General features: G+C 41.6%; 5 protein-coding genes across 8 annotated transcripts; 2 read left to right on the top strand and 3 right to left on the bottom strand.

The window, feature by feature from the left end:
- Window positions 1-21858: 21858 nt before the first annotated feature.
- On the bottom strand, window positions 21859-34896 carry immp1l (inner mitochondrial membrane peptidase subunit 1). The gene is made up of 6 exons (XM_026377526.1): window positions 34799-34896; window positions 27419-27526; window positions 27218-27306; window positions 26941-27076; window positions 22499-22609; window positions 21859-22004 (listed from the first exon to the last, which is right to left on the bottom strand). Exons 2-6 carry the CDS (start codon window positions 27521-27523, stop codon window positions 21924-21926), a joined length of 522 nt encoding a protein of 173 aa, XP_026233311.1. The 5' UTR covers window positions 27524-27526; window positions 34799-34896; the 3' UTR covers window positions 21859-21923.
- Window positions 34897-34972: 76 nt separating this feature from the next.
- elp4 (elongator acetyltransferase complex subunit 4) lies at window positions 34973-83995 on the top strand. Its single transcript, XM_026378922.1, has 10 exons — window positions 34973-35160; window positions 36034-36069; window positions 41292-41413; window positions 43079-43213; window positions 44725-44861; window positions 47553-47637; window positions 49959-50147; window positions 53690-53798; window positions 55955-56061; window positions 81847-83995. Exons 1-10 carry the CDS (start codon window positions 34983-34985, stop codon window positions 81964-81966), a joined length of 1218 nt encoding a protein of 405 aa, XP_026234707.1. The 5' UTR covers window positions 34973-34982; the 3' UTR covers window positions 81967-83995.
- Window positions 83996-85623: 1628 nt separating this feature from the next.
- Window positions 85624-115555, bottom strand: pax6b (paired box 6b). Of its 3 annotated transcripts, none has more exons than XM_026377609.1 (14): window positions 115517-115555; window positions 113815-113949; window positions 100440-100603; window positions 97543-97596; window positions 94169-94299; window positions 93798-93833; window positions 93497-93712; window positions 92973-93138; window positions 89734-89892; window positions 89409-89491; window positions 89151-89301; window positions 88469-88581; window positions 88094-88235; window positions 85624-87383 (listed from the first exon to the last, which is right to left on the bottom strand). In XM_026377609.1, the coding sequence occupies exons 3-14, from the start codon at window positions 100450-100452 to the stop codon at window positions 87298-87300; spliced, it is 1350 nt and encodes a 449-aa protein (XP_026233394.1). In that variant the 5' UTR covers window positions 100453-100603; window positions 113815-113949; window positions 115517-115555; the 3' UTR covers window positions 85624-87297. The 3 variants fall into 3 exon arrangements, with proteins under 3 accessions (XP_026233394.1, XP_026233393.1, XP_026233392.1); XM_026377608.1 differs by lacking the exon at window positions 93798-93833 and adding an exon at window positions 97834-97907; XM_026377607.1 differs by lacking the exon at window positions 93798-93833.
- A 6578-nt stretch (window positions 115556-122133) lies between these two features.
- On the top strand, window positions 122134-127639 carry rcn1 (reticulocalbin 1, EF-hand calcium binding domain). Its single transcript, XM_026379158.2, has 6 exons — window positions 122134-122709; window positions 123527-123720; window positions 123814-123992; window positions 125119-125179; window positions 125320-125519; window positions 125799-127639. The coding sequence occupies exons 1-6, from the start codon at window positions 122489-122491 to the stop codon at window positions 125904-125906; spliced, it is 963 nt and encodes a 320-aa protein (XP_026234943.1). The 5' UTR covers window positions 122134-122488; the 3' UTR covers window positions 125907-127639.
- A 4927-nt stretch (window positions 127640-132566) lies between these two features.
- On the bottom strand, window positions 132567-140116 carry wt1b (WT1 transcription factor b). 2 transcript variants are annotated; one of them, XM_026379171.1, is made up of 9 exons: window positions 139459-140116; window positions 137604-137726; window positions 136782-136881; window positions 135470-135550; window positions 134735-134840; window positions 134489-134636; window positions 134199-134288; window positions 133647-133730; window positions 132567-133498 (listed from the first exon to the last, which is right to left on the bottom strand). In XM_026379171.1, exons 1-9 carry the CDS (start codon window positions 139874-139876, stop codon window positions 133377-133379), a joined length of 1272 nt encoding a protein of 423 aa, XP_026234956.1. In that variant the 5' UTR covers window positions 139877-140116; the 3' UTR covers window positions 132567-133376. The 2 variants fall into 2 exon arrangements, with proteins under 2 accessions (XP_026234956.1, XP_026234955.1); XM_026379170.1 differs by having other exon boundaries at window positions 133638-133730.
- Window positions 140117-144179: the final 4063 nt, after the last annotated feature.

Raw genomic sequence — 144179 nt, forward strand, 5'->3', positions numbered from 1 at the left:
TTACGTTTGTGCATAGTTAGAAGAACAAAGATTTTTCTAAAGTGAGAGACACTCAAGCTAATCTATGTCTAATAGTAAAACTGATTATGTTACTAATTAGTGAACGGAGGGACAGGGGAACCAAGGCTGAAAGAATGAAGAATCTTTTATACATGAGGGCAGCATGCCTCAGGCAGATTGGGGCTGTTAGCAGGGAAAACACATTTCACTCCCTATAATTAACATCAGTATATACAGACGAATCCTGCATAACATCATCCACAGTTTCCTCGCTTTCTCCGTATTTAGAAATTCTAATAGACATTAAGCCCGTATCAGTTTAGCATCTTCTGTGTCAGTAAAGAGCTGTGATGCGTGATGATGTGGAACATGTTGCATCAGTCTCCCTCACAGGTTTTTCATAGTGCATTAGGAGAACCTTGTAGGATCAGTCTTTGAGATCACACCGCATTTTCTGTGTGACTTCACATCCTTACCCTGTGGAAGAGCTCGACTCTGCTATCCTGTCCATCTGGATATCCCAGCTCATCCCAGAAAGTCCAGTTCTGCCAAACATGACAAACTTCCTCAACTAGATTGGATTATAGCACGACAGGGAGCATGCAGCCGTGGCCCCAGACTTAAATACTCTCCAGGCTAAAAAGAGAGTGATAGAGTTAGTGCCAAAGAAGCATAATTAATGTTCTTAATTGGGCCTTTCCTTACAGTGGCGACTGATAGTCCACTCATAGCCAGCTATGGCTCCGGGGCCACTGCCATGTGCCGTTAATGACGTGCGTCCTGTGCTTGTCTGAACTCATTCAGTTGCTGGCCTTTTCTAGCAAGAACATGTCTCAGACAACACTCTGTGGTCAGATGAGGAGATACTCTCAAACACTATCAAGCTGCAGGAGAGAAACTCCTTGCTCCTGTGCAGATAAACACTGTAGTTCAAACTGCTCGAACATGCACCACCACACCCCACCCTCACATGTTCAGATGATCTGATCCCGCTGTTCAATGATGAACTGAAACAAAAGTTCCCTATGTGTCCTCCTTGACCGAGCCTTTGTTACAAAGGTCTTACTAACAAGCACTCGCCACCTCCCTCTGAACCATGGCTTAGTGACATTGGATGGGCAACGAGGTGTAAATCCGTTGCTCTTTCAGACCCCTGCCACAGTTAAGTCAGGTGTGAGACGAAACCCTGTCTGCAGGGAAAATGTACACTATCCACCTGTGCTAAGAGGATGCATGTCCAAGCTGCTGCACTGACTAATTGTTTCTATTACTGTAGAAATTGAAAGATTTAATGAGTTTAACTTGAGGCAACTTGGTGGATTAGTGAACATACACAGCATAACTGCAATATCTTTAATATAGACCCATGTTTCCCTTCTCAATAGATGATCCAATAGAGGCAATAATAAAGTTTGTGTTAAAATATTCTAATCATAAAACGAATGATTCATCTGAGCTGAAGAAGTCCTGCAGAAAGATATTAGATGTCACGATTACAGGGAAGGCTGCATAATAAGCAATGTACAGTACATAAAAAGAGCCCCTGGTATTTAAGTTAGAATCATTGTGGGAAAAGCAGAGCTTTTTAAATTAGGGGAAAGATTTTAGTTGACTCTTTTTGTTCAACAGACTTTTTCTTTTGGGAAACATCACACCAGCAGGGGTCAGTAGTGCACTGTTGTCAGGGCCTCTAATCACCAACGAACAGGCTTCCTCACAGGAACTGCACTGAGCTTTTACAGAGGCTCAGTCAGACTGAAACCTTTTCACAACCTTACATACTTGTCTGTATTCTTTTCAATGTACAGACATAGATATAGATGTAGAAAATAACTTAAGAACTGAACAAACTTAACTTTAAAACAGACTTAAAACGAATAATGAGCTCTTTTAAAAATGTGGATGAGGGTCAGTAACTCATGAGCAGCTGCAGAGTGGAGAGCTCATATTTTCTAAATCATAATGAACTTAGAGTAAGAGGCTGAGACATCACTGATGCACAAAGGCAGAGACAGACATTACCTTGTAATTGTTAAATTTAATCAGCATTTATAATATTCACCTCAGTGAATTCAGATATATTTAATGACATTCTCATCTAAATTTTAATTCACTTTACTTCAAGGACTCATTAGATACCATTAAAGTGCATGTCTAACTATCTATTTTTGCTTTCTCTGTGCTGACTGTCATTGTTTATTGTACCCTTTTTGCACTAAGTGACAATAAAAAAAAATAAGAAGAAATAAATATGCGGGCTTTAAAACAATCCCCTTCATACTTAAAGTAATTAAAGGCTACATCTGCACACTAATCAGTGTTCTGATATGCCGTGTTTCTTGGCTTGCATGGTCAAAGGGATGGGGTGGCAGCTTAGTGTCCAGCATGGAGCGAGACTGACACACTTTCTCTGTGTTTTCACCCTCAGGCAGAGAGCTAATTAGGGAGGGACTCTGGTTTTATTTACTGTCAGCTCCTGGCCCCTGGGCACATGTGTGTGTATATGTGTGTGAGCCGGGCTGATTTTGCCCTCTCTGAGACTGTTCTCAGTCACACCAGTTTGGTTAGGCCTTGCCATTTTGCCCATGTTCAGCCTGCGGCACTATGATAGTAGTAATGTTCACTGTTATCCATTAACCAACGCTTCCCTTAGAAGGGTACCTCCACAACAAGGCAGGGAGGTGCTGGGCACGGCAGCCAGCGCTGCGGGGAGAGAAGTAATTACAATGCCCTCAATGTGATACCGATACAGTAAATCAAAGACGTATCAGAGGGAGGCTTCAAAATAAAATCTGATGGAGATCATTACATCATCACACTGTACAGTACATTGCATAATATTCTTAATATTCCAAATAATATTTTTCTTTGTGCTCATTGCATATTTTATCATCCATAATTAGGGAAATAGTGAGTTAAAATGTCCTTATCAACTTTAACAGGGGGATTTTTTAAAATACACCCAGATCATGAGGGGACATGTTTTTAAAATGTTAGAGTTGAGCTTTAGTCAATCGATATGTTTTAAAGAACTTCTTCAAATCATCTTCTTATATTTTAAACATACCCACACAGAGTACAAACATCGTTCCCCTCTACGCAAAAATGGGTTTTGGTCATTCTCATTTTGATGTTCGAGCTTCACGATGCAGAATGACTAATGAAGAGTTTGACACTGGATGAGTGTTTTAACATCAATCTGCGAAAGGTGAAAAGTTTCTCTGCGCTGAAAGCAGGATTTTATGACTTTGTGACAAACTATTTTGAAGCCAATCAAGATCCAAAATGAAAACAACATCGACGTAATGTGAAATCTCGAAAAAACCCAGCACACAAACGCACTTAATATATGAATCAGGAGACATCTTGCATCTTTACGTTGGACTTTTTAATTAAAACATATTTGTAAATTCACAGATGCTAGATTTTATAATGCAGGATAAAACAATCCTAGCAATGAATTTAAGATATTTTAGTTCAAGCACAGGGACAAGTTTATTTTAGGTATGTCATGTTGCCGTGTGCACAAAAGTTAGAGAGTGGAAGTTAGAGCACAACTTTATACATAGGTGTGTGGTACTTTACCAAGTGCACTGAACGGTTACAGACTCTGATTCTCATATTCTTAGAATGTGACACACCATTTTCTTGAACCTTGCTTAAAAATAAAGCTACCTATAATAAATACCTACGGCCTGTGTTGATTGTGGATGGTCATTTGTAGTTGTGCTAACAGTAGACGTCCTCCCAACATCCGCTGATGTTGATCAAACAGAACCTGCAGTCCCCCACTGGCCCCAAGCTGACTCAAACAGTACCTCAGCAGGACTCTCTTTACAGGGTTCCACTACAGCTCCATTTGTTGGTGACAGCGCTGCAGCAGAGGTGACACACCACAGCGACAGGGGCAGCCTCCCCTCCACCCTCTCCACCACCATCCACTCACCCAGCGGTGGTGCCCCAGTGAGCACTGTACCCCATGTCAGTCAATACGCCGCAGGTGGCCGCACACACACACACATACACACACAACATCATCGACAACCTGGAAATGCGAAGGAGAGTGACAGGACAGACGGGGAAAGTAAGTGAAAGGAACTGATGGATGGAGGAAGTGTGTCAGTGGTATCTGAACAGCAAGCACAGCGAGGAGAACTCTCATTATCTGCTGTTGTGTCTGACAGCGACGGTGCTGTAGCTGTTATGGGGAGTTGATGACCCAAGTGACCCGGAAAGCAAGGCGTGGCCCACACAGCTGTGGTCACCGTGGTGATCTCACACAGTGTAATTAATGCACACAATCAGAGGTGTCTGCGTGCGCACGCGTGTGTGTGTGTGTGTGTGTGTGTGAACACGCATGCAGGGGTTTGCCTGCTTATTACAACCAAACAGTGAGTTACAATCTGACAACAGAGAGCTCTGGGTAATTTCCCATCATGCCTCATCAGGAACAGCGGGGGGCCAAGAGCCGCGCCACATCAGCTCACACTCGGACCTGGGTAGAAAATTACCATCATTAAACAGCGATGTGCGAGCGAGAGAAAGAGGGAGCCAAATAAGAGAGCCCATGATAGACAATGGGATAGACGGAGACAGGCGGAACGGAAGACAGACACTTCATACGAAACAAATCAGATGAAAGGAATGAGGGAGATTGGCACAGTCAGGCTGCAGTAAATACCAAAATCATGATGCAGTATTGATCAAAGAAAACTGGAGTTCCCAGTTCCTGTGGTCCTGAAAAGACAAATCTACAACAGGATTCCACTTTGATGAAACAGCACAGAACAGAGCTTTAACAGTTTTGTTGTCTTTCTTCTCCCTGTCTATATATCTGTCCCTCCCATTGGCGAGTGGCTGTGATTGTATCGAACTGAACGGTGACTCTATCGATCCGCTCAGCCCTCTGAGGATTAATGTAATCACTGCCCTCTGTCTCTACAGGCTGAAAGGCAGGTGTTGTCTCACCGTCTCACTGCAGGATCAGCAGTGAGACAGGTGGGCCAAGAGGCAGGAATCGAGCACCGAGGAGCAGTTTATACATCGTATTTTAGAAGTGAAGACATGGAGAGAAACAGCTTTTGTTTCCTTTCAGAGATTAACCAGAGTAAAAGCTCTGTTGTCAAATTCTAACCTTTGTTTCAGGCAGAGATACACTCAGTCTGATAGATAAAAGATCTGCAGCAAGGCTCCGAGCTCTGAGCCAATCTCACCTCAAGTCTGCTTAATGTTACACTGATGTGTACTGTAAATGACTGAGTAGCATCTATGAGAAATAGGTTATGGTCTATGGGCTGCTACGTAAAGAAATATCTGTAAAATCACTACGGTCTAGTTGAAATAAGTTCTGGTTGTTCCTGGAAGAACTCAATGTTTCCTGACAGTTTGTAGTCCCGCAGCTCTCCGGCCGTCTTGACAGCTCTGCTAGGCCTGTGGCTCTTCTTAACTCCTTCTGTCTTCCTATCTTTTTCTCATCCTGATGCTGAAAGTGTTTACTCTCCCATCCTTTGCCATTACCTTCAGTGTCCTTGCACATATGTCTGCAGCTTGCTGTTTCCCACCTTGACTCCCTCTTGCTTTTTTCCCCTCTTTTCAAACCCACTGTGATTTTTTTAATTTAACAATTTATCCTATAGCTCTCTGGAGTAAATCACAAAAATAACATCACTTGATCACTTGACTGAGTGTTCACCTGGCTGCCCTGATGGATAGAGATGAGAGGAGGGAAGAGATAAAAAACAAATGAGATGGAAAATAAACAGAGAGAAAAAAGAAACCCAGGAGGAAAGATGGACGCATGCAGAACAGAATTTAGGTTTCGTTGAGGAGCAGTTACACTTTGCCCAGCTCTTCTATAACACATACTGTATCTTTAATAAAATAACACAAACACACACATTTGCCCCGTGTAGAGGCCTACACAGATGCGCTCTTAGTGAGGAGGAGAGAGAAAGTCTTTGCATGGATGACCCAGTTGGGCTTGTGCCAGTTCTGGAAGAGCCTGGAGCCAAAGTGTAGACCTGGAGACACACATACACACACACAGGCTCGCTCATGCACGAACACACACGCACACACACACACACGCGCACACACACACACACACACACCATCTGGTCCCGTGCCTTTTAATAACTGAAACAAGGCACAAGATGTAGGCAGCATGGTGCATGGTTTCCCATCAGCCTGGCAGCAAGAGAGCAGTAAGTAACAATAGCAACAATAGCCCTGAGAACAGTAAACACACAAAGCATTACAGGTGTAGATGGAAACACGCTGCAGCGGATTGGGCCTTTGTTTGCAGAACATTTGAGAATTTGTTGAAGGAGCGTGTAATACTTTGTGGGTTTCCACAAACAGGATGTTCAAACAGATACAGCTATACCCAGCATACATTCTTTCTCTTCCTTTGCTCTCTGCCTCTCTTTCCTTCCTTTCTGTCTTTCTCCCCCTGCTGCGTACAGGAGTCTGTCTGACTTTTGATCCTGACATCTGCGTCTTGCAGGAATGTCTGTGTGCTCTCTCTGCCCTCTGATGTAGCTCCAGGAACTAATGGAATGTGAAAGAGACAGACGGGCTTCTCGTCTGAAAAACACTGCCCTCTCTCCGTACACGTGTGTATATATGCGTGTGTTCGACTGTGTGTGTGTGTGTGTGTGTGTGGGTTGAGAGGGCACTCTTGCCTCCACACATATCTACTGTCTGCTTCAATCCAGCCTTTTCCACAGCATGCCCAAAGTAAAATGAAATGCAAGAGGGTGAGACAGGGGAGAAAAGCAGATGATAAATGAGTCGAACACCTCAATTTATATTTTTACATATGGCAACATGGAGCGACGATTTAGATCGGCCAACCTTTGAGCCGAGTAGTGTACGGGTTAATCCCACAACTCTTTCACTTTCCCTCACTCTCTTACTCTCCCTCAATCGGCGGAGAGTCTAAAGGTCTAAAAGGGTGTTTACAATTCACTAATCTGACTTCAAAACCAGCTTAACTCTGGGAGACATCAAAGGTGTGCGCGTGATGGCCCCACTGATCCCAGTAAGGGGGGGATGTATGATAGACTGGAAACATAGTGAGAAGGGGTGGGGGGAGAAAAGGGAACAAGAGGAAAATAGATATTTTTGAGATCTTGTGATGACTGCCTCACTTGACCCAACAAAACAACTCTTCTAGGTTTTGTGATAAGCCCTATCAATTAAGAGGCCTGCATGGGGTTGATTGGTTCTAGGTCAATCAGGTCAATAAAATAATCAATTAAATGACATTAGTAAATTTGTAAAAGTAAGGTTTTCAAAGACAGGCTTTAAATTGTTTGTACTCCAATAATTAATGAATTCATCTGGGTTTGTCATCTCTATCAAAATCACTCGCTAAGAAAGGGGCAGCTAATGTATCAGCCTCTGCTTTTCATAAACATCGTCATTAAGGGCTGATAGCTGGATTTTCAAATACAGTCGCAGGAAGGTGGACAGGGAAGTCTTTGTCCTGGTGAGGCGAACTAATGATGAAGAGCTCATTTAAACAAGACTTACATGAATATCCGCACAGGAGAAAATGCAGGCAAGGTAAAATTAGCCAGTAATAAATGAACATTGTGGAAATACATTTGGCATTAATTGTCATCCAGAGGTCACGGTTCATTAAATTACCATTAAAGAGTTTGACAAAATATATTTGGTGCTCACCGAGGTATGCGGGCTTTGTGAAGTAAAATGTATAAATAACTGTAATAACTATAGCTGTGTTTCTGAGACCTATTAATATCAGATGGAGCAGAGAAGCCTGTTCTGCAGAGACATTATCAAGGGATTCACGCTATTAACAAATGTATTTTTCCTCCTCCTTGAACACGTAGAAATAATGCAAATTATAAAAAATTGTCATGTAATGAATAGTCAGGCCAAAAATGAGGCCAGTATGATTTGATGGAGATGAACTGATCACAGTCCTATTAGTTATTCAGTACGTGTGCTGAATACATCTCAATGCAAAGCTCTTTTGTGATTTCAAATTTGTCCCAGATTTCTATTGAGCTATCAGGGACGGACATACAAGATCGCCCCCGAGCAAACATCTGCTCACACACGTACACATATGTATAAACATACACGGGCTGACATGCTTGTCCACGTTGGACCCGTAACACTTAAGGAAAAAAAATATATATGAAGATGAAGAATGTGAGTGAGAATGAGAGTGTACAGTAGAAACACATTTGATCACGAGGAAATGAAGAGAAGAAGAGGAAGAGAGGGAATGTGTGCATGTGTGTGCGTTAGAGAGCAGCAGAGCAACATGAGACTGAGAGACTCGGGTGGACAGACACTGATTCCCCCAGGTGCATGTTGGGTAAGTCTTCAATAATCTGGAGTGACAAGGAACAGAAGGAGCCGATTTCTCCTCATGTCGTATCCTCTTTCTCTTCTCGCTTCCTGCTTCATGTCAACAGGACTTTAAACTGGTGTTTGTTAAATTGGATGTCAGGGTCAGCAGAGGACTTTGTTACATCGAATGCTTGTCTGTTTGTGTGCATGTGTTAGGATGTGTGTGTGCACATGTGTGTATAAATGCTGTTGTTTAAATGTGGTAACAGGTTGTCTCTTGGTGTTACAGGGTCTGTACCAAAGAATAAAACACTGCAGAAATTTTCCAAAACTTAAACTTTGATCTATAACGTTTTACTATTCCAACACGTGCTTTTCAATAACACTCAACAGCACTGACACACTGAGCTCACAAATTCCCACTGTATTGGTTAGCAAAGCCCCGGAGCCTGCGCTGCTCAGCCATGCCACAGTAGCAGGTCTAGCCTGCCTTTCCAGGAAGCCTCAGATGAGTAGGAAGCCCCTGGACATCTCTGCTAATCATTCATCCCTAAACAAGCACTTTCTAAATGACCTTAGAGAGAAAGAAACAGGAGACAGACAAACCATGCAGCCAAACAAGGCCCCCGGGCCTTAAACCAATTTAAATCCCAATTAGATTTTTCAGATAGTCTCAAGAGGTACGTGTGTGTCCGTATATGCTTGTGCATGCTTGTGCGTGTGCATGATTGTGGATTGTCAGAAAACCAGCTCTTCCACATAAACAACAAAGGTCATTCCCTGTCTGAGTCGTTGTATGTTATTGTTCCGATTAGCGTGTGTGATTTTGTTTTGACTATTATTGTTGAAATCATGGAAGCAGCTGACCTTTGACTGGAAAAAGTAGAGGATCACATTATTGTCATTGTCAGGGGGGTTTCAAAATGTCTTGTCCTACTATGGTAATACTGATAACAAAAAAGGTAATAAAATCACTTAAAACAACAGGTTAGAGGCATCACAGTGTAGATTGTTAATTACCGCTACTAATGCTACACCTCCCCACGCCTGGATGTCAGGATATTACCTAAATGCAAATGTCATACAGAATAAATAACGATGCCATATTTGCTGTGCTACACAAAGTCAAGCTGGGTTGCATAAAACAGTACGAGGTAAAAGAGGCAAATTCATCAGATTTCTGTCTGCTGGTGTTCCCTTATTTACATCCTGCCAGCTGAAACACTTCAGCTGCGATCACACACAAGATTAAATTACGATACAAAATAAGAAGATGATGTAAAGTATTTTGTGTTTAAACACCTCTATATTTTGCTATATTTTGTAAAAAAGAGTTTTACATATGGCACGATTTAATTTCAAATGAGTTACTGTACATTAATAAAACAAATTAAATGATATACATTTCTATTGGTGTTTCTTATATTTTTATGGTAACAGCTGCTGGAGAAATCCATTGGCCTATTAATCCCTTTGAAAATAAACAGAAACACACACCAGATGGCCACTCCCCCCTCACCTTTTACATTAGGGGCCCCGTGGCAACAGGTCAAAACAGGTCCCACCTGAACAGGGCATTTGTGGTTCACAGGTGAGCCCTCTTTCCTCCTCTGCTTTGTCTTTTCTTTATAGTCATGTCCTGCTTCTCTATCTCTGTGACGGCAAATGGGAGCAGGTCAGCATGTGCTGGGTTACTTCTGCAGGCCAGATGGGATTCAACAGAAATGACATTCGGTGGACGACCCTCCTGATGTAAGCATAAAGCAGCCAGGGATGGTTTTCCCTATTCTTTTGATAACCTCGACAGAGAGGGAGAAACACGAATATATATGCAAATGCACACATTAATAAAAAGCCTCATATTCATACTGCTGATACGGCACAGACACTGTGAAACATAATATGCTCATGTACTTATCAAAGCATTGGCCTTTGTCATCACTGGTACAAAACTGCATGAGGTTCCAGTAACAGTGTTGTACTGGTGCCTCGTTCAAGCCTGCACCTCTAGGTGGCAGTATTGTCATTTCAAGCTCTTAAGCCAGTTTCTGCTTCAGCTGTCACAACTCCACACACACACACACACACACACACACACACACACACACACAAAAAAACAGAATAATGCTGCTAAAAGCTGAGCATCTACCTGGCACTTTCTCAATGCTGCACAAAATATTCACTGCTACATAAAATATTCCATTTCGCAGAAGTTGCCACGGGGCCATTCTGCGTACATTAGATTCTGCAAAAAGCCTACGTTGTTGTAGTCATTTGTTCAGAGAAATCTATATTTATACAAAACCCACAAATTAACATCAGTTTGACTGCACATGAACAAGAAAAAATCTTTCTACTAGTGGTACATAAATGTATTAATTACTTTTTAATTACTGTTACTGTCTGGTGAATGAAACTCTGAGCTGAATTTGTGGAGTGCGAAATATTTTTATCTTTCCATTAAGTCTCCAATTATATACGTCTGATGTACAAACATAGTTTAAGGTGAAGGTGAAGTCATTGCAGTGCTGTGAGCAGTAAAAACAGCATCATCAAACCCACAAAGTCATCCATACTGGGACATTTCTACTACGCCGTAGCATCATGTGCTGTAAGTGCATCTTTCTCTCATAATATATGGATCCGTGTGTTGTGGTTTGGGTTTGGTCTGAGCTTTGCGTGCAGCGCAGCACTCGCTAAGAGAGTGCTAGAAAGAGAGGCAATAACAGCCGGATGATGTGCACAAGTGAGCAACACACAATTAGACTCATTATTGTATCCTAGAGATGAGAGAAGTGCAACGTGGGCACTCCCCTGCTGTAACTTGGCACCCTTTGGAGACAGTGAATCATGTACACATGTAGACATTTCCCACAACAATACAGCAGAAGCATTTCAAACAGCCTGTCCCATTCAAACACTGTTCAGCCAGCCAAGCTCACAGTTTACATTTGTCAGTCATTGGCAAATGGTATTTCTAGGACCATTCACCAGTACACACAGGTACAGGTTTCTCAGCTGCAGGCCTGTTTTTCAAGTCCTGAGTAAATACTGGTTCCAATTCTCCAAAAGAATCTCTCGCTATGATTACAGAGCTCGGTATTGTACACATGGTAATGGAGTAGATGCAAAGAAACGTGCACAGACACCTGACTGTGCCCTTACTTATCTCTTATTCCTTGGCTGCAGGACTGTGGGTACACCTGGACTCCCCAGCAGAGTAGCTGGCCTGACAGCTAACTCTGCACTATGTCACAGTGTGCACTGATTGTCTTATCTGTCCATTTATTACAGTTGAATTGCAACCAGCCTTGCCTGAAACCTGCTTTCAGACTTTGTTCGGGTGACTTGGGATGCATGATGCTGCAATTGTCGAGCTTTCACAAATGTGGGTTCCATTGCAAATGTATTCAGGGTTATTTTAACGTACCAAGACATGTTTCATGGCTGTATTTCACTGGCCTGAGATAATAATGACAATTAGCCTGCCAGCAAGTCATGCTAGGGGTACTGTTACACACATTAGCCTGCATGCACATTGTCTTGTGCGTGTGCTGTTTCAGCAAACTGACACAAAATTAATTCCTGAAGGTTTTAAATGTATCCCACTGCAAATAGCATTAAATGAGATCTCACTTAATTGTAAAACCTGAAAAATACATCAGCGTGCAAAGGGAGGGTGGCTCTGTGAGGCTGTCTACACAAGCTGTTTGCACACAAACCAGCACTGATGTCTTCTGTCAGCCCTCATTTTGGTAAACACTGACGTCTACTTGAAAAAATGGAGTGACAGGTGCATGATTGAGGTACTTAAAAGCAGACACTCTCAGTGACTCCCCTCCTCTCTCCTGATCTCCCAGGGTTGCTGTGATTCTCCTCATGCGTTTTTATCCTGACATTATGTGCATCGTCTATCTTTTATCTCCTGTCGATTTTTTTTGGTGTCATTTCCTTGATGTGATGTACCTTTTGCAAGCTATACTGTTAATTGCATGATGCTTTCAACAGTTCGTAATAATCACCTTATTATCATTCACAGAGGTAGAAATTTGTTCTTCTTCATTAAAGAGTATCACTTCTTAGGACGAACTTGTTTGATTCTGTCAAGCAAACACCAGCTTCACATGGACTTTGCCACCTTTTCAAAGACTTTGCTTTAAGAACAGGTCCGCTTAAACGAGATCTGTAAAAGATAAACATTAAATATGCATCCAGATCTTCTGCTTGGGCGAGTGGACTGAATCTGTATGAATGGCTAATGTGTTGCCGTGATGGCAAGCAACTAGATTGATCACTCATTACGATATCTGCTCCATTGGCCATTAACACCCACAAGGAGCCTAACCATGGGCCCCATCACACACCAGGGTTAAATTGAGAGTGAAGAAATGAAGTGTGCTTGTGTGGGTGGGTGTGTTTTTTTTTTTTTTTTTTTTTTTTGTGGGGATGTAGGGAGAAAGGTTCCTGCATGATCCAAATATAGTCAGCTATAGGTAGCTACAGGTTGAAAGCTGAGATTACAGTGTAGGTGAGAGGGTTCAGGTGTCCTGCTATACATAATGGGTACAATACACCTGTAAAGCTTCTCACCAGTGTTACTGCCTTCTGTATTTATCTACATGAGGCCACAATGCTGGAGATAAAAGTGCAAAACTCACTGGAAGAAAATCACAAGTGTGATAATATGAGACATGGACTTCAAACTACAGGTGTGCGTACTCACATGTGGCCTGCCGGAGACTCTCCCTCCCGGTGGCCTGTTCACTGCTGATCCGAGAGCAGGTAAGAACGACACATGTAAATTTAAGAGCGAGTCAAGAGGCTTTCCACACCCATCGCTGCAGGGATGTTGTCAAAAGAAAAAAATGTAATAAACCTGTCCACGACACCTGCACACACACTTTCTTTCTTTCTGCGTCTCTTGTGTTTTCTCTTTTTTTTCACCTGCCTAAGTGAAGGATTTATTTGTATTACACACAGTACATTGAACATGCCAATCACCCAACAGTGCAGCTGTCTGTGTGTTGTCTGTGAGCTGTCTGCATTCCTTTAGAAATTAACCGTGCACCTCAAACGCTCTCAGACACGCAGTTTTAAATGCTAAAGTAGGGACAAATGTCGTGACAAGCTGTTCCATCAGCAACATGTCAAAATCACTCAAACACACTTCTTAATTACCATAACTGAATGACTAATGCTGACCCATTTTTTTTTAAAACATATTAAATTTATTTGAACATAGAGCTGCTCTGTAGTCGCTCAGCCCCTCATCACACTTTAATTCCAGGATTAATTTCCAGATGTCATATCTTTGCTAAAACTTAAAGTGGCAGACAACTGTTGTCATTTCGCTTTCTGAGCTGCAGCTAAAAATGAGGTTATATTTAATTAGGGAGACGGTTTTAAAATATATGAATTAACATATAAAATCCCTGATACTTTTAACATTTTAAAAGCAGATAATAGTAATTTTTATGGTCTTTTCTTCCAAGAACCCACATCAGAAACACGATCCCCATAAGGACCGGTTTGTAGCCCAGTTATTGGAGGGCCAGTAGTTGCTGTGAGGCGGTGTGTTTTTTACAGGCATGTTGACGATGCTGGTGTTGATATAAAGCCTGTTTACTGTACACCACTGTGTTCTCTCTATCCACAGAGACCTCATATGGGGTGAGGGGACCCCTATTCATCTCCTCCCAAATGGGATAGCATCCTCCAGGGGAGAGGGGTGACACAGTCGCTGCCAAGGCGAAGGGGAAGTCCTTCTGCTGATAATAGCAGACGACGGGGGGAACAACCTCGGCAGGCACCAGGCCAGACAACTGTCAATCAAAGTACCTCTCCTCTTTTTCCACTTTTGGTCGCTGCTAGCCCTCCTCTCTATTTGTCTCCCTTTATTCCATCTCAGCTCCTCTCCTTCACAGTGTGCATACAACACAAAGCTCTGGTTCAAATCTCCAGCCTGGAGATCCTTGCAGCGAACATAATGAGCATGATGTTCCGACAAGGATTGGTCGGGGCATTGATGGAACACAAACATCAATTACAGATGTGTAATTGTGAATAATAAGCCATTACAATGGGTCAGCTAATTGTGTATCAGCAAGGACAACAAACTACAATAAAGTAAAAAGTAAACCTTAGTACATCTCTCCAACTATGCTGCATCTCTTCCGTCAGTTTAGTAGATAACCAATAACAATCAGCTAATGTGGATCCTTTTTTGGTTAATTAGTAATTACCACAAAGATAATTACATGACTGTGCAGTGGCATGAAACAAATTGTTATGAGAATAAAATGTATTCCCTTCTTAATTTATTTAATTTGCTACTTTGAATCTAAATCATCAATCCATCAATAGTAAAAAAAAACATAACAAAACAAGCTGCATGGGAGAAAGAAGAACAATTAATTAATACAAAACTTTGGCAATCACATGGAAATCCATAGTAATAATGTTTCATTTGAAAGCTGAATGACTCCTGTATCCACAAACTCTATTCTCTCTCATTCTAATACACCAAAAATCATAATATTTCAAGTGTTATTTATCTAAATACAAACAGAAAAACTGGGTTAATTATGTTCATTAAAGTTTGTTTCATAATTCCCTTATGACGGCAGCTGTACCTTATAGTGGACTCAACAACAGCCATAGTAGCATGCTCAGTACCACAAATGTTTGATTTGACTGTATTGTAATAGAAATGTGCTGACTTGTTTCACATCCAGTGGTAATGTGTCTGAGGAAGAGACAAAAACACTGGCTTGTTGGGAAAAGCAGAACTGTCACCATGGCTCTGTAAAAGTGGGGAGTGGTAGCGCCATGGTTTTGCTTCAAGCCCTCTATTAATGAGACATCACTCCATCAGGGGTGGTCTGTTATGACAAATACCAGAGGCATTTCAGTATGTTTGTGTGTGTTTTTGTTTGTGTACAGTGCTCGTATTTGTGTTTATTTGCACATTCGTGTCCCAAAGCAAACACTGAATAATGCAAATTTCAAGGATTTTCTTTGTTAATTGTAAAACCCACAGAAGATTTGGCATGACTGTCGTGATGGACGGAGAGACAAGAATAATTATTAGAGTCGCTTGTGACAGGTGACAGAATAAAACATTTACATTTACACATTTTATAGTATTTTTTTTATTACCACACGTGTTTAGCCATTCATTCCTTTTAAAGCAAGCTTTTTACATGTACAGGTCATTGCATATGTGTGTGTTGATAGAAGGTATTTGCATGTCTAAGGGTGGCATGGTGTAAAAAGGAATCCCCTGGCTCATAAAATATATAACATAGCCCATCGAACAGATTGCAAACACACACACACACACACACACACACGATCATACGATCATACTTTTTATGGAAATTGTCTTTTAAATTAATCAGTTGTATAGAATGTTGCATAAAAATATGTTTTATCTCTCTGTTGAATTACATTCACAGATTTATTGGAACTAATTATATAAATGCATATTACGTACTGTAATACAGGACTTCTTTCACATTTAGGATGATTTAAAATCATAGATGCTCAAACTAAATAACTGTGTTCCTCTTTTACTTCTCAGTTTAAAGTAAAACACTATTAGTTTTTCATTTTAACAAACGCGTTCTGCACATAACAACATGTAACCTCATTAAATCACATTTACATGATACACATCTAATTAAAAATCAGTAGACTTATGCTGAAATCTCTATGTAAATCTGTTAAATCTAGCAACATGTCATTTGCAGCATAACTTACAACAATTTCAGTCATTACAACACAACACAGTTCTATCAAAATGTCTTCTTCTCTGTTCAGTTCAGAGGCTCCAGAGACCTGTGAACTGCTCGCTCTCTCACAGCATTTCAGCTGACATCACCAAGAACTCATTTTACTGTACCAGCATCAACACAACGAACACAGCATCCTCTCTAACACAATGGATTCCCCGAACTCCCCAAACTCCCATAATGACCAAGTCTCCTCATTCATGGCTGTGGTTGATGTTTGGCTTGCACTACTGCTGATATTGCCCCTGTCCTCTTGCTCTCTTCTTTCAAGTCCACCCATTTGACAAAGTGAAAACAGCAACGAAAACACAAACAAAAACCTCCCCCGAGCTCATGCACGCACAGCCAAACCTGACATTCTAATTAGTTTTAAAAGTAATTGCTCGAAATGATTAGTTGAGTTGGGCCACTTTTCCCTGTTACCTTTGAATTGGAAATATAATTGCGACAGACAGTAATTGGCCAGCCACAGACTGTTGGTTATTGTAGTCTGTTGTGGCTGGCTGCATCATTACCAAGGCTTGGATGCGGTTCAGCTTTTGAACTACAGTGACCGAAGAGGAACACAAACACACACGCACGCAATGCTCTGCTTCCCCATGCCAGCTCTCCATCACCACTCAGGCCCACGGTCGGCTCTGAGGAGCTACGTCCTTTCCCATCCTGACCTCTCTTTTATATTCCTTGCTCTCCTCCATTTCTTCGCCTTTGCCCTCTTTTACCTTAGGGGCAAATTGAATGTTCATCGACAGCAAAGAAAGCGAAGCGGAGAGAAGAAGCTTGAGCTTTTTCTTGGGAAAAGTGGGTGATCATGGAGAATTAATGTAGACTACTGAGAGACAGGAGTGAGGAAGGTAAGAGTGTCAGGGGATCAATCAACTGAACTACTTCAGTTCAACATGAGCCACAGCTAAAATAATCCAAGAGGTAAAGTAGTTCTCTGAATTACATCTAAACACACAACCCATTAATGCCCCTCATGTATGATACTGTAATTACTGTGTGCTTTGTGTGTATATCTACTGTACACATGTGTCACTGCCTGTGTTTGTGTCTTTCTTTGTGAATGCTCTCCCTGTTATTGCCTAGATCAGTCTGTGTCTGTTTATGTTTGTTGCGCAGAGTTTCCTTTGCTAAATCGTCTGGAAGCCGAACAGCCCCCATCAGTAAACCAGGCAGAACGGACTGCGTGTCCCGCTACAGGATCCAGGACATGCCACAGGGACCACACACACACACACACACACACACACACACACACACACACACACACACACACACACAACAGTGTACCTTATTCTATCTGACTCACAAACACACAACAACTCACTGACTAATTGACGGATTAGAGAAAAAGACACACACACACACACACACACACACACATTTAAGGTTTTTTTACTTTACAGTTTTTAGACTTTTGATTATGACACATCATGTTGATCTTGAGACGAAGGATTTGTCTCATTAACTCGGGGGGGACAAACACATTTTCAGATCTAACGAAACCAACCCCTCACCCTTGCGACTATTTCTATTGACCACAGAAAACACTATCGACTGTAGAACGAGGGCGCTCCTAACAGCAAATGTGTATCTGCCAATTACTCTCTCCCTCTTTCTATTAAGCAAAGGGATATAGGTCAGGCCTGTCAGGCTAAGGCTTCTGTCATCCACCCTCCTGACCCCCCCTTGCTGCATCACTCCTTGCCTGGGGATAGAGGTCCCATAGCTTTCTATTAGGAGCCTCAGTGAGTGTACTGTATGTACAACAGACCCCCCAACACGTACATACACATAATTCCACCCACCCGCACCATTAGAGGGAAGGAGCACTAATAGTGTCGACTGCCTTCGGGGGGGAAAACTAATGTTCCTTCAGCTTCACTGTCCTGTTGACTTCATTCACTCACTCAGTGTATTAGTACAATCAAAAATCCCACAGTTCTACTTCTGGTGTCAGTCACACTTCTTTAATGAAATGCAGCAAAGTTAAGTTTAGCCTTCTGACTAGTCTTTCTGTTATTTATTTACTCTTTGATTAGTGGGCTGTGGGTATTGACAGCCTGGTGTGTGTGATCATACAACAAACTGACAGTAGGAAGCTCGATAGCCGTCCTGCCCAGCCTCTAATACCATCTGTCTAGTATGGATCTCTGGAGGTTGACGGCTGTTGGCTTGGGCTCGAGATGTACACAGCACAAGCCTCAAGGGCTGGCAGAACAGAGTTGGAGGAGGTGTATGTGCCCCAATTGAAGCTGTTCAGTCATCTTCACACGCAGAATAGGGACTGGTAGAGTATCCCAACTCCTTTTCATGCTCGCTTTCTGTTTTTCTCCCTCTATCTTTCTCTGTCTCTCTCTCTCACTGACATACACACACACACACACACACACAAAGCAGGAATGATCAAACACGACTGTGATGCCTTAATTAAGAAGTACTAACAGGCTTGATTAAAAGGAGAGAATGAAAGGACTCGTCAATGAAAGGAGCAATTCCCTTATCATCTAACAGCAACACAAGTGGATGAGAGAGCAGGGAGTGTGAAGAAAAAGTGATGGAAGAAAACAGATGAATAAATACAACAGAAATATGCAAAGAGAGGAGGAAAAGGCCTGAGTGAATTCACACGGCAGTGAGATTGATACGGCTCCAACTTAGTTAAAGCATCTGACAAGCAAAAGTTAAGTGTGATAAAAGCTGCATAGGTTTTCCTGCTGTTTTCTGACATCACGAAGAGAGAAATGTTAGAGTTAATCACACTGCAGCATCTGACCCAAGTTTACTTTTTGTTTACTATGAATATGAAGAACAAACCAGCCGTTACCATATGTCTCTGCACTTTCCTAAATTTTAGTTAACCTAAAATTAACTATCAAGCAAACAGATACGGCCATTCTTCCTCTCTCACCCTCATATTCACTTACTCTCCTCTCCACTTTCGCTGATGTCCCGTCTGCTTCTCCCAGTTATTTCTCCTCTTCCTCCTGCTTAACTCCTGTGCATCGTTTGTGCTGTGGTTTAAGGAAATAAAGTAACACGGACAAGTATGAAAAACCTGTACTGAATAATCATCATCATAAAGTCATTTTCTGTACTAAATTTGTCACTTTATGCAAAAGGACGATTACAGTAGTTTAGAAAAACTTGTCTTAAAAGGTTCATAGACATACACAGTGCACAGCAGCAACAAATGTATGCATTTATAATGACATATAATGAGTTACCAAAGTTATAAATGCTATCAAACTGCATCAGGAGTTAAAAAAGCTGAGACTGAACCAAAAAACAAAAAAGGTGCAGGTGTGAAATTTAAAAGAATTGAGCTTACCTGATATCTGAAGATTATTCCACTAATTTAGAATTTGATTTCTAACTTTGTTTTTAACTTATGAGAGTGAAACGGTGCACATCCAAAACAAGAGGAATGTGAAAAAAGAGAGAGATACTGTCTGCACAGTGAAGTAAACAAGCTCCAAAAAAGTTTACTGCAATGTTAGGACCAACCCAGCCCTCGCCAGCGCTCTGTTCTCCTCTTGATCAGTTGGTTGAAGCATTGCAATATACTTTTTGGGAGTTTGTTTATTTTTCCCCCACATATGGCATATGAATTCTGGTTGTGTGCACTTTAACTTGCAGGTTACATAATGTTCTATTTTGACAATGCTAAATTAGTGGACTACGCTTTAAACATTAAGCATAATAATTAGCGTAAACTACCAATAAGGACTGAGGAATTTACAACTTACTTACATTCAGTATTTAAAATTTAAAATTATTGCAAACTGCATCTGACTTTTCTTCACTGCAGCAATTACTCATTTAATAATTTAATTTTTGTTATCAGTCTTCACAACCTTACAGGTATGAAATCACACAACGAGCATTACATTTCAGCTACGAACTGCAGCAAACCATCTCTGTTCCTTGCTCTTCTTCTCTTACAGAAGCAGCAGACACACCTCAGCCCTGCTGACAGGCCACAGCCCGACTATGTGGTGCTGCATACCTCAGCACATCTGTCTGTTGTCCGTTTCTTCCCGGCTCACTCCTAGGCTTGTGCCCACTCAGCATGATAATGTTATACACCTCTGCCTGGTCATCTCTTTGTCTCAAAGTGACAAACAAAATACATATGTCAAGTACTATGTAGCTCAAATGTAGACACTACTGTATAGCTGTACTTCTTAATGACTCGTCTTTACTTTATTGGCGGCAAGCGGAAACTCACCGTGGGGTCAACTGGCTTCCATTGTTGGGTAGCAGAGTAACACACATATAGATAGATCCATATACAGTACCAGTAGACCTGTAGTGGTCTTAATTAACAATCTCCAGCTTCAACCTCGGCACTTAAATCATAAAAAGCTTTCCATCCCACAGGCATTAAGCCACATTAGTAAACAGCCAGAGCTCCCTCTATGGGGCAGTATGTTTAAAGGGACATGCTAAGATTACTTGTGTCAGCATTTCAGCTGAACACTGGCACCGTGTTGACATGCAGCAGATGAATATTAAACCTTGAGAAACAAAGATGTGCTTGAAGCAAAACCCGGCATAAATACTTTTCATACACACACACGCGCTCAGACAATCTTGAGCATCCCTCCCAGCAGGCACAGTCACACTCAGGCAGATAATTCAGTGTCACAGGGAGCCTTGTCTCTGACCCCTCTGGCCCCCTCCAGACAGAGGAAGCAGCTGGACAGGGACCCACGGCTGCCTCCAACTCACTTCCCCTGGGGAGCTCTAAGGAGAAGAGTCCCTCTCTGCCTCGGAGAATGACCAGCTGAGCTTCCACAGCTCAGTTTGTGAATGTGCCGCCATGTCCCTGTGCCCAGGAAGGTCTGAGGAGGATGAGCAGACTTAACAAATGTATATGTATGTGATGCATACATAAATAAAGTTATAAATATATATATATTCTGTTCATTCATATATATATGTATATATATATGAATGAACAGGAATCAGGTTTCTCAAGTAGACATTTGCAGCTTGCTTTAACCAGCTGTCTCTTAATCCTTTATCCCACAGAAAGCTGAAAATAATGTACAGAAGTGTGTGATTTCAGTTTCTCTCTCTCTCACACACACACACACACACACACACACACACACACACACACACACACTTACACAATGTATTCCATGGTGAACGAGACCCTTAGTAAGTGCTTATGAATATTGTATGGATAAATGGGAAATGTTAACATTTTTTGAACTGGGTTGGCAGCCTGATGAAATATTAAACAGTCAGAGAGCTTTTGTTTTACCACAATACTTAGAAAAGGTAAACATGAAATTAATGATAACTTTAGAGAGAATGAGCATGGGTTAGCTGAAACAGTCTGTTTGAACTTCAGTGACACAACTGTTAAATTCAACCTCATAAACTATCCCGAAATATAATTTAATGTTTAATTAATTCATTTAAAACTTGATTACTTGCGTCTTAAAACTGATTAAGAACAATCTGCAACACAAACCGTATGCACCTAATCTTCTCCCTCTGCTCACTCTCTGCCATTAGCAGTTGACACAAAGAGCTTTACTGATTCACAGCTGCTGCTAACACACAACAAGCCCCAGATAACAAGTTTAAAACTGTCAAATTAATCTAGAGCTGAAACATGTATTTATATAAGAGGTATAAAAATTATACTTCTAAACTCCTATAATGAATATGATTCTGGTTAAATCAGCATGACTAAAGTATAACCACTTCTTCCAAGTAAGATTTTAAATAAATAGCTTTATTCAAAACAAAGAAATGTGTGGTATAAACATAGTGGATGAGTCAATCTGAGTCACTCTGAGTTTTAATGATCCGTCTGGTCGGGCTTTCACTGAGGGTCCCAAAACTATGCAGTGGCCAGAGCTGTGTGGGACAAAAGGCACAGAGAAACAGTGGGTTAAAAGAGAGCTAACACTCGCATAACAACAAAATAAAGGGCTTGCAACCATTACGAACAACACATTTTCTTGCTACTTGGACACATTTGCTAATACGGCTTTTAATGATGCGTCGACTTTGGAAGAGGAGGTTGTTATTTCATCAGCTGTTGTAATAGGGCCTCCAGTAGAGTGCCGCTGTCCAATCAGATGGACAGAAGGTTGACTGACCTGTTTCCAGGGTCGTGGTTGCTATGACATCCAGTGACATGACAACACAGCAGAATGGAAAGCTAGACAATATGTTGTCCAGGCTTTGGTCAATCAGACACACTTGCTTTGAACTTGCAACTGACTCACATCTCTGAATTGTGCTTAACTGGACTAAAAAAACTTGCATTTTGCAAAGGAACACTTTTCTTTTTGCTTTTTTTTTTTTTCCTGAATACATGACAACGTAAAGCATGCCTTTCTTGTTACCTTTAAGCAAACACGCCCTCGGATGAGGGCATAGGGAATGGGGCCATAGCTCCTTGAGTCAGTGGAATTCCTAAGGTTATCCCCTTCTAGCCAAACATGGCCTTTTGGAACCTAAAAACACATCACGTGGAAATAGGTTTTTTAAAAAATAATAACTTTATTATAAAGCAAAAGAATCACACAGAACACAAACTCTGAAGCTGCACCATTACTTCACATTATGTTTTATATTATGTAGTTAGAAGCTACCTTAACCCCACCCCCTCCATCCCTCTCCAGCCTTAACGTCAACCTGCCTGTTCCTCTTTAACCCCATACCGTCTTAGGAGAGGGGTCATGGGTAACGGGCAGGGTCGGGAAGGATTTAGAAGAACTTCAAACGGGGTCATTAGGCTGTTGCCTGAGATCTGCGCCCCTCTTACCCAGTGAGGGCAAAGCCAGAGAGGGGGCTGAGATAGCCGGGCAGAGAGAGGGAGAAAGGGAAAGAGGGAGATAGAGAGGGCTAAGCCGCGGCTAGCAGCAGTGTCCAAGGGTCTCCACCGCGGTCCGACCTGCCAGTGGGGCGGTCATCCAAGCGGGCACTAATTCACAGTGACACCAATTATGATTAATCTCATCACTTTAGGAGAGTAGGCTTGTCAAGGCCCTAATTAAGTGCGCTGTCCCCCCTATATGTGCAGACAGGATCAACAACACATTATATTGTCATAATGGGCATCACAATCCACGAGTCTATTTTTGTGTTGCCTAACTTTTTAACGGCAAAAGTCCTCTGGAGGAAAGAGAATAACATAGAGTATTATCCACACCGAAGTGACGTCTTATTCCCATCACCCGGCTCTCTGATTGTGTTCTTCAGTCCTACTGTGGGATGCTGTGTTTTGTTTCATATTCAATAATTGAGACAGATGATGTGACATAATCACAAGCCAGTGACATGTTGACCTAACATGAGGTAAACAACTCACTGAATAACGACGACACAAATGAATATCATTAAAGGAGTCATCTGAGAACCATATGTCAGCATGCTGGATTCCCACCATTACACCTCATTAACATGGTAACATATGCTGGCTCCCAAGCACAGGAAAAAGAAACATCACCGTTTGTCATCTGCCAGACCAGAACCCTCTGATTCTCCTCATCCTTATACACATCTTAAAGACACAGAGGTAAGTTAAGAAAGTTTAAGTGTCTGGAAGTTTGTGTGGTAGGTGAATGGTTACAGTGCAAGCTAAGTAAACGCAGCGCCCCCCAGTTTGATTCCAGCTGAGGACCTTTGCAGCATGTCACACCCTGTTCTCCACTTCCCTATTAATACTACCAAATGAAGATCCAAACAACAGCAGAAGATGGGACATTTTTGTCCTTTTTTTTTTAACCCCAAGCCTCAGCGAAGACAAGTTACTACCACAAAGATCAACGAAGGGGCAGTATCTCAGAAAAGTGACAAAGCAAAGAGGTCCAAAGCCTGGTCTGTTGTACGTGAGCAGCTCGTCCAATTACACCCTGTTAAAGGTTGAAATGAACAAGGGAAATAAACAAAGTAAATCAAAGGCAACTCTTTGTCACCAGATAAAGTGCCAGATCTGATCATATTTTCAATAACAACTCACGTGTTAAGAACCTACATATACACCAACAGTGCGTACAGTATCTTTGCATTAAACAATCATATGGTTTGATCCCTTCAAATATAGATATAGGTCCCATAATCAATGATGACAAATCTAAAACCTAATTATTTTAATGACAATATAATATATATATATATAAACAAAATATTGTTGTTCTTTTGGTTTTTGGTGTACTATACCTACTGTACATTCAGCGGTTCTTCTTGAAGCACCTACAAATACCCACAAACCACTTCCCTCTCCTTCCTGCATACCTATAAATGTTTTCATTAAGAAGTTTCTTCACAGACAGGGGTGCATGTTTGATATGTGTCATTTTAGCATCAAACGCTTAGACAGTGCAGCAGATGAAACCACTACACAGACTTTCAAAGAACCAGGTAGGCCCCAATGCAGAGTTGTAGTATCTAAACACAGAGTCACACCGCTGGCAGCTTTGGTGTGATGGATGGCACAGACTTCACCCGCCCTGTGGTTGTAGGAGGGGTTGATGCAAGGTATTGTGTACCTGTCAGAGACATGTCGAGAGGAGCTGAAACTGGAGCTCTCCTCACCGTGGAGGTGCGTTGTTCAACAGCCATACCATTACAGTGCTCATTATGTTAACATGATTGAGATGGCATATTATGCGAATTATATTATACATGCAGGCTTATAGAGTTCATCTTACACCATATTGCTCTGTCTATCTTTACTGCAAAGAACAGAACATATCTCTCTCCGTGTGTCACCCTCTCTCTTTGCAGTAATATTAGGGATCAAGTGTCATTGTTTTGACACAGTAGCTCAGACACAGAAATGATTCCTAAAAGGTGACAGGGCAATTAGTGTGCTGTTGGATCTCTCAGGGTAGAGAAGACCTGCCTTTCTGTCAGAACAAAAAAGGAGGTGATGACAGGGTCTAACGCCACCTTCTAAAATTCATCTTTACAGGTCCACCCATAATGTCTCACACCATCCTAATAGTCACACACAAACTGTATATCCTCGGGGAAAATCCCTAAGGTAGGCCAAACATTTATGTGAGCAGTGGGTGTTTTCTCAGTTACCTTGTATGATGTCACAGGAAGATAGTGATTTTGCTTCAGGGTGTTTAAAAAAAAAAACATAGGAAAGCCTATATTAGCTGTATGAAATTGAAGCATGGTTAGTGCCACAAGCTTTGTGAGGACGAGTATAAGACAAAGGCCATATTAAACCAAAGGGAAGAACAAAAACAAGCAAAAATAAAATGAATAACAGGAAAACCACCAACTCCCTCAGTATCTTTCACTTTGCCTCTGCAGTGTAACTCCTGTCTTCCACAGTCTAGCGAATAAAATACAGGTTTTACGCTGCTGTGCATTGTTTGAAAAACAATAATTTGATCAGATACAACTGACAGAACTAATATGTAGGGTTAGATTGTTTATGCTTATACAACTGAAATGTAAGAAATGGGTAGCTGACAGAATAAAAAGGTGCTTCAAGTGTTTGAGCTTTAAGTTTAACAAAAATAGTCAGATGGTTCAACAACGACCTAATTCAGAAACCAAAGCAGTGCATGGACTGACAGAAAGTATTTTACAACTAGTGATAAACCCTTTTAACATGTTTCCACATCGGGTTGGTGGTTGGTTGGATTGAATTCCTGTTTAACAAAGAAAACGACGGCTTATGAGGGATCGGTTGATTCATGAATGTCCAATACAAACTTTATTTATTATTGGTATGAACCAGATCCCCAAGAATGTGACTGGGGTTAAATGATAACAGAAAACTAATGAAAGAATTAATACTTTTTGAAGCACACTACAGAAACTAAATGGTCTATGTGTGGTATACAGTAAGTAAATGACAGTGAATAAAAATCCAAAATGAATAGAAGTCTGTTTATTTTATTCTAAACTTGATAAAAGGACAATCAATCAGGACAACAGTAGCTCTCCACCTAGTGGCAAGTTTTAAAATGACTTGAACGGAGACATCTGTCTCTGCATCCTGGAATCTTGAATCACAGTGTAATGATGTCACCTGTTACAAGTTAAGTCCTCTGCATGTACAGGTGAAGCTAGCAGAAGAAAAGCCTCTTTATTTCCTGTTTCATTTGTTGAATGACAGGCTTGGCCCTATGCTATGTTTTGCTGAACCCATTCAACAGTCTACCCACAGTCTGTAAAATACACAATAAAGTCAAAAGCATGCAACAAAAGTGCAACCTTTGGTTTGCAAATGTATATACACATTCTCACACACATACACACACACATCCCTCTGCCCACCCATCAGTCTGTCCATTCGGCTGGCACTAACTCTAACAGGCTTCAGAGAGATTGCAGGCCTGAGCTGTGGGCGTTGGGGAGAGTAGTAATAGAAAAGCAATGACAGTGGTTTCAGCAGCAGAACCCCTGCTCACTCTCTGGCGTTATCACTGTTCTGAGGAAATATAGGTGTTGTGAAAAGCTGATATTTTGACCAATGACACAAAATGGAAGTGTTCGGCCTAAAATGTAAACAACCATGATAGTCTATAGACTAGGCTGCACACACAAAGACAAACTAAGAGATGTTTTTGTTTTGCATTATGCATAGAGATTCCATTTCTCATTTTATGGTGAAACAAACTATCAGGTGTTTTGCTGTAAATACGTTTTTTCATTTATTCTCTATTTTACTGAATCTTTAACATTTCTTCCGTCGACAAAGACTCAGTTTTTAGCTGCTGGAAGTCAAACTGTAAAACTACAAACAGGAACCTTACTTAGTTAAGCAGGTAATCAAGCGTGACACTTTCAACAAATAAGAGGTTTGTCTGATGTAGACATACTCACATATGTGTGGGACCTTGAAAGCATCTGATGGGGCACTTGTGCAGATCTTGTCACCCTCTAATCCAATCACTCTTTTACAAATATTCATATTTGGGTCAAAGGAACTCTTTGCAATTACTATGTCACCCCTGTTAAAGAAAACACAAACAAGAATCACTTTATTTGTAACAAATCGGATTGAAAAATATAAAACATGCATCCAAATCTTTAAAGACAGGGAGGAAACATAAACTGTGTAATGCACATGAATCCACTGAAAGGGAACCTACTTTTGTATTTTGCAAAAGTGACGACTCATCCGTTCAGAGAAGACAATATCTTGGTTGACAATGGTGGGCTCCATGGACGGACCGGAGCACTTACGGAAAATAAAGAAAATTCAAATAAATAAAAATAACAATTGTTTCTTGTACACATATGTAGTATGAGAAAAATATCATAATTAAATCTAAAATGTTAATAATACGTACTACCACAAATTCCCCAATGTATTCAAAGGCACAATGCGCCATACAACCATACTGGACTGTGTAGCCCACAAACGCCAAAGTATTTCCCAGGACACGGCGGAACATCACCTGCATCACAAAAACATAGGTTATGAGAAAATGTAAAATGTGCATCGTTATCAAATTGTTATACATGCAATAGTGATTATTTAATGTTTGATCCAGTTATGGTAGGCTTATGTCCTTTTACAGGGTTTCTAAAAAAACAAAAGCTGTTTGGAGTCCACATTTTAAAGGTGTGGACAAGGTTGTCACAGTTGGCCTACTGCTAAGATGGCACATTCCCTGGTGTTTCATTCTCAGAAGCTGAGTGGCCAGTTCACACCAGAAAACTGCCCTGAACTTTGATCCTGTGTAGGATGGACCAATCAACACCTTGTGCTCAGGTGATGGACAAACACAGAAGCTGTGACACATCCAGCCAAGCAGCTCTGTGCCGTCTGCAGCTAATCCCTGACTCTGTGCCGCCTGCACTTGCACCAAAATCATTAGAGCAGTTATCAACTTCTGTCAGCACCATAGAAACACAAAGATACCCCCAGCACCCATCCGCCTTTCCTGCAAACACTGTTGTCACACAAACACACACAAGAACTATCCACGTGTCTTCTGAGCAAACATCCCAGCCACACTCAGGTTATTGACTTTTACTCAAGCTGCAACCTGTTGGGTGGACAGAAGAAAGTAAGTCAATCTTTACACACTGCCATTTGCAGGCGCACCTGCACACACACACACACACACACACACTGAGACTGTATGTTTAGAGGAGAACAGATACAGTTTTGCTTAGAGGTTAGTCTGCACTTCAAACATTTTTCGCTCAGGCTGCCATCCTGCCAGTCCACCACAGGGTAAAGAAATCTTTTTCTGCATCTCCCCTATTCCTTCTGTCTCTTTCCCTCTTCCTCTCTCCATGTCTTCTCTCCCTCCCAGGGTATTATTAACCAAAGCAAGCAGAGCGGAAACCAAAGCCCCAAATCCGCAGAGCCCTGGGAATGACTTCCCAAAGATGGACACGGATTAGACCCCCAATTTCTCCCTTGCCCCACCACCTTCCACCCCTCTTTCTCCCCAGGTCCCCAACAGACCGGGTGTCAGGTGGCTCTCCCAGCCCTGCCAAAGGTGTTACCCCTAATCCCATTACCTCCCACCCCCCTTCTAACACATACACACACAATGCTCTCTCATTCATGCCAACTATATTCCACCTATTACACTCTATATCTATTCTTTCATCCCTAGCATGATTTGTCTCTTTGGCCCAATCGCCATCCTCTCTGATCCAAAAAAGACCAACTCCATCCTTTCACCTCCCTGTGTGCCGCTACTCTGCTCTTCCTCTGATCACCCCTGGCTACTCTCAGTTTTTTGCTACCACTGCAGGTGAAGGGGAGAATCTATATGTTCAGCACAGGGCCCAAATGAAGTGCCCCTTTTCAGTCAAAGTCAGCTCTTGAATCTTTTTCTTTCTACAGGAACTATAACCTCAGTTCTCCCCCAGCTGGTACAATAACACCTCTGGCCCTATAATTCCTCTGTTGGGAAGCAAGCGGTCTAAAGGTTAATGTGAATCTCAGGTCTGGACTAAGGCAACATATTCAACTCTATTTGTCTTGCTCTTAGTTTCCTCCACCAGCATCTCTGCCATCACGGTAATATAATGCACTCTCTTCTTACATGTTTTTCCTTCTGCTAGGCTGAGGTTTAGGAATCCTTGCTAGCACTCATTCGCAAAGCACAGTGGACAGCCTCCCGTACAGCTGCCCTCATATCTCTGTTTCAACTCCCCCCTTCATTCCATTCATCATAGGTAGGGATTAAGGGACTTTGCATAACAAGATCACACGGCCAGTGACTGATATCAAGAGAGTCCATATGCAGCCGCCTGGTTTTCTGAGGCACCCTCTGTCATTGATAGTGTGTATCTGTGTGAGTGCATGTAGTGTGAATGTACACACATACACACAATAGTATTACCTATCATAGAAAGTGTATATGTGATCTCCAGTGGCTCATTTGGGATTCAGAATAAGGCGGACGTCCACAGAGACCTCTGATTGGATCTATATTACCTCTAATTCCCCTGAGCATCCACACTATGTGTTGCCCCTAATACCCAGCACATGTGTATGGTGGGGGATACCAACATTAACTGAATGCTGAATTACAGCTGTAAATTAACACAAAGTATCTCAGTTAATCCAGGATTACACGCCAAACATGTTCATGGGAAAACAAAACAAAGTCAGTGGAGCCCTCTCCTGCAGAACCATCTGTGGCCACCGGCCTCCTGTGGTTACAGCACAGCACTACAGTGGGGAAAAGAGGGGGATCCCAAATTAATAGCTGCCAATGGAAACACCTTATTGTGTGTTTAACTCTGTGATCCTCTTACTGAGGGAGCTCGGATCACTCAAGGCAGAGAAATCACGAGTAGAGGAAGGGGGAAAAAAAAAAACATTCTTTCAATAGCAACCATCAGAAAGTGCAGCAGTGGGGATGCTTATCACTGTGTCCACCCAGCTGTCAAAAGCATTTTGAGTGAACAACTTGAGGCAGTACAAAAATAAAACGTGAATGAGGTGTTTTTCTATCTTCTGTGCTGACATGAATAAAGAGGCCTGGAAAACTTCGTAATGACAGACACATCGAAGGAAAACTGGAAAAGAGTCTCTCAAAAACTGATAAGCATTTGGCAAGTAGCTATTGTTCCTTCGTATCAGCAAATGTTTTCCCTTCTGGATTCCAAGAAGAAAAAGTGAATTGACCTCCGATACAGTGGGAAGATTAAGGAAACTTATAGTCAAGACCGATGGCCACTGCATAAACATTACATATATTAACTCTTTTCAATTCTAACTATTGGCCCGTGTCATGATTTAAAGTGTTGAAGATTTTAACTACTCAATTTTTATTGCATTTATCCACTACACTTGAGTTGGTCTATTCTCTTGAATTTGTCATTCTCATTAATATGTTTCAAAGAAAACTCAAACAAGTGTATTAACTGCAAACCCAAATGAAAAGTATTGTGAAATGTGAAATCAATGACAGCAAATCAAATACCTATCACTAAGCCATAAGGAAATATTCCAAGAGAATTATCACTATTGGTCTCATGAGATTTGAACCTGCCATTGGTGAGTAGTGTTAATTGATATACATGGTCAGTCTATTAGAACCACAAAGAGAATCTCAATCCAAACAGCACACAAGGGCCTTGCAGCGGTCTCCTTACACAACTAAATTAGGAAAACATGGGCTGAGAGAGAGCTGGGCAACAGGGGGGCTAAGAGGCTTACAAGCCCCTTGTCAGATATTCTTCTTCTCCCTAAGGATCCCAGATGGAAGGGAGTCTGGAGAAGCAGGCAGCAACAGAGAGGGGACGAATCCCACCTCTGATGCCTTCCACTGGGCAGCAGAAGGCAAAGGAGGGTGGGGTATTAGTCCTGTTGTGCAGAGTTTGATTTGATCTTAATGTGAGCTATAAAAAGGAGGAGGTTTGGCAACCGAGGGGGGTCTGTTTCAACTATCAGTCCAATCAAAGATAATCCTGCTGATTTAGACAAGGACACCTGGCTTGGTGGAGTGACAGATGTAAAAGTCTCAGAGTACTATGTCTAGACCATATCTCTTCTAGGACTGCCTTCTATCAGAGGCTTAATTGAAGCCACTGATCTCCATATTGCTCTTTTCATTGTTGCTAACGGCAACACAGCCGTGAAACAGCTGAGCGAGGTTACTATTTGAGGAGCTGAAGGTTTAAACCTACAATCAATGGGTCAGACAGGACAAATAATAGCCAAGTGATATGAATACAACTGCTATGAATTGAAAGGAAGTGTGGGTTGACAGAGTCCCCAGCCAATTACACTGAATGGAAAAAAATCAGCCACTAAGCCTTATTGTATTGACCACAAGCAAATGCATGGTGCTGGTCTGGTGCTGAGAGAGCTGAGAGATCTTATCTGGTGTTGTATCAGATTCACAAAGGAGTTTGTGTTTTGCCCCGACCAGCTCCCGACAAAGCCAGATATGTTTTAACAGTAGCTAGTGACAGACGACTCAACATAAAAGCAAATGTACAATCTTAAAGAATGCGATTTCCTTTTATTCTAGCATGCTTTATGTAATTTTTCTTTGTCTATTTTTCTTGTAACCTGTAGGTCAAACTAAACAGGGCTCACTGCATCGCATTTGCAAAAAATACCCCAGGAAACCAAAACAAAGCTATACAAACAATACATATGTTGAATCACGGAAAAAAGTCAAATGCTTAGACATAATTAGCTGTGTACGAAACCCATCCTCTGCTTATTGTACTTGTGCCTTTACAATATTATTTTTCTTTCAACGCTAACCAAACAAATATGGTGCATGTTGATGATAATCTTGCATCCTCCGGACACAAGACTTCTACAGCTTCTCTCAGTTGTACAACGATGGCAGAATTAGACTGAAGAAACCAAAACAGTCTGACCAGGAAAGGTCTGGCATGTTATGACTGCTGCCATTATATAGCTCAATCAGATACAGAGACTGATAATAACTGACAAAAACACTGCAGAAAAACACACATGCACAGATGACACATTGAAAAAAAGGGGGGAGAAATCTGTTATTTTTTGACACTTAGGCTGTTGTGATTATACCAACACAGGCTACAGTGGCCAAGGTTTAAATTGGGATTTAAAGGAACAGGAAATCAGGTGTTTTTTTGGGCAGCACTAGCTCAGATGGTAAAGCAGTTGTCTACTACCAGGGTTAGTGGTTTGATTGCCCGGTCCTTCCTAGCTACTTGTGAACCTGGACCCTTGGTGCCTCAAAGGGCACAATGCAATTTCCCCACTGTGGGACTTTCTTTAAAAAGAAAAAAAAAAAAGAATGACACAGAGGATGTGGGGAAAGTTTCCACGGCTGCATCGGCCACTGCTGAAGCAGGCTCTTCTCCCTCTGAGATGCAGGTCAGTAAGCGCATCGTATTTGTCTCATATAGGCTTTCCACAATGGCCAGTGTTGTCTGTCATGATATATTCCCTTGGTCTCCTGTCAGCTCATATAAATCTCAACAGTGCTGTCAGAACAGCAGGGCTGCCTCTGCTGAGAGCATTTGTAAAGTGAGCAGTTGGGCGCTTGCTTCTTCTGGAGCCTTACAGTCTCCTGTGATCTTATGCTGCCTCTGGCCTCTCTCTGCCACACAAAGCTTTTTACAGCTGTCCTAAGGATTACACTGATCACTCATCAGTCAACCAGTATTAATAGTGGATGTTATTCTGTACAAAAGAAACTGGCCTTTTCCCTACCAGCAGTTTGTCTGATCTGACAACATTCAGAGTTTTTGAATATGTGACAGGGGTTTCCATCGTCAAAGGGTTTTTTTGTACAACACTCGATTTGACTTTTCATGTTAGGAAAAGCACATTAATGATGGTTCTGTTCTATTCAAGTCTGCCATCATAGTGTGACAGTGAGGTGGCATGCACAGTACCTAGTAACCAGAGCATCTCAATGAAGGTTATCCATCATGGCTTTTATTACAGTGGCAAGAAAAGGTATGTGAACCTTTTGGAATTTCATGGTTTTCTGCATTAATTTGTCATAAATTGTGATCTGATCTTCATCTAAGTCAAGAGTATTAACAAATACAATATGACTAAAGTAATAACACAAAAAAAAATCTGATTGTTCATGTCTTTATTGAGAACAACCATAAAAACTTCATAGTGCTAGTGGGAAAAAAGTATGTGAAGTGTGTGAATGAATAATTATTGATTGCAGATCCTCTTAAAGCTCCTTTTAATGAGGGATGGCTCACACAAGTGTTTTCTTCTTGTGCAGAGCAAACTCAAAAAGTTTGAGTGTTTTTTGTCAAATTAGCTGTAGTCCATGCCTACAAACAAATTTTCTTAACAAGACTACAGGTGGGCTAATACCTGAGGTTCACATACTTTTCCCAATGATGACATGAAAGATCAGAAATTGTTTGTGGTATTATTTTAGGCACATTGTATTTGTTAATATACTTGACTTATATGAAGATCAGATCACATTTTTTGACTTTAATGCAGAAAACCATGACATTCCAAAAGTTTCACATTCATTCTGTATTTACTTTTTTTGCTTTGACATTTCATGTCAAAATGTCTCTTTAGAAAGCTGAGCAGTGCACCGGATTATAGTACACATTTTACAGCTGAACCTCCCTTGCAAATCACTCACAGCTTCTAAAACTGTGTGAGACATTAAGATAGTGATGCAGCTCACCACTTCTGTCCACATCTCTGAGCCACAGTCGCTCTCTTATGTACTGTATGCTTGCGGTGCTTTGAATGTTTCTCCCCTCACCTTTACACTTGCTGAGCCACAGGAACCCCCAGTTTCAACTTAAAGAGACTACAGTATACCTACAAACACACACACGTAAATGGGAAATGAAATAAAGCTGCTACCATGTGCAAGTGGAAAGCACAACTGCAATCCATGACCTATTTATCACGTTATATAAAACAGGACCTACTGTAACCTAAGGATATAAAGTCTGTTAGTAGACTTAGTAGTAGACAGACCTTTACAAAGGTCACTTCTAGGAATAGAATAGAATAGAATAGAATAGAATAGCTTGTGATATACTCCCTTCCTATTTACAGCACAGTATTAAAACATTATGGCCACATCAATATATTGATAAATTTAGTTATTAAGATATTGTTCTGTCTGTCTGTGTTAACTCTAAAAGTTTAATATTTGTACAAACAGTAACTCATAAACAAACTTCTAATGGTCCAGTTCCTTTTCTGGGAGCTGTGGCTGCCATACAGATATCAGCTTTCCTATGAGGTATTGGCAAATACACTCATTTGCTTTTACGGTGTGTATTTTGTGTATTTCACACCATTTCCATCACTACTTAAAAATAATGTAACACCTATGGGGTTTATTCACTGTAAAGCAATTTAGTGTACGAGTGTCCTTGTTTATTGAACACAGCTGCACAATTCATATATATCGGATATGTTTTCCATTCACACGTTGAGGATGGCATGTTAGCTAGGTATAACCTGTATTCTCAATGTTAAAATAGAATGAAGTGTTGTTTGACATGTTTAATTGCAGCTAGTTCTATTATGTTTGCTAAAAATATATCGCAAATTAGCTACTTCTGTCAAGAAGTATTTTGATTCTGTTATATTATGATATGATGAACAAACAAGGTCATAGCCGCTCAAGTCAGGCTGCTGGTTATTGCCAAAAACTTATAACGTGATGCTTATGCATAATGCATAAATATATACCAAGCTATATCAACTAATTTATAATAATGTGCGAAGCTTTACTCACCTATGAACGTGTGATTCAACGCTCTGACCATGCATTTACCAAAACAAATTGAACTTCCCCTTGACAGCTTCCATTCGCGGCACCCTAACAAACGCTTCTCTCATTGGTCGAGCTCCACTAAACCGTTCTATGATTGGACAGCACGCTTCAAAACAGGAAGAGGCGTCCCCACGTTACTAGCAGTATGGCAGCTCCAGTGAACAGTGTGGGTAAACCCTCAGTTGAACGTTTACCGTTCAGTACTACGAGTTTTCAGAAGAAAACAAGAAGCAAGTTAATCTCTATACCTGGCACCAGACCTTCGGTTCAAAACGGACAGCTCTTAGTTTCGACCGGTGTCACGTCTCTCGACTATCTCCTTGGTTAGTCTGCTGTTTAGGTTTCACGTTAGCATTAGCTACATCGGCTAACAGTGATTCCCAATGTAACGTTAGCCAGGTAAACTAGAGGTAGTTACACTAATTAACTATAATTATCAGTTAGGACAGAACAGGCAGATGACTACTAGAGTAGAGGTGCTGCTGTTTGCTACAGGTTGTTTTTATAACGATTTGTTTTATTTGTATTTTTATTAGCCAACGTTAGTGATGCCACACCTGCAGCTTTCTCCTCTCAGCTAACCAGCATGGACCCAAGTAGTCTAAGAAACTCTGAAAGTCCTGTCTGATTTGAACACATGTTTCTGCTGCAGTTTTTTAAGCACCACTACCCTCTGTGTACTGTGCATTGAATGCATACTAGTTGAACAAACCTGGACTCTTCATAATATCTGCTGTGGGTGTTCTGTTAACTTTAGAAAATAAACAAAATGAGCATTTACTCAATTTCTGAGGTATTTATACTCGAAGTATTTCTCTTTTTGTCTTTATCATTTGGCTTTACTGCATTTTAAAGGCAAATGTTGTATTTTTACTTCACTAGATTTGATTTTCTGGGTTTCTAGCAGAACTATGGTGTTCTGTGTTAATGAAGCAGGGAAAGCAGCAATAAAAGCATGTTGTAGCTTAAATCCATGTGGCTGCTAATACTGTGTTTGCTGTCATACAGTCATGGTTTACTGAAAAACATCAATAAAAGAGAGTCATTGTTACTGCTATTAGTGAAAATTATACTTTTCCTGACAAAAGTATGTATTCTCTTATTATTAAATTGCTCCAGGAGTTTTATACTTATTCAGAGGCAGTTTGTTATATGTTAATGATAATGATTTTTTTTTTTTTCTTCTTTGTGAACAGGTGGTGGGTTAGCTGTTGGAACAGTACTTCTCATAGGTGAGCCTCTCACTTTTGAAATCTGCTAGTGATTTGAATTTCCCTTCAAGTGTGATCATAATTTCATTCATGTGATGTTTTTCTTGAATACCTTCTATTCATAATCAATTCTATTGATTGATTAGACAGTAAATACATTCAGGTATTAAGTATTGACAGGAGAACCTAATATTTAGGACTTTTTTGTTGTTAGATATTTAAATTACATTCACCTGTGGAGTATGAAGTCATCATCGAAGCATATTCAACCACATTTGTATTAGGTTACTACACCAGTTTTGTAAGTTGTAGCTATTTATAAATTGGCCAAACACTACATGTCAGATTTCACATCTTGCGATGAATGGTCTGCGTGTGCTGTTGAATACAGACAGCCACTCAGGCAGCAATTGTTGCATAATGTGCCTTTTTGTTTAGGCTTCAAGAGCAAGTTTAAGATGTTTTTTGAAGAAATATTGAACCATCATTGTTCACTTTGCTAGACACTAATGCACTGGTGTTCAGAAAGCTCATATGTAATGTTAAATACTTAAATCTAATAAGCTACATATGCTACTCTTTATGATTTATTATATGCTTCAGACACACAGTTGACAGCTTTCTAATCTACATCAAGAAATTGTAAAGATTTTAAATGATGGTACATTAACGCATCACTGAGATGTAGTTTCTGGACAGTGTGTATATATTCATACAGTATACAGCCAATAATGCCAGTATGTACGCCCTAAACTAATTTCAGTAGCACTTGTCAGTGTTCCACAGCAATAATACTGTCTATCTGTTCTCTGGCTTTTTGTGGTTAGGTTGTCACTGTTTAGCAGAATAGCAAATAGACCAATGACCTTAAGGTCACCAGTTAGAATCCCAGGTGTTCACACTTCAACTGTGATTCTTAATTAATATGCTCATCTGCAGATGTGTCATACAAGTATTTGGAATTAAATTCAAAGCAAGTGGGTTTTCTAGGGATGTAAATGTCTTCCACTGTAGTATTATTATTATTATTATTATTCATCATAGGCTAGGCTATATGCACTCGTAGACAGTAAGGTTAAGGTAGTCTTGTTTCCCCTTGAAGCTGTAATTTGTGTGTAGCCGAGGACTATACCAACTGATGATATTGCTTTGCCCTTTAATTCATCCCCCCAATCGATGCAGGAGTCAGTGATTACACACTAATGCGTTCTTCCCTTCCATTTTGTGAATCAATGTACGGTTGGTTTCATCTAGTAATGAGAGACACAGTAAAGGTGAAATGCGTGTGTGTGCTCTCTTGTGTTTGTCTCTGAAAGAGTGGTGTGTGCACACACTGTGCTTTCTGTTTCTGTTTTGTTGTGTGGGTGGATGGGATGGGGGGAGTTTGGAGTATGTTTGTTTGTGTTTGTTTCAGGCAGTCGTCTCCTACAGTCTGCCCCTTTAGCCGTGATGGCCTGTTTGTGAGACACAGACATAAAATTATCAGACCGGTCGTTGTCTGCCTTTGAAGTGTCATGAGCTGTCCGTCCTGATTTGTCAACCAGAGGGGGATCAGCCCAGTATGGCTGCTGTCTGAAGATCTCTCATCTCTTATGTTTTTGTAAAAGAAGGAACAAAGCTTCACAGCTCTTATTATGTTGACCCTGTATGGTGTCATTCCATTAGTTAGTTTAAGGGAATCAATTTTCTTTCAATGTACCCGTAATAATTACTGTTAAATTTGATCTAAATGTTACATGTTTAAATATTTTGCTGCTTTGACGCACACTTTGAATAAAAATAATTGCAAGTTTTAAACACATCTCTAGTAATTAATCGGCATCTATTACAAAAAGCTCTTTTAATTTAAAAGGCATAACAAAACAAACTTTACCATAATTAATTCAGAATTAGTTTTGCAAAATAAATATTGTTGGCCTTCTGAGGGAAGAGGGATCATAACTACTGAGCGCTGATCATCTTAACCACATATGGAAGATATGAATACAAATATGATCAAACTGAGTCCAGATGTTGCAAAAACGAACCAGTTATGCTGATGTTTTAAATTATTAAAATGCATTGTTTCCATGTGCCCTGGTGTTGTCTTTCAGAATAATGTTTTTTAGCTAGTACCATGCCCACAAACTGAATTGTTTAAATGTGAGGAGGAAGTTAAGGAACTTATTATTTATCAAATGTAAATTTAGTTTTGTCAATGAGGGCAGTAAATGCTTGTATTAGTGTTCTGGATTCAATACTTTTAGAAAGGGGGACCAGAGGATCAGCTTATTAAGAGGTTTTGTTTAAAAAAAAAAAAAAACTGTGGTTCTCGGAGACTTGTTGTTTTAAAGGTTCTAATATCATTCAATAGTTCATCCTGAGTTGTTTTATAATGCTCAGGAATCACTTTTAATGGAGTTTAGAAGTTGAGATGTTTTATATTTAAAAGGAGACCACCTCTTTGTGATCAATGGAAACATTATTGGTAAGTTTTAAACTATCCGAGGATGAATTGTTTAGTTGGCATTTTTCCTGATTAAAAGAAATAAGGTTTGTTCCTCTTCTATCCTCCTCCCCACTGACCATACAAAAAAAGAATTTCTTTCTTTGGCATTCACTCAGTTCTGTTTAAAAAGCTTGTCATTTCGAACATTGTTTTTCCATGAGAATTCTTAGATTAGAATTATGTAAAGTGGATTTCTTTGGTACAAAACTATAAAAATCAATGTTTAAAATGACATAAAAAAAAAATGTATATATATATATATATATATATATATATATATATATATATATATATATATATATATATATATATATATATATATATATATATTCCACAGTATTATAACCACATAAATTAATGTTATTTACTGTTGTTTGAAAAACAGAATAAAGTGTTATTGCCGGTTGCTGCATTGATCAATATTTTCTGTAGGAGAATTGTTTTTCTAGATGGTGACACCAATTAATTCCTTGGTCCATGCCCCTTCGAAAGAAATCACAAAGACAAATGTTTTGCTTTGCATTTTTTATTATTTCTTAAACTCTAGACTTTAAATTAAAGAAAAGATAATTTTATGAAAATGTTGTTTAATAGGCAGAGATCGAGCCCCACTGAAAGTCTTGTGAGAAATTAGAAACATTGGTTTAATTTTATAACCAAACCTGTTGGCAAGTTAGGTTTTATTAATGTTTTCAATTTATCAAAAGAAGAACTTACTAGTTCGATTTAGAAAACTCAGTATCAAAAAATGTCAGTATTGCATTACACCAGGTGGGGAACTGTACACAGGAAGAGGGGGGCAGAAATCTTTCCCATTTATGATCTGTTCAAACTGCATGTTGCATGGTTAGATCATGAAACCTCCATTTGTGAGAGTCAACTTTAAGCCCCTAACAGAGCTCCAAGGAGCCTGTCTGCCTCCCAGTGACAGGTGCACTGGTGAAAAAGAGGGACAGCGGTCACCAAAATTAACATCTTACATCATCTGAGATATGATCGGCATATACAGTATATGGGGGTTCATAAATGCAGATGACACATTGGCATTTAGCGTAATAAAACCACCTTATAGCTATGTTTACATATTGTAAAAGCTCCAATCATTTTGCATGAAGTGATTACGTGATTGTCTGCCATATAGCTTCTCAGTAGAAATGATAATGCTTCATAGACCAAAGACTCATACAAGGGGGGAAAACACTCTGACCTAGATATTTTGTCTCCTCCCCCTGCAGCTTTAGCAGATATGATTCAGGACTCCTTCACTCCCACTCCCCTGTGTAAAGGCAAACGAAGCAGAGGCGTTTCCCCCTTTTACCAAACCTTAGTCAGAATAAGCAAAAAAAAGAAAAAAAAAATCATCCCATGACTACCCAGAGTGACTGATCTACCTCAAAGATATGACCGTCCCCCACCCCCTGTTGCTCCTATACCCCCCACCTCCCGCCCACCCCCTCTCCTTACCCCCCACCTCAACAGCCTAATGACTCCTGGAGGTTCCATTTGTAAGGCTCCCATAGAAACACAACCACAATAGGCCCCATCTTGAGAGGGCCCATCTGGGAGTCTTTGTGGGGCCTGCTGAAAGCCACAAAGGCCTGCTGACCTAGAAACCCATCAATAAGAGAACAGGGAGCCCCACCGACAACAAATTGAAGAGCAGTGGAATTTCCTGAGCCATCCTAAGTCCGTAGGTGAGGACATAGACCAGGAACGTGGGAGGGGGGAATTCTCTGGATGTTCGAGGATGACACGTCAGGATGTCATTCCCAAGCTGTCACTTGTATGCCCATTACCTTAAACTGTCACTGCCGTCTTTGTCCTTGTGTCTACTGTTTGTCATTGTGTGAAGAGGCCTATGAAATCTTTACAAAATGGTGATTGTGACAGGAAGCATCAGTAGCATGCTGAGCAGAGTTATGCGCCCTGCTCGGGGGGTTTCATGGTGATGATGCAGGCTTTTTTTTTTCTGTGGGTTTGGGATGTGTAATAGCCGGGTGGCTGCTTTGTGTACACTGAAATAGACTACTTTTGGGAAGTATGTTTGATGTTTACTTGCCAGTTTTAGTGCCTGAAACATACCTCTAGATGAGATTGTAATGTCATCAGTCCAAGCTTGATTTGAACATGCCCTTTCTCCTACTTTTATGATAATAAATACACCTGATGTGATTGGCACTAGAAACACGATAACGAAAGGATGTCAGTGCCATCAGAACTGAAATGAAAGCAGAAAGATTCAACTCAACCACATGTCAGGAAGCATTTTCAGGACATGCACTATGTTATCCTACTTCTGCCTCCTCCTGTCAGTTGTCCCTGACAGCTGGGGTACCTTTGCGTTCAGTGGGAGGGGTCACATGAATTCTTAAGACAGGTGTCTCCCTCTCACCTCTGCTGCTGGGATGTGATATGTGAAAGTGGACAGGAATATTGTTAAGAGAAATGAAGATGTCATCTGCACTTTGGTAGTGAGATCACATAGCTACACCTATGTTTCTGTGCCATGCCGATTGCCATCTGTTCCCTACAACAACTAATCCAGATAGGGTCCTTACATCGATTACAGGCAGAAGCCGTGATGTGGTCATAGACTGCTGTATCTTTGGTGTCAGAATGAGCCACAATATTATGATAGACTTGAAGCCTATAACTTTTTTTTTTCATGGGAAAGACGATATATCTATTTGAATGACAATATCTAGTCAAATTCTGATTGTTGTTGTCTTTCTTGTTTCTTCTATTTCTTTTGCAGAGGAGGACCGATATGATAGCTACTCCCGTATGATCTTAAAGTACTTCCTAGCGGAAGGAGTGGTGTGTCGACATGAACTTTTTGTGGCTACAGCTCAAGATAACCCAGATGACATCTTACAGGTAAGACGAGATGCCGTCTATTCTGTAATCTATTAGGAAGGAAATTTGTTATACTCTATAGTATGTTTTTTTTTTTTTTTTTTTCAAGGTACTAGACTTGACAAGCCATTCACAGAGAAGCAAAGATAGCCTCAATATGTCTACTTCAGCATCATCCCTTTAGAACAATTGCACTGTCAAAAATAAATTTTTATAAAAACTTTTGTTTACCTTGTAGTCATTGGAAAATGTTGGATTTATTCTGGCTACTTTTAGAAAATACTGTATTAAAAACACTTTTTGTTTTCCATATAAATTTATACTATTGATTAGCATTGTATGTTCTCAATACCATTGTTTGAGATCATTGATACACATAATGTGTGTATACTGAATGTAACCATATTTACAAAACTACTTAGATTACCTTTTAATCTGATGCTAGATGTGTACAGTATATACAGAAGGCATTAAACCCTAAATACACAGTAAAGTTTGTAATTTAAACTACTCCACCAACATGGTATAACATTTTACTCCTCAACAATGTAACAGCAACATTATTATTATTATTATTATAACATATTATTTTCAATAATACATTTTTTAAATTTTTCATTTTTCAAATGATTCTTTGTTGGCATATAAATCCAAATATTTCCAAATCACTGATGCTGTATGACCTCTCTTCTCTAAGTTATCCTTATCTTGTGTGGATTTGGAGGTGGGTTTATTTTCCTTTGCCGTTGCTGTAGGTTAATTAACAGTACAGAAAAATATTGAACCATATGGAAAGGGCATATTATTGCTTCATCATTGTTTAGTGGGTTATCATTGTTTAGCAGGTATTATAGGCATACAGCTTTCCCTAAGATGTATCGGGGTCAGCGGGGGTATCTGAGGTCGAGAGTGGCATGGTTGTGGCATTGTTGAAATGTTTCCCTATGCATCTCTATGTGAAGAGGGCCGTAGCCCCAGAAGCTGACTGCCATACAGGAGGAGGGCCTCTCACACACTGATTGATAGTGGGAGGGGTCACAGCCTCACCCTCTCTTTACATATCAAAGGCTTATTAAGAGAAGGGAACTCCCAATGGGGATATATCACATAATTTAGTGTTTTCACAGCTACATTCACAGTATGCTAATCCCTAGATTCTAAGGTTGTACTTTATGCATTAGAACATCCACACAAGAAGCCGTATTCGAAGATATCAGGTTAAAACAGGAGACTGGAGAAACACATTTACACGAACTTCTGTAACTTTGTTACTTGGTCATGTTTCAACTAATCACTCAGAATTCCCCCACACCCCTACTAGGTTTCTTGTATATGTTTGATTTCATTGAAATTTGTGGAAACTGTGTGGACTGATTCCACAGTGAAAGAACAGTTTTCCTTATTCCTTATAGGTCTTGTGGGTCTCAAATGTTCTGTAGTCAACTGTTTCTGCTGTTTTAGAAACTTAATTTCAACTTTTACACAGGCTTTTGCATCATTTTATTTATTCATCTCACTGAACCACATTAGTAAAAGTTGATACATGATGAACTGTACCTGATTTAAATGGATGTCCAAGGTGTGGCAGGTTACATGGTGCTTTTATGCCCTGCTGAAATTACAATGCAATTTAAGTTGCAATTAATTAATTTTGATTTGTTATGCTGTCTGTATGTTTTTGTACAGGAACTCCCTTCTCCTATTTTGGATGATGTTGCCATTCACAAACCAGTGGAGCAGCCCAGGCTCTCTTGTGAACCTTCGGATAGTTTGGATGCCATGAAGATTGCCTGGCGCTATCAGAATCTTCCCAAAGTACAGGTAATCAGTTGTTGATATTATCTGGTAAATCCAGGCTTGGTGGTTCCATTCCTTGTTCCTCCCAGCCACTTGTCAGAATGTCTTTGGACAAGATACCATATCTTCTTTTCATTACAGTGTGCATTGGAATATAAGTAACATTGGGATTGTGCTTCTGAACTTTGATTAAAAGTCCAACTATGTCTATATTAATGATGGGGAAAGAAGCACATTGCCTCTCTCGTCTTAGTAGTTTGGCAGTTGTCCTCACCACTAAATCCATCAGCTTCTAAACTCCTTTGTGGAGTGAATGAGGCCTTAGCCTTTCCTTTCAGAGCTCGACCAGATTACTCACACTTAGCTGGCTATAGGTAGGCTTTTCAGTGGTCCCCAACTCACATATACACAGATACACACACGCCTGCACCCCTGCTTAGCCTGGGAAACAAGACTACTTTGCAGCCTGTGCATTGACATGTCTGCTCGCTCAACCCTGTGACCCAGACCTGCGCCTCTGTCTTCCCCCAAATCCCTGCCTTTCCCCCTGCTAGGGTTGGCAGCCCTGCACTCTTTCTTCCGCTTTGAGGAGAGGTGACCCTCCCCTTCTCCTTCTCTGCAGTCTTCCCTCCTTCGGTCTATAATCCATATCGCTATGTGGATTAACAGCACACAGTGTGTCCCTGGTGATCCTCTCCCTCTTTCTCTCTCCCTGGAAACTTCTTTATATCTGTGTCCTTTCCTCACCTCTCCCCCTTCCCCTGTAAAATCGTCTTTACAAACCTAGTAAGCTCCACTAGAGGATTTGCATCCCAAATTCACCCCCAGAGTCAACGCTTACTTTCCCCTTACACACACCTCTCCTGGAATAGCCCACTGTGTCGCTCGCCTGATGAAGACATCAGATCAAAGGTGAGGCCGTCAGGGCGGGGATAGAACGCTAAGCGGGTTGCCTCGCTCACAAAGAGAAGATGAGCCCCTGACTCCCCTGCTCTGCTGACCCACTCGTCCTGCCAGGAGAGGGACACACCAGGGGCCCTAATCCAGATTAGGAGTAGATTAAGGGCCCCTTTAACAATGGAATCCATGGTTTCACTGAGAGAGAAGAGCTAAAATTCTCTCTTTCAGCTGCAGGAAAACATCCGCCTTCCCCTGCGTTCCTGACACGTTTGCTTTCACAGCCAGAAGTGGACATTTATGTTAAGAAATGATTAAGAGCATGGTCGTAGTGGTTATTTAACTTCTCTGCTGTAGGAATGTTGAGGAATGACCCTTAAACAATGCAATTGCATTACCATAGTATTGTGAAGCACACTCATTTAACATATTAGGAAAACAAATAAGATTTTCTTTATGAACTGTTTATTCTTGCCTGAGTTCAGTACACACTATTCAATGCAATAAGATCAAAAAAAAAAAAACAGTACAAGTGTTAGTCAGGAATAATTAAAATGACATTGAAATGTTGTTTAAATAAATAAAAGTCTTTCATCTTTATAAGCTTTAACATGAGTTTGACTTTTTGACCTCCTCAGAGTGCCCTGGCATCGTCATCCCGGTTCGGGCACTATTATGATGTCTCCAAGACAATGGAGCCAGAAATTCGCCAGGCAGCCAAGTGCCACCGCTTCTACCTTCCAGAATATCCCACCCAGTCATCACCCACACACAGGTAAAACGACAAGACATCATCTACAGAACACATGGAAGCCAATGCGACACCATCCGCAGAACACAGGCACACTAACACGACATCATCCACATAACACCGCTACACAAATAAGACATCATCCACCGAGCACAGCTAAGTAAACATGGCATCATTCACAGAATACAGAATTTTTTGGATTTATTTTATAGAAAGTAAATAACCTATAGGGCTATAAATGATTTATTATTATTATCAGTCTCGATAAATGGTTTTATCTATAAAATTGCCCAGTTTGGGGAGAACAAGAGCCAACAGAAAGTAATATATTCAGATGTTTAATGTAACAAACAGTCAACAAACAGAGATGTTTAATTTACTATTGTATAAAACAGAAAAATAACAAAAATACAAATCCCTACTTTTCAGAAGCTGCAACCACTTAGTGTGAGGACCTTTGCTTTAAAAATAACTTAGGACTGAGCAATTATCAGTATAGTTACTGATTCATTTTCTGTATATCAGCTTGTCATTCATTGCTTTGGCTGTAATTATTACCTTTTCTAATTATTGCTTTTTACTTTTAGCAATCCCCATATGAAAGCTTAAAGAATTCACAGTTTTCATCATATCTATTCCAAAAAAATGTATTTTAAATACTTAACCACCAGTATTAATCCCCCGTATACACATGAGAAGTCATTTAAAAATCACCCTGGTTATTTAACTACTCTGAGTAGTTTGCCATTGGCCTAAGTCATTCAGCTTCTTGGAAAGGTTGTCTATTCAAATAAGGGCCTTGTTTACTCAGCGTCTATTTGATTTCTCCTGCGTTGAGTGTACTTAGGGTTCAGAGGTCATGCAGGCTCTTTACTTAGTGAGTACTGCTGAACACACAAGGGCACACGATGGCACACTCTCACATGCTGGGTAAATACAGCAATCTGGAGCACACAGGATGTGCAGGAGGCTTTATAGAATCCCTCTTCCTTTATTTCAACAAACAGACTGTTTAACAGAACACCCAACCCGTACAGAACCATTAAATGCTGTAGATACTTAGAGTAATCTATACATTTCTTTTTTAAAAGTGTGGACGATGAATTAGTCAGCATTTACAACACCGGCTAAATATAATAATGCCTGGTAATAGGAAATGTGTATTATCTTACATTGTGTATTATAAATATTTTATCTCCATTGATGTTAGCAGCATTGCGCAACAGCCTGCTGAGTGACATGGTGGTACTGTTGAGGCTTTTGAATGGGTTATAGATCTCAAAGACATTTTGACAGCAGGGAACTACACCTGCACTGTGCCATTGTGGCCCCAGCCCCACCCCATTACTGACAGACATACATGCACATGGACATGCACACACTCAGCACATTACACACACATACACACACACACACACACACACACACACACACACACACACACACACACGTACCACACAAACTCCGAAACAGGCTACTCCCCCATGCACGTGTCCACAGCCCCATGTTGATACCCTAGCTGTTAAATTGCTCCGTTTCACTTGAAGGCATAATTGGCACAAATTGCTCTCTAGGTGATACAGATCCTGTTGTTTAAGACCAAGCATCCCCCTTCTCTCCTCCTTTCTTCTGTCCCTGAAAGAGGAATACTGTGATAAAGACGCTTCACTGTGTATGATCCTAATTAGCTGACGCACTAGCCCCTGTAGCTAAGCACCTAGACCTTTTTGGTACCTGAATGAGGGGTACTCAGTAGGGGTAGCTAAAACACAATGCCCTCCTACACAATGGCTGCCAACCAGAGGCAACCTCCTGCTCAACTGCACGTCAAACCATCTCAGCCCCCTACCTCAGAGCAGGGGCATGGGCAGAGAGGCCAAGGAGGGTAGGTGTCCCTCTTTCACCAAACCAGCTCTATCATTAGCCCCAGCGGGGTCAGGAGGCAGCATTGTTGGGCTGAATAACTGAAATAGAGTACATGGATATACTTGGCGAAAGTGTAATCAACACAAGTGTGTATTAGTGTTCTTTATGCAGGGATATGGGCGTGTGACCAATCCATACATATCAGCTTTTGTACCCTGCAGGTTGAATTGACAACTGACATAGCAGCCCACTGTGATTCACTTCAGAGTGGTCATTACAATGGTGGGGCGTTCTTAAGTGGAGAGTCCTGTGTAAAAAGATGGGGTTAACATTCCTATTGGTTCAGCAGTGATCCTTTCCTCGACTGCTGCTCCAATGGTACTGTATGCCCTTTGTCAGTGGTGCACATCTTACCCCTGATTAAACACCAAAATGCTGTTCCATGTTAATTTTAGATATCAGCCCATTAACCCCCCCTCTTCTCACTTATCTTTGCTGTGTGTACTGTATGTTTGTGCATATGTGCTACTCATCTGTCTGTCTGTCTCGGCACAATCAGATCCTCGGGGAGCTGACAGAGAACCAGTCATGTTGTAATTTAATCAACCAAATAAATTAATTGGATCTCTTGATATGGATCATCTGTCTGCTTCAGTGACTCCAGAAAAGCACAGTCAGGAAGAACATGCTGCAATCATAGAGAGTTAAGCTACTGTGGTGATAGGCTTGTCCCTCTTTAATCAAAATGGTTTCAATTACAGTTTATGTACATGTCCTAAATAACCATTTCTCTTTCTGGTTGTCTCCTCCACTGTGTCCACTCTGTCCTCCATCCTGTGCTCTCCTCAGTCCTGTGCTTGAGTCCTACTCTGCACTGTTGAAGTCACTTCAAGAGATCATACACAGAGAGGGCTTTGATGTTGGAGCCCCCATGGTAAGAACCAGAACTGTTACTGTTTTCTCTCAGACTGAAATCTTAGAGTTTTGCCATTTATTTTCTGCCACTACTGTCTTTTTGAAATGCATCTCAAGGTGTTGTCAACCATGTTAAAATAGAGTGTTGCATACATTTTGTTTGTAGTTCTAAACATTAATTATAAGTTCAGGTTAATGACACAGATAAATCTCCATCTGTGATCTGTCAAATGTCTGCTTGTATCCACAATAATTACTGTGAGTTCACTCATATTATAACGCATTGAAATTATAAAGTGCCAATATTATAAAAAGATACTGGGTCTGCATCTGTGACTTCAAGCTCTACTAGCACATTCCAGCGACTACTTGTCTCAAGTATGTTTATGTCTCTTTCACCTGCTCAACTTAGCCTCACCTGTGTGTGTCCCAGCTGTGTCTGTCTTACCTTTGACATACATCTTTTTAATAATCATTGGTCCTCTACAGAATGCCAAAAACATCCATGGCCCCGTCTGTCTCTCTTAGCTTTGCTGTTTATGTTTTGCACAGGCCCAAGTGTACTTCTGTGAACACAACATGATGTCCCTTTGTATACTGTGTGTGTGTGAGCGTACATGCCTTCTTCACCTACATTTGGTGACCCCTCTGCTCGTCACCTGGAGCCACCTCTCTTCCTGTCACTCACACATAGGATTTACCTCCAGTACCCCCTACCCTCCCTCCCCGAGTGCTGTCACTCACATGCCAGATTAACTGCTGACATCATTAAAGCAGTGTGGCCGCCTGACATGCTGTTGGCACAGTCCAGGAATGCAGACCGGCGCAGAGCGGCATGGGCACTGGCACAAGAATGCCCATCATGGTTTATAGTCAGTATGTGTACATTTATTTGTTAATTTGCAGTCATGGATTGTTAAAAAGAGAGAGCGGCCGAATTCATGTAAGATGTGTTATGCATATTAGAGATTTGCATATTTTTGTCTTATGAGTGGGAGAGGGGTGACAGCAGGACTGTGAGTCCTCCACACAGACTGGCTAGTGATTAGGTCCTGGTCCCAGACTGGCTGTAGTCTATATGGCTGGCCTGAGGTCCTTGGCTGGACTCTACTGGCAGTGTTCCCTGATTTTTCTATAGGCTAAACTATATGAGTTAAGTTTGGCTTGTGCTCATGATGTTGCCACAGCAACAGCCGTGGTACCCCCCACCCCCAACACACACACTGGGCTGTACACTTAGAAATAGATTTCTAATTATGTTCCCTTAAGACCTGTGTAGGCAAAACATGCTAAACAAAGAAATAATAATGACAAAGACACACACACAGCAGTAGTAATTAAGTATAGTTAGATGTAGAGATGCAGCAGTGATGCTGAACAGTATAGAGGTGTATGACTGTCCAATGTGAGAGTACTCCTTTGGGAAACTATGAACCAACTTTGAAAAGCTCACAGAAACAATGAGGTTTATTTTTCTTAGATGCATGTGATTCTGATCCAGATTCAAACGAAGCTTAGGTCATACTGTTTGGAGAGGAAGTGTTTCAGAGTGGGGCAGAGGAGATTTTGAAAGGGTGGAGATAATAGAGGGGGGGTGGATAAAGGAGAGGAGATGTTGTGGGGCGGAAAAGGAAAAGTGAGCATATTTTAGACCAGAGCTTTGTTAATCACTCTTGGCTCTCACCTCAGTAATCAGGAGCCATCCCAAAGAAACTCCAAATAAAAGGCAATTGAACTGAAGGTTAAAAACCTCTCACCGTTAGGACAGGCTCCTCCATTCTCTCAGTTTGAGTGATATATAGCCCACTACTGTTTGGCAACTTTTTTCTCTGTCTTCATGAGCGTGGGTTACCGTTGATTTCTTGTGGTGGGGTGGGAGGTTTCAAGGGAAGGCACTCCACCCTTACCCAGGCCCCCTTGGCTGCAGAGCATCGCTGTGGTGCCAAGAATGTGCTGGGGTTTCTGGGTGGCAGCCATATTGGAAGCCTGTCTGACAGGTCCATTGTGCGTGTGTCAGATGGCCTCTGTGATTGGGCAGTTGTGTCCAGTCACGTTTGGGCACTGTGTTCCGATCGTCTGTGCTGGTGAGCAGACTGTCCAGTCGCTCTCTCCCACAGTTTGGGAATACTACCCAAGAGAGCAGCACCTTTCTGAAATAATTTAAAAGCAATTATCTGTTAATCCCCAGAAGCACACTGTGACGTTGAGTTAAATCAAATTGTACCACTGCATTAGGATGCACTTTCTGTGTGCCTCCGTAGAACAGTAAATACATTATCCACAGAACTTTGCATCGTGTAGTATTCCTGACGCTCTGTTGTTTTTTGTTCTTTCTTATAGTCAAAATCACGTAACATCTTGCGCATTGGGCTTCACTCTCTTGGATCAGCCCTTTGGGGGGATGACCTGACTTGCCACGATAACCCTACACACCGCCACGCCCTCACTACCTTTCTCTATGGACTGCGTGCTTTAATGAGGTCGTCACTGGCAGTTGCAGTAGTTACTGTATCTTCACATCTCATACAGGTAAGACAGTATTTGACACGAGAATGACTTAAAACAGTTGTGTAAGCATGCAATCAGAGAACATTAGCAGCTACTTGGTAACTTGAGTAGTGGTGTAGAGTTGAGTTTAGTTTGAGGAGATTATGAGGTGTGTGATGTAGTACTGCAAAACTACAATGATATGCAATAGTTAGAAGTCACAGCTGAACTTCTGCCCTCTTTTCATCTTCACCCCTTCTTCTTTAATCTTTTGGTGCCATGTATATTTGCTTTGTCTCATTAATTAATACACTAGGTTTTCAAGTCTTTTATAGTGAGGCCTTCTCCGAACTCTGTGCTTTAGTGTCAACACGGTATGAGTCAGGCCTGTGAAGTGCCTCTTCCTCCATGCATCATTCACCCAACAGACCCAGTTGAGTGCACACTCCATTCAAAGGCCTACAAATCTGTGTTTGTTTGTTTGGGCTTTAATTACTTGAAGCTGTACACAATGAATCAGTGTATTTGTGTATGCATTTTATTGTCTTACAAATATCCCTTCATGTAGATGTGTGTCTCTGTGAGAGTGTGTGTGTCTTGGAGGGGGTACGGGGGGCTGTGAGTTTGTGTGCTTGCGTCTGTGTCCAGTCTGGCCTCTCAGTGTGAAGGTGGAGTCATCTGCTGAGGCATATGGCAAACCACAGCCCTCCCCCAGATACTCGACCATAGAGGCACACTCACCAGAAAAGCCATCTCAGACTTTCTACCAAAATGTTTTTGTCTCAGTCACACTTCAAACACCCTACTTTCCGATAGCCCTCATTCTAAAGCGCATGGAAGCAGCATTATTCATGCTTTTTCTTTTTTTTTCTTTTTTTTCACAAAGATATAACTTGATGCTTAACTTTCAGAACAGCTGTGTTGTCACAACACACTCTGGCTCCAGGCCTATATGCTCAGTGCACAGTGGCTTTGGCCTAGTCAAAAAAAGGTAAAGTGGCTAACTAGCAGATGTCAGCTGTGGTGGGAGCTGTCCCCCTGTCCCTCTCTGGCCTAGCCTCCAAACCCTTAATCTGTCCCCACCCCCTTCTCCACCCTGGGGAGAGAAGTGAATGAGTGGGGGAAGAAGAGGATAGGGGGAAATTTTGGACTGAATCAGGTGTTGGGTGACTTAGCCAACATGGAGGTAATAAGGGACTCTTAAGATGAGCATCTATGGAATAATATTATGATTAGTTTAACATTGCAAATCTCATTTGGTGTTATTGACATAAGAAAATGTTCAAATTGATCAATTGAGCTTGCCAACGTATAAAAACTGCACATGAAATGTGTTTGCTATTTCAAGAATTGACATGTTAGCAGAGCTTTTCTGCCAGTATCTTTGCTTAGTTAATTAGCTTAGTTAACGGAGTGTGGCCTTTGGAAGACTGTCTAGACTAGTAGCAGTGGGCTACCTGGCCAAGAACACTCTGGACTCTCTATCCATTATTGAGCAGCTTGGGAAGCAGAGCAACTCACTGAAAGCCTCCTCACAGCAGCCCAGTGCCACAGTCCATCTGAAACATTAATTAGGCTTGTCCCAACCCAGTCCTCCTCCATCATACTATCTCCTGCTACCACACCCATCCCCAGAAGTGAACACACAAAAACACAAAATACACAAAATGCATCCATATACACCTCACCTGCTGCTCAGACTAAGTGGTGTCCTGACCTATGCAAATATTGTCACTCACAGCTTGGACTGGTCAAGCATGGTTGTTTAGCACCTCTGTGTCTTCACAGCTATTACTTTTTTCCATGCATTGCACATTTTTAAGTTGAGCTAATGGTTTCAGTGTCCTTATGGGAAAATGTTATACTTAGAATACAGTAAATTACTTGGTGACTGCTGCATTTTCCTATTTTACATATATGCATTATGTGTAGTTTTCGATTAGGTTGGATTTTTAAAATATGTTTACATGTGGAGTTCTGAATTATGACACGTAACCAAGTTTCTGGAAGCAGTGTCATTTCATTTTACAGTTACATATTTTTGAACCTGTGTCCCAGGTAAAAGTGTGATTTGCTTTGATTTCTAGCCTTGTAAGTCGGTGTATTTGTTTTGTGTCACTTATACACTCTGCTGACCCAAAACATAAGACCAACATAAAAGTCATTCCTGATTTCATCTATGTGATGTACAACATTTTGGTTAGGACTTTGCCCACATGCATACATAATGAAACACCTTCAGAAACACGTGTATGTATATGTATAACTTAAAGCCAAACAACTTTGGTCAAAATGTGGGTTTGTCAATAACTGAGTAAGACTATGCAGGTAAGATGAAGGCTGGGCCCTTCCCCTGACCCGTCAGTCAGTAGTTGTTAGTTGAGACTCAGGGTGTTCGGAGGATTTGCACTGACGTAATCTGAGCTAATTGAGCCAGCATAAATTTTCAGTCCAAAAGTGAAATGACTCTTGTTTGAGCCCCTTATCAATTATAAATAACATTTTTTTAAAAAGCATTTTCGTGATCACCTCCTTGAAGTTAAGGAGCTGTGGAGCATGCGCGCGCCTTACTGACCTGATTCTGCCCTGCTGTGACGGTACTGAACACGACTTTGGATCCTCTGACATTGAGAAATCTGACTCTTTGCCAAGAAGCGTCATCTTTGTATTGAATTAACACAGAATAGTCATTACAGCCTAGACCTGACCCTAACCCTAGCACCGAGAAAGTTTTCGATTCCAGTGGTCGTACTGTACCATTAATGTTTCGTTGTGTCCAAACTCTTACACTGGCTTTAACTGCTGCATGTGAGTGACCTAAGTTACCTCCAGTGTTGGTGGTGGTGGCTGGTGGGATATACATACTTAAAAGTAGGATAAAAACGAAAAGGAAGAAAAAAAAGTGGGGAAAAGACATGAAGGCATGAAAACTGCATTAGGCGGTGGCAGCCAGCACAGAGAGAAGGATGTGAATGATTCAAGAGGCAAAGGGATTAATAATGCAGCACTCCCTCTCTCCCCTCATCCCAATGTCCCTCTCTCTCCCTCTCCTCCACCCTCTTTACCCTTTTCTTCCACCCTTTTATGTATTTCTCCATTCTTTTTTCAATCAACTGTATTTGCCCCTGATTCGTCATCTTTGTTTTCAAGTCACTGACCTAACCAGTAGGGGGAGCTCTCCTCATCAAGCCTGTGTTGCTGTCTCTGTCCTCCCCTGCTGTGTGCAGGTTTGACACCCTGGTGAGAGTGTGCACCAACTGTGAGCCTTTGACGTAAAAATTGCTAAGTGAGTTGTTCACTGGCGTTTCCCATATCACTCCTGAGGATGCACGCCGGATGTAAGATGTGCGTCCATTTGTCTGTCCCAGCGTCACCTGTATAACCTCTGTCAGTGCTCTTTCCCATCTATACCTCATCACTCTCACCTAAGCCATGGGCAGAAATGACCTGGGCACGGGAAATGATGACCTAATTTAATTGCAACACTGATGGCCCGTCAGGAGGCTTTTAATTACCTGCTCATGTTTCCCTCTCTCTCCCTCTCTCTCTCTCTCTCTCTCTCTCTCTCTCTCTCAATCCTACAGGACAGGGCTCTTATGGGCAGCATAACCAGGCTGTGTGACAATGCCATAGCCTTGGAATCATTCAAAGGCTCGGAGAGAGAGACCAACCCACTCTACAAAGATTACCATGGTATGAACACACACTCTCGCTTATCTTTCTGTCTCTTTTCCATCAAATACACACACATATACACAGGCAGTGCATTAAGGCTGGGGCTGGGCTGTGGATGGAGGCAGGGCAGCCCCCTTGCAGGCCAGCCTGTCAGTGTGCGTTAGTGTGCTGCTGCTCAATCAGACGTGCTCCTCAGTAGACAGGCCGGGGGGGATTCAGCTGCCACGTTGTACCCCCTCTCCCTCGCACCCTCACCCTCTCCATCCTGCCTCCCCCCCTCCAGCAGAGCCTCTCTCCCTCTCGCCTCGCCCCCTCTCCATCCCGAGTCCCATACCCCTGAGGCTCTGGAGCAGAGCAGACCAACACTGGGGAATCGATATTCTCACCATCACTCTCTCTTCCTCTCTTCCTCTATCTCTCTATTCCTCGCTCAATGTCTCCATGGCCAGCGTGTTCTGATAATAAATGGAGGGCAAGGCTTTCAGTAGGGAAAGAGGACACTGGTAAAGGATGACTGGAGAGAAAGGAATGAAGCAGAGGGGAGGGCACCTTAGTTTAGTCTACACTCTCCCAGTCCTGACCACCACTTTTTCTGTACAGTTTTACCATATCCTGTTTCTCCCCCTTGCTTCTCTCATTTCTATCACACTCTCCACATATAAAGGTCAGTTTAAGCAAGTGGGGTATTTTTAGCTGTGCCTCAAAAACTCTTCCCACTCTTGCGCTTTTCCCCTCATTCCCCCACCGCCTCCACTGGTTAGACAACCCTGGTTGTGACAGATGATGAGTAAAAACATTTAATGGCAGGTTTTGGTTTCATCCAACAGCATGTTTTATTTACATAACTCATCAGAAAGAGATCACATTCCTCTACATTGTAAAGGCAGGTGGTATGTAAACCCATTCCTCATAGGAGTATTGCCGCATCACTTTTTAAAATCAAAAAAACATTTTTGTTTTGTATTTTCATTACCCGAATCTCGTGTTCAAAATTATATTTGCCCCCTGTTTAACCAGCCATAGAAATTCTGGTTGGGTTATGAAATACATTAGTGTGTATGATTGTTTTGATGTGTGTTCATGAGTGCAAACGCATCTGGTGTGCGTGTGAGAGAGTGCGTTCGGATGCGCGTGCGTGCATGTTTGCGGCAGCAGTTCAGGGCTGCTCAAAGCATGCTGGGAAGCCTGTCACTGCAAATCAGGCAAGGGGAAATCACCCAAGTGCACAGAGGAGAGAATCCACCATCCCCCACTTTCTCTGTCTGTCTCCCTTTCTCCATTACTCCCTCTCTCTTTTTCTCTCCTGCGCTCATTCCCAACACTTCACTTCTACTGTACTTTTCCAGTTTTATTAAAATGTAACTTTATAGTGAAGAAAAGAAATTCAGAATAAACAGTAAAAAAAATGATCCAGTGCTTGTAGCTGTTACAAGAATTATTAGCTTGTAGCAGTTTGTTTTCTGCCTCTGTTACTGTAATGTGTGCCAGTTATATTTGACAGTTTTCCTTTACAGTACACCAATGCTTTAAAAAAATAAAGAGGGTAGGAATTTTGAAATAGAAATGTAACTGTGATATTTATCTGTAGAAGTATTTATCTGTAAAACACTTGTCTTAAAACATGTCCTAATTTCATCACTAAACACAGTCTGCTACCTTTATTCCATTCATTCAAACTACATCACAGTTCACTTTAAATCCAGGATAAATGTCACAGTAACTTTTAAACTCTTTCTTATTAGCAGCAGAGTCTTTGCTGCCAAACTTGCCTCAAGTAAAAACACAATTTTGTATATCAAGATCAGAAAACCAGCCCGTGCAAGTTAAAATAAAAATTTGAATTAAACATTTTTTTTGCTACTTAATACCCTCTTATGTGTAAAAGACGTACATTCACAAATGTATTAAACAGTCGAGTTATCTATACACTATATTAGTGAGAGATTGTATTTAATATTTTCAATTATTATTTGATTATTTATTTATTAGTTATTATGGCAATATGCTTTGCAAAATAGATGTGTTGAAAGTAATTTTGATTGAATTCTTAGTGGTAGCTAGTAGCTTTTACTACTTAAAAAAGTAATTTACTATTATAAAAAAACAAATGAACCTTGTGAATATGAAAGGAATATATTCTTTGTACTTTGATTGGCTCTCCTTGTCCTTTACAGGCCTGCTACATGTACGCCAGGTACCTCACCTGAACTGTCTGGCAAGTCAACTCCCTGACCACAAGGACCTGGCCTTTAAACTCAAGAGAAAACAGTTCAGTATTGAGGTATGTTACACATGTATACACATATGTTACACAAACAAAACACGTGATCGCTGTTTCCACCCTGTTGCTTTATCTAATGCTGTCTCTCACTTTGTTTTGTTATGTTTTTTTTGTTTTTTTGTTTTTTTTTGGCCCAATTTTATTTCTCTCTTCATTTCTGTAGTTCTATAATTAGGTAAGATTGATAATAAGAAATCTTTCATGTAAGCCAAGCTCTGGGTAGTGGAATCAAGAGTAAAGTTGGTGATTGTTGCTCCAGTATAATATCAACGTGCAATACAGTGGGGCAATACCTCTACTGCTTTTTTTTTGTCTGGCACGTCACAGTTCATTTATTTCCCAGTGCAATAACTATAACCTGTTGAAGAAAACTCATTATTAAGTAGCAGCTTTATACTGCAGCTATATACAGTAGCATGTAAGCTAAATTACATTCCAATGAGTTATCTACAGTCTACACAGTGAAATGTAGTTTAAATTTAACATCACAAATACACAACACATGTTTTCTTCCATTTCTTCCTTTTTCTTTTAAATTCCATCAGGTTATACATTTTTTAATTAGCTTGATTGTCTTGAGCCTGTGTAGTGTATTGGGTCTACAGTATAACCCGCTATATATGCATGACATTTCTATTTCTTTATTTAATTTGATTTATGATTTCTCAACCTCTTTCTCCTTCTCATCCTGTCAGAGACGCATCCATTTTGCATGTGTCACATCATCACTCTTACTCAGAGCAATCAATCTGTCACTGAACTACCACTCTAGAGACAAATTAAGGGGCCCTCCTCAGGCTCATGATTGGTCCTCATTACATTATCATTACTTTGTCACGCCCTCTGGTCTTTGGCTGTTAGTGAGTCCTATTGTCTCAGGCAGGAGGTGAAGGCGAAGAGAGAATGCCCACTCCCCCAAAGCTCACCGCATCCTACGGTCAGCCCCTTCTCATTTTCTGCCATCCTTCACCATTTTTCTAACCCTTTCTCCTTCTGTATTGCCCAACTCCCCCTCCTTCTTCTGACCCTTCCACATAGGCCACTACTGTATAGATTTATAAGGTTCGTAAAAGTCAAGGTGGTTACACTCAATGGTCTTTTAATTGGGCGTCTGTATTGGACACGGCAGGGGGATGAGGCCTGGAGCATCCCTGTAGCTGTTGGAGCCTGGATACTGTGCTAAATATCCCAGCAGCTCATTGTTAAGACTAAGCTTTGTCTGGTTTCTTGTTTAAGGTGCTTTAAAGAAAAGGAAACCATGCTCTTTTATTGACCTCAGGACTATCATCATTAATATGATCATTAAAACCACATCGGATTTTTCAGAATTCTAAACTTCTTTGTTATTGACAGGAGGAATTACATTACATTATGAAATGTCAATCACAATCCTTGGCCAGGACACACTGTTATGTGTCAGGGATTTTCCAAGAGAACGTTGTGTTATATCATCTAGCAATCATCAAATAAATTACAACACAATTTAGTTATTATACTGCGCTATTAAGTTTTTGTATTGTGTGTTATCTGACACTGTAATTAATTTGTATTACCTGAGATATAGATGTCACAAAGGTATGAGACATTGGTGTACCTGGGTGTAAGACCTCATGCAGGACTACTGTGCACTGACTACATGGTTATTGTATACCATGTTTGACCTGTTGGTCAACCGCCTGTGCTGTTGCTGATTGACACATGAGACAATGATTAGATTCTAAGCCCCAGTGTCTGACGTGTGACAGCCCACACCATCCCTGCTAATCACCTCATTTACTCAAGCTACAGGACTCATCTGCCTGGGGCCACATAATGCAGCATTCCCTTACTGAGTGGTTCTGAACTGGTCACTTGGTCTCCTTTCACACATTATCACAGAGAAAGTAAAACACTTGTCCTGCTCCTATGCACTTTTTTCAACTTTTGTGTATTTAAATGCAGCAAATATAGACTCTGTTTAAATATCATCTATCTGGATTAATTTGTGACTTGGTGGGATGACTGACAAGTGATTGACAGTGTTAGGTCTTCATGAGTTGGGTCAGGTAGCTACATGTCACCCAAAATGCACCTGGAGTTATGCTGATAACTAATTTCTTAACTGCAAATTGACTCACACTTTTATCACCTACCACTTAAAGAATGCGGAAAAGTATTTGTTTGTCAGCTCTCAGACTACAGATGTTGTCAAGAAATCCTGCTCTTTATTTATTTCAATTAATTTTTTTTTCTTAATTTGATATGTTTAGTACAGAAATTTCCAACCCCACACTCAACACAAACATCAGCGTTCTGCTGTTTCTGTGACATGGTTACCATGCTAGCGGGTGACGTTTCAGAGAGTTCAAGCTGCGGTTGATGAGCAGTTATTAGCCATGATGCCTGAAGCCAGAATTAACCCATTGCTCTGTTTGAGCAGGTAGGGGAGTGCTAGGTGTTTAGACAAGATTAACTCATACTCATAGACACATACGCAGACTTTTTTTGCTCCCACACATAGCGATATTGGCATTCAAGCAATAGCACAAGCAGATACATACCTGAGATATGCATGCAGACACATACGGTATGTGACACAAACAGGCATGTGTGTGAGAATTTTCCCACCCTCTCATAATAAGCTGACACAGTCTTCGTCACTAGTTTCACAAAAATATGTTGTGGTGTGTGGACGAATTTCTCAAGAATGGAAGTGGCATGCAATTTACATTTTTCCTTACCTTTGTTTGACCCTCTAAACTGACAGGCAATGTGCCTGAGGGGTACCTCAATGCTAGAATCCCATCACAGGTCAGTTACAGTATAAGACAGGGATTTGTGTCAAATTAGTCTTCTGTTAGAATGGCTATTTGGAGGTGTCTCTCTCACTTACAAGCTGTTTTCACTGTGGCTGTGTAGTCTGTGCATATGTATTGGATGAAACAAACACAGTTTCAGAGTGTTTTGGGATATTTTTTTGTCATATTTTACCTAAAACGAAGATGAGGATTTTCTGTAATAAGGGTCCTAGGCCATATTCATTTAATGTATGAGTTACTGTACATTCCATGACATAACTTGACTATGTTAGATATATATATATATACCCACTAATTGAACTGTGTAGTCATACAAACATCTTGTGATGTCCAATGACATCACAAGGGGCATTCCATCCCACATGACATGTCTTTTACAACTGCCAACTGAGTAAATTCTTAACCTGAATGGTACCAAAGCGAACACGGAGCAGATAAAGGGTGTGAAGATGATGATGGTGCTGAGGTGAAGACTACTTAAGGAGAAGGTGAAGCCGAACCATAAGAGTCCGAAGTAGGTGTGCAGAGTACGTTAACATTTCTTGGCATGTCCTCAAAATGTCTTTAAGACAAAGCTTGTGTCTGCCCCCTGTTGAAGCCTATGGGTGCCGAGGGAAGGGTGTTAATGGACCTATGTGAGGAACAGAGCGAAGGCTTCGAGAGGAGGGGGAGGCGGTTAAGGAGAGTAGCAGTTAAGTGATTCTCAGGTCAGGTCTAATTAAAATGATGGCTTTTCCTCAGAGGCACCAAACCGTCGTATTGAGAGAGAAATAAAAAGGGAAGGAAAGAAAGAACTGTAGAATGCAGAATGAGTTAGACAGAGACCCAGTCCTCAGGGCTTGTTGGGGTATTTGTTTATATGTTTGTTTGTATTTCATGCCTGGTCGCATATTGGCTTCAACATTTCTCAAATAATGCTTAGTACTAAAGATCAGATAAAAGCCAACATTGAAAATAACTCATATGGAGAGAGAACTGAACTGGGTGATTCAGAAATTGGCAAAAACAGCCAAACGATTGGTGTGCTGGATGTTCTGATCCTAGTAACTAGCACAAAAATGCTTACGTTTTCTGTACATCTGCCTGTTTCTGCCTGTGATTCCTTCATCTGCCATGGGAATTACAATCAGACGGGAATGGACCTTTCGGAATAATATTCAACTTGAATAATTTATACTTCCACAATTGGTGCACACCAGCCTCTGTTGCATTTTCGAATGAGGTGTGCTTATGGTTTGTGCGTGTATGAGAAAAAAAGAGAGAGAGAGACCGCAGTACAGGCCAGTCAGTGGCACGCAATCATACCTCTCAGCAGAACAATATTCACAACATACATCAGATTTGCATTTATTATTTAACAGGGATTTTATCTATTCTGGAAATGTGCATGTGTGTGCATGTGTGCTGGGCAAAGGCCTAGCTTGTATGGTCTCTATGCCAAGTCTTGCAGGCGTTTGCATATTTTTTGGGCTTATTTTCCTTGTTTGATTCTGTATCTGCGTGATAGGATGTTTAAGTGATTTAGGTTTGTTGCACAATTGCATGGGCTGATACTTGCTACCTCTCTTAAAAAAGAAAAACAAACCCACTTCATTAGTACATTTCTAAGATTCCACTGAGTTTTAGGGCTGGTGTAGATTTTAAGGAAGTCATGGTAGCCAAAGCACAGACGATGTGCAGAAATCATTAAGGGTACTGGCCAGAACAGTCACTAGAGAGCTTTTTTTTTATTGTCAAATGCCTGGGGTGAAAAAGTAATAGCAATTGTGTTTGCTGTAGCCAAGTCAAAGCTCAGTATAAGAATATCTAGGGCTTTGCTTCATGTGCTGCCCTCTATACTTTATCATCACAATGCTGTAATGTTTTTTGCAAACAGACAGTATGAAAGCAAAACAAAACAGGGCATATTTGATCCTCCTGCCAGACTGAGTAAGAGTGTGGTCTGCCTGAACTCGCCCTGGAAGTGAAGCTGTTTCATCAGTGAGCAGTGAACCCTTAACATGGTCCATGCACCATTCAGCCCCCATCAGACTAGACTGGCCACACTGGATTCAGACTTGATTAAAGTAGCCCTAGTTGTCTTCAGCTTCTATTAGAGAGAGAAATAGAAAGAGCCTGCATGCCACCCTACATCTATGGGGTCTTGTGGTACTATAGGGTATGTGTAAGTATGTTTGGAAAGGGCTGCCCATTAGCATAATGGTAGTGACTGGGAACCATAGACCCCTTGGTGCTTATAAAGTTGGTCTTCACTGTATCTTTGACTTCTGAAACATTTTAGTGTTTTTTTCCTTTTTAATAAATGGCGTCTAATTTTGCCTTAGGTCCATACACTTCCATGCAAGTCTTAAAAATCGTTTGCAAGATTTTTATTGTGTTCCCTGTGAATTAACTCTACAACTTTTCTCAGAGTTTTGAACCTTGGTTGTGTAAAGCTTACTTATAGACTTGGTTGCTAACAGAAACTGATAAAACTATTGTATGTGCAGCATTAAGAAGAAATACATCTACTGAATATTTTGTTAAGGAGAAATAATTAGTCTTGCTGCAAATTAGTCTCTCCCAGGATAGAACATCTTATAATGTGCAATCATGGATGCAGTCAGTGGTCAATAATTCAGGATATTTAGTGCTCTAAACAATGTTCATTGGAAAATTGCACTGTGATATTGTTGAAAGGCAGCAGTCCCATTTTAAATAAAAACAGCCCACTCACAGTTGTTGCTGCTCAGAGAAAGTGAAAATTGCCATCATGAGCACTAACAGCTCCATGGTCGGGGTGGTTCAAAGGTGGAATGTTGATCCGGAGCAGGAGCATCTAACTCAGGAAGGCTCTCTGCTTGGTTCCTAAAAATAACTTTCCCACACTCTCACCGCTCAGAGTACTGGGCAGGGGGTCAGGAGGAGGAGTGTGTTTATGGATTTCTCTGTGTCTGCCCAGTGTTTATGTATGTTATGTAAATGGGATGCTCTCCTCACACATTTTCAAATTGCTTTAATACACTTTTTTCTCTGAAATGGTTAAGGGTTTTTTTTAATTTATGCATTTTGAACCATAATTAAGTTGAGTGCCTGTTGAATGGATATAAAGTTTGTTTTATATATATATATATATATATATATATATATATATATATATATATATATATATCACCAGCCACTCTATTTAGAATGGTAAAACCCAATTCTGTTGTGTCTTTCTCACTTACTATGACACGGACAAGGTACTCAGCCATTATGAAAATTTACAGTCACATGTCAACATTTTTTAGTTTGAGACATGAGTCTTATTTTGAGGAGTATTTCTTGCATCCTTACAAAATAATATGCATGCTTACATCATTTTTTTACTTGCATCACAACAACATAGGTTTGGAGATGCCAGATCTGTTGGATCCTTTTGTCTAAATAATATCTCTGTCAGCACTCAATGAGTCCATACTTGATAAAAACAAATTGGCTCTTTTGATCCTTTTGTTTTTTTTAAATCCAAGCAAACTCTAAAGACATTTGTTTCAGCTAAGCATGGGAGCTACTTAACCCCTGCCACTGTGAATATGGTTTTGTTTAAAAAGGATTCACCCAACAGTCAACACAGAGTTGTTTAAAGCGGTGTTGGCCATTGAGAGAAGTTGGCCAGCTGCTGAATGTAGCAGTGCTCATGAATTTTATGAGGGCAAGTTTCCCTGTCCTTCAGAGTTCACAGGTGGCTATTGAAAAGCCTAGCCACATGATGGAGGATAGTTAGGACACATATAGAACCCTGAATAGACTTTAATTACACTCACTAGAGAAGTCAGAGGGCCATTCGAAGGACAACCTCGCACTTCAAAAGGCAAGTTAGAGGGCAAGGTGATGGCGCCTTATCGGAAAGGTTCGGACCCACGAGTCAGTGTTCTTGTGGTTATGTAGCAAAAATAGAACAGTTTTCTTTGTCATTGTGTGTGTGTGTGTGTGTGTGTGTGTGTGTGTGTGTGTGTGTGTGTGTGTGTGTGTGTGTGTGTGTGTGTGTGTGTGTGTGTGTGTGTGAGAACACTACCTAACACACACACACACACGTGTGAATGTGTGAAGGTGGGGGAGGCACTGGATGGGAGAATACTCCAATGTGTGGCTTAACCAAACTTTCCTTTTGTCCCTAACAATGATGAGTGATGATGAGTGACAGGGGTGTTAGGAGTGGGATCTGGGGAACAGAATGCGCCTAAGCATTGCTCACCAAACTCACACAAAAGGCAGCAAAAGGTCAAATCTGAGGCAAGCTTCTTATCCACTGGAATATAATATTGCACCATGTTACGTGTCACATCATAAGCTAAATCATTTCATGTCTCTTTGCTGTGCTCAGGCTGCCATGACTGTCACTGCCATCCTGGATAATTTTGAAGAAGAGTGCAACCATTTATATACCATTTGACAACTGTAGTTTTACCATTGGAAGTGTTGTCACACACACCTCATACCTACATGCACAGTTGTTCTTTTGTTGCACAACATCTATACATTCTGCTTACACAGCCTAACTACACTCACACACACATGCTCCTCTAACCCCCACACAGATAGTGCCCAACTGCAAGCTGGAGATGAGGCGGACTTGCGTGCAAGTGTTTCCCAGGAGGCACTTGTAGACCGAGGGTTCTGAGGCCCGGGGATGGCTCTAGATGGCGGTTAGCGAGGAACCAGTGTTTTTTCTTTTTCTTTTTGCCTGCTCTCATCCTACCCCTCCCCCTTTCAGAGCTCAGGCACTGATCGTAATGGGGGGTGACAGCTCACCTCTCCCTAGCGTGCCTACGGTCCTCAGAGCGTTAGAGCCCCCCGCATAACCCCACCACCACCCCCAAGTCCCGGAAGGCCACAAAGGTTACTCCATATGTTAGTCTGAGGATTCTCATGAATCTTTTTCTCAGACAAGTGTATTTTCTGTCAAGTCTAGAAAGGTTTGCATTAATCAATTTGAGTCATATACACTGTATTTATGCTTGATCCCCCCCCTCCCACATCCTAAATCTATTTGTCCAGGAGTCTCTTTCTTTGTTTTGTTTATTTATTTCTTATGTTTTTGCACCGTCATCTTCTGTCTCCTGTTCTTCTGTGTGAGTTGCGATTCAGTGGTGTGAAAAGATTCAGGGCCTGCAGTTTCACATCTATTAAAGGCTTCATGTTTGGAGAGGGAAGTGATCTGATGGCCTGATGTTTTACACTCACTTACACATACTGTTTGTATGGGGACCTCGTGTATGCTTGCTTCATCACACACTGTGAATGAATGAGTGTGCATGCATGTGTGTGTTGTAGTACCTCTGTTTAGCAGTCATTTAATTCTGACAATGTCTGTTTACAAGCTTTTGCACTTTTATAACAATGGTTTGGGTTTAAATGTCTTTCAGTACTTTATTTTAATTTACAAAGATTAATTATACAGCTCAGTTTAATAGCTAATTTCAAAAAGTCAAGAAATTTGTGTACTGCCCAGTCTTTATGTCCATAAACAGAAAAAAGTAGGTTTTCGTTTAGTGAATAATGTAATTTAGTTGTATTAGAAATAAGTTGCTCACCTCAACAAGAGAAAATATCTCAATTAACACCTACCTTCAGATACTGTAAGTCTTATAAGATGTGAAAGTTCAGTGCACACTTTGATGCACATCCTTAAGAACACCACAACATTCTGCAGTGATAGTTTGAGACAGCAGATGTAATGCACAAAATTATAATTAAATCACTGCATTGAATTTGCTGCGCCTCTCAGTAGTTTCCACATCTTGGGTGTTTGTGATTTTGTGTCTTTTAATTTTGGCCAGAGTAGTAATGCCTGTGCACATCTTGGATAACTGGCTGGTGACATTGTATAATGAGGAGTGCGTATTGAGAGGAAGGCTTGCGTGCTTAGATGGGTGAGGAATAGAGCACAAAAGCATGTGTAGTGGTGAATATTAGAGTAGGAAGAGTGTTAGCAAGGTCACTCTCTGTACAGAAAGAAGTGCTTTCCCATCTCAGACCCTCTTTCCATCTCCCTCTGTTTCTTTTGTCGGAGGCTCCCTCCCTCTACTCCTCTTTTTTTAATCATAGTCAGCCTTTTAAGCGTTGCTCTCTCTACATTCAGAGCCCTTATACCAACTTAACAGCCTTCACATTCACCCTTTTCACCTCATTTGCCACATGACACAAAGTCAGCTTGGCATCTTATAAGCTGCTGCCTGTTTTAAGAAGTTGTAATCATGGATAACATTCAAGCTAAACTCAATTGCTGGACCTCATTTGCCCACCCCAAAAAAAGATAGGCGATCTCATTTAGATGGTCGGACAGAAGTGCAAAGACACTGTAGCACTGCTGTGGGAATCAATCTGCAAGGGTAGAATATGCACAATAAGTCCCAGAGGGGGTGTGTACAGCTTCCTGGCATCTTCTCCAAACACCCAGCAGGCTGAAGTGGAATCACAGCCACGCCCCGCGTATCACCCCATGTGATGTTTGAAAACACGTTCAGCGCCTACCCTGAACACCCAACATTGTTTGCTCTTTATTGTTTGTTTATTTGACAGGGACAATGCATATTAATCACATTTCTGAAAATATGCCAGACTTTAAATATGCCAGCTCATTTTGTGTAGCAAAGGACATTTTTCTGACTCACATGAGCCTCCTTTTTTTACTGTGTGTTGTACAGTGCATCACCACTTCTGGCTTTAATGGCAGCCTACATATCAGAGGAGGTACTGACTTAGTGTAATCTGACTTGTCTTAATTACAGGCAGTATCCAGTAATAGGCTGCTTCCATAGATATCAACCATTAGAGCAGTGTCTCTGACGGAAGAGGCCTGATTGGCTACGTGGTAGGCGATAAAGAAGCCATGCCTCATTTACCTCCAATTTTTTGTTCACACATCCCTGCATTAAAGTCAAGCGTGAAGATGGCAAAGGACTGTGTAAAACTGATTTATGTGCTCTCCTGTGTGGTGGTAGCTAATCTGCTGCTCCTGATTGCATTGTCAGCAATCAGTGCTGCTCTACAAGTAAATGATTTCACTGGATGGAAGTTGTTTCAGCAAAGTTTGAATGCTGAAGTTTTCATTAAATATCCTTTTCTTTTCATTAAAATTGATGCTTGCTGTTTCTCTGTTTTGAGCTTTTAAGGTTAGGTTTATCTGTGACTTCCAAAACCTTAAGCCAACACCTCTTGTCTCCTAAGTGAACTAAACCACAGCAAGTATCTTTATAAACTTGAACGAGCCATTCGTCTTTCCTTGAAGGCGAGCATCGATGTTATGATTTACACTGATGTAAATGATGACCAGATGGATATTGATGATACATTCACAGCCCTTCAATCTCACCCATTAACTTTGCCTTTGTTAGCAGCAGAGCAGCATGCGATCTGATGACATGATATGTTTGAGTAATTCCACAGACGGCTTCACCATCCATTTCAAATGCCATAAAACAAAGTCAAACCATTAAACATAATATACCCATTATTAGTATGGAAATTAGAAATGGAATGCACTAGAGCACTGAAAGCTTGTCACTTGAGTGACAGTTAAAGACACTCCTGGTTCAGTGCACTATATTTAAGATATGTTTGATGTTTTTCAAACTCCATATTTGGCACATTATCCTCGGGTGGTGGCTCACACCTTGTTGATATTTAAGACGGATTTCTTCGAATATTGCTGATTGTGGTGGCGGTCGCATTTAGGGGTGCAGCTCCCTCATAACAGGGAGGTGTTGTCTGCTGACAGATCACTGTCTGGATGAGAAAGCACAGCAGCATCCCACCTCATTACCGTAGCAACACACTAACCGAGGGACCGACACACTGCTCGCTGTGATTAAGATGTAAATTTCCTCTAATTGGAATGTAAATTCATACATTTATATGAAGACGTCAGCTGTCAAATTGCAATATTGTGTCCTTTTTTCTCCTTCTCCCCTGTTCCCCAGGCAGGGACTAGGTGCCTGTAATCTGTATCATACTCCCGCAGCCCATCCTGGGATTTGCCGTTTGTTTAATGGCGGGCCCATTGTCCTGCATCCAGCCTGTCATTGTAATGCTTCCCATTCATGTTTCTGTGTTTTGTTGCAGTCTGATTTGCTCTCGCTACCTGTGTTTGTTCCTCCATGCATGGCTGAGCCTTCACGCCTTTGGGGATGGGGAGGGACTTTGAGACGGGGCCGGGGTCATTGGGTGGCCGTATTTTGTGTGTGCATCGATTACTTCTGCTGAATGTTCCTCAATGCAAATAAGTCTGCCACTTTGAGAGGAAGCACATGTATCTGAAGTAATTAATTTTACCCTTGAATGCCAGCTGTGGTGTTGGTGTGATGTGTTCCAAATTGAGCTTTCTCACCAAAAAGGTGTTAATTTAGGGATTTGGCATATGAACTAAGTGTGTTTGCCAGCGTACTGTATATGCCCCATATAACTGGAATGGATCATTTTTGTCCTGCTAATTCTGAGATTGTGCCGTCATGATATTACACATTAAGTTCTAATTGACACCATGCTAAATTATCCAGTTGTCCAAGTTATGTAACAGTCAGCTTCCTGTGAAGGATGAACTCTGCAAGTTTGTAATTCTTCTGAAGGGATGGACAGATGATTTTACTGTGCATGTTTAAGGTGATAAAACTGCTAACATAGCTCCGTCTTGTACCTAAATGGCCTTTAAACAGTTAACAGTTGTTGTGTGCATATTGTCCACATAACATTACTGAACATTTCTCCTATTAACTGGAAAAATACAATTTTTTTATTAGTATAATGTAGCCAGTATTTTTATGCAGTTAAGTATTCAGGCAGAATATTAATCCTATTTCCTATTATACAAACTTTACCAATACCTGTCGAAACAGGTCATGTTCATGAACTGATCCAAGTGCTCAAAAGAACGATAACAAATTGTCATACCTGTCATGCTCATACAGTAAACACATTGTCAGTTACATGAGGAAGCAGAAGAGTCTTATCCATTTCCTTATTTGAATCACTAAGGTTACTTACACAAGACAAATAGTGAATAATCATGATTGATGAAAAAAGAGGTGCATAGAAAATGTTTAAGGTGTACAGACTGATTCTTTGTTGTATATCTGATATATATCTGCAATATTATATATCCTCTGTCAAGTGCGACGTAAACAGTAGAGCTATGCTGTTCGTGTTTTAGAAAAATCAGTTTGTGCTAAACAATCTTTTTAAATATTTTTTTTAATTAGTACTTTGCATTTACAAACATGTCAGGTCTTGCCAAATGAATGTGTTGTGATGAACACAAACAAAAGAAGAATAATTTTGTTTTGTTTGTAAGTTTATGGATTGTACAGATTGGGTGTGAACCCAAGGATCCTGTACATCCTGTACATTCCTATCAGGAACAAGGTTTGTGTGAAATCTGACAGGTCACGCAAACATTTGTACGAAAGACGTTCACATGCCGGAGTTTCTCGTTGCCATGTGTATTTCCACCGTTTTCACACACTCTCTAAGCATTAAGGACAAAGGTGGTTACAGTGAGATCACCATGATTGCTTAAGTATACAGCCATGTGTCTTCCCACAAAATTACAAGATTCTCACGACAGTAGGAAGTTTTCAGCGCACTACACATAACATCACAATAATCTAGTGGAGTAAACAAAGCACAGATCACGCACAGTTGGCTCTTGTTTACATCCAGTGTTGTAAAAATGTTTCCTTTAGAGCCTTTTTGGCAACAAATATTAAAGAAACAACTTAAAATTATTTAAGGAACATGTAATTCAGTATAGTAGTATGCTTTACTGATGTGTTTTTAATAATTTAATAAAAAAGAACCGAGATCTACAACATGGTTGAATGAGCTAATCCAGGTTGGAAACAGACTTTATGTGTAGTTGAAAACAATTTGTTGTAAATTCTGTTTAGATCTTTGAAATGTGTGTGCCTGAAAAAAAAATGTACATACACATTATAGACGATATTATATATTCAGAGGGTCTGACCAGTGCTTTGGCAACATGTGTAGGTGTTGTAGGGTGCAGGATGTTAAAACCCTGCAGCTCCCAGGAGAAACCTTCAGGCCACATTAAGCAGGAAGGAGACATAAAGGGTGAAGAGACCCTTATATTTTTAGGTCCGGTCACAGGTTATTCTGCAGCCTGGGATTCCCATGCATTCTGATAACAGCTGAGGGTGGGACTGTAAACCAGGAATCCTGACTATGCAACAACATTATAGAGACACTACTCCACCCACCTGTGGCACTAAACCTACGCGGCGTGCCATGACTCACTCAGCTTTCTGTCAGGAAGGAATCCTAATAAACCTTCCCCTTTCACTTCCATTTTATCCATCACCTTCTGTTTATTGCACCGAATCAACGGCGTGGAAAACTGACACGTTCCCAGCCATTGTTTCCGATAACCTGGAATCTGCCTCTGGTCAGATGAACCAGCTGACTCTGGTCATGTGTGTTATTTTCAAGTTCGAGCAGTGTTCGTACATCGTGGTGACTTGGAACCACCCACCAGGAATCACATCCTGATGCATCCCCCTTGCACACCAACCTAAGCCATGTACAGCTGCACCCATGATAAACAATGGGTGGAACTGACACACCTGAACCGACACCTAAGTGTTCAGGTGTCAAAGGAGGAAGTGAATCATTTAATTTGGGTTTTGTGCGTCAAGATAAAATCTCTTACTGTACGTGTTTCTCATGATTAGGATCCAGATTTTATATATTAAGGAATTTAATTAATTTAAATGTTTTTATATGGATAAAGATCATATTTTATACAGCCACCGACCTGCTCCTATAGTCTTGAAGATCTTTTTCTACACAGTACCACATGGCTAACCAGGTCTAATTCACGATGCAGGAGGAGAGGTAGGAACGAACTGGGGCAGAGAGACACAGACAGAGGAAGAGACAGTGAGACCATTTTGTCCCCTAGGTATGACAGAGTCACTCATGCAGAAAGAGCCCACATGGAGGGAGGTGGGAGAGTGGAAAGGGAAATGACGGAACTCTTGGCTTCATCTCCTTGTTTGTACCCCCCTTACCTGAAAACACATCTGTCTTCTTTTCTCTACTACATAACCTTTTCTGAATCCCTCGCTTGCTTCCTCACGCCTACTCTCACCAGTTAAATTATTCCTCATTTTTGGGTGGCCAGAAACTGTATTTGTGTTTCTTGTCACATTTCTTACCACCTGCCATATTTTGTCAAACTTTCTCGGGATCAGGCTCTTTGGCAGCTAGATCGTCATCTTTTTAGCCAATGTTTTTTGGCCTTCGGACACACTGTTGTTACCATTACCCCAAGCGGTCCGTCTTACATGCAAATATGTGGCGGCTCTACAGTGATCACCGTTTTAGTCTGCAGCAGAGCTATCTCATGGCTGCATGCATTAAAACAATTAAACTTTGCCCCTCCCCCGCCACAACAATCATTTGTGGATGTGTTGGGTGAAATTTAGCAAGAAATTATCATTTTCTGAATCACTTCACTCTGCTTGCTCGGTGTTTGTTTCATTCTTTCTCTTTCTTCATTTCGTCTTTGAGCTCTTTAAAAGACTTGGAGCCCCCTGCATGTTCTTCTTTTTGCTTCTTTTCTCTGTACTTTTTTTCATCATTATCCAACAGCACTTTTCTGTGCGTGCAAATGCTTTCTGAACGGCGTCCTTTCTTCCCTTTCAGGCTGGATGTCATTGTTGCTGCCTGTGGGCTGGGTGTATTTATTTAGGGGTAATTGGTGTGTGGATGAGTGAGGTAATGAGGTGCATCCACACTTGGCTGCTCCCCTCCCTGAGAGCCTGAGACAGACGTAGCCTAGCTGGGCTCCGGCTTGAGCTGTCTCCTCCTTACGGGCCAGAATGGCTCTTTCATACCCAGGTGGACAAACACAATCACTGAGGCTGATACCTCAATGAGGCGTCTGCAGTTTGAAGTGGAGTGTGTGTGTGTGTGTGTGCGCGCGCATGAGTACATAACCCTCAGTGTGTGTGTTCATGTGCATGTATTTGTGGGTGGAGAGGAGAAAACAGTGCTTGGTTGTTTGCCTGTCTCTGTCTTGAGTCCTTGTTTGTCTTGCGGCTTGTGTTTGTATAAGTGATTCTCCCCGTGTGTTTGTAAGTGCATGTATGTCAGGCTGAGTGGGTGTTCAATGGGGCTCAAGGAGGGCCTTTGGCTCTCATTGCCCCCTGCCAACCTCAAACTGCCCCCGATGTCCTGCAGAGTTACCTAATGATTTCACTTACACCTCCCTTATCTGTCTGGCCCGCATGGCAGCAACCGTCTGACGCTTCAGCCTTTACATGCCATTTGCTGCCTCATATCCTGTGAAATTCAATTGCACAGCTCCAACTGTAGCCAGAGTAGGGGGATCTCCCTCTCTCTCTCTCTCTCTCTCTCCCTCCCTCTCCCTCTCTCTCTCTCTCCTCCTCTATCTTCCATCTCCCGTATTTGTAAATAGAAACATAAACAGTTCTCCCATCACACCTTTTTTTTTATTATTATTATTACAGAGCAACCTTGTATTAAAGGTTGAAGATGACATTTTATTTCACTGCCGTCTGTTGGCGAAAAACTTTGAATGAGATGTAGAGATTTCAAATAGGAAAGCTTGGATGTATGAGGCTGCGCACAGGTGTTCAGTAGATAATATTATGCATAGATTGTTTTGTTGTTATCAGGGTAATTGGTGTAGACCTGCCAGCCTTTGATAGACACACAATTACTGTATGTGATGCATAAGTGGACTCATTTTAGGGCAGGATTTTGAGTTGCTAATGGTGCATTATTCAGCTTTTGGTCTGTCCTCAAAAGTGCTGGGCCAAATCAAACACGCCGCTCCAGGGTAATTGAGGCCCACCCCGCACCCCCTGCAGTGAGCAAGGCAGAACTGTAATCCCCTGACAACTCTGACTTGGCCCCAATCTGGCAGGCCGCCCATTTCCCAGCAAAACGCCTAACTCGGCATCAGGAAGAATGAAGAAGCTGATAGTCACATTTGGAATGCTTGCCAATTTTGTTATTCTTTTCAACTCAACAGCACTCCGAATCCATCCCGGTACTTACCCTTACTTTTTTATTTAAGCTATACTTCATAGAACATAATTGCACACTAATTACACATGACAAATAAATGTTCTTACTCATTAGTCTCCTTAAGCTATTGTGGTTTCGTGATCAAAGGTATTTGACAAATAAACCTAACCACCCTAACCACAGGTTCCACTTCGCATTTATAGCTTTCTTTTGGAGCTGTTTTGCTTACTAGTTTTCAGAAACCTTTCAACAAAATGGAAAGTGTAGTAATTACAGAAAATATGGAAAAAAATTGAAAAGAATCTATCTTTACTTTGACTGTAACTACTAAACAACCAGCTCCTGCTACAAAATATCTGCAGATATACACTGTTCAGGCTTAATATATTTAATATTAAACATTTGTTTTGATATCCCTACATCTCTGATCAACTCTAAAACAATTGATTTTCCATGCATTATAGTCTTGTCTTACTTTTTTCCTTATTTTTTTACAATGGACATTTTTAGGCTACGATATTAGCCTTGACTTTTTTTTCCTATGTATGACTTATGTGAGGAACCTGGACTAAGTTATTCACAAGACATTTGGTAATAAATATCTTTATAATGGCCCTTGTGATGAAAAGGCTGCATCTATATCTTGTTGTAACATCTTTTAATGCATGGAGATTTTACTCTTAAATTAATCTTATTCCACTCATTGCCACTATCATATAGCAACAGATCTGTAACTTCTGTACTGCCAAAATTATTTTTTTGAGAAAAAAAACACTTTTTTCTAATTCTCTGTTCTTGTCATTGTTGAAATAGAGACATTCTCTGCAGTTCCACCTCCTGTAAAGGGGTCATTTGCCAAGAGGTTATCACATGCATTTAGCACTGTCTCTCTGATTTTAACTTTAGCATTCATTCTCCGCAGGCCCTGGCTCACTGTTTTAATGGCTTTAGTAATGCTTCACAATTAACACTCAGCCACTGCTCTAGGTTAGGTAATGGCTGGTGTGTTTCAGGCTAAATTAGAAAACACAACACAAGAATCCCCCGTCACCCACAGTGCTTTTAGGACCTAGAGGTTATGGGGGAAATGGAAAGTGGTGAATCTTTTGACAGGGCAGCTGAGGTGATGTCTCATTCCCTCTGACATCTTCAACACCCTAAAGGTGGCTTTGCCAACAGTCTACCCAGGAAGCACCTCACCTAGCTGTGGCTAAATTTACACAACCACCTGCCCACAGGGAGCACACTGGAGAGGAGGGCAGAGGTGGAGGTGGGGAGGGGGTGCAGGGCAAACGGGGAAAGAGAAGGAGGAGGTAGCAAACTGAAGTACATATGTGTAAATGTTATTTTAATTGGTTTTCATATTGCACTTTATTTGCAGGTTGAATCGAGAACACTCAGTTCAGATTAAAAGCATTTAAAGCATTTGATGCATGCATTTTGCACCATCTGACCTGTCTTTTGCTGTCTGCTGGTTTGCTCTGTAATACCAAGAGTTTGAACCAGAGTCCAGATGATGCATAGGTTAGATTTTGGTTTTTCCAGAGTGCCGTTCACTAGATTAGTGGGACGAAGCATTTTAGCCACAAGCAGCCCTGCTACAGGTCTACTGAGAGCTTGTCAGCTTTTCTCTGATACCATTCCATTGTGCAACTGTCAAATAGGTGAACCTTATTTCAGAGTGTCACAAATGTAAGTGGTAGTGGTATTATGAATAGATGAGAAAGAATACCTGAATATCTGAATACCTAAAGTCTGATACTGACTGCTGGACAAATCTCACCTAGAGAAAGGTCATCTAATGTGTTCCTGCAACCGTTCTGTTCATATAAAATATATTTCTTTTGTGTTGCATTGTTGTGAACGGTTTTAGATCAAAGATATTTTTATTAATACAAATTATATTTTCCAGCAGCACAGCTGTGGCGTGCAATACTCTGCTAGTAGAAGTGTCTGTGTCTCATCTTACTTAATAGAAGCCAGGGACATATCATGGCAACTATTGTTCATTACATAAGGTATCATAATGGAAAAGCTGTTTTAGTTTAAGGCCCAGATTTGGGAGATACTGAACAGCTTGTGTAAGTAAATAGATTTTATAGTACCTCATAATTTGGCAGTTATTTTTTATTTATTGCCACATTTTTATGAACAGGCAAAGACCCCAGTCTTACCCTCTAAAAGTGTACTGTATATTTCTGCTTTTTGTAATTGTACTCAAAGGCTGCATACATTGAAGCCCTGAAGACGGACAGTCACACAGAATGGTAACAATTCTAGATGCTCCCCAGTGGCAGAGTTCAGGCTGTTTGCCTGTGGACTAATGTGGAGTGAATGGCCTTAGAGGCTAGGCTGGTCTATGTGTGGCCCGGCTGGTCCAAGTCAGCAGTAATGACTGGCTTTGGCCAGCATGCCTGTTAATGTGAATGGGGTTACTCTGGGCAACACCTTTTCAGCTGGGTCCTATGAAGTCCCCAGTATGGTTGTCTTTGTCCACACAAGGGCTGTCCTCTCAGCAAAAAGGGCTCCTTTTTTGTGAGGACTATCAACTGGTGATGGATTATACCCACCCCCCTTTATTCTTCCGGGCAGACTAACAGACAAGGATGCATGCAAACATACACACACTTCAGTGCAAAAGTACAACCCAAAAGCCATAAAAAGTACTACACACACATCAGGACACTATCTTACACAGTTGTATCATAGATGGTTAAAAAAAATATGTGCAGATGTACTCACTGTCTCTAGCCGAGGGTCCGTGTAATACGCTTTTATACAGTTTGACCCTTTCACTTTACTTAGTCACATGGGTGAATTTTCTTTACGATTACGCTTCTCACTCTTCTCACTGTCTCCAGCTACTTTTTATTGTTTGTCCACAAATCTTTACTTGTGTCTATCTGTATTTCTCTTCACTCTACTCTCCCTCTCCACTGTGTTATCTATGTGCCATACTTGCCTACATCCTGACTATTTCAAGAAGGTGAATTTGAAGTAATGATCCCATAGAGGTAATTCCTAATGTAGACAACTAACCTTTCTTTGGTTTATTCACCATCTGGTGAATAAACCAAAGACTCCATACTCCTCAGTAAAGGGTTCTTTACTGAGTAGTATGCCATATGCCTCTTAATTTAGGTAGCTCTTTGTGGTTCCGGGCAGAAACAAAACAGCCTACTGTAGTACATCATGTACAGTAGGTCATGTTACTTAAAACGCAAACATGCTATGTACAAGGTAGTAGGTGGTAGGTACGGTTTTCAAACTTGTGTTGAGAACATAATACTGAAACTACTTCAAATGGAAAATTATATGTTGTCATCTTCTACCTTTGGTCGTAGTCTTTCGAATTCTGATATGTTGCTCGTTCAGTCCAGATCTTTGCAAGTACAACAGCAGACTATTCCACTGTGAGAGTGTTTGTCCCCACCCCTCCCAAAGGGTCAGCCACTTACCCAGGCTGACACAGTAACCTCCAGACGACCTTTCGCATTGCCAAATGTTATGCCTGTAAACTGCATGAACTCCATCACAGCACAAACGACAAGTGAAAATTAGGGCTTTCTGTTGGAGGAAAGGCTGGGTTTAGGAAAGCCTACTTGTACTAGACTGCTTTGTGCAGTCATGTTGTAAATACTTCTAGGTGACACATGCATAGGGAAGTGGCAGCGGCTATCTTTTTGTACATGGGTGTGTGCACTTGTAGACTGAGTGCAACACAGAAAAAAACATGAATAATACATAAAAAATAGAGGAAAGGGATAGTTCAACATTTTGGGAAATGCACTTATTCACTCTCTTTGTTATTACCATCAAGTTGCCAGGCAACCACCAGAGACTCCAGGAAGTCACCGCTCTCAGCCAAAGGATAGTCTTCTGTAAAACCACAACTTGACATGTTTACTTAGTTTTTGTAGAGACTAAACAATTTATATATAATGTGTGAATTAGTGACTTTAAGATGTGTTCACATGTTTCCAAACTTTATTCTAAGCTTAACTCACTAGCTCCGACTTAAAAATATGCAGACTATGTGTCACGTAACAATGTGGCTCTAGCCCATGGAAAGAGAAACCACTTCATAGGAGGTTTACTAATTGAGCTGAGCTTTAAAGAAGATGAGGGTTACTTTGCCTATAAACAAGTGAATAGTGGGTTTAAGATTGAATAGAAGAAGTTAGTTAAGATTAAAAAAACAAATGTTTAGAAATTGTATCCCAAGTGTGATTACTATAGCAGGGCATCTGTAGGACTAGAAAACCTGCTCTCACCGAAAGTGTCAGTGGTGTTTTAACCCGAGGATGTTTAATATCAGAGTCATGGTTTGAGGGGAAAAATGTGTTTTTGAGGGGTGGAGGGCACAAGAGGTCCCCCAGATATGCTGTCATAACCCATGCAGCCGTGTTATTTTCTATGGGTCTATTGGTAGTGAAGGCAGCACTTAGACATGTTTGTACTCTACGCCCTCTATCCCTCTCCCTTTCTCCCCAGGCAATGTGTCACTCCAGGGGTGGACCAGCACTCTCTGGCTGTGCCCACGTCCATAACACAAACCACCACCCCCCTTACTACCCACCACCTCTGGGGTCAACGTGCCCTCGCCCCCTTACCCTACAGTGTCCATAGAACACTGCCCTCCAAAGAGAAACAAAACCAAACTGAAAAGAGACAAAATGGCCCCACGCTGCTTCCCCTGTCAAAGCTCTTGACAGGCCCGAGCCAAAGACCCCAGAGGAAGGTTCAGTTGAAGATGATGGCGGCAGAGATAACAAGTCAAGTTGTTGTGTTACAGCACAGTTACACTTTGGCCCTTGTTTGTCCATTTGGTTATTCAGAAGCATTGCAGAGCTAACTGATTCCCATGCATGTCAAGTTTAGTAACATGACAGATACTATCAAATGCTGTTTTACATCAGCCTGTGGAGCGTGAAGGGTAAGTGAGGAGCTAGCCATTCAAGAGAACAGGAATAAACATTCCATTAGGTATTAAAAAACCTTGAGATATTGTCAGCTAATCAATTTCCTGTGTGGACATGCTCAGTTTTAATGAAATTCAGTCTGTTATTAGACTCTTCCAATTCCTCCAGTGTTTGGGAATATAATTACACTCAAAATGCTTACTCATCCTTCTGCCTGCCTACTGCCTACTCTGTCAGATGCATTAGCCATGATGCAGAAGAGATGAGGTGCTGCGTCTGTATCTGTCTGTCAGTCCGCCTGACCGGCTGTATGCCTACCTTTCAGATTATCCTGGATCAGGCAGCAGGTGACATTGTGAGCAGGTGATTATCACCAAATTACCAAAAGGAAACTCGATATGAACTTCAGTATAGAGTAGTTTACATTTGTTTCACTCGTCAACCTATCATTCATTCTCTTTTGTCTAAAATCGTTTCACTATTTACTTTTTTCAAGCATCTTGTATGGAAACTGTGTGGAGCAGGTAAATATCATCATCCTAGCATATAACTTTATGCTGGATCAATTCAGCAATCTAGTTGAATATTATTTAATCACAAAACAATACAAGCTGCTAAATCTAAATCTCTTCCCAGAGAAGGTGAAATGCCCACACACCAGATAAATGTTCTGACATTTATTTGACAAAAGATAATTACATAAATAATAAACAATGAGGAAGACAAATGAAATAAAGTTTTATTTTAAATCATAAATGACAAACACTTCAGGGTGGAAACTTCCCCAGTCAACAGGTTATTCTTAGGGCAAGGCCAGGGATTGTATTGCACTCTTTGTTACTACAGAAGACGAGGAAGGTAGAGCTTCTTCTTGCTTTTGTTAGTTGCAGGTGAGCTAGAATTACCAAAGTGATGGGATTTATGCTGCCTTGTTTCTGCTTTTTCTTTTTTTCTGGCAGGATAGCGGAAGTATTCTCTGAAATTGCCAGCGTAAATGTGATGATAGTTTGCTTCTCCAATAGAAAGGCACATCACCTCATTGTTTGGGTTTTGGTTTGCTGAAGTTAATACTAGTTCCTATAGGTTCAGCAAATGATTTCCCACACAATGCAGTGTAACTTTAGAGGTGTGAGGGATTATGGCAGTAGGAGGTGATTTAGCTTGGTTTAGTGACTGGATAGACCAGCAAGCCTGGGAAATTTCTACCAATTTCATTCTGCTACCATTCTGACCCCTGGCTGGTTGTAGAAATGGGACTGGAAATGGAGGACATTGACCTGGTGTCATGGACAGACGTCCACATTAGTTAACAGTGGCTGCACTGCAGCTGTGTAGCTCGGGGAAATGGAAGTGGGAAAAGGTATCACTTCTAATGTGACCACTGTCTATGAATTCTGGACATGTGGCAAAAAAAAAAAGTCCATCCATGAAAATATGTTTAAAAATATCTTGTTGTTCTGCAGTAATGCAATAACTGGAGTTTCTTATTCGTGCATGAAAGTGTATAATCAGATTGCTTATTCATCATTTCTGATGTGATAGTAATGACTTCAGCTCAGTGATACAGTGTTCAGTTTCTCTCATTTCACTGACTTAATAGAGCTTATAATGTGCTGACCAAATTACAACAACGATTGTGTTAAGTAGGTGTTTATGGTAAATATCGTGTCACTTCCATGAGCATGTTCCAACATCGGCTAATCTGATTGGAACAGCCAGACCAGTCGTCATGTGTTCCAACAAGGTGTTGGGTTTCCCATAGTTCTAAGCTGTACAGTGACACGGGCTATTTGAAAGTGTGGCTAAAACTCTATGGAAGAAATGACTCGTTAAATTAGCACCTCATACTCCAGTCATTAGCAAGCCGTTACCACCAGTGGAATGCCTTTGATGGCGCTGCTTTGTGTGATTGGGTCCCTTATAAGGCCACATTGGAAAAATATTTCCACTGGAATCCTGTATATTAGATGCTTACCTAACACAAGATGCATGTCCAAAACTATAAATGATATGATTTGTTGCCTTCTGTGTACGTAGATTGTGATAGACAAGTTACAAGCAGCATGAAAAGCTGTATTTCTTGAGAGCCGGTCTTTGGGGTGTTTAGTAAGCTGAAGGGAATTGTCTATTGTGGGGTGATATTAGTAACCCTCTTAGGCAAAGCTGGTCTGTGGGCCGGCCCTGAGGGCTCATTTCAAGTGCTAAGCGCTCGTTTGGAGCTTTATCACCCCTCACCCTGTTGCCAGCGTGGCCCCAGCCCCTCTGGCTGTGGAGCGGAGCTGAACCACAAACCTTTACCCCTGCCTGCCACTAGGGAGGAAACCTTGACATCACAACCCTGATATACACACATACACACACACAAACACACATACCCGTACCAACATTGTGGCACACATCCATTTTCACAATCTCCCCCTTTACCAGTGCACCACAGCTTGGTCTGTTTTCCCGCCGTCCACTCCCATCCAACACCCCCTCCACCCCCCTTATTTTTTTTTCCACTTTCTCCACCCTCGTAAAGGTTGCCAGGCAGCAGAGAAAGACTTCACACACACATCCACCCCACTATGCCTCTGAGGGTTTTCCGGATGTCCTTGTTTACATCATGGAGTGTGCAGGTCGTAGGGAAGCAGACTCAGAGCTTCCGTGACTATGTCTGCATAAGTCCTACATTGACCTCCATTAATTTGGTGTCAATGCATATGTTCATGGCAACACTGCAGTTGGCCTGTCAATGCTAAAATGAGAGATCAACATTTCCCTAAAATCTGGGTGTACATTTCAAAATCAGGGTAAAATCCCTTTTCTCTGTTGGATTGTACATATCCAGTTAATCTGCATTGATTGGTTTTTAAAATTAGTTTGTTTTCAGAATGGAACTAAAATAAAGAAAGTTTTATGACCCTGATAACAAGTTACAGCTCTAGTATTGGCTGTGATGTGTGGGATGGGTGCTGACTGTTTACTAGGCTGTCATTTCCCTCTGTGTGTCAAACCAATCGATTGGTTTTGTCTGCTCCTCCCTGCAACTTTGATGTTACCATTGATTGTTCTCATCTGCCCCTGAACTCAAAGGTTAGAGCAGCTGAGCTGCACTTCTGGATTGCTTTGACCTTCGCGCTGCACATGCTCAGTGGGTTCACAGAGCCCAGAGCCAGAAACAGACATGGTGTAGCCAGGCCCGTGGGTGCGTGACAGCCAGACAACGGTGCGATGTCTCTCTTTTTTCTTTTTTTTTAAAAACTTACCCACTGAGGATGATGTATATGTGATTGATTTTCTCCTACTCCTCTCTCTACCGTGTTTCCGCTGCAGTGCACTAAGCAGGACTGAGTCCAGGCTTGATCAATGCATTGTTTTTCTTTTTCAATCACACTCGAGTGAGCTGGAGACACGAAAGGTTATGCAGGTGAGGTTTGGCAGGCGTGGAAGCAGGGCAGAGCTTCTGGAGGCCCCTCAAGGCCAATATATGAGTTTGCATGGAGAGAGACTTACATACTGAGAAAAGTCCAAAAAGATTTATCATGTATGTTTTTAACAACTTGTCAGTTCTTCTTGAGGTGTCACAAAGATTAGATTATGCTCATTTGTTTTGTGTGTTCTCCAAGTGGGAATCTTCCATTCTTTCCTCTGAAAGTCCTGTGTAACCTTACCTTTACCATCTTGCGTTAAATTATAGGCCCTTCACTGTGTCTCAGTGCCACCTGCCCCTGATAATCGGCTGGGCTGCATGAAGACAACTCCTCTTGTTTCCTCTGCTTGCCTAACAAACGGTCTCCTGACAAAAACACAAAGGCAACGTGTTCAACAGAAGACATGCCGCTTGAGCACCAAAAGCCTCTGACCTGTTAGCCACACTGTCAGGAGCACAAGGTTTCATATCAGACATGAACATCCGTACTGTAAAAACATGTTACAGTTCAATCTCAGATGTGTTAATGCTCCTAAAAACAGTATTAAGCAAAGGGAGGAAGTAGTCTACCCTAGAGGGGTTAAGAGAGTTGCGTAGTTCAGAATTGTCTCTTAGTAATGACGCTTCTAAACCCTGTTTCCAAACACCTAGTCATTAAGAAAAAGATAAGTATCTCTGGGAGTGGAACGGCTCTACTAAAGCTGGATGTCTGGAGGGGGTAAGGATGTGGCGGGGTGGGGTGGGAGCGCAGGCTTTGACCAGTGGGTTTCAGGTGTCATGGCAGATTCTTTCAGGGGCAAATTACAGGGTTTAACTTCTCTTGTGCCTGGGATGCCTGTATTCTGATTTAACTTCCTCGATAGACACTCGAACAACATGCTACTCAACACCATTGTTGGGCACACACTTGACTGTGGAGCTACTTCACCTCCTCTCACGCTCTCAGCACCTCTTCAAGACTTTGTTCGTGGAGTGCCATTGGTGTCCTTTCTAGTGGCTTCTGGAGAGAGCAGAGCAGTGCAGCCCCTCTTAAGCTTTATAGTAGTTAGTGTGTTGGCTTTACATGAGTGGCCCTCATTAACCTCTTTGTGCTTTCAGTTGGCACAGGGCTGCTCTACAGATAAGCTTTACTATGACACAGCTAAAAGACTTGATTTTAATGACTCTGGCATTAGCCTCGTGTAATCATCTGTGTTTACACAGTCAAGCAGTCAACACGTGCAAACACATCCATGTCCTTCATGCACATTTGTGCGTGAAACACTCACTTTTTCTTACTTCATCTCATAAATGCATACAGTTGTGTCCCGTGCAAAACTTCTAACAACAGCCCTACCTCACACTCACACACATTTCCTGTGAGCTGTAAGAGACCTAAAGCTCTCTGAAGCATTTAGCAGCACACTAGCAGGTTTGCTCCGTTCTGCTAGTGCTAAGGGGAGTGCTGAAGCATCTAATGCAATTTCAACCCAACATGGCTCTCTGTGAATAAACATCAGTGAAGTGTACCATCTACTGTATGCTGATCCACTGTAGTGCTTTCTTTTTCCCTCTATATGGACTGATCTAATACTCTGCCTCCCCTCCCCCACCCCCTCTCTCACACTTTCCGTAGAGACTGCATTTGCCTCCAGACTTGTCTGAGACGGTGAGCCGTGTGAGCAAGGGGGAGCTGGCAGGAGTGGCTTCAGCTTGTGGCTCAGGCACTTCCGGCAACAAACACCTGGACTTCTAGTGCTCCTACACAGGCACCACGGGCAACCAACACCTGGAAAGCTGCAGTGTTGCCCTCTTTACCGTGGTGACGAGGATGTTCCCTCACCCACATAATGTCAACCGCGATAACCCTGCCAGCCATTACCACCTGCCAACTGTCCCAGCCAGGGGTGAAGATCTAAAAATTCACAGTACCTCTTCTCATAACGGACACAATTCCTCCTATATTTCAAATCCTTTTTAAGGAAAGATACAGGACACTCTGTATATTTTTTCTTATGCTGACAGCTGATATTTGCACTTTTAAAGCTGTCATGAAACTGTTGTCGATCATTGTTAATATTATTGGTCAGGTTTTTGTCCTCATGTTTTAATTTCACCAAAAGTTGCAAACATGTATGCCCCATGTCAATCTGAAATATTTTAGTGGCAGAATGAAGCTACTGCTACTTAACCTAATTAAATCCAAGTTGGAGGGAATATTATATAAAGATTTTGTTCATTTTGATTGTGTTTTCTTTTTCTCTTCCTCTGGGTATTTTGTTTACATGTTAAGTGTAATCATAAAATATTTTTTAGCCCTTACACACTCCCCGTCTTAGCAAACATTAAATAATTGAAGTGCATTCTCCCAAGTTCGGGGCTTACTTAACAAAACACGTGGCCTCTCCTGCCTAGCTGCACCATGTACAACAGTCTGAAAGTACACTTTATTTTCTAGCATAATGCAGAGGAATGTGCTTTTATCTAGTTAAATAAAAAAAATGAAGTACACAGCACACAACATATGCTTTTTATTCAGTTTTATTTTACAGCACCTCAACGTCAACTCTAAATGTTGGGAATGCTGACTTGTGACACTGTGCGACCATGTAAAGTAAAGGTGTCTGCTTTACCGGTTTCAGGTTCGAACGGGGATGCTTCAATCTGACCCTGAGACTGTGCCGCCTGTAAATGGCGTCTACCTCCAGAAAGCTGGAGAGCTAAGCAGGAATGTGGGCAGAGGGTAAGAGAGCTGGCTTTGGGTGCAGGCTTCACACCTCATCAGGCATGTTTGCTGGATGAGCTGCTTTGCCATGACAAGCCCAAAAGAACAAATTAGGTCAAATGGTGACATGGAGAAACAGGGAAAAAAAAAACAACATGAAAAATTAAATGTTTCATTTTTGTTTTCCTCAGTGTGCTGCTGATGCCAGTTTAAATATTTTTGCCTGTAAAAACCGGCAGTATTGGTAACTGTTTGCAACACGTGTTGGGAGAGGGTAGTGTTACCTGACAGTTTCATGCATGAACGGCGTGCTCTTATATCGGGTGTATGAGAGAGAAAGATGACATACACAGGTCACTTATACAGGTGAACGTGAACTTACTTTGTCAAGACAAAAATGTTTTCCAAGTAACTGTTTCTGAAGACCTGACATATTCAGGGTATACTTTAAAGCTGGATTAAAATTTAACAAATTTATTCTGGCATTTGTTGTTTTGCCATAGTACAGTGTGTCTGTTTTTTTTTTTTCTTACATTTGCCATGTCTCCTTGTCACAATTGCTTAGCAAGTAAGTTTAAAAACCATCAGAAAAGTTTCTTTCAGTTTCAAGTTCACACATGAGATGAAGAAAAAGAAGTGAAGAGAGTTGTTGCATTTTTATATCAGGTACAAGTACACAGCGAGTACTGTTTAGTGACTCTCCAGTCTCTGTACTCACATTCGACTTGGTTAGTTGAGTTCACATATACATGTAACGTAGGCATGTGCAGCTTTACAAGATTAAAATACTTATTCTCACAATTCTTCTCACAATTATCCACACATGCTTCTGTAATGATTGGTAATTCGTGATACTGGAAAATGTTTGTTTGTAAGCTTCAAAACACAATATCTTCAATTCAATAGGATTTTTTTATAATAAATGATGATCATATGCTGCTTTTTGCATGCCTTTATCATAGTAAATAGTAAAAACCAGCACCCTGAACATGGGACAGCTGACGATGTTTATTTATTTGTTTAAGCTTCTTAATCTTTTCTTCATATTGCCCCAACCTCAGATCATCCGTTACATGTTCATGTGTTCTGAAACATATTTAAAGGAGAAAAAGTTTTTCCTGAAAATTTTTTCCCGGATTAGTAATTACTTTTTTTTTTAAATAACATAAATCTTAAAAACACAGGCCTGTGATGCTTGCTGATTATTCGGCCTTAGAAAAAGCCTTAAGCAGAAAGAGTGTGTAAAGAATATGCTTTTATAATTGTGTCTTTTGACAGTTGCAGCTCATGTCTTATTGATTTCTGGCCAAAGCCATAGTTGTTTTCCTGCAGTAGCTTTAGCTGAGCTCTTATGGTTTTTATTTTTGAATGTTAATCACTGCACTGTTAAAAAATGTAGGACGGTGCTGTGTTTTTATAAATGTTGGTTTGACTGCTGCTGACGTGACTTTCAGACATGTTGAGACCACAGCTCTCAACTAGAGTTTACTAAATGAACAAAGCTATGATTTATTGTATCTACTTAGTTCTTAGGGAAATATTAATTCATATCTACTTATAGTACAGATACGCATGAACACACAGCACAGAATTGAACCGCTTTCATTGGAGAGCTTCTGTCAGCTTCTGTTCTCTGCTGTGGGGATTCACATTCAGATTTCCAGGTCAGAGTTAGTATCTCATTAAGAGACACTCTGCGAGAGTACAAAGTTCTCTGGAACTTGTACAGAAACTTACGTTGTCTGGCTTTCTTCAGAGCTAGAATTACATTTAAACCTTTTTATCCCAAAGCTGTGTATTATTTAGACTTTGCTAATTGCAGTCTTTCTTGCATTTTGAATTTATCTTTCATTCTCTCTCTGTAATTATTAATGTTCAACTCTGTCTCGGTGCAGTCGTCTAGTCTGTTCTTTCTTCGCCTCTCCGTGCTCTCAAAACAATATTCCTTCATCTGTGTAAGTGAAAATAGAAATCAGGCTAGCCTGAGAAAAACTACTTTAAAAAAATTAACCTGAAGTCGTTAAAAGTTCTGATTGATTAAATGTTGAGTGAGACCTTTATATTCAGCTAATCCATTTAGCAACATATTTGGTGTTGTTTCATGCTGTGTGAATGCTACCTGACCTCGCTCTCTCCTGGACATCCTTTTCTTTTAGATGCTCTCACTCTCTTTTTCTGACACACCCCTTCAAAGTCATACACACACAGACACACACACACATACAACCCCCCTGCTGAGGCAGCAAGTGAAGCAAAATAACTCACTCTGCCACACAATCGCTCCTCTGCCTCGCTCTAGGCACTGACTGCTTTATTCCATTTTTTTCCTCTCTCTCTCTCTCTCTCTCTCTCTCTCTTCTGTCTTCCCTCCTTTTTCCTCATTGGTTCTGGATGTTTTTTTCATACCATCGTAACTCTACTAAAACAAGAGCCGGTGATGGTGAATTGCTTGACCTTCTTCATTGTGCCGTGGTGTTGTGCTGTGTGGTCTGTGTCAACTTGGTTCAGCCCCATACATCAAGAGTGGTTTGTTATTTTGGACACCTTTCTTTGGTGGAAATTGGAAGTGCTGTGTGCGTATTACAACTCTTTCCTACTGGCATTTGTCAGCATTAGATTTACAAAAGTAAGCTTAAATTTGCAGCAGTATCTCTTTTTGTTCAGTAAAGACGGGCACAGCATTGAACAGGCAAAAAGGCTTTCTTTAAGACACAATTTTACTGTACAAAATGTTTTATAGTTTTCACAAAATACATTTAGAAAGCTCCATTTTAAATAAAATTAAATTGAAATATTTAAGAGACAGCGTGTAGACGTTTTATCTCAGAAGCATTGCTCAGACGTAAACCCAGTATGTGTCCATGTTCTACGTACACACTGAAATAAAAATGCAAAACTCAAAAGAGCATGACAGATGATGCTAGAAAAACCCTCCCATGGTCTTCAATTATAAATAAGGACTGCCGGGTTCAGCTGCAGTCTTACACACTCGAAGCCAATGTAATTGAACAGAACGTGTTTACAAAATTTTGCAACACAAGACTAATATCTTTAAAAAAAAACATTGTGTACTAGATGAAATACAAAGGCTTTGGTCTGTTTTACAATCAACAATGATTAAATCTGATATGTACTTGTAAACAACTGCCAAACACTTAAGTTTAAAACTCTGTCAAGCAATGTTTAATCATAATTATAGGAATTAAATATTTCTAGTCGCACAAAAAATTTTTTTTGACCATAGGACACTATAATACAACTATACCTAAGAGACAATTTGTACCTGACCCTAAAGAAATGTATTTTATGATGCATGGAACATTTATAGAATATTCTCGGGGATATAAATGAAATCAACTTTTATTGGAGAAATCTTTTTGGAAGATTTCTAGGGAAGACAAGTACTTTACATTTTGACATAAACAAACTGGATTATATCGAAGACGCAGTCTACCATTTACAGACTACAGGTTTTCTTTTACACCTGTTCTCCACATTAAATGTTCTTCGTGGTAATCTAGAGTCAATCCAACCACCGAAGCAGGAGGTCCGAGCTGTGTTACATGTCGCACCGTCTTTGCACACTGAGCTGCTGATAGTGATCCGTGTCTAATAAGCCGGCAAAGGCAGGCCCATGTCAGACGAGTCAAGACCACGGCCTCAGTGGATGGATCGAGTTTGAGCTTCCTCTGCTAAATATCCATTCGTAAGAAATAAGACCAATAAATATATTTTTTTGACATAGTAAGAGTCTTCCCTCCAGCTTTTCGTCTTTAATGATATGCAACAGCATCCAGAGACCATGCAAAGGCTGGTAGAAAGTCTCGATATAAGCAGATTAAAAGATAGTCATGGCAGAATCTCTCAGGTTCTCCTCTCTCAGACAAACGACCAACATGGTTTTCTAGCAGTCCATCTATCAGTACTTGATCTTGGTTTTTCATATTAACATACAAATGGCCATTTACTAACACACCAGAGAAAAAAGGAAACAATGACGGTAGTTGGAAATAGAAAAAAAAACAGATAAGTTTTTGTTCCATAAAAATTTGACACCGGGCACTTTACAGAGGTCCATTTTTTTTTCCTGTCTTTCCATCGTTGTTCTCGCTTCCAAGTCCTCGTTTGAATGTGCCTAGAGCTGCAGAACAGCACATAGTCCCACTGGGAAAACAAAGCCCAGACATCCCAAGGCTCTCCCAGAGTCTCTCTCTCGCTTTCTTCCCTCCCCTTATCTCCTGTCCTTTGCTTCTTCTCAACCCTCTCTCGCCTTCTCTACTCTCCTGTGCCGTGTATGTGTTAGGAGCACTGCCGGAGGGCGATGGTGGAGTGGGTGGTTACAGGGTGAAGTAGCTCTTCTCTCTACTGTAGTCTTGACCAGTACTGAGACATGTCAGGCTCGCTCCCTGGGACTTGGACAGGGACAGACACTCCAGGAGAGATGAGTCCTGCAGAGACAAGAAGAGAAAGATATTACTGAAAGGGAAAAATAAAAGCTTGGAAAGTCAGCATGCTAAGTAAGATGAGTGGACGCACCATGCACAGACAGTGTAACAGCTAACATTCGTTAGCCTTATAGCACAGAGCATTGTGCTTTAAATGTTGCAAATAGGAAGATGAGCAGTGGAGCTGCAATGAGTCACAAAGCTCTGCACATGGTCGCTCAGTAAAAAGCTTGCAAGCTCGATAAATTGAGGCTCTGGCAATGGCATTTAAACAGAGAGTACAACATCAAATGAATCAAATTAATTAGCAATTTAGCACAGAGGAAATGTGGTTATGCATGATTAACTCTTCATGACTATAACCAGTATATATGGCTGTCAGTAACAGCATCCTAATGGGGTGGAACTAAACTATGGGCTGGAGTAGTGGGATTGACATGATGGCACAGAGCGGCTATGAAATGAGCTTCATTCATGCAACTACAGAAGGAAAATGATATGAGAAGGAGAGATATTGACTTGCAGATGCTTAAACCATGACGTTTCTTAAATGGACAGAAAGGAAAAAGGAAAGTTGCTGCGACAGATCATGAATCAGAAATGGCTATGTAGTACCGCCTAATTACAGGAGAGGTGGCAGATATGTCAAAGGGTGCACTGTTTGACTGCATTAATTCCCAAGCATGTTGGTAAACAATGAACTTTCTGCCTACCTGTTGAGGTGGTACCAGAAGTGGTCATTGATTGGCTGTTCATATGTGCCTGCATATGAGGGGGCGTATATGTGTCGTAGCTCCGCCCGTTCACAGGCGGACTGGTAGGCAGCATGCAGGAATAAGAGGAGGTCTGGCTGGGCTAAAGATGGGGAGAGAATGATCCATTAGCTTAGCCAACCATAGATTTTTATTTTGTTCATAATTTTAGTTCTGTCAGAAAACTCTTCTTTAATAAAGTATAAGATGGACGGTGTCACTCATGTTTGTGTGTTTGACTCCACTCCAACACTCAGTCATCCAAAAATACTGCATAAAATGCTTTAATGCATTTTAAACATTCTTCACTGTGCAGGATTCTGGTTTGTTACTTACTTGCATAGGTAGATTGTTTGCCATGGTGAAGCTGGGCATGGGGGGCAGTGCACTGTAGGTGTTCGTGAGTGCAGAGTCAGGTCTACCCAGCATTGACCCCGAGGTGAAAGACACTGTGAATGGAAACGAAAACGTGGTTAAAACCCGCTGAAATCACACGCAGTCCTCCAGCGTAAAAGATTGGCTCATTAGCGTTAAGCAGTGCGTGTGTGAGGTGACGCTTTATCTGACAGGCTGATAGGCCCGGACAGATACTGTACAGTGTGTGTCTCAGGTGATTGACTTGTGAGCATGAGCTTCAGCTCTGTCGGTGTGCCCCGGTGTCTGATTCGGTAATTACGCAGAAAGTCAGCTGAGAAGTTTTGCTCAATCATCCATCAAAAGGAAACCACCGGTGCATCTTCATGTGAACTAGCTCGCACAGCCTCCCTCCGAGGCCTGTTCCCTCCCTTTATATCAATCTGCAGGCTGTCACATAATAATATTAAGTCATATTTCACATGGATCCTGCTCAACTTGAACCCATGCGTGGTTCAAATGTTGTTGCTGCCATTATTACAGTAATAACGCGGCGCATATGACTAATTAACGAACGCGTAACAGTAGTCTAAAGGATGAATTATATTTTAATGTCGAGTTTTATTGTGTTGGAGGTGGTAGAGGTATCCTGCCGTGGACCTACCCGGCGTAGTGGGCTGTGGGATGGCCTGGTAGACGCTGGTGCTGAAGCTGCTGCTGATGGGAATGTGACTGGAGGAGTTGTTGGCCTGTCGACGCTGGTTCCGCAGCTTCTCCTCTCGCCTCCACTTTGCTCTTCTGTTTGAGAACCATACCTGCGACGACGAACGACTTCATGTTAGTTTTAAACATTGTGGTATTTTTTAAATATTTTAAAAACCTTCACAAATATACAATTGAAAAGAAGAGCCGGGATGCTCACTTGTATTCTTGCTTCGGGCAGGTCGATTTTCGCTGCTAGTCTCTCCCGTGCAAAAACATCTGGATAATGAGTTCTTTCAAATTCTGTAATGCACGAAACCACAAAGCAGAAGTGTTAGGAAATGAGCAATAAATGAAGTAGAGGCTGATTTTATTAAATAACTCAGACACAGGCCTAATAACTGAATCATTATTTGTTCAGTGTCGTTCAAATGTAGAAACGCACAGTTAAGAATTGTTTTATTTTTAACAAGATTACAACTATTTTCTAGTTGTAAATTAGGGGAAATGTCGTCTCTAAATATCGAGTTGATTCACTAATGGACCTTTTTCCAGCGCCTCGATCTGCTCCTGTGTGAAGGACGTGCGGTTTCTCTGGAGTTTCCTCTTGAGCTGCAGTCTCATCTGTGTCTCCTCTGAATCTTCTCCGTTTGAACTGATGGAATTTGTGTTTTCTCCTGCACCGTCTTGCTGTTGGCAGCCATCTGGAAAAAAACACATAATGGAAATATACATTCAATTAAGCTAATTGAATAATTAATTCTCGGCTCTGTGCTTGTATCAGCCTACAGCTAATTGTATAGACCGCGGTGCGACATCATTAATTAAAGCCACTATCATGGTTGAGTTCATTCAAAATCAGAGGAATCATTGCAGTTTCTTCTTAATGTTGCCAGATTACAGACGACTGCCTGTCTGAAAGGAAACAATATCAAAAAGGCTTCGCAGAGAGTTAAACTGTTTATAAAATATTGTGGGAAAAACAGGCTGGCGAGGGAAAAGCTGCGCGCACTTATCACAAAGGCGTGTGTTCTCAAAAGGTTAAGAGAAATGTGACAAGATGTGGCGAGCCTCTTTTCAGAGCCTATGAAATGTATTAAAACCCCAAACCCTCTAGCCCCCTTTTTAGGGCAGAGCAGTGCCTCAATGGTCGTTCCCATATGGGCGTTGGTATAGCCATTGAGGTGACCACCAACTTTTGAATAGGAGAAGACGCTTTTCAGAATGATACAATGCCTTCAGGAGTAAGGGAAACCATTAAACTGGACACAGCCAGGGACGAGCAGTGAGCCCTCGGTGGGTGTAATATATGGGAGGGGGGCTTTTGGAGGAGATGACAAAAGGATCCTCTCTCTCTGGAGGCGCACAGGCTATAGTACTTTGGCATTGTGCGCACGAGGATCCCAGTCAACAGAGCTTTGAGTCCAGTGTGTTAACCCTTATCCACTACCATCATTAATCACGTCCCCCGGCCAGCTAAACGCCAGTCAGGATTTCTGTCTTCAATTGGAAACAAATGAGTGAGGAGAGAGCATGCAACCCCCTGAACAACCAAAATAAGGCCAATCTATTCACTGCTGCTGCTTGTCCGCGGTGGGCCCGAATGCCCCTTCAGTTGCAGGGCGAGGCTTATCGACTAATGTCTGTCTTGTTGTTGGACATCATTATCACCCCGAGAAGTTAATGCGAAATTAAGCAGGGGGTGCGTTGATAGAGGCTGGTTTATGTAATATCTTACTGATGTCTGTCTGGCGCAATGTTGAACCCACGAAGTTCATTTCAGCTTTTGTTTGCACATTTGATTTGTGTTTCCAACCGCGTAGGGAAACTTTAAACGACCTGTGCCCGTGTCCGTGCGCACCCACAACCTGAAAACCGGGTGTATAAGCTGAAGTAGTCATGTGCATAAGAACTGGTAAAGTAGAAAAACAAAAAACTACCGTGAATTGAAGCCGGTTTTTGTGTCGTGGTTCTGCTCAGGGAACACTGGCCTCCTCGCTGTGGGCCTGAAAACACATTTAGTGCGTCTATATGTGATATTTTTGGTTCACTGGAGGAAACTTGATGCGTTATGTTTCTTGACAATTTCCCTTGCTGCAAAATAGACAAAAGTATTCTTCTATAGGCCAATAGTTTGTATCCACGCTATTTGTTTCTTCACTCCGGATAATCCATAAAAAGGAGTGAATGTGCAGCTATTATCCGTCTGCCAGACCCACTGACGCTAGGATGGGATTTGTTTTCTTTATAAAAGCGCTGGGAAATAAACTCATTCTTTAGTATCACGATGTCTCAGCCAGTGAGGCGGAAAAGAAGCAAAAAAAAAAAAAAAAAAGAGAGAGATACCGAACCAATTGCGGCACCTTTCAACTGCTGAGACCGGATCAAAACACTCTTGAGAAACCGCTTAGAACTGAAAGAGAAAGTGAGAGACTAAATCCTATAGACGGGATTTAGAGCCATATAGGCAGCGAATGAGAAAGAGAAAGAGATAAAAGACCAAATCGGTGAGGAGGTTTATTCGTTCCTTTTTTTTTTTTTGGATAGAGTTGTCTTCTTTTGGGGCCCTGTCACTCTCCATGTAGCCATTATATCAGTCTACTCGGCTGTCGGATGGAAAACATATTTTCTTTCCCCTGAGAGAGTTAATTCATCCAAGTAGCCTATTTAATGAATTAAAACACAATGACCAAGCAACTTTAACTCTTTAATTATTATTATTATTATTATTATTATTATTATTATTATTATTATTATTATTATTATTATTATTATTATCATCTAATATGATATGAAGGAAAACCAACTGCAATAAAACTTAATAAGGTGAATGTTGCTGTTATTGTCATGTTATATTATAATTATAGTGTTGTTGCTCGTTTAAATAATAATAATAATAATAATAATAATAATAATAATAATAATAATTTGTTATTATGATTGTAAAATTACATTTACCATTTTAGCTGTTCATATGATCTTTTCCGCTTTACTGCTTGTTGATAACAGCCCCACGTGTCCAAATGCTCATCAAACAAATGCAAATTATTATTTGCATCAGCTTCATTCCACCACTTGCATTTCCCCTCTCTGGTGACCATAAATCAGACTTTACACTTGTTTGATGAATGCGTGTTTAAGAAGCAAAGTAAATGAAAAAGGTGCCGTTAAATCTGCTCCGTGTTTGGCCTGAGCAGATGACAGGACAGCCTCTGAAGTGGAACATTTCCACAGCAGTCCTACCATCTCCACACTCCTGCATGTTGCCATAATGAGAGACAAAGCCCTCTCTAATGAGCAATTACACATAGTGCGGAGCGTTCCCATAACCAATCATTGCGTGTGAAGGAAAACATTCCTTTGTACTAATATCCCCGCACACAGCTCCCTGGCTCTGCCTCCCCATCAGGAGAGGAGGAAAATGCAGCCTGTTGGACGGACACCTCTGCTGAAAGGACAAGCCGCTGTCACGCACATCCATGTCTGGGACAGTGGAGGCATTCAGACCGCATGCATCGCCTGTGGCTTCCTCCAATCGACTAGTCTTAATTGAGGGTCTTGTTCAGGGCATCACAGTGTGCCACTACGTTACCTTCTTAATAGTAAGGTGTAATGCTAACCATATGTGGAGTTCACGTTAATCCTAAAGGAACTTTTTGTGACTGACCAGAAACTTTAGAACTCAAATCAGACCGAGACCACCTGGTTTTATCCCACTTTGATACTTCACAACCGTGCATGCGTCAAGGTGTCTTTATTGCCACTGCGTGATAATGAGGCTCACCTTGGTTGGGCTGCCCTGGCACTGATGTTCCGGGGTACCAGCCGGGCCGGGTCCCCCAAGTTCCTGTCTGACCGTTGAGCATTCTCAGCTTGTCATACATGCCATCTGCGCCCATCTGTTGCTTTTCACTAGCCAGGTTGCGGAGGACTCTGTTTATCGATGACACCTGAATGACAAATTGCATATGATAAAAGTGAGGATCAGGGTTGGATGGAGCGCTGTGAGTTTCTGTACGCGGGCGCATTGATGTGGGTGTGCAGCGGGTTCACCGCAGCGCATGCACATACACCTTATAATCAAAGGTGAATCTGCACAGGAAGATGCTCCTGCACAAGTGGGCAACGAGCTCGTCTGACTGTATGTTTGGGTGATCACATACGAAGTGATGCGCGCTGCACACGCACTGTACTTTAATAAGGCTGAATGGTTGGATGCCCATCTCCTTTTCCTCCGCTGCATGAGAAAAAAAATCATTTCATGTGGCAAATTAAATCATGCACATAACTTACAGTCAATACACTTACACTGGGTATATTGTCGTTGGTGCAGATCCCCTCCGACAGAAGCCTGTCACGGATCTCCCAGGCGAAGATAGACGGACACTCCCGCTTGTACTGCGCGATTTTCGCGACCACCTCTGGAGTGGCGACCCTGGGCTTGCTGCCGCCTATTGCTCTCGGTCTTATGGAGCCAGTTTCATAATATCTGCCCAGGATCTTGCTCACACAGCCGTTGGATACCTGGATGGAAAACAAAAGACACAATTCACATACATTATTTACGACTATTTACTGAATTTCTAAGATGGCGTCAAATAATTATCACCTTTTCACTGTCCAGCACTTGAACTTCATCATGAGTCTATAAACACAAGAAATATGCCTTGAATTGTAAATTAGGCATTTCTTAAAAGAGCTGTATTCTTTAAAATAGCAGGCAGACAGCTGTGCTTTTTATCGGCCTTACTGTGTTTCCAGTGAGCGGATTGATGTAAAAACTAAACTGCTCGTTTCACTTAAACAGTCACAAAATGCAACATTTACATTACAGGAAACATAGACTGCATGTGAAAATCCTACCGTTATGTATTCCACATTTTGCTTAATGGGTTTTATTTTTAAAAAGTAGTTTAATGCACTGAAAACAAAGTCCGTATACATCTGTTTTCTGCACAGAAAAGGGAGCGGGGTTGTCACCTGCAGTATCCTGGAGATGTCGCAGGGTCGAGCGCCACTGTGAGCAAGTTCAACTATTTTCTGCCTGGTGGAATCCGGCAGCGGTCTACCATTAACAAACACACCACCAAGCTGGTTTACGCCACTGTGACCTACATGGAGACAAAAGCATCGTAGTCACCACATCACATAAGAAAAACCGATTCAAATATATGTGATCAAGCAAATGGTTTTAATTTAGTGATGAAACATGAAGACAGCATACAGAAGGTTTGTAGCAGTTGACTTTCAAACATTAACACTAATATGGTTGTAAAAAGGTGTCTTAAATCGCACTGATAAACTATATTTTATAAGAAACGCTCCGTACAATCCCCTCTGAATACAGACATTGCGCAGTTATTAAACAACACACATATTCAAAACGTGGATTAAACGACAACAGCATCGCGTAAACTGAACCAAAACCCCTCAGTATGTTTATTGTCTGCTAATAAATGAACAACTCAGTCGGTCATCTGTCCCGAGGAAACTCAACCAACCTTTTATCAACCCGGAAAACTTGGATATTAAACCAGTCGCACCGTTATCCATCCCCTCACGTACAGCTGCGCACCACCGAGAACCAGCACCTCACTTCTAAACTGCTCTCACAATAATAACCAGCAACGCCGACAGTCACAAAAAAATCAAAAAAACAACCACACACTAGAGCTGAAATAATGTTAATGTGTTAAATTAGCTTTCATTCAGAAACAACGCTTTCTGGAAACTGGCGTTAAATCGACAAATCCTTTCTGTGATAGTCATCCAAAACACAGTAATTACGCATGAACAACACAGACAACACGCAGGTTACCAGCGCTAAATTAGAAATTTTTATGATTGGTTGTTGTCTTAAAAAGATTGCTTTTTGCAAATTATGCCTAAATTGTTCCATGGTATCTCTCTAAAGCATAGAATAAGCCCGCAAACCTGAAGCCAAATGGGAGAGCTGACTCCCCGGAGTGCCTGAGCTGCTCTCTGTTTCTCCGCTCCCTTCCCCTGCGCTGCCGCCCGGTACATTGACTCCGGGAGCAGAGGCTCCTTACCAATAAATAAGCTCCAAATATAGAAGAGGGGGAAAATATGATGAGCCTGCCTGACATTTGTCTTTAAAATAAAGCTAGCTGCACGTCAAGTTTGAGCTTAATTTCTGGAAATAGGCGGAAGTCGCCTCGGATCATGCATGGGAGGCTAATTGAAAAGATCAGTTGGAGCACTTGTGGCAGGCATGTCACTTTATGACACCGCTCTGCTTTTGAAAATCGCATCGTCACGACAAATAGTAGCATGATAAAACGACCCTTTCTGTCTGCATTTGGATATCACTCAGACAAAATTGGACGCTACTCGTTTACCCTCCGAGGGAGACTTCGTTTTAAGGTGGCCAGGGGCTACGCGCGGTCACAGAAACGAGGGCGCGCCTGGATTCTTAACATATTAAAAGTGACATGCAGTTTTTCCCCCCCTTGTTTGTATTTGACAACAAATGCTCACAGCCACTGCAGTCCTGTTGTGTGCAATCGGTGGGCGTCTTTACTCGGAAATATATCACAGGACGCTGCTTTTAAACAGCAGATTTTATTTTAAATAAATAATAAAAAGGGGGGCCTGTTTCTACCTGAGTGAAACCTGGTTAACTGGCTAACACGTCCCTCTTGGCCGCTATGTGTAATAATCTTTCAGCGTGGATCTGACTGATAGTAAATCCATTATCATCCCTCCTGCTCTTTGGTAATTCCAGGATTAAGTGGAATTAATAGACTTCTTACGCTGAAATTGGCCTGCGCGCATTACGCGGCCGCGCTCTGCGGGTTCTCCGGAGCAGCTCCTTCACCTGTGATTTATAACTATCATATAAATCCTCCGGATCGATAAAAGCGTCAGATAAGGACATCACATCAAAATCAAACTCTCCTAAGGTTAAGTCTTAATCATGACACAATTCCCTCAAGTGCTCAGAGTCGATCTCGCCCGCTGGCGCTGATTATGCGCCTTGTATTCTATTGCAAGTCGACTAATAGGAAAACATATGGTGTCAATTTGGACGCTCCCCACCATATACACCCAGGAGTTATTAGCACAAAAGCCACCGAGGCCGTCGCGACCTTTAGACAACCCAAAGGGCCGAGCCCAATGATATCTCCTCGGCAATTCGCACCAGACATCACACGCCAAGCCAGGGGAGCATCCCATTAACATCAATCGGCAGCAAAGCAGGAGCACTGGGTATTGTACACAGCTCTGATAAAGCCCCCATCATCCCTATAATGGACACTTGGCATCCAAAAAAATAAATAGATTAAATAAAAAAATAATGCTAGAAAAGAATCCTCTCCTCCACACAGCAAACGGTCCAGCTGTCATGTGTCCAACAGTGAATTCAAACATATTTGTATTAATGCGCACAGGTTACAGCACAGACACGTCATCAAGGTATATGGAGAATAACATAATAAAATTATTCCACACACCTTCATCACAGATGTCATACACCTCTTGTCCAGCAGCAAGAGAGAAAATGTGTCATGTTTATCCTTTTTTGTTTCAACACACACACCAGGAATAAGACAGATATTCAGCTCATGGGCCACTTTACACACACACACACACACACACAGAGGCCTATAAGCATCTTCATCTACCATGTTTTTGATTGGCACCCACGACAATATGGTTGTTAATATTTGTCTTCCGCTGTGAGTTCAGGCTGCACCTAACTGTGAGGCCTGCGGTTATACTACGAACATTTCTTTCTAGTTCATGCTGTCTGCCCGTGAAGAATATGGACTAATCTACATAAGGCATTATTGCTATTCCTCATGTTTCATGCAGGGCTCTCCACTACGCAGCTAATCTTGTATGCAGCCTGGCAGCCAGCTCTAACGCTAATGCAGACGGCTGTGCAATTATTTAATACCAACTCAAGCAGAAACAAAAGTCTCCCTCTCAACCCAGCCCCCTCTATTCTCCCTCTCTCTCTCTCTCTCTCTCCTCTGTGGAGCAGGACGACGTGTGATTAACTTGCTCAATAATAACTTGCCTACGTATCATTGCAAAAAAAAATAAATAACTAAATAAATTAACAGCAATGAAACGACCACCAAAAAAAAAAAAAAAAAACTGAGAATATTTCGCCCCTGCAACTCAAAGTCATGCAAATTTATGGCTGCACGTACATTTTCCCTTTTTCTTGTTTTTATTTAAACCCTTTTTAAAGTGTTGGTAAAGTTTCTGCGCTAGAACAACCAAAGTGCATAATGTCAGTGGGCGCTGCCTCCATGCAACCACATTAAAACCCTGCGGCTGTAAGCAAAAGTTTAGAAACAAGATGTAGATTAAAGACAACTTACTGTTCTGCATCATTGAGGCTACGCCAGACTCCCACGTGGCTTGGTTGTGGTATTCTAAGCGTCACAAGGAAATAAGAAAGGTGGTTAGCATCAAATCACAAACCTGCTGCACACATCTGATTCTTTTCTTTTTTCTTTTGCTGTAAAATTATTTGCAACATTTCTGTAAATTAAATAAGTCGTTTTCCTCATGTTCATTTGTTGTTTTCTGCGGATCTGTTGCTTTAACATTATAGATGCATCATGAATTTGAACATCCTCAGTGTATGTATGTATTTTAATTAAACTTGCCTGGAAACAGAGTTGACTGTCCACTCTATAACAATTTAGTCAATCATCTGCCGTTTTCACTACTTAATGTCTCCCTATAGGACAAAGCAGAACAAGACATTAGCACAGCCACAGCTACACTGATGCACTTCAACCTACTCTATCTTCATTTGTGCCCTACATTTGCAATTAACCTCAATGTTGCTGCCAAAGCAAGTAAATTAAAATTGACGCGGGACATTATTTAAACATCTCTGTGAGGCCTCGAGTGGATTCAGAGCCACAGTGGTGAGTTTGCGCCTGTCACCATTTCCCATCGCCGCTTCCTCCGCTGCTCTTGGCTCCTGGTTTGTCTCATATAAAGAAATCAGCCCTGATCGTCTCCTGCGTGTTTTCTACTTGATATCCCTCCTCTTGTGGAGTCTATCGTGGAAAGTGTACAGTGACACACGTTGTCTACCTCGCCTCACTGCTCTGCAAAAGTTCAGAGCAGGAGGGGGTACAAAGCTGGTGTACAAAGCCTGCAGGACTCCAACAATGCACCCCCTTCTCTGCCTCCATATACCTCAAACCCGGGGCGAAAACTCGGCCTCCGCGACTAGAAGCACACAGCTTCCCCACTAAACACACCAACAAGTTCAGATTAATACAAAGAGCCGGAGGCATGCATCCACCCCCTCCGGGAACCGTTCACACACACACACACACACACACACACACACACACACACACACACACGACCATGACCCCGGTGCCGCGAGTGCGTGAATGCAGGTTTTGTTCGCCCTGCTTTTTCTTTCTTTAAGAGAAATTTTTAAAAAGTAATTTCTTGTTCTAAATATTTGGTGGTTATTTCGTGCTACTGGTGCGGGTTGTAAAGCGGGTTTAAAGACACAACAGCGCAGCAGGGCGCTCAATTGGAAAAGACAAATGCATTAAAGAAGCTATTGAATGGGGAACAGATAAAAAGGGGGCCAGGGAGGGAGAAGTCTGAAGTTTTCATTTTCTCCCTCTATGGAAAGTTGTGTTGTGTGCAGAGCAAAATGGCCAAATACCGACGTGTAACAGACTGTGTTTAGTCCAAGTCTAGTTGGGAGCTGCTCACAGAGCCGCCACTGCGTCCAGTTTGGAGCTCTCTTTCATGTTTTAACAAATAGCTGCTCGGTCATTAATCAAATTCAGATTCCATCACACTGGCCCACATAGCCCGAGTTAGCCTATTTAGCATAAACTAAAATGACCAAAACAACCACTAAATAATGAGGTTGGTGATATTTTATTATTATTGGCCTGATGTCGAGATGTTGAGGTGGAAGCACATAAATAAAAAACAGCCTGTTAAGTCAAACCAGCCGAAAACGCACCGCGGGCAGCAGCAGCCTGTAAAGTCCAAGTGGTTAATAATTTATTTAAGGTCGAAAGCTCAAACGTTGTTGTTCGTGAGGTTAACTACAATTTAATCTGCATTTCTTTTCCTTTGGTAATCCGTAACAACAATGTCTTAGTTCAACATGCTTTTTCTCGTGGCGGCTGGATCCTGCGCTCACAACATTCATATGCAGAAATAGTTCATGTCAGGCCTTGGCTACAATGGGCCCGGTGCAAGTTGGAGGCTTAACAGGGGAAATAAAAATACATGGAAGTGGCTTAAAAAAATGTTGCTTATTACAGAATAGACTGAGTGCAGTAGTTGTTACTGTGCATGTAGCCAACAGGTTCAATCTGAACCCAGTCTGCAGTGAAGCATCTGAACATCCTGAGCTACAGGCCAGGAGAAATTATTATTTTAAATTGATTTATTTATTTATTGCAACGTGGTTGAATTAAGCTGAATTGTTTTTTTAAATGACTAAATTAAATGCACAGTGGCAGCAAATCAATGGATCTATTTTATTTTACTTTTTTCAGACGACTTCTTTTAACAGAGCAGCAGTTTATATTCTATCATTTGTGTTTTATTCATTTTGTGTCGTTATTTCACGAAATATCTAATTTAACGCTGTAGGTTAAGAGATATGTTTGACACTAGAGGACTATTTTATCTACTTCATATCTAACTAATTAAATAAAGAAGTATTTTAAGTCGCAGATTGAACAACTTAGATTAGAAATTAGTAAAGTTGTAATTTTTCGGACATAAACAAACATGCAAAAAATAAAAATAAAAATAAAAACGATGCCTCCTCCCAAAGTGCTGCACGGAGCTTTTTTTTTTTTTAAGAAGGCGCTTGGGTGACTCGCCTGCATGAATCAATCTGACACCTTTCCTCAACGGGTCATTGCGCCCCATTCTCCACGATGATCACTGTCCTGGCCCAACGTGACTTTTTACTCTTTGCTGTCATAAATAAGCGGTAAGCTGTACGTTGGCCTAAACACAGCAACAACATCGAGCAGATAAAACAGACAGAGACGCTGAAGCCTGTTCGCACTTTTCAGGGAGTCAAGTCAGAGCACAGGCTGCACAGTGGAAACGATGGAACACCTACAGGCTCTACACTGAACCTAAACCTACAGCCGAGAGTAGCCAATAATAATAATAATAATAATAATAATAATAATAATAATAATAATAATAATAATAATAGAATTAAACACCACAAACAAACTTTTAGTCAGGATCTCACCTTTTTGGGGCATCCTGCGTCCTTGGCAAACTACAGGCTACAGCCTAGATCTCCACACCACAGAAAAAGAGGAAAAAAGCCGACCAGGATCAGTCTCTCTCGGGGAGTTTAGAAGAGCAAAAATTAGTTTCCAGTGGTCTTCGGCGGAGACGGAGGGGATATCCCTGCGAAGGAGACAGAGATTGACAGTGAACTCAGATGTCAGGACGCACGGAGTTAGGCGAGGATGTGCGCTGGCGTGTGAGAGAGCGAATGAGAGAGTCGGAAAGAGAGATAGTGGGGAAGAGAGAGAGAGAGAGAGAGAGGAGGGAGGCGGCGGTGGTAGAAGGAGGTGGGGGTAAGAGAATGAACACACCTATGCTGACTGGTGATGGAACAAGTGTATTAATGTATGTGTTCCTGGTCTGCTGTGTGTGCCTCGCCTCCCTCCGCCGCTCTTCACTGGCCCATTAGCGCGACCCGACCTCTGTCATCATCCCCCATATAAACACTTCCCCCTACACCACAGCCAAAGCGGGAAACGGGGCCGAGCCACAGCGAGAGAAAGAGAGAGAGAGAAAGAGAGAGAGAGAGTGTGTCTCGTCTTCCCAACCCTCTAATCAGCCCACGCATGCAAATACCCTGCGCTCACTATTGCAGAGCAACTGCCTCGGAAATGCCCATTGGACGGAAAGCTCTATTCTTCCAAGCTGAATTGAGTCCGCGCAGGGAATCTCAGGCATGTTCAGCTCCAACCTGAAGCTAGCTAGTGCTGCAAGGGGGTGGGGGGAGGACGGAAACTAGCTGTGGAGCAGCGCGCACGTGAATGTTGGAGCTCGTAACACCAAATTAAAATTACAAAGAGCTGCAGCGTGCCCTTTATGAAACGGCCGAGCCTCTACAGATGCGATTAATGTTATAGAGACGCGCAGAATTATGTAGCGGAGAAGTTTGGGAGACATCTCAAACTATTGTGTTGTCACCTCGAGTTTGTTTCTACTTTTTATGGTTCCGCGTTCATCGCTGACAGACAAAACAATAAGTTAAACAATTACACAAGTGCAAATCCTTAACACGTAAATCACAGCATAAGAGAGGGGATGGGTGCATATTATCCTAAAGAAATGGTAAAAATAGAAATCTGAGGTCCTAAAAACATGTGGGAGAATAGACGCAGCTGCGTAAAAGGTGCAGCTGAGCTGGGAAAATAGGTTTTTTAGCTAAAAGCTCCTTTAAAATCTTCTCCATTTGAAAATGACGCGAGCCCTTCCTCACTAAAAACAATCAGAAATGTCCCCCACGTGCTTTTGTTGATTCTTTTGGGTATCACCTTCCCCTGAATAGCCTTACCCCTCCTGTCAACAAGAACACCATGCGTAAAGAGCGCAGCCTTTAGGCAAGCTCGGGTGCTTTTTATGGACACATTTGCGAGGCACGACGACGTCACTCCTGCGACCTGACAGCAAATAGCACGCGTAAATAAAGTAAAGCAAATGACTGTGTAGCCATGGCCACACAAAACTGCACTGGTTGAATGGCTGGCTATTAACGCACACCTCAACGCACCCAAAAGCAACCCCTCTGCGCCCGTGTTTGAGCATACACCCGGAGCTTTGGGCAGCACCAGTCTCCGCACTGAGGAGCCCCGTCGCTCACTCCAAAAGGAGGAGAACCGAGGGGAAGAGAATGAGGGTTGTATGGATGTGGAAGCCAAACTAAAGCAGAAAAGGGGGTGCATGAAAGGGCAAAGCGAGAGAGAGGAGAGAGAGGGGGACATGCACTAGCAGGGGGAGGGGAGAGAAATAGCTTTTTGGGATGGCAGGCCATGAAATGAAGTCATGGAGGCCTACACTTGACTTTCTTTGACATGTGAAAAAGTAGGAGAAGTCAGAGCTCATCAATAAAACACTTCGGAGGTGAAAGAGGGCTCCCTAACAACCATCGCATTCCTGACTATGGGTTCAATGAGTAGACAAACGACGCTGCCAGAGAGAGAGAGAGGGAGAGAGAGAGGGAGAGAGGAGGAGACGGGAAGGGAGGGAGGGAGGAAGGGGGAAGAGAGAGAGAGAGAGAGAGAGGGAGAGAAAGAGGGACTGCCCTGCTTGAATGGGGCCCTCAGTGGGCCGGCGAGATAATGAGCTGAGAGGACCGACTCAAACTGTCACCGAGAGTCCCGCGGTGAGGAACAACACTTTGGCCAATACTGCTTCATCAAACAACCCGTAAACTAAACGAGCACATTCATCTGTTTCTCCTTCCTGCATTGTTTCTACTCACTTAGACTGGTGGCTTAGCTTATAGGCCTACCGTGAATGGTCGCAGCTTATATCAGCTAAGGGGGGGGTTCCCCAAACATTTTCACGTCAAGGACCCCCCTATTAGACATGCATTAGGCCACAAACACCACCTCCCCCGGCACCGGATAGGAGTTTGTGCTCTGAGGGGCCCCTGTGTTGGTTATGATTTACTGTAACAAGAAAAAACAGAGTGACTGGAAACACTGAGGAGAAACTTTCAATCACTACTGTGCACAATTACCTTCTTAATTTCACAGCTCTCTAAAGGATAAAGAGTGGAAACTATATTCTTGTAAATCGAAAGCATGAGAATTACAGTTAGTGACCATGTGGAACACAGGACCTGAGAGGAGCCTGAACTTCTGCAGTGTTTACACAGCGTGCAGCTGCATGTATGGGAGCTGTGAGACCGTCCAGTGAGTTTTTAATTATTAAATCAATTATAACTCAATAATAACAATCTGCAGAAACATGCAACACCTCCCTGGAATATTAAAACTTGATCTCTACCTGCCTCCTGTCTTACTTCTTGGATTTATAAAGTATCTTTGTATTGCAAATCTTATTGCCTTTCACTTGTTCCAGTCTGCAGCTGTCAAAATTTCCCACCACTACGCTGAAAGACAGAGTCCCCGATGAGTGTGTCAAGTAGTTTTCTTTGGAAACAATACCTCCATAGGTTATTGATTTCTTTGGTTAAGCTGTAAATCCGCTCCAACAGCTAATTCGTTGTCTCCACTCTCAAGAGATTTGTTTTTTCACAGCCCTCACTTGCGTGCCAAGGAAACCCATATCGCTATCAGCAGTTAGCTGCCAAGACGCATGCTCAAATAATGTATTTCCTAAATTTACAGTGTATAAATATTTTGGTTTTTGTTGGTTTATGAAGTTTTCTGGATTGCTGCAGACGTCTGTTATAGGCTGATGTTGGGAAAGCAATTAGCCCAATTCGGATTAGCAGCAACTAATGTCACAGGCCTTGAAAAGAAATCCTAATCTGGTCGTTATTTTCCCCGGAGGCGATGTGGTGTTTGGAGCCCTCTAGAAACTTTTAAATCCAAAAAGAAAAAGAATGGAAAGACAAGAAAAAACATAAGGGGAGAAAAACAAAACACAGTGGCTTTGTTTTTGGACAGGGGAAAGGAGAAGTAGTGTGTGTGTGTGGGGGGTAATGTACAGATTATATTAGAGACAGTTTCACTTTACAAGTGGAAACTCGATTCAGATCAATTAGTTTAATTTTTTTTGGTCACACGTCAACATTTTTTTTTTCTTGATAAACATTTGTCTTCGTGATGCCCCCCCACCCCCCCACTGGAGGTCATAGTTTACTCACGTTTCTCTCAGGACTTTAGAGAAGAGGTCAAATAGAAAATGTTTCAATACTGTTACCAGGCTGTTTATAGTCAACAGAAGGTGGAAGGAGCTAAATCCACCTCGTTCAGGTTGATGTTAAAAAGGAAGCTCCTCGTTTTATATTTATCTGTATATTTATATTTATTAAGGGAGATTTTATTTATGCATTTATTAGAACTATTGTATATTATTCTATTAAACTGATAATTTACAAGTCCTATAATTTAATTAAAACTATTATCGCAAATAAACAAATATAATAATAATAATAATAATAATAATAATAATAATAATAATAATAATAATAATAATAATAATAATAATAATTTAAACTTGAAATATTCAAATATTTTACCATTATTTACAATTACTCTTATTTACTGCTGCTGTTCACTTTGTTAGCAAACTCCATTCCTCTTCAGATGACCTGTCACTTCATCAAACAGCCTCGGTCTGTCAGATTTATTCACTCTAAACACATTCACATGGACGTCGCTGCTCTATTTGCATAAATTATTTGCATTTGTACAATGTGTGATCCTGTTTTTAATCAGCAGTAATTAAACAATCACACGCTTGTTCAACGTTTGCGCAGATATTTAATTAATCTATTAAATTTAAAGTGTGCTGCGACCAGGAACAGAGGCTGTATTAATGTCCACCCATTTCTCAGAACATTAAGTAAATATCAGGAAACATAACTCCATCATGGTCAGGCTGCTTCTTCAAGAGGAAATGTTTGCAGATTGTGTTTATTCTTCTCGGTGTAAAAAGCCAAATAAACACGAACCATCTGCTTCATATCTGCTTTTTCAGACATGTTCCATTAAGGTAAAAATAGATTTTTAAAAATAAAAAGATTTAAATGACAAAAAATTAATTTTCATGTGATTAAAGTGCAGCGTTCTCCTCTTGGTCAGGATGTGTTGAAGGATGAAAACATGAATGTTTTTAATTTTAATTTAACTTTCATGCTGCTCGATCGTTTGTAGGGTGACAAGTGTGGGATCGGGGGTTTCTTGTGTGACCCACAGCTGGGTGTACAGTCCACAGAAGCCCTCTCCTGGCAAAAGGCTGAAGGCTGGGATCAACACCGGGGCTAATGGTGTCACAGCGCTGCTCGGCGAGCGTGACAGAAAGAAACACTGGGTCCAAACATTCAGGAGACTGAACGTGACAAAGTTTGGAAAGCGCGTTGTGCGTTTACCTCAACGACAGGAATGAAAAATGTGTGCACAGGCGGTCGCTCATCTCTGTGCAGATGGAGCTAAAACACACACACAAAATATATATTTTAAAAACCCCCAGTGTAGAGACCAGGCCCGAACCGATTCCCAGACCAACTGAACCTGAACCGCCTCAAGGCGCACGTCATTTCCCATCCATCCTAGTTAGTGTTGTGTTGTTTTGTTTTGTTTTTTTCAAATTTAGAAAAATCTTAAAATTAAAATTAGCTTAACATTTAAGTTAAATTATTATTTTGTTTCTTTAATAAAACAATTCACACTTTGATTGTGACGTTGATAATAAAAAGAAGACGAAGACGAACGAGACGCAGTTTGGCCTCAAAACAACCAACAACGAGCCAAACTCCGCTGGTGAAAAGCGACGTTTCCACCGCGCTGATGGATCGAGGGGAGCTCAATAGATCCAGACACTTTTCTATTTACTGTACAGGTCGAAGTCTTTCATTTTCCCGGCGCACTGCGCACAATAACAGGCGCTTTTTAAAAAGTGACGTGCGCTTGGTTCCTCAGTGAAGATCGCTAATTACACGCTCGGCGTGGATGTGTGATAGATGACAACGAAAGCGGAGGCAGCTCGTTGTGTTCAACTTTGGGTGGGTGTACACCTCCTGTAGGCTCCACAGCGCAACGTGCAAGAGCTTAACCAATAATTTTACCTAACTTTGCCAATGCATCAATCAGCATGCGCACTGAGCTTTGTGTTTTTCAATTTCTCTAAACTTCCCAAAGTTAAAACAGATCTGTGAAGACTTTACTGACTTTAAATGTTCCCAGAAGGAGAATTTCAAGCCAATCGGGCTCTGAAATACTGATTAAAAGCAGACTCAGTCCAAAACTCACCGTTAGTTTGTGGAAAGGCAGCAGATCTGTGTGTTCGATATCCTGCGCGCATATATTCGCTCCTTCCCAACCCGGATCTCTCCTCTGTTTCCGTGTCACAGCGACAGAAACTTAGGTCCCGATTCAAATCTATCTACCTTTGGATCCGTCCTGGAGTTGAAATCTCAATGAGAGTGGGGGAAAAAAATCTGCGGCTCTTACAACAACTTTCTCTTCAGCATCAGCCTCAAGTTGGCAGTGATTGGCTGGAGCGACGGCTCGACGTCATAACTTTGGACAGGACGCGCAGCACCGAATGGGGAAGTGCACAAGGTAGCCGACATGTGGAGCACACCGGCATGTTTACTGTCCCAGCAAACGTGTGTGCTGTGTGTAGACACTGACAGCTAGCAGCTCACCCTGCTCGTCCAGTTCTGATGAGATTATTTTATTTTAGTCGTTTTATTTTATTCTACTCTGTGTCGACTTTCCCCAGACGAACAATAAACCAGTCTTGGACAGGCCTGCTGCACTTCTGCATGTTTATCTACAATTGGTAGCTGTTTTATTTATTAGTTTCTATATTTATTTTGACATTTTTCTACATCTTCTAACCCTAACCCTCAGCTCAGCATGGATCCTCCCAACGTGCGCAAGAGCACTTGGCCAAAGATGATTCTTCGTGTTTAGAGAAGTCAAAGCTGCAGCTTTCAGTCAAATTCATAAAGGATGAGTTCTCAAGAAACATGTTTTTATCTTTTTAAGATAAAAAGTCATACATGCAGGGAGGTTTCTCTGAGTTTCTCCTCAACGTGAAAAACATTTTTTACTGAGTGTAAACAGAAACACGAGGTGACAGTGTCTCAAGTTATTTCAATATAATGTTTGAACAACTTTAAAATGATTAAAACGCACTTTCAGTGGCTTTTGAGTTCTTCCTTCACAGTCTCTGATTTGAACAGTGACTAGTTTAGACAGCGACTATAAGACATGAACAGGTAAAATGCTGCTTCTGTTTTTGTGTTTTCTGAATCTGAGCATGCTCAAAAAGCAACAGGTGAAGTCTGGACAGGTGCAGTCAAAGAGCTAAGGCACCGTCTCCCTCCCTGTTCCTCACTATGTGTTTGGTCCTTCGGCTCAGACTCGTCTCCAGCTCTGGTATTAAAGCACATTATGGAACAGTTCTGTTGAAAAATGTTCATCATAAACGTGGATTATATTTGTCGAGCGTTCATTCTTCTACCCTGCTCTAAAACCTTTATATTTCTACAGCCCTATAAAGTCGTGCTCTGTAACTCTTAATGGAACTCCAGCTTCCCTTTTACTGAGGCAGGCTAAAAGCCCCAAGCCCTGTTTCACAACCTCTGATGTTTGTGTCAATTTGAACAAGACGGTGAGTAAATGGGCAACCGCGCCGCCGCTTGTCTCTCAGGAAGAGACCGGGGCAGCGCAGGTACGGGCCAGTCAGGACTGGGTGTGTTTGGGCCATTATTTGGAGGCACAGCCATTAAGAGGCCTTGATACTGTGCAACGCAGCAGGGTGCTCGACATCCGCGCTGGAAACCGCACGGCTTGGTCCCTGCTTATCAGGCTGTCAATAAAACGAGATGGGATACAGCGGTCGAGCCAGGTGCTCCCTTTCCCTTCCCACACAGCCCCGCTCTTCAGAAGCAGATCAGGCGTAAACGCAAATCTGTCCAGCCGGTTTTCCCTCTGCCGTCACCACGCTGCTGCACAACGCCACCTCTCTCCCTCTCTCTCTCTCTCCCCCCTCAGTCTGCCTCACACACATACAAATCCGCGCACACACACACACACTCTCTCAACCCACTAAACCACACTGACAGTTTTTTTATTTCTTATATAAGTATGCAAACTATTCTGCAACTCAAACACTCCTGATAACAAACATGTGAACGTACGTGAATGTAACCCAGATCTCTGCTGATGCACAGGTCGCAGCTACAGACTTTAAAGTAAAAGTCACATGTTGGTGTGAGTGTAAACAGGCCAACATAAATTAAAGTATACGGTGAACGTCTTTAAAGTATGCGAGCCCTGTGAGAGCTTTCCAGGAAAATGCCAATCTCTCCTGGTGGCTCTGACTGATCAAATTTAAAACAAATTGTGTAATGATCGACCTCCCCTCTCTAGCCATGCAGAACATTATGCTGCCATAGCCTACGCCTCATGAGCTTATTGTTTACTGCCGCTGCAGCAGACAGAGAAAAATGTCCAGGGGACCGAGCATGTTACCAGAAAGCAGAGGGTGCACACAGAGTTGATGCTGCGTTCAAAGGGGGCGTTTCATCCATCTAAATTAGGATTAATTGCAATGAAGACGAGGAGGTAAGTTCTTTCTGAACTTCAGGTTTAAAGTGGCTGTGAAATAGGCCCTACGGTGGATTCAAACTTCTTCTTTTTTTATTCATAAAGTCATTGAGTTTTCCGAGTCACAAATAACTTGATAGATACACGTTAGTGTCAAAGTTGTAAAGAAATATTAAAGTTGGTCAAATCGGAACTGGATCTGGTTCAGAGGGGGGAAACTGTGAGGCCTGTTCCTGCTGACTGTGCCTCTCAGACAGCAGGCATCTAGTGCGCAGACATGCTTATCTTGGTGATCTGATATTTTCAATTTAAGATACTGTGTCCACGCTTAATACAGCCTAATTACCCACACACAGTACACGCGCACATGTGCACAGACACATCCTCCTCCTCTCTCCTTTTCTCTCTCCCCCTGTGTGAAAGGTTTTAATAAGCCCTACGCGCTCTGTGTGCAGAGTTTGATTTGTTTTCTCTCCATGCTCCCCGGCCCTGGATCGAGACATTAGCCGAATTCCCCCGGGGTGATTGGATGCAATTTGTCCGGAGTAGACAGGCACGTCCTGGATGTTAGGAATTCACTGTGGCTCAACGTGACAAGTCTGACTTCGATCTACAATTGCATCTGAAAGTGCAGCGAGCGGAAAGATCCCATGCCATTAAGTGTTCTTCTCCCCCCTTTTTAGAGCAAAAATAACAAGCTCCTTCATTTACTAACAAATATTCATAACAATTCCATTTGCGACACCTCTAATGTGGTCGTGAGGCCTGTGTGCAGCGCTTAGCGCGCCTGCACCGGCGGTGCTGCACATGGTCAGTCCGCCGAGTCAGAGTGGAGAGAGAAAGTCCAAACGAGGGGATATTATGCCCCAAATCTATGACCCTTTAAATTAGATTAAAGATTGACAGCGAGCTGGATTTAAAAAAAACCTAAGACTGACACCTGCCACGCAGGCTCGGCCGTGATTGATTCTGATGCTTCGTGCTGGCAACAATAATGCTGCTGTTTTGCGCAGGGCTGAGTAGGCGCATTTATCACTCACTTGCCAGGAGTGGCTGAAGTCAGTGTCCGTGTCGCACTGTGAGCTGACAGGGGAAAATGGGAGCTAACGAGGTTGTCAGATGTCCTGACAAGACAAATGAGAGCTCGTCACTCCCTGCGCTTTAATAACGTTTAATGGAAACGTATTGCACCGTTCAAAATAAAGTGTTACACATACCGGGGTCTGACGGCGACGCAGTTAATTACGCACGGTGAGGTAAATTACGCATCAGCTAAAGGGTGTTGGCCTGGATTCAACACCACCAAAGAGGGTTTTATCTATATAACGCTTATGTTTTGGAGCTGCTCGACTTTGGACTCTGTGTTGCTGCTGTCAACGAGTAATTAGACTAAGGTTGACTAACAAATAATCACAGCAAAACTGAAATCAACATGTCACGATGGCCATTTGTGGAAAAGTCTCTTTTTCAGAAACAGTTACAAGACATCAGAGGTTAGGAGCGTTCATTTAGAAAACAACTTGTCATATAAGATAAAGATTGGTCTTCCACACGTGCCCACATATTTCTTGATAAAGCATTTTTTCCTGTTAGTCAGTGAACGTCTCTTCTTGTGTTTTTCTATTGAATATTTAAAATAATTTACATTTGTGTTAATCTTCCATCTACTTATTTACTGATGTGAAGACCTGTCGTTCCCTTCCAGCTAAAAACAACCTTATTCTTGATGTGAGCAGGTGCAGAGTAACTCCTTTCACCTGTCACAACCTCTAAACAACGGCCCGCACTGAGTGGGTTTCCCCATTATTCGTGTTCGAGCTGTGATCCGAATGATTTTTGTGAATAACGCTGAGCACTAAGGTTGTGCATTCTTCTGTGTAATTCATGGTGTGTGATATAGCCAACACACGGTGTGGTAGTTATAGTCATGATACATAATCCCCAGGGCAGGGATAACGCTGGGCTCTAACTGAACAGCACTGCTGAGGCTCTTTAGATTGTTTTGGACACTTTAAAGAAGTATTATCTAGATATCACGTGTCCCATTTATGATCCTTTACTTTGCACAGAGGCTCAACAAGCGTGGTGAGTGATAGGTGACAGGGGAACATTTGTAAAGATCTCATTCGGTTCTGCTCCTTTTCCCTCCTGATGGTGGGGGCGGGATGTGCGCGTAAAAATAAACATAATGTCACCGATGCCATCACCTGGTCTCTGGCACTTTTCTGTGCAGGGTCAGCGAGGCTGGAGCGCCTGCTGCAGAGGAGCAGCAAGAGCGCATCTGAGGAGGAGAGGTAATTACAATGTCGGCATCGCTGCACACATGGTCACATACTGTAGCAGCAGCATGTTACGCGCAATTTGGACGGACAGATAAGATAAATGATTGATAGAGACGCGCGATGGATGTTTTCTGTGGCAAAGCTCTTTAACAACACATGTTAAGGAGCGGGCCTACATGCACATGTGATGCCAGTAAGACGCACAGGCCAGAGGAACCTCATACAAATGTGCCTATAGCTCCGAGTGAGAGCAGAGAGAACATAAAACACCAAATGTGACAAACTCAACGCAGATCCGTGTGATATGTATAAATGGATGCAGCGGCACAAGGCTGTACGTGAATTCACACAGATAACTGAGCTATGTAAAACAACACACACTAAATCAGGCAATAACAACGACAAACCGTCTGGAAAATGGTGCAGCAAGAAATCACTTCTTCCTCCCCTCTCCCCTTCTCTGTGTCTGGATGACAAATCCTATCCTGGAGTAAATATTTTGAGCATAATTGAACTGATTGTTATTTGCAAGTTTCTCTGTCTTGAATATAAAAGCGGCGGCGTGCCTGTGCGCACTCATAATGACTTTCAGACCATTGGCAAGATATATTCATAATGTGGCAAATCTTAAATCGTTAATATGCCATTCTGCTGAATATGTCACGATGCATTATTGATTTGGCTTTTTTCGCAAATGCAAATATTCTTTTAACACGTTGGAAGATATGAGTTAGATGTGGATCCAGAGGCTCTCAGAGGCTCGTCGTTAAAATGTGACATGAGCTGACCTCTTCACTGCTTTTAAGAAAGCTCGCTAGAGCTCACTAAAAGCTCACTAAAGCCTGCCAAACTCTGGAGGGAAGGCTAAGAAAAAAAAAAAAGTACGAAATATAATGCGGACAAAAGCGAGAAAGGAGAGCGGTGAAAGTTGTGTTTGACAACATGTTTGCGACTTATTCTGGAGACACTTTGTTTTCCCCTGAACATATAGATTATTGAGGGCTTCTCTGAGAAAAACAAAGATAATTTTCGGGTCAGTGCTTTACTATTGATCTTATTCACTCCATCTCTTATAGGCCGGTTATTCAGCAGCACCCCGCTGTGGATAGACACTACATTTCAGCCTATACAGTGTCGAGCCTACATACTGGCTACAGAAAGCCTCTGTATAGACCTCGAAACGTTTCTAAATCTAATCACAAACTAACCATAATTAGACAAGTAATTACCGGCGTAATTAAGTGCCTCTTTCTGCTCGCTGTGCTTTGATATGGACGAGCAGCGAGCTCTGCGCTTTATGGCGCACAGGCAGCAGAGGATAAGGTCTTTTTATTATTGCTGGAAACCCATCTGGTAATAGTCTTGCCCGAGACCTCCTCCCCCCTAATCAAGGTTTTAATTAAAGACGGTTGAGGGCTATGGAGAACATGAAGGCCAGTAATTAAGACTAACATTGGACCCTAACAGATGCAACCCTCCTCCTGCGTTGGTGCAAAAAGGGAAGCTCACAAATCAAGACGCTCACAATCGTTTATGTATAGATGGAATATTGAAAGGATAATGATGTTAAAACTATGCAGATGCTGGTCATAATAACGCGTGTTAATACATGATAGAAATAGAAATCAATCACCCACGCTAAAACAATTCTGCTCTTACGTATTGTAAGTTGCACCAGGTTTCATTAGTGTCACATACATATTTATGTGAGACTATAACCGGGGAGTAAATAATTCCTGCTACTAACAAGGCAGATAGGACCTGGTTAGGTGCGTTTACAGATTCCACTGTGTAATGAGCTCAAGGGGGCTCTTCCCGTTTACCGGGGGGAGTCGCGGCGCTCTCGCCGTTTGTATTCATACTCCGTTGACATGTATTGATTTGCAGACAGCTGTAGGGTTTTGTCGCAGGAGAGAAGCCCCGGTCACCCCGCATTAGTGTGATGTCTGCGCACTAGCCCACTAACATCTGAAGGTCCAAACAGGACGGGGGGGCTCGACATTATCATCATCATTATAAACAATGGTGCGCGTAAAGTTGGTCTCACACACTGCTTATTATTCCACTTTAAGGCAGGTGCGCTGGGATATGAAATTGGAAACACAGACAGTTCCTAACTTCGGATACTGATCTATCTGTCTGAAGGATCGATTCTCAGTCACAGCGAGCTGGGAGTTAAATTGGAAACCTCCGTTCCTTGATCAGATGTTGTGTTGATCACATTAACTGCTTCCACGTGAATGAGTCAAGGAAAAATACAAGTTTCCCTCCAGGTACATGAACTACACAATAAGGTAGCAAACAATCCCAACTGTGGACTTGTTGAAGCAGCCGATTCACCGACTGTTTCTCATACCTGGAATATCACAGGTGCTCCTGATAAGTCTACACACGCGGTTACAAACATTCATCACACTTGCTCCAGTCAGTCCTCACTCATCGTCTACATACGCACGAACTCGCTCTCATGCCACCTCCTTAAGTTGCACCGTGAAAGTTTAGATTGGCACCTCTTCAGATGGGCAAGCAGATGGGCAGACGTTGATCCAAAAAACCCCCGCAAAGTTCCCTGTCTGCTCAGCCACAACTGGAGAGGGCCTGCGAGGAGCCTGCCCGCACTTTGGCTTCTCGACCTCGACACATCTCCTTGAACAAATGGGAACTCTGAAAACGACTCAATCTTCAGACAGAAACGACAGAGGGAGGGAGAAACTTGTCATGTGGACCTAAAATAAAACACCGCAGTGGGAAAACTTCATCCTCCACCTTTCTCCTCCACGCACACATCGGGCACATCAGCCTTAACTGTCCAAACTACATGTGCGCAACTGTGATCCAACTTTGGACAAAGTAACATGTGATAACATAATACAGGGGTGTGATGTGGTGTGTTATGTTAGAAAACACGCTGCCAAATGCATCAATAATCAAGATTTCACTTCAATTAGACACGATTGATTTTTAAAGTACTTCACGGCGCGTCACGTCGCGGCAGTTCGGTACATTTGCACAATGACACCAATAAAACACAACATTAAGAATATCTGAAGCTCTTAATGCAAACCAGGGTCTGAGTCTTCCGGACCATGTTCAGATGAACCAGTAGAAAATCCCTCCTCCTGCTGTGGCTCTCAGTCCGTGTGCGCTCCATCGTCTCCACCTGTGGAGCTTTTCTGCCCCCTAGCGCCGAAATAAAGATCTGCAAACAACAATCAGTGCAACAATCTTAAATGTGAGGTCGTTGTATAATTTGATGTTGAAACATGCTGCTGGGTTCATTTGCACGTCATTGAAGAATAATGACTTTGCACTGTTTGTATGCAGGTGAACTGGAGAATATATGCGTGACTGTGGCATTGATTAGATTATACATACTGAAAAACATGAATGTTTTGTTTCTTTGTATGCTTCTTTTGCACTGTGTCCCAGTGGAGGAAATATATAGTGAGATAGCTCATTTTAATCTTGTATAAATAAACTGGGTTTATGCTGTTAAAGCAAAATCTTTATACAAAGTTCAGCACATTAACGTTCGCTGACGCATTTTGATTTAAACACTGTTAATGCATGTTTGGAGTTCTTTGGTGTGTCAATAGAAATAAATTTTAAGAGTTAATGTTGACAGACAGACTCTTACTTTGCTGTAAAGTTCTGTGAGTCTTCTATGATCATTTTGAGCATGATGGAGCAAGACAGTCGAATATTGTACATGTTAATAGGCTGTAAGTGTTTAAATTAAACATTTTAGTGTTATAATCACCTGTTATTTATGCATATTTATCATAACTTTTATGCCTGATAAAAAAGATTAAAAGGTATTTTTTGGATCATTAATATATATGTAGTGTAAGCAATGAATAACTTTAAGCCATTTTGACTTTTGGGCCAAATCAGAGTCAAAACTAAACCTATAAAATGTTGCAGAATATAAAGCCTTATCTTCTTTACTTACTCACAAAGTTTCCTATCTAGATTTTACGAGTCCAAAATTCAAATTACAAGTTAATGTTTCTGTGGATATATAATTGATTTTCCCTTTTACATATTGCATTTTGCCTTATGAACCCTGACCAGAGCTGTAACTAACCCACCTCATTCTTTACATCACTGATTACAGTTATCTAAAGCTTTCTGCTCCAGGTACACAAGAACGGAGCACGCAATTATCCTTAATATCCCAGTAATGTTAAAACAATGAGACTTCATTTTCCATCTGGTTGCATGGAGAGAAATGCCACACGTATTGGATTGAGACCGTTGTTTTAATCACTAAGGGAGCACAGGAAAGGTTGATGAAGAGGTATTAAGGTGTTGCTGCTCATGCATAATTTAGCCTATTGATCAAGGGGGCTGGAGCTCATATGTTCTCATATATGTGCTGCTTAGATGATACTGTGACTCAACAGTGGAAAAAAAGTGTTTTAGACATTATTAATGTAAACTATAATGTCATATGTGTCCTAATATCTAAATTAAATATCATCTGATGCTTGATTATTGAGATTTTAGCTTGAGAAATAGTTTAAATAAAACTGGGACAAACATAAATTCCTCTTAGTGTGTTGCAGTTTTTGTCTTTCAGTAGAAATGTGTTACCCTTAGAGGATCTCCCGATCTACCTCTCTCCCTCTACCTCTCTATGCATGGAGGGAGGCTGGCATTTACTTGACAATTTCTGCCTTTAAGTGCAGACTTTAAGTGCAGTGTTTTTATCTACACCTAAGATAGCTACAGACCAGGACAATTTAACAGGCAATTTAACTGACCGTGTGTTAGTGAAGCTGTCTGAGTCCCACTCTCTGCCAGAGCGCCATGGCATGATGGATGTAGGCAGTCTGGACTAGGTGAAAAGACACACACAGACACACGTACACGATCCTATTGAATACACAGATACACAGGGATACACAGACACACCGCCCTGCCATATTTTCCCAATACAAACGCATATGGGCCCATCCACAGCCAACCCCCTTCCATTAAGTCAACATCTTGTGCTGGCGGTTGGAACAGTGCGGGGCTGGAGTCAGGTCGTCCAAATCCGTCAGTAAGAGGAGGCAGAGGCGTTTGTCATCCTCCTCTCTGGGCACCATCCTCCTGGAAGAGAGAGAGGGGGGACAGAGGGTGGTGGAGCTACGTAGCATCTGGCTTTGGTAGCTCCAGCTGCAGGGAGAGAAGGGGACAGGAGCCACACTGCAGCCCAGGGGAGACACTCTTTCTGCAGCCAAAACCGCTCCACCACCCTGTCTGCTGGATGGAGGAGTGGAGAAGCAAGTCAGAGAAAGAGTTTGCAGTGTTGTTGATCAGCTAGAGAGCAGAAGAAGAGCGTGTAGTGCAAAGAAAATATTGACGCTTGGTTTTATCATTTCATCGGAGTGATTCGAGGATCGTGACAAACATGCTACAGAGCAGAGAAGGTGTAAAGAAAGAATGATAAAGTATTGAAATGCCATCTGACTAGAAAGATGGAGCAGAGGAAAATGTCACCCAAATGATGACCCATAAATCACAGGCCACAGTCACGCAGACAAGGCCTAGAGACAGTCTTTAGCAAGTAGCATCAACACACAAATGATGTTCAGCCAGTGGCAAACATTTAGCACCAGACTCCATCGCCTCTGAGGCTGCTGTGCCACAGATCTATGGATGATTCAGAGCCCGGGGTTAGCATTTAGTATTAGCACTTAATGTCCCAGTGTGTCCCAGGGTTTGTTCTCAGGCGTTTTAGTTGAGCTGATTGAAAGAAAGAGATCAAATTGGATGATTTGAGGGAAGGGAAGAGGAGTCCTCACGGAGGCAACACATGCATTGTTCTCCTTGACCTTTATGGAGGGAAGATCTAGGGGGCTGAGGGCCCCCTCTCCTCAATTCAAGTTGTCCTCTAGGATTAATTAACCCCATTCTCCCATTAGGCCTCTGGGATTTGCATATTAGATTTGGGAACGTCCTGCAAGAGCCTCTATCCAGTGTTCATCCGATTTCTACCAGGTGTGATTCCTCTTAAAATTTACAGTATTCTGAGTCGTTTTAAACATATATTAGAGATCCTAGCAGCAGAAAAATGACAGAGGAGGACTCTAAGCCAGTACCCTTAACACTTAAGGCAGGTCTTGTTAAAAAATCCCCAAAAAACAGTCCAATCCCAAAGCTTTTCTTTATGTGTAATAGTGTAGTTAAAGCTGTGATCCTGTCGCCGCACATGACTTTGTAGGCTTTGGTTCCAGGGATGACTGTATCACATATTTTTTAATGTTGTAAGTCCCAGTTATTAAGTTATTAAGAACGATTGAATAAGCACAGAATACAGTGACGAACATGTAGTTCAGCACTCTTAAACCTTTCAGTGTTCTCCCATACGAGCGTCTTAAATGCATTGTGAAGACACTGTCATGATTAGTCAGAGAAGCTAATAAAATTAGCGCACAGATCATAGTTTGATGTCACTAATGATGTGTCAAAGGAGCCGAAATGTACTATTGTTCTGATCGCCTGTAGATGCATGTCTGTACAATGTGATGAATGTCATACTCCTAAAAGAAAGAAAACAAATTCACCATTCTTCCCCTAAAACTGGACCATTATTGTCAATCACGAGGATGGCTACAGAAAGCCAGAGGGTGCCAACTCACACAGCGAGCACTGGTCTCCATGGTCTCTCGATGGTCCCCAAGGCGGTCTCCTCTAACAGCTCCAGCTAATCTTCTTTTCATAGTCTTCATTACGACCTGTCAGCACATAAATTGACAGTAAATTGCCATGTTTATTAACACAACGCTAAAGCTGCATCCTTAACTGCTCTGCCCCCTCGTGCAAATGTTAACGTTTAACAGTGACCAAGAGGATCAATTAAGATGTGGCATAAAATGACGTTTCACCCAAACAAATCCTCTCTAACACACACACACACACACACACACACACACACACACACACACACACACACACACACACACACAGGGCCTCAGATTCACAATTCTACCTTAATATGCCTCCTCAAACATTATGTCCTCTGTTGATGACCTCCTTTGAAAACCTATTCAGACAGACACTTGCTCGCCACATATTTGCAGCTCGAGTAACGACGGGAAGGGCCATGCTTCATGGAGCACTGCATCAACAGAGTCTTGAGTCTGAGACTTGCTGCGGCCTTTGCCATATAACACAGTAATTACTAGATCAAATCTGTTCAAATTGAGGCAACGCTGTTCTGTGATCCCTCCTATACTAATCAGCACGCTGAGGTATGGCTATGCGACTATAAATTGCTGACTTAATTAAAACCAGGACCTCTCTGTCATCTAATTACAGGGAGAAAAGGTTATTGCTTCAATGCAATTTTCCAAATATGATTCCTTCACAGTTATTAAAGGCTCAGGCGTCGTTTATTGTTTCAGATTTTTCAATATGGAAATGGCCCCGGTGACAGACGTAATGACTCGGGGAAAACGCTTCATCTCGATAGTGGCCTGGCAGGGCCATTTGTCTAAGATAAGTGGAGCGGACAGGAACTGGGGAAATGTCATGGGAGGCATCCCATGATTGCTTCCACTTTACAGTTGTCATTAAACAGAGCAAAGGTTTCTTTTCTCCTATGTGGCAGCAATGAGAAGTTTATTAATCTATCCAGAATAGTAGGGGCGGTGAGTTATTATAACTATGTTAATTCACAAGAGAGAGGGAAATTGTGGAGTGTAATTGTGTGATGAGAGACTCTATATTGCCTGTTATTGTACAGTCAAATCAATATTCTACTTCGACTCCTTCAGCAGCTTTAAAAGCTGACGCAAAAAAGGTTGTAGGAGAGGTAACACAAAACTCATTAATTAGAGAAGTGCAAGGAAATCCCCAAAACACAGAGCAACCCCAAAAGATTTTTCAGTTATGATAAAGCTGCTATTTATACACATAATTGAACATTGATCCATTTTCATAAAGTGAAAATGTTTGAAAATATTTTTAGACACTTTATCAAATTTGTTCACAATCAAAAATGGAAACCTCTCCAGTATTTAACCATAGTACTTCATAGTACTAGCATAGTCCTGCCCCTTTGGCATTGGGGTTTTTAAAAAAAGGGCAAAAAATACAGGAGTGCACAGCATGGGGCTGCGTTCACTAAACAAGCAACAAACTCAAAACTATCTCTATTAACCATGAGCAAAATATGAAGTCTCAACTAAAGAAGGAAACAGAGGGAGTGCACAAAGCAAAGGAAGAGTCCAAACAACCCAGCTAATCACCAGCGTAGCAGGGGAATACATGGGCAAGGTCCATGGAGAGACGTAAAGTGATAGGGCAGCGGCATGGAGCTGGTGAAAGAAGTGAAGATGGTGAGTCTCAGGAGAGGACGAGCCAACAACTTGGCAACATGTGTGTGTGTGTGTGTGACTTACTGGTTCTTTAAAGGATCCTTAATGAGAAGATGCAGAGTAGGTGAGTTTGTAGGTGGAGTGAGGTGAAACTGGTGAAGATGGAGGAAAAACAACGGAGGACAGGGAGGAGCTGAGTGGGTGAGTGAGAGACACTGAGAGCTGGGCTGTGATAAGAGAACTAAACTCTGACACCTCTCTGTATTTGGCAGCATCATTCTCCCCCACAGGAGGAGGTAGGGAGGGTATTTTCCAGGACAGTGTCTGGTGGTTTCTGTTGAGATGGTTCAATTTTGACCAGACCAAAGAAGTTTCTCGCCCCCTCCTCTCAGAGTCCTTTAAAATCTGTTTGTCAAACTTCTGTCCAGCTTCTCGATTGTAAAGGCCTGTTCGATGTGCGAGCGCTGCTGATGTGGTCGTCGAGTGACCGTTCTTGGTCCACCTCCCTGACCACGGTCCTGCTTTCCCAGCTACAGTTTGATCCGGCTGCAGAGTCTCGGTAGAGTCCTGCCTTCTTTTATTTCATGTTACTGTGCTCAAAGCGTTAAAGATGTTTAAACCTGTTTCCTGTTATTTACTGGAGCTTGAAACAGATAATATTGATTTATCTGTCAATTATTTTCTTAATAAATAGTTTTCTTTATAAAATGTCAAACGTATACAGGGGGAGGACTGGCTTTAGTAAACCAACAATCAGAAATGGATATAATATCACACATGACAAGAAAATACATAAAACCCAGCTAAAAGCAACAAATGTTCAGTATTTTGGTTTAAAAATAAATCACTCAAAATTTATAAGAAAAGTTTCAGATTGCTGATCAACTGAGATCGAACATCCACAGGATGAAGCTTCTCATTCAACATAAGAAATAGGAGCGAGGGTTTCTGTTTGTTTCTCGTCTCTGTTGCACATAAAAATTAATCATTAGTCAAATCGGTAAATCCAGTCTGGGGTTTTGAGCACGGGGCAGGATGAGGCCACAACAGAACTGTACATCCTAGACACTAATGCTCTGTGTCTCCCACCATAGGGTTTTCTTAATTACATTAACCAAATGCCTTCTGCAGTGTGTGTAATCTCATGGTTAACTGAACATCCCTGTAGCTGCAGCCCCCTCCCCTCTCGACTCCTCAGTGAAATATTCATGTTGAAAGCCACTATTCCAATCTACGTTGTATTTCCAACATGTTCATTGCTGTGGTTATTCAGCCGTGCTACTATTATTTGAGAATAACCCATATAGTGGCCATGACTGTACATCTTAAAAGAAATAATCATAATAAAACATCCGGGTGAGATTAGAAACACATCTGAAGATTAACACAAAATCCAGTTTCTGGCAGTTAAAGGTTTTGAAGTATGTTTAATATTAACAAGTATTTTATGTGTAACATACATTTTAAGAGGTTTACACTGGTTTATACTTATATTTTTAGCATGTATCTCACTGAAAAAACACATTTGTATTTGTTCATGTCTGCACAACACACTGATTCAAATTGACCAGGCAGGGCTAATTTAAATACATTAACTATTCATTAATTGAATAAAGAGGCTACTTAGCCCCAGGCCGCCTTTATAATCATAAACTGGAGTGTACTATTTATGCAAAACAGCAAAGTGCCATGTGCTGGCTTATTATGCTAATGATGAATGGCAAACTACATGTTTGTCCTGCCCACGACGGAGAATTGGGCATGGCAGTGTCAGCAAGTTGTTTCCAGGGTACGTAGTCTGCTCTTCCTTATTACAGCATGTTGAGATGCATCTGAGTAATGTGACTCTTCTGGTCTTCTTCATGTAAATATGATCGCACCCCCAACCCGTGCAAACCCTCCTCTCCGTCTTTCTCAAAACATTAACTAAACTGGAACTCCTTCACACTCTCACAAAAAAAAAAACTTTAGTCTGACAAACTCTCTCCACAAGTTCCAAAGTTTTATTCTACTAAAAATGTTCTAGCAAAGTTACAAAAAGCAGCTTTAAAATAACTTAAAGCACCATAAGCATTGTTGAATAAATATAACTGAAAGTCACAGTGATACTGACTAAACCAACTGCAGTGAATCCAAAGTGGACTGGTCACATCCACTAAAAGGAAACGACTGCAGTTTTTAAACGGACCGGTGCACATGTGGTTTACAGAATTATTACCGGCCTTTAATAAACCTTTAATGGAAGTGAAGGGGGACAAAATCCACAGTCCCTGTTTTGTTGTTTTCAGACGCTGAACAATATATTAGAAAAATACATTAGCAGTTTGTGTTCATCAAATTAAGAAATTAGTTTAACTCAGACTGCAAAACAAGGACTGAAGGTGAATTAGAGAGGATCTGATAAAGGCCAACATGAATCATTAAGGCAAGAAAAAAGTGTTGACTGTTATTTTAAGTGACATTTGAAGATTAAAGGACACTTTACTTCAATAAATTTGCTGATTCTGCTTCAAAATGCATCACAATGCCAAAAGCTGAAGAAAGATAATAGGTAAAGTAAATCTGGAATAAGGAAAAGGTCCAAACACATTAGTGGTCAAACAAAAACTACAGACCACTGTGTGTTCAGCAGTAAAAGGCCAGAATACAAACCCTCAGTCTTCCTTCAATCTCCCATTGAGCCTCTGATTAACTCACTAAATCATTCAGTGATTTCTGTCATGGAACTAAACACTGAGGATTTGTCCTGTTGTGTTTTCAGCACATTGTTTCTGACTGAACTAACTGGGACTCCTACACATGCACATACCTGTATGTTTCACACACACACACACACACACACACTCGTGGTGGGTGAGTGTAGGTGCAGTTGGAAACCGGATCGTGGTGCTGAAGCAGCTCTGTGACAAGTTCTCACGACCCGTATTTCCACTTTAGTCCTCATGGTTTCACGCTGAGCCGTCCTGGCTCCACACTTTGAGTTTGCGCGTCATCTTGCAACGTGGCGCCTCAGTCCCTCTCCTGTTACCGACACCCGCTGCACCAATGGCGTGGATCCTCTGGGTGGACGAGGCTGGGCTCTGTCTGAAACGGACACGGTGAGTGGCTGTACGTAAGGCGGCAGGAAATCCCGGTTTGGTTGCATCCCTTCCTCGGGAAAAGGGACAGGATTGCCCAAAACCGATTTTGAGTGATTAGTGTAGGTGTTCTCAATGAATGTGTGTGCAGCCTCTGCTGGTGTTTGTAAGACTGGTTGTTGGATGCTGCAACACTGTAGCTCAGCGCTGCTGGAGACACAAACAAAGCTCGGTGCGTATCGGTGCAGCAGTGGTGCCACAGCCGCTCACTTCTTGTGCATCGTAGCGTCGGCGTAGGCCTGTTTAGAAAGAGCTGTTCTGGCCTCAGAGAACCCAGCTTGTTCCCCGACTGATGGACGTCTTCAGCTTCGTGTGCGCCGTGCTTTTGTGCACTGTCGTGGCGCACGGGAAGCCCACGTTGAGAAAAGAGAGAGTTATTCGTGATCCAGAGCAGAACCGCCAAGCTCACGAAGACAATAAGAGCTTCCAGTACGACCATGAGGCCTTTCTCGGCAAAGAGGAGGCCAAAACATTTGACCAGCTCACCCCCGAGGAGAGCAAGGACAGGCTCGGGTAAGGAAACATCATCATTACTCTGACGCATGAGCCGATTTTGAAATGTGCGGGTCACTGTTTCAGTCTTATTGCTGCCTTGAAGGTGTGGTTTTGTAAATCACGCACAATCACTTCTCTCCAATCTGACGCGTTGAACTGTTCAGGACATGTGCATTAAACTTTAACAACACAGGCACAAGTGCCCGAGAAAGATGAACAAGCCAACAGTCTGCAGTGAAACGGTGCGTTATTATGCCGCCGCTCCTAGAGAGTTAATTGCTCTCCAGAAATCTTAATTATAGATCTTCAGAGTTTCAGGTTGGTGGAGTTTGAGTAAAGCAGCGTGGCAGTAGACAGACTTCATATAGTGCTTCTGTCACAGACGTCAGTGCAGACACTTCATGTGCTACGTGGTTCTGTTTGTGCGCCTCTCCGTTCCTCGTCAGCACTTGGATGACAAGTTGGCACCGTGTAACACACATCAGCCCAACGAAAACGCTTTCCTGTGGCGGTGAGAGTGGGAGGACCCCTGTAACATCACAACGTGGCAACCCAGGTCTAAGAATACACCACAGCTACACTGCGTTTTTCACTGAAATGGGTTTGTCTGCTCCTCCTACTGGAGTATCCCTGAAGCCACGTCCCTCTCTAGTAAATGGTGCCATAGCTCCACATATTTAGTTTTTAATTTCTTCTACCTGCCAGTATCCACAGCTCATCATTCCCATAATCTTGACATTTGGGGCCTGTTCAGTCTCCATATCCATTTCTTGCCATTCATAATCCACTTAATGTTTCTGACAGCAGCTTTCTCTCTGTTCCACTTCCCTCCCAGTAAAATTGTGGACCGAATAGACAGCAACGAGGACGGCTACATCACCACAGACGAGCTCAAGGCTTGGATCAAACGTGTGCAGAAGCGCTATGTGTACGAGAACGTGGCCAAGGTGTGGACGGATTATGACCTGAACAAAGACAATAAGATTTCATGGGATGAGTACAAGCAAGCCACATATGGATATTACCTGGGTAGGAATTCATCCAGTTTTATAACCACACTATTAAAGTATAACACAGGGTTCAAACATGTGACACTAACCTGATTTTAATTCCCCCTCTTAGCCAACCCAGAGGAGTTTGAGGATGCCACAGACCAGTTCAGCTTCAAGAAGATGCTTCCTCGGGATGAGAGAAGGTTCAAAACAGCTGATCTGAACGGGGATGAGGCGGCAGACCGGGAGGAATTCACAGCCTTCCTCCACCCTGAGGAGTTTGATCGCATGAAGGACACTGTGGTTTTGGTGAGTTCATGTAACCACATGGTATATTCCTATGATTAAAACATGGTAGCGTAGTAAGACTGGTTTGTTTGAGTTTCCTCTGGGCGATGAGGACACTAACTGCAGGCGTTTAGATTTGTCCTGATAAACTACACTTCCTTCAAGTGAAAGTTTTATTACTTGTCTTCCCTCTGAAGAAATATTATTTAATTACAGGAACAGATTTGAGTTCTTGTTCCGTCTATTTAATCTGATGGTGGGACACTACTTGGATGAATGTGCTACATTTGGAAAACTCCGTAATGAAATTTTAACTCTGCCTGGAAATGATTGAGTTTCTATATTTTTTGGAACAGGTCCAGTGGGATGGACCGACTGTCCCATTTAAGACTCAATCTTTAAATATAAATTTGGCTTTGTGGAACAGTTGCATGGCAAATGTTAGCAGTGATGCACTACGCTGCCGTGTTCATAAAAGTTGTACTACCCATTTGACAGAGTTAATTATTTAAAAGACTCGTTTTTATGATGTCACCAAAGAACAGCTCAGCCAGTGGCATCTTCGCCGATTCTGGTGATTCTGGTTGAAGCTAATAAGAGTCCTTTTTTTCCCCCTCACAACCTGTGAATGTTTCTAAGAGATGACACTTTAGAAAGGATGTGATTGTGGTTCAGCTAATGGAGCTTGTAGTGCAGGTTTAGACAAGAACATGAGCTCATCTCAGTGAGCGCCAACTATTACACCTACACGTTTAGCCACATAATGGTGTGCTCTGTTTAAATGTTGATGTCTGTTCATCTGCTGATAGCTTCTTCTGTTACAACTCTCTGTTTTCAGTATTTGTTCAAGTGGTTTGTATTTGCCATGCTTAAAAGTTATGTTACTTTTTCTGCATCCCGTAAAATATTCTGTATGATCTACTTATTCAGGAATGGGTGCAGGAACAGATTCATACAGTGATTTGAATGCTCCCTGAATCTGTCATGTCCAGATGCATTGCAATTGTTGTACGTTGTTAACTAAAGATCAGTCTTTAATTAACCATTTAGTCAAATTCACACACCGTTAAATCCAAGACATGAGAGAGAAAAAGGAACGTGTTTGCGAGTTCTCTTCAGTGACGTCTTTCAAATGTTCTAAATGTAGGAAACGTTGGAGGACATTGACAAGAATGGTGACGGGCATGTCGATGAAGACGAGTATATTGGTGAGTTTTAAAGTTGAAATGCTTTATTGATCACATGGGGGAAGTTGTTGTGGAGAGCTGCTTCATTTAATGTATAATCCAGCGTTTACCTGCAAATTTAAACTTCAAAGTGTAATTGTCATGGCTCTTTGTTGTTTCAGCCGACATGTTTGCTCATGAGGACGGGGGTCCGGAGCCAGACTGGGTCAAGACTGAGAGGGAACAATTCTCTGACTTCAGAGACTTGAATAAAGATGGAAAGATGGACCAGGATGAAATCCGCCACTGGATTATGCCCCAAGACTACGACCATGCCCAGGCTGAAGCCAGACATCTGGTTTATGAATCTGACCAGGACAAGGTACTATAGTCTTCATCGTAGCTTCATCCTTCCTGTCAGGGATTAGATTCAGAAGGAGGTTTAGCCTGTTCAGACCTACTCTCATCTACATAGCTGCCATTATGGTGTCAGTTTCTTTTCCTTCATCTCAGTTTTAGCTATAGATGATTTTAACATTAACCTCCTCCTGTGCCGCCCTGCTTCCCATTTATGTTGAGGAAAACTGTCTCTGCCTTTTTAAAATTTTTTATGTGCTGAGCTTTATTCCAGCAGCATTCACCTGGTGTGTTTACTTCTCAGGATCAAATGTTGACCAAAGACGAGATCCTGGAGAACTGGAACATGTTCGTGGGAAGTCAGGCCACCAACTACGGAGAGGATCTCACCAGGAACCATGACGAGCTCTGAGCTTCCAGCGTGCGTGCACTGAGGGCCGATGAACTTTGTCTTCAAAGAGAGAATCAGAGACTCTTTAACAGCTCCTCCTAACACCACTCCACCTTTTCCTCATAGTAGTGGGACAGCTGTCAGTGTGTTGAGTTTTACACCACCAGTGTAAATACAAAGCAAGAAGAGAGATGGGGGTCGGTCCCACAACTAACGCTAAGAATCCATCCCAGTGTTTGTACTGATGCTTCTGTTTCTGACATTCAGGAGCAAAGCAAGGACCCAGTGGACTTAGTTTTCATCGATGGTGCCTTCCAGCCGCGTCGGCGGCTCTGCTGCCTCAGAGATCTGCCTAGAGATAGTCTTTTATAAATCTACGCTGAGCTTTACGTGAATTGTCAGATACAGAAAAACTTGCGATGTTAATGTGAAACCTCAGCTCAGAACTTCTCTGCTGATTTTATTTATTTATCAAATAACCTCTGAACTTTAGGACTGACAGGAATACAGTGTTCAAATAGATTTTTGAAATTGGAGACGCATGTTGTTTCTTTTAGTGTTTTTTTGTTTGTTTGTTTGTTTTGTTTTTACTAGTCAGTTGTTTTAATGATATTTTTATTAGTTATTTCTTTAAGAGCTGTTTACTAACTGATGTTCAACAGCATGATTTTTGCACGGTTTTGGTTTTAGTGTAGCCTGTGAACAAACTGTTAAAGTTAATTGATTTTGAACATATATTGTACATTAGGTTTAATACATCTGATGAGTTCTGTATCAAATGTACTAATTGTTTTGCTGCCTTTCATTCATTGTGTTGCTCATTAGATACAGTAGTCTGTACTGTAGTTTGACCAGTTATCTGGCCATGAAAACATCCATATTGAGGACCTGTATGTCTAATAGCTCTTTACGGTGCAGGTAAAGCACGGTCTTGAATGCAACGTCGAGTTATATCACAATTTCAGAATTCTTAACAGGTATCAGTAATAATCTACATGTACCTGTGGATCATTTTAAAAAGCAGCTACAATATTGGTGTTATTGTATCAAGCGGTGTCCTACTTTTCTTTTCTCAGGTTCAGATAGCTACGGTATTTCAGGTTTGGACCATTCAAGTGCTCAAGTCTGAGTTCAGCCTTTTGGCTCACTGAACATCAGGAGAAAGTGAAAGCCGTTAACACTTCTCCAGACTAATTTCACTTTGAACACACACACACACACACACACACACACACACACACACACACACACACACACTCACACACAGCAGAGATGGAGTTAAACTGACTTGCTGTGGCTGCTGGCTGTTGCAGTAAAACTCTTAGATGTAACTGAGAAAGCAGCTCTGCCACCCAGCCTGTCCCCTCTGCTTGCTCATGTGGAACATATGGATATATGTGTGCCAGTTAGCAAGACAAGTCAAGCGGGACCAATGCGATAAAGCTCATTAGGAACAAGGGACAGTGCGATGTATGTGTGGGCTGTTTTACTCTGTTATAATGTAGGATCTTCTTCAAACCCTCTGAGACCGTGACTGCAGAGGCAGAAATGTTTGCAAAGCTATTTTTCAAATCGCCATGCTTGATAATTCTAATTTACCTTGACATTTTCAAGGTTTGCACAACTTTGTAACAGGGCAACGTGACAATAACATCATCATTTCATTTCAAGATTAGCAGAAACAGGTTAGCACCTTCTGGCATGGCTCCACTTGTACAGCATCATCGAAGAATAAAAATCTCTTTTGAAATTAATTCTTTGTTTGTCTGACAAAACGCTCCAGCTCTGAGGAACAAAGTGGAGGTGTTGTGTGTGTGTGTGACATTTGAAGTTTTTAGTTATTTTTAGTCTGGATAAAGCCCATTAGGTAATCTAATTATTGCTCTGTTGCCTTGCTAAAGACTGTGAGGTCAATCTCGCTTCATACATTTGAATAATTGGAAGGCCTAAAAACAGTAAGTAGCTCAATGTACTTCGTCCAGATCCCATATGAGGTTTGTCATGTGTCAGGGTGCATCTGGGTGTCTGGGCCAACATGTGAGTGAAGGTGGAGGAGTATCAGTGGTGCTCAGAGATGTAAAAGAACCAAATGTGTGTCTGTCTGTGCAAGATGGGGCTCGTGTACTCTATGTGTCAAGCCTGCCTTGCGGCCATGTTTAACAGCCTGCCCCTCCTGTTTATGATAGGTTCCTAATCATTCACACTGGGGGAGTGTGTGTACAGTAATGCCTTCAGACGGTTCTCATATGAGTGTCTGCGTAGATCAACCTATCTCCACTGACAATAATGAGCCGTCCGGGTGAGAACAGGGTGGAGACAGTGGGAGAGGAGGGTCATAAACAGTAGCATATTAATGTGTACAACCTTGAGCCCTCACCCCCATCCAGCATTATTTTCACTTAGTCTTGTTCACCAACAACAAGATGCCATTTCCGTATCAGCAATTAACTGCAGCAAACCCAAAATGACTGCTACAGTTAAACCGCCTGCATAACACACTGTACAGTGCTGGAAGTCCCTGCTCAGCTCCTCTGCTGCTCTCTGACTCTCCACTCATCACTGTGCCCTATTTTTATTTTTCCTCTGAATTTTTCTGTTCCCTCATCTTTGTCTTTTATCTCCTGTGTTTGTTCCTTCCTTCCAGCCTAGGGATTTGTAGCCCACGGTGTTGTTTGTAATGATCTTTGGGACATCTGACCCATACTGTGCTGACGCTTTCATAACAGGCTTTCTGCCCATTACATAATATCATGCACACTAACATAAAGAGTGCAACCTCTGTTCATTATTGAGCTGTTAAGACAAAACATTTTATATATATGGGATATTCTTTATTTTTCCCTTCTCGTTGAAGATCAAATTATAGTTGTGATGCTGAAACTGTAGTGAGTGAGTGAGATACATTAACTGAAGGAACATTTACAGTATTAACACCATTTATATTATTTTTGTTATAATTAGTAGTACCTCTAGTAATTCTCACTATTTCAGTGGTTTTATTTATTCAGTTCTAATCAGTCAACTACACAATTGCACACAAACTGTGTTTTCAATGAGGACATTCAAACCAAAGAAATCACAGCCAGTGTGTGCACAGATGATGCACGATGTATTTACCTGTGAGTACTCTGAGGTAATTCCCTCTGCAATTTACCAACCTAAAGCGAGGACTTTACATTCTGTAGTCACATGAATTGTATATTTCATACAGATTTCAGCTATTTAGATACAGTTTTAATGAATCAACATACATATAATAATGATTTAATCCTCACTCTCACTTGCTCTTTCTGGTCAGTTTAAAGGTGATCACTTCTTGGTGTATTCAGGATTTTTCCACCAGAGATTTTATTTATTCCTGTAGAGTTGTTGTGTGTGCATGTCACATGAATGTAGGCTAATTCAGTGCATGTTTCTACTTCTGGACAATGAAGCTTGAAGGAATCCATCAATCTTTCATATCTCAGAGAAAGTGGTGCCCCCCCTCTCTGGGTCGCTACAGGACACTAGTCCTCCTAGTGGTCACAAGATGGAACAAGTGGAAATCTTGTGCATTTTTAAATACTGAACCTGAGCTCGTCCATCATCGTGCCTTTTTATGCACCTATCAATCCGGGGTAGATAGAGAACAAGCCAATAATGACTAGACAATTAGAGAGAAGGGTTTAAAGAGCAATCTATTTCAATTTAAGATCCATAAACCTAGTGAGTTGGTAACTAGAACTGTTTTTGGAGTAATGGGCTTTGGACTGAAGTCAGGGTGACTTTAAATCAGCTACAAACAGTTTTTACACGACTGCTTCTCCCTCTTTACTTACCACTCTTTCTGACATGTCACTGCATATATTATATGATATATACGTATATGAAGAGTTGTTTTAGAGTTCATAAAGTGAGGGTGGAGGCTGTGCTATCCCATCGAGACTCATATCTTTGGACAAAACGCCTCTCTCGCTCCATTTGTCAACATTTGTCTCCCTCCTTTCTCGGGTCCTCTTTCCCCGTGTCCCTGCATCTGGATACCTTTGGGATGAAGGGGTGGAAAGGGGAGACAAGGCCTTGTTTCATTCTCTCACCCCACCGTTCCCCACGGGCCTGGAGAAGGTTTGTGATCTTGTATCTCACATGATAGAGACACATCTAATCCTGTTAGGAGTTGATATCTTCCAGCGGAATAGAGAAGACAGCAGGAGGGAGAAAGAGCAGAAGATGAAAGACACGGTGGTTGAGGACAGGAGGGAATACTCAAACAGCTCTATCTGTCTCTATTTGATGGCCCACATATTGGTTTTGGGTTAGAGTATATTCATGTGTGTTTGTGTTTCTGTGCCTGTGTACCCTCATGGGATCTTTCCCGGCTGCTGCCTGCATATCTGACAGACTCCTCTCAAGGTGTTTTCCCCTCACTGTATTCCTGTATCTGCTCCATCTCTGCTCCCTGAGTGAGAAAGTTTACCCTCTAGGCCCCATCTGAGCTCCAGGCCCCCAAGGCCTCTGCATTCCCAAAGCTCCTACACACCGGAGCCCCTTAGGCTCCCTGCTATACCACAGGGAATGCCCCCAAGAACCCCTAGGCCCCCCAGACAGTGGAGCAGCAGCTCTGCACAAGAGAGCTAGCCCAAGGGGAGGGGTGGTTGCTGTCTGGGAATACAAGTAACAACATGCTTCACTTAACATAGGAGCAGACCCTTGTAGCGCCTCCTGTTGGTGCAGCATTATACTGCAGCGAGAGAGAAAATGTGGGCCTCCTTGTGACCCCGTTCAGTTTCGTCCCTTGGGCCTCGACCTTGTTAACAATCCCATGGGGCTCATAGAGGCCTCTGTGCACTACATGTGCATTGACCTTTCCAGCTCCCCGAGGCTAAACAACGTCTTTTTTTCGTCGAAAGAATTGCAGCAGGAGCTGTATGCTGATGTTGGATGTAGCTGGGACTATGACATGTTAAAAAGTGATATTACACCTTATTAGACCAACTAACTGTTCATTTAATATAACTCTAAAGCATGAAAAAAGCAAAGGTTAAAACCTGCATATGAGGCCTGATGTGTGACAGTGATGTTGTATCACACTTGCATTCAAAAAGAAACCTATTGCACGGTGCACACGGTTATGGAGACTGTGAAGCTAGCAGGCCTGCTGTCCTACAGATGTCTCAGGCTATGCATTACCAGGTGTACGTCACCTGAGATTACCCACGCTAACACCCCTTAAAGGCAAACAGCCAGCAGTACAGCTGAGGGGGCATCTGGTGGCTTGTGTGCATGCAAGAGTGTGTGTGTGCGTATATGTGTGTTCATTAATTTAGATGGGTGGTAAAGTTTGGCACAATGGGAATGAGCACAGACGTTTGTTGGGTTATCAGATATTATATCCCCTCCCCACTATTTCCAATCTTCAAGAGTCAAGAATCAAGATTTCTTCATCATTTTGAGTGGGAAATGTCAATCAGGTAGCTCAATATAAGGATAAGTGCAACGTGCATTTGAATGTGTGTAATAATGATGGAATGAATGATTAAAGATGTTCAGTGCAAATGCTCCTCACACTCTACACAGCTTTGTCAGTCTCCAGTTAAGAGTGAACTGGAGTGAGTAAAATGTTCAGCTCCTCTGTCCCTCTGATCTTCCTCTGCTTCCTGGGGCCCCTGCAGGGAGAGAACAAAGAGCAGCACTTCTTAATCAAAGTGCATTGGATTAAGAAGCAGAAAAAAAAAGCCGAACATCACAGAGATACTACCTCGCAGCCATTATGTGGATTGGAAAACAACTTGAATCACCACTTCAAATGAGCCGTCTGTGACTCTGAAATGGGAGAGCGGCATTTTAATCTCTCTGTTAGTTTGGTGTCAAGGTCTGCTGCAGTGGAAATGAAACAGACGTGATGTGTTTGCACATACAGTGCTGTACGTGTGTGAGTCAGTGGCATTAGTAAACAGTCTACTGTGGTTTCTTGTTGGGAACCATCCGCTAAATATATAATGCTTGCATGTGCGTGTTTACATCGCTTTTGCAGGTTGGTGATACAATTAACCCAAAGAGCTGTGTAACCACTGTTTGTGCCTACACCAAGTCATATTTTATTAACATAGCTGCTGTAGCTGAATCATCCCATCTCTTACAGACTTGCAAAGGAGCTGACACACAAATCCATCCACATCATCTATATTTGATGGTTCGGGGCAGATTTTGAACACGCCTGTTTCTCATTTTTGATGACATTAGCACATTTATGGGCAATTGTAAAGTGCATGTGGAGAAGATGAAGATGTAAGAGCATTTGTTTTCTGATCAGTTTTGCTGGATGAATGATTGTGTGAGAATAGAGCTGAGTTTCAGGAAGAGGGGATTTTACAGAGCATGAGGCAGAAGGCGAAGCTTTTTCTTGGTTAAAATGTTATGCTCTCTTTTACTTTGATAAATGTTTAACATATGCAACATCTGTGGTGTCTCGGGTGGAACTGGTATGTTCACGACACAGACTAAACTGTGAACTAAGCTGTAAGTAGTATTATGATTTAGACTCGTTCAAGCGCTCCCACTTTTTGTCCCATCTGCTGCACTAAAAAGCCTAATACTGCCATCATGTGGCTCATTCATGGAAAGTGTTGTTCTACGCTAGAGGCTGTTATTTAAAATACAGACTTGAGTGCGAGCATGCAGAAGGGGGCAGCCGGTGAAGGATGACACTGAGGTATGTGTGTTTTCTAATGAGATTTATTGGGGTCCAGATGGTCCTGGTTATAAAGATGTGTGATGGACATGTAGGAGGGTGAGACCTGCACCCTGTCAAAGTCACGTGGGGTGCTGCTTTGCTGTCTGTCACACCTCTCATCCCCACCACTCATAGGTGGCCCCTTAAACTGACAACACCATCACCTCCTCATTCTCACACACACACACATGCACACATTACATTACTTATATACCATCGACACGGCTGTGAATCAACATTTTATAGACACAGAAATTAAAAAAAGGTAAGCAAACACAGATACAGAGCAGTTAGGTGAGTTTTATGTGTACTGTAAGAATATAAAGACGTCCACATTCCCCAAAGCTAAAATTCTCTGTGTTAAACTTAATGGACAAATCATGGCACACGGTCCATTTCCTAAATCCAGTTTACACGGTCCAGCACATTTTCAAAGTGACACAATTTTAACAATAAAACAAAAGCCAGTGCAAGTGTACAAAAATATCCAAATAGTGTCAACATTTTCCTCATCTTACACAAAAATCCTCTTGGCTCAGAATAATTGTGGTTTTGTACCCTCTCAAAGTCAAATAACCAAAACGAGTACTAGTTGAGGATCATCTTGAAGATCTCGTAGCGCATCTGCAAGTCTTTCTGGAGGTTTGAGCTACGCTCACCACTTCAGCGAGTCTGGCAAGGCACCATAACCACGGCCCAGGCTCTAAGTGTCTTTGTCTACTAGCTGGCACAACACAGTGTCACCTTCTTCTTTATCACCATCCTCCTCCTCTCGCTGCTCAGATGGCAGGCTGCAGCTTGGTCAGGTTCCTTTGGTGCATGCTGTGGTGGCGCACCAGCTCATCAGAGCGGGCAAACTTCTTCTGACAGTTGGACCAGCGGCAGGTAAAGGGCTTCTCACCTGACAAGAAGGGGACAAACAAAGAGGAGCAGGGGACATTGTTGCTTTAGAATAAATTCAACTGAGTGAATGTGAATTAAAGTCGGAAGGACCGGATTAACAAAAAAATTGAGAGGTAAGAAAATAAAGGTATACCCACTTGTTTTACCTGTATGAGTCCGAGTGTGCGTCTTAAGATGGTCTGACCGTGAAAATGTTCTCTGACACGTCTCACACTGAAAGGGCTTCACTCCTACACAGAGGTGAGGGTGGTTGCAGCCGTGACAGAGAGAAATTAAAAACAGGGTGGAGTGAGGGTCAAAAGTTGAACTATTTGATTTGATGAAGCAATCACTGCCGGGAGCATAACAACCTGAAGGTCTGTAGGGAGTTTTTACAGTTTCAGCACATTTTCATGCGTATTATTAGTAATGATACTAATGAACTGGTCCCTTTGTGTAGTGAATCACAAGAATTTATCAAACATTTATAATCCTAATTACATCATAAAGTGTGGTATTACTTCACTGCATTAAACTCACTAAAATGATTTGATTGTTCATTTTAAATCCCAAAGCCTGCTTCATAGCCTTCTCTATGCTGCTAGGAGCAATATTCTCAATTGGAAATAGCAACTAGTCTTTAAAAAGGATTACCTCAAAAATACCTTTCAAAAAAATAAAATGGTCTCTGTAGGTAAGATAGCTTGATACCAGTGTACCTGTATGTCTGCGCTGGTGCCTCTTTAACTGGTCTGAGCGAGAGAATCTGCGGCCACAGTCTGTGAAATCGCACTGGTAAGGCTTCTCTCCTGCAAAATAAACCCCCAAAAATCCTCATCGTCACCACAGAAATTACAAAATTAGCAAATTCTATCGCAGGTCTCGTGCTAGTTCACCATGCACACACCACACAGCTACACCCATTCAAACCTGGTCACAGAAATACATCATTTTTACATTTAACTTTGTTGTCACTGTAATTTATAAAGCGAAGCCATCGGGGTCTCACCTGTGTGTTTGCGGCCGTGCATCTGCAGATGTGAAAGTTTGAAGTACTTCTTGCTGCAGCCAGGATAAGCACATACAAATGGACGCTTCTCATTGGCCTCTGAAGGCCTCACCACTGGATGAGCAATACTCTGTACCCTTCTGACATCCTTTAAGAAAGAGAAGAAGAAAGAGACAGACTTCATTTTCAATCTCTGTGTGTGTGTTTGTGTCTGTGTGTACATTTTTGTTTGTGCAGTGAACTCACCTGAAGTCCTCTGAGGACACTGTGTGTGTGTATGTGGTACTGTGCACTGACGAGCATGGGTGGAGGCGGGGCTACAGGGTCACTGTCGTAGTTGGTTGTATGGCCGCTGTTGGGCAGGGGCAAATTTTAAAATGAATTAAAACCCGACATGTTTTAGCAAAGCAAAGCTTAGATGTATCAGATGTAGGTCATTCATAGATACTGTAGGGAGGAAAGAAGCTTCCTGCCTGAAAATAGTGATGGGATCCCACATGGACATGATATTTTCTGTCAAAGTAGCTTTTGTTATTTCAGGTGGAGGAAAACGTGATGTCACTGTGTTTAAAATTTCATCAAACTGCACATACACAGTCCGAGTAGCTCAGTAGATGAGCTGAATTTTAAGTATTAAATGCTTAAATAATGATTTTGTGGGACATTACATTTGCTCACTGATTACTTAGTCATGAATGTTTAATGTTATAGCAAGTGCACAAGATTTAACACACATTTTTAAGCCTTTTAACAAATGAGGACCAATTAAAATGTCCTTACTTTACAAATGCTTAAATCAGTCTCTACAGCATACAGTTTAAGTACAAGACAGCACTGATTCCTGTTTTGACTAGGCAGTGGGCCAACAGCCATCTGGTCAAATCCTTCTCTTCACCACCACAAACAGCGGTCAGCACTCTCAATAATACAGTGTTAAGTTAAAAACAAGAGAGAGAGAAAGAGAGAGAGAGAGAGAGTCACCTCTTCATTGAAGATGCCAGGCTGTTCATTTGGTTCCATGTTACACACTCCAGCTGAGACGCCATTTGGTACAGGTTATCACTGAGAACATACAGCACAGACAGTAGCCATTTCATTTTGTGTTATGTTATGGAGCAAGGTTATAAGAGATAAGTTATTTTTTTATTAAGAAGTTATCTTTGGGAAGGACAGAAATGAGAAAACACCATGTTACAGAGCATTCTTCCTGTCATTTCTCTTCCTTGTAGGGATAATGAAGATGCTTCATTCAGGGGAACTCCAAATGGTTGGCTATTAACACATCCTGTCCACCCTGCACACTCCTCGCTGGCTTCATTAAAAAACATGGGCTCTGAGCCATTCTTTACCTTGGCAGATCACACTAGAGCACACACACACACACACACACAGTACAGAAAACACACATGCTCGGAGATGTGGTTGTGCACTCTGCGGGGGTGAGTGCCTCTGTGCCTAGTACACCATGGTCCAGTCCATGACATCACTCTGTCCTCAGTATCATTAGAGGTGGGAAACAGTTTTAGGGGAATTCTGGACGGCATTCCCTGAGAAGTCCTTGAGGGAAGGCTCGCGATGGCTCGCTAATCAGCTCAGAACTATGTAAAGCTGTGGAAAGACTCACTGATATCTGACATGTATATACAGTGTGAGTGAGCGCGCATGGTGCTGTGTTTGTTTGAGGGTTTCCAGTTCGAGTTCGAACAACAGTGAAGTCTTCCCTCTTCTTATCAACTACTGTTCCAGTATTTGGGTTGCACATGTTCCTTTTCTCCAACAACACTGCAGGGCGGCATTCAAAGAATTTCATCCTAATTTACCCTTTCAGATGTTTTCATTTCAAGTTGGAAACACGTTCAGAGGTTAACATAAGCAGATTCTCAGCCTTAGTCAACAAACCCACACTAAACTCTCACTTTCACTGAACTGCTGCTTCTCTCCTCATTTTTCCTCAGGTTAGACACATCAACAGTAGATCACTCAGTGTTTGTTTTGGCCTGCTGAGCACCAGTGGGCAGCACTTAACCTCAGAACAAATTAGGATTCACAATCCAGACCATGCAGAGGCAGGCGCAGGGCTTCAAGTAGGATCAGAGAGAGTTCACACTTCTAAAAATTAGCAGAAAGTGAGTGAGCTGCATGTGGCGTTAGTGGAAAGAATCTGACATGATTTGAGGAATGAGGAGTCTGAAAACTTAGGAGATGAGTGGAATTCTGAGCCGCAAAGGGGGATTCGAGGAAGCAGGAGTCAAATATAGCAACAATAAACACAAGCGGGGACAGATGATTTTACCTGTTGTAGTTTCTCAGGAGCAGAGCTTGGCTGTTTGGACAGGATTCTGGAGGATTGTGGCAACCAAACATGGGAGGAGGAGCTGGATACTGCTGGTCAACTAGACATAGAAAATCCAAAATTCATCAACACTTACTGTTTGCATTAATCCCCAGATGATGACGTTTAAAAATGACTTGCTAAATACCACAAGATAAACATATCATAGATCATATTTCATTTTACAAAACTAAGAAAACACACAAATATTTACATTTGAGAAGCTAGAAGCAATTAACTTCCTGTTTTTCTTTTTGTTAAATAAATGACTAAAATGAATAAAATCATTTCTAATGATTTTTCTTTTGATCAACAAACTTATTAATAAACCAATAGTTTCAGCTTTATCAAAGTCGAGCTGCACCTTTTCCATGATCTAGTAATGTCAGGCATAAAGACACAGACACACAACTGCTTTTTTTTTTTCACAGAGCGAACAGGTCAAGTAGAAACAGTGGCCCTTTTCAGGTTCATATAGTATATCGGTCCCCAGACAGTTTTTGACATTCCAGCAGAGTCACATAAAGCTGTTTCCTCAAGTTATCATTTCCAGAGTCATTAACCATACGTATGCTTAAAGAGCGAGAGGGAGAGGGTGTTTATATATGCCTGGGCTTGTGGCTGTGTGCAGACAGAGGTGGAAGGAGATGATGGAAAAAGGATAATAGCGATTCTGTTGTGATATGAAAAATGACGGGTTACTTATATAACCTTGCTGTGACATGACAGGCTTCCAGTCTGCGAACCAATTTAGTGAAAACATGTCAGGATGCAGACAGTTACCTATGTTGTTTGGCGGCGACAGTGTGTCCTCGTGTTTGAAGGACAGGCTGGAGAGCTGAGGGGTGTGGTGAGTCGGTGTGTGACCGTAACTGGGGTTGCTGTCTAAACCCACTGTTCCATAACCTGAAGAGAGAAGTAGTGGAAAGTTAAAACAATCCTATTTGTCTGCTCAAATCATTAGATTAGACCTCACGAATGACTGTAACATTCTGAATCTTAGTCTCCAGTATCTGGTCAGTTATTTTAATCCCCTTGGTAGCAGCTCTTAGTGCCTGGCAGCGTTACCACTAAGAGACATCTATCAAACTACTAAATCCTCTTTCCTTGTAACATATTCTTTTCCCCCCATCTATCTTTGGCCTTGTGGTTGCAGTATTTATGGCAGGTGGAAAAAAAATTTGGCAAACACACCACAGACAGACTGAAATGATCTACTGTAAATTATGCTCAGTAAAAAAACACGGATGAGTAATAGTGAATTGCCTGCATGCTAATCTAATTACAGTTATTGAACTTCAAGAAACACGGCCTCTATCAGTGCATTACTTTAGTAAATTATAGATAATACAGTAAGTTAAATGTTGCACTACATACATGAGAAACACATGTACGACAGTTATTTAACATGCAGCAGATTTTCTGCTGGATCCTCAGTCAGACCTGAGAGGGATGCTGAAAAAGACAAATGACCCCACAGACTCTTAAACCCTACAGAACACTAAGCCGACTATTTTATCATTTCATCAAAAACTAGTTTCCTTTGGGAAAACAAGACTCACTGCATATTGTTAGTGAAGGTTTGAACCTCTGACCCCTAAGTAACAAGCCTCAAAAGACAGAGTACTAAAGGGTGTTTACAATAAAAGTAGAGGCATCAAACAGAGACAGAAAGAAATTATACTTGATTCTAGATTAAGTTTCCAGAAAAATAGCAGTTTAACCCTCTCCTCTGTTTTGTGCTGTTCTAGAAATTAATATTTAAAGACATATAGTTTGAGCTCTGAGTAAGATTCAGCATGTACGACTTCTGTATTTTGACCGTGATAGTAAAACACGTCACTAAAGTAAATGTGTTTTCTACAGTATATCTGTATTTTTTATTATAATTTTCAAATATATTGTTACTTGCAAAAAATATTTGCATTAATTCATTGAATTGCTGCTACGTTAGTGTATATGCAATATCAAAAGTCAGTAACAGTGATATGTAAGCCTAAAAAAAGCTCCTTTTAAGTGGAGTAAATGACTCAACTGCTATATGGAAATGATGATAACGCTGCATCAAACCAATACCTTTTTAGGTGGTTTTCTACGGGTTTATTCTTGGTAAAGTTCATAAAATACTTTGTACATAAATGCTAAAAAAGTACCTGCACTTGATAAGGATGCAATAGTATTATGATTTGAAATCTAATAATAATTGTAGGCACTGCCTTTGACAAATGGAAAAATAACGTATAGTATACGTGTAAAAAGATCTGATAACACGCTTGGATTCATCTACTCTTCTATAATGTGAAACAAGTTTAAGAAATGATTAACAGTTGTTTTGACTCTACCAGTGACTGGAAATCAAACCATTTTAGCTAAAAAGAGCTGAAAACCTCAGCGGAAAAGAATTATTGGAGCTTTCTGCCAGAGCATTAACAGAAAACTGTCAAACTTCTTCCTGATATGGGACAGAGTGACCCAGTACAGCACAAAACATCCTGCTCAGACACAACACTGTTGACAACCCCTAAACATGGGCTTACATTATGAACACATACAAGCGCAGGACTTGCATTTCACTGACTGGTGTGTGAATCATGTTTCACGTCTCCTACGTAACATTAAACTCAGTGAGCAGGCTTACCCTCGCTCCTGGGTACAGGAGGACTGTCAATGCAGCTCGGCAGATATGTCCCATTGGGAAACACTCTGGGTTGACCTGTAGTTGGTTCTCCAAAGGCCCCGACTTGACAGGGGCCTGGGCCTGTAAACTGGCCTGAGAAGTGCACCGTGAAGGCCCCGAGTCCACAGTGAGGATCCTCTATGGAGTCTGCCGTCCCCCAACCTGGCTCCTGCTTGATGAGGGAGTGGTGAGAGGGCAGGCAGCTGTAGGAAGAGCCAGGGTGGAGGTCTAGCAGCTGGGTCCACTGGCCTCCACCAACAGACATCCCACAGCTGCCACCAGCTCCTGGTAAGGATGGCACGGGAGGCGCCAGAGGTAAGAGGGTCAGATCTCGAACATCTGACCCCATCGACATGGCTCCACACGTTTCAGTCAGCATTGGTGAAGGCAGTAGAAAACAGCCAAAAGAAGGATGGATGGTATTCCAGTAGATGACACCGCTGGGAAATTAAAAAGTCACACAATAATAAAGGTCTAAAAATGTCACAAAAACAATATTTGAGGAAACAACAATCATGGAGCTAAGTCTTCTGCAGGAGCATCAGTTCTCTCTACACACTAGAAGTGCCATTGTTGAGATGATGACCACAGCAACTTCAGGGTGTCAGTGCCTTGTTCCTCCTTCTCTACAGTGTCTGGGTTTCCTTACCCTCCTGAAGGCTCAAATACTGTGTAGCTCTTTGGACAGGGGGGAGGAGCAAGGTAGGCTGAGAAGAAGATGACTCCCATGCCTTGCCCCAGTGTGCACAGACTGCACTTCTGAATAGATTCTTACTAAGTCATTTGCATAAGCGGGTGTTGCTCTTCTATTTTCAAGTTCAATTGTTGTTCATGTTGGATGTTCTTGTTAGCTTAAGGGACATCAGTATGGATGGATGTTTAATTTGTCTATTTAAAAAATGGAAGAATGCACACGAGTAGTGGTCAGTAACAGTATATAAAGTTCTCATCATGCTCATGTTTGCACACATAATAACTGTATTTATTTGAAATATTCTGAGATGTTTTATCATCTGTACACTGTTGACCTGAGACATTCATCACCATTTCTGACTCTTATGACTCATCTGTTAACTGAAACATATCCCACTTTCAAATTACGTAACTGACTGGATGAGGCACCAAGACAAAGTGAAAAATATGTGAGTCAATCAACAGTTAAATATCTCAGTTTTAGTAAGTTTGTAGCTTTCACTCGAGGGAAGGTGTTTACGCATCGAAAGGTTTATATTTCAATATATTTGAGGTATTTTTCTTAGTGACAAGTTTAAGAAAGACAAGACTGGACTGAGTCAGAGTTCGTGAAAAAACATATTGGTTCATTAATTGTTTCTAAAGAAAATGCATAAATGATAAAATATGCAGAGTGCACCGATATTTTCCGAGTTGGTAACAGTACTGTTTTGCTAAAAGCAACTCACATAAACGGCATGGCCTTGGAGCAAAGCCACATCACACAAAAGGATAATTATTTATTAGTAGAGGAGAGGAGGAGAGGAGGAGAGGGGGAGTGTGTGTGTGTGTGTGTGTGTGTGTGTGTGTGTGTGTGTGTGTGTGTTTGTGTGTGTGTGTGTGTGTGCATGCATAGATGAACGCTTAAGAGATAGGGGTTTTGACCTTAACTCGATGTGGAACTACACAGGAATGCAGTAACTTGGAATATGCCTATAAATTCAAGACAGCTGCTGTGGATCTTTTAACATTATAGTATTTGTCAGATCAGCGCTCGGTTTCCTCCTTTCCTTTAAAACTTGAAACAGCAACAGTGCGTTCTCACAGGAAAAATATAATGTTCTACATCCAGTGTAGCATAACATTAAGTTGTACTTGACCTGTAACAAGGCCACGGTTCGTATTACTTTAAAATAAGATAATAAAACTCTAATATCATGATTTTAAACATTAAACATTGTGTCAGCTCACCGTGCACATTTTGTTTATTATTTATTATTTATCAATCTGCATTCACTGGATGAGAATTGGCAAGACCAATCACTTTCATGACAGAAATCCTGCACACATACCCCCATAAAAGTTTCCTTTTCCTTCATAACCTGCACATATTATACCAAAACTTCAATACTTCACCTCGTGCGTGTGACTTCAAATGACTCGTTTAAACACTAAACGGATTAATTAATTGGACATGTTTCCAATTTATACCAAATTACATTGGACAATGATCAAATGTATCTATCAATTAATTAGTATCAGACTTGATCTCATTAGCTTTATATTATACGCTCATTGCAAGATGGATTTAATAACCTACTGCAAATTTGAGATTGTACACCAGGGACCAGGCTGTGAGGTGAGGAGTGTGAGCCAGTTCCTGTCATCTGGAATATAAGTCTAGGGTTCCAGTGAATGTCAGTAAACCATTATTGCATGTAGAAAAATGTGGTGGACCAGTGAGGGGAATGCCATTAGAAATATGCAGAAGGAAAAAAAAAAGGATGCTAAAGACGAAAGAGAAGTCTAAAGTCACTGCACAGTGACGAAATCAGCTGGCAAACTGCTGAGATAGCAGTTAACAGAGATTACTGACTGACTTGTTTTGTCAGTCATTATTGCAAAACGTATCCTTCATAACTCTCCTAACTCCTGTTTGGGTTACTTTCCTGTTTTCAGTTCAGTTGAAGCAGTTCTTGCTGCAGATACCGCAAAGTGTCTGCACGGACTACAATATGACTGAATAGGGAACATTCAGGCTACTAGTGATGAAGTGACACAAATAGTTGGAGACAGTAGAGTCAGGATTGAGCCACATATTTCTGTCCCAACCTGAGCCCAAAAGTGTGGCGACAGAATTCATTCTGAATGCGATAAGCATGTTTCGAGTCCAAACTCAACCCAGCCTGATGCTTTTCTGCTATTTTCCTCTGTGTCCCTCGTGCTTGACTCTATAAACCTACAGTGTTATACCTCATTTGAAAGCACAGTGATCGTCTACGGCTTATTACGGCCAATAAAGTGCCTTTTTTGCTGGTTATAAAACCTTTCACCAATAAATCTGTTTTGGATCCAGAAGTAAATTGGAGTATTTACTTAACAATAACACTGGGAAATGCATGTCAATCTTGTAGTTTTTGGACTACAAGATACATCTGACTGCTCCAATCGTCAACTGTAGTTTGGTCTATTCATTGTTTGAATTCCTATTTAACGTACCTGACAAACCCTACCTGAAACCTACAGAACATCGCCCTCTAGCACACAGAAGCTTTTGCAGTAACATGCTAGTATTTGAACTCCTCTGGGACTACAATAAAACACCACTATTCTCCCAGCGAGGAAATACAGCATATGACAGTCTTACAGAAAAAGCATATCCAGTGACAATCACTATGTGGTCATAACCTTACAAATGCTTTTAAAAACTAAACACCGCTTTGTATGGGTGATTTACCATTGTGGAGAAGATAAATTGCTCTCTGACTAACTCTATTCTGGGAAGTAAACGAGTGCAAAGGCATACCCATATCCCCGAGGAACTCGCAGACATTCAGAGGATGTCCACGTAGCTGACTTTTAAAATAGTAGCAGAGAAAATTAATTTCTCCCCAAACTATTTGAAAAGCCTGCTGTGGTCCGCCCACTACAAACAAACACAAACTAAACTAATGTGCTACATGTACAAAAGGTTGTGGCACAATTAAAAGTAACTTGCCAAAAATCTAAGAGTGAGAAAGAAACTGCAGAGTCTATGAGCCAAGGCAAATGCTAGCCCTGCCTTCCCCAGTGGAGTCTTTAGTGAGGATTCATCAAAAGGTGACGGGGGCCGGGAGAAAACAACCCTTTCAGCCCCAATGACGGATAGCAGTCCCCAAATACACCCATTATACACCAGATCAATCTCTGGTTAACTCAGGGTTTAAAACAACATCAGTGTGCAGAGAAAGGGAAATGGTCAATACTGCCTCTGACCCTTAACAAGAAATACACAAGGCAGAAAAAATCTGTGTCAGAAAACTTTCTACAGCACGATGAGTAAGATGGAATTTGAGAAGGGTTTAATTCAGCCAGAGAGACGCATGATAAACTACACAGATATGTGACCTGGCAGGACACATGAAAATGAAATTACTTTTTCCATTTTAATAAAAATCTGTATTCATGCTACTGCATCTGAAGACAGACAGATGATTAAACTCCTTTCTCTTAAACCAAGAACACAGGTGTTTTAAAAATGACATGACCTTTTAAAAAGTATTTCATAATTTGAATATAAATCTGTATTAAAATGCCTGTGACATGATAAAAACAGCTTGCATGTGCCACAGGTGTTGTTTTGATGTGCTGACAGTGGCATATAAAAAGGCCCAGTTTGCGGGCATGGAAACCGACTGATAACATAACAGCTATGTTTTGTAAAGTTTTATCATTTCCTCTTTATCTGCGTGTGACCTTTGAGAAATAGTTACTTTTTAAAACAAAACTCAGGCAGAACAATATTCCTCTGTCTTTGTTTGCTACTTTCTCAAGGCACTATTTGGTGTTTGTGATGGCGTGACTTTAAAACCCGAACACACAGTTTATCATCACTCATTGCTTTATACATTCAAAGTACAGATTGGAAACATTTACATTGCACCTACAGTTATCTTCCGTTTCCTACGTTGCTCCTCTTTCCTTTCACCCACATAAAATACAACAATCGGCAGTTTTTAATTTTCTCTCTA

The sequence above is a fragment of the Anabas testudineus genome, chromosome 3 (genome assembly GCF_900324465.2).
Source record: "Anabas testudineus chromosome 3, fAnaTes1.2, whole genome shotgun sequence".
In the NCBI taxonomy this organism is placed as follows: domain Eukaryota; kingdom Metazoa; phylum Chordata; class Actinopteri; order Anabantiformes; family Anabantidae; genus Anabas; species Anabas testudineus.

Excerpts from the sequence above, each read along its gene's own strand:
- immp1l (XM_026377526.1), bottom strand. The coding sequence starts at position 27,523 with ATGTTCCGCCGTGTCCTGGGAAATACTTTGGCGTTTGTGGGCTACACA. Across the intron at positions 27,307-27,418 it reads ACATTGGGGAATTTGTGGTA|TGCTCCGGTCCGTCCATGGA; the intron begins GTACGTATTATT and ends ATTTTCCGTAAG. Across the intron at positions 22,610-26,940 it reads TCCCACACATATGTGAGTAT|GTTCCAAAAGGCCATGTTTG; the intron begins GTCTACATCAGA and ends ATGTGTTTTTAG.
- elp4 (XM_026378922.1), top strand. The coding sequence starts at position 34,983 with ATGGCAGCTCCAGTGAACAGTGTGGGTAAACCCTCAGTTGAACGTTTA. Across the intron at positions 35,161-36,033 it reads GTCTCTCGACTATCTCCTTG|GTGGTGGGTTAGCTGTTGGA; the intron begins GTTAGTCTGCTG and ends CTTTGTGAACAG. Across the intron at positions 43,214-44,724 it reads AGAATCTTCCCAAAGTACAG|AGTGCCCTGGCATCGTCATC; the intron begins GTAATCAGTTGT and ends TGACCTCCTCAG.
- pax6b (XM_026377609.1), bottom strand. Across the intron at positions 93,713-93,797 it reads AAGTGCTGGACAGTGAAAAG|GTATCCAACGGCTGTGTGAG; the intron begins GTGATAATTATT and ends TTTTCCATCCAG. Across the intron at positions 89,302-89,408 it reads TGCCCGAAGCAAGAATACAA|GTATGGTTCTCAAACAGAAG; the intron begins GTGAGCATCCCG and ends TCGTCGTCGCAG.
- rcn1 (XM_026379158.2), top strand. The coding sequence starts at position 122,489 with ATGGACGTCTTCAGCTTCGTGTGCGCCGTGCTTTTGTGCACTGTCGTG. Across the intron at positions 123,721-123,813 it reads CACATATGGATATTACCTGG|CCAACCCAGAGGAGTTTGAG; the intron begins GTAGGAATTCAT and ends TCCCCCTCTTAG. Across the intron at positions 123,993-125,118 it reads TGAAGGACACTGTGGTTTTG|GAAACGTTGGAGGACATTGA; the intron begins GTGAGTTCATGT and ends TTCTAAATGTAG.
- wt1b (XM_026379170.1), bottom strand. The coding sequence starts at position 139,876 with ATGCTGACTGAAACGTGTGGAGCCATGTCGATGGGGTCAGATGTTCGA. Across the intron at positions 135,551-136,781 it reads CTCCTGAGAAACTACAACAG|TGATAACCTGTACCAAATGG; the intron begins GTAAAATCATCT and ends GTATGTTCTCAG. Across the intron at positions 134,841-135,469 it reads CTGGCATCTTCAATGAAGAG|CGGCCATACAACCAACTACG; the intron begins GTGACTCTCTCT and ends CCTGCCCAACAG.